This window comes from Buteo buteo, chromosome 2, assembly GCF_964188355.1.
Source record: "Buteo buteo chromosome 2, bButBut1.hap1.1, whole genome shotgun sequence".
Lineage (NCBI taxonomy): Eukaryota > Metazoa > Chordata > Aves > Accipitriformes > Accipitridae > Buteo > Buteo buteo.
The window spans coordinates 73,852,931-73,995,778 of record NC_134172.1 but is presented as its reverse complement, the minus strand read 5'-3'; the positions used below and the strand labels follow the sequence as shown (position 1 = coordinate 73,995,778).

At 46.4% G+C, this 142,848-nt stretch overlaps 1 protein-coding gene and 1 long non-coding RNA gene across 6 annotated transcripts; one reads left to right on the top strand and one right to left on the bottom strand.

Moving 5' to 3' along the window:
• Positions 1 to 75,631: 75,631 nt before the first annotated feature.
• On the bottom strand, positions 75,632 to 78,853 carry LOC142026711 (uncharacterized). The gene is made up of 4 exons (XR_012648892.1): positions 78,628 to 78,853; positions 78,174 to 78,369; positions 77,844 to 77,983; positions 75,632 to 76,177 (listed from the first exon to the last, which is right to left on the bottom strand). It is a non-coding gene; the product is annotated as an uncharacterized LOC142026711 (long non-coding RNA).
• A 536-nt stretch (positions 78,854 to 79,389) lies between these two features.
• PMEPA1 (prostate transmembrane protein, androgen induced 1) lies at positions 79,390 to 130,912 on the top strand. Of its 5 annotated transcripts, none has more exons than XM_075019952.1 (5): positions 79,390 to 80,014; positions 95,936 to 95,974; positions 118,315 to 118,469; positions 124,945 to 124,998; positions 125,128 to 130,912. In XM_075019952.1, the coding sequence occupies exons 1-5, from the start codon at positions 79,912 to 79,914 to the stop codon at positions 125,671 to 125,673; spliced, it is 897 nt and encodes a 298-aa protein (XP_074876053.1). In that variant the 5' UTR covers positions 79,390 to 79,911; the 3' UTR covers positions 125,674 to 130,912. The 5 variants fall into 5 exon arrangements, with proteins under 5 accessions (XP_074876053.1, XP_074876044.1, XP_074876068.1 ...); XM_075019943.1 differs by having other exon boundaries at positions 125,125 to 130,912; XM_075019967.1 differs by lacking the exon at positions 95,936 to 95,974.
• The last annotated feature ends 11,936 nt before the right edge of the window (positions 130,913 to 142,848 follow it).

The window sequence follows — 142,848 nt, the reverse complement described above, 5'->3', positions numbered from 1 at the left end:
ACATGTATGTAAATTCTGAGGGCAAAGCTACATTAGAAATTTAATAAGCCACTAAGTAAGAAAGAAAAAAAAAAAGAAAAAGGCAAGATTTTGTGGTTCTGCCTTTGTCTAAAGGTGCTGTTTGAGTCTTCATCCACATGTCCATGTCCTGCTTATGTCACCTTCCAGGAGAGGGTGACTCAGTGGCTTCTGGCTAGTCTAGGTAATCATTGCTGGGGAAGATGTGCTAAATCAGAAGCCACTACATCACCGTCTCTTTGAAACAGGGACTTCCTATTCTGGACCAACATTTTAAAAAGCTTTTCTTTTCCCTTTCCTTTTGAAAAACCTTTCTCTCTCTGCCACAGCTTGGAGGTCAAATCTATCCTTACTGTAACTCCACCAAGGCTAATTTGGCCCGTGTTTTTCCCTACCTCTCAGCCAAAGACCCAATTAAAAGAGATCCTGACAAACCACGGAGTAAAGGGAGTTATTTCCTCACTAAATGCTCTCCCCGGGCTAAATCCTTTATGTGAACTGCAGTCTTTTGCCAGCCCATGGGAAGCTGGTGGCAGACACATCTGATGTGTCTGCTCAGTCAGAAGGCCTTCTTATTTCAGCAGAAAATATCTGGATCTACTTCTCCTTACTACTGCTCCTAAATATCCCCTTGTGGGTATCTCAGCAGCCATTACATGGAGCCAGTCCTGAAAGCAGATGGTTTTTTCCTTTTTTATAATGGGAGAGTTCATTTATGCTGAGAATACACTTTTTGCCAGACTGCCTACAGGACAATACAATAAAAGATTTATCCTTAATATCATTTCACTGAAGTTTCACCACAGGACACAGGGGTTTTTGTTGTGCTCCCCCCCAGTTGCCATGAAAGTCTCTGCTCTTAGCTTTTTTTTTTACAGAACTTAATCCCTAGATGTCCTCTGCCACCTTCTCTCAACTGAATTTTCCTCTTTTCTTCGATCCTTTCTCATCTCTGACACACTTCTCTCCTTCTTGTTTTGCTTTTCTTCTCCTATTATACAGTCAAAGGAAATTAGAAAAGTAACTGATTATGAGCACGGTAACTCTGAAGTTGGACAAGCCATCTGTAGCAAAATTAGAATGAAATAGGAACTAGCCTTTGCTTACCTGCAACTTCATGTTTGCTTTTCTAACTGTTTGATAGTCTGCTGATTTACAAGCTGTGACTTATATCTCCATGACTGTTCTCCACTCTTCCTTTCAGGTAGTTGCTGAGCCAAAGTGCACACCCATCTTCCTGCCTTTTTGAAGGTCTCCCTGCTCCAGGATCTATCTCATCTTTTGTCCAGGTGAGGTGCAGACACTTAGCTGAACTTCCAGAGCTTGTCCCAGGAGAGACAGCACCCTGCAGAGGATAGATACACGCCTCTGAGTGCAATGGGATTCTCTTGCAAAGTGTCCATCTCTTCTCATTAAGCTTAGCAAGCTTATATGAGGCACTAAGTGCCAAGTGGCTAAATAAAAGAACACAATCTTTTATGAGTGATATCACTGACAAATCGCCTGAATAAGGATCTACTAGCAGACTCTAGTTCTGCGTAGTCCTTCCTGAGTCCTCTGGAGGTACAGTGATGTCTAGTGTGTGCCTACTGGGTTGGCTGGAGGGAGATTTGAGATAATATCCTATCTCACACCAGTCCTCCCTTGTCTGCCTCTTGTTTCTCTGCCACTAAATAAGCAGAATGGTACCTTCTTCCTAAATTGCTACAGAACTCAGGGTTGCAAAGAGCTGCTTGAGCAGCATGTCTCATAATTAATTGTTATCCTAAGCTTCCTCAGGTGCCCGACTGCTTGAATATCTAAGAATTTATGGGCATTTGATAACGTCTGAAAATGAAAAGAGTCTCTTTAATATGCTTATGATAAGTATTTGCACTATTTTAGAAAGCTATTTTCATTCCACTCAGACACTTGTTAAATAACTTTTTAGAACTTGAACATTTACTGCTCATTTTATATGTGAAATAAATCAATCAGATTTAACAAAGGAAAGAACCTGATTTGCCCACAGCCCTGTCTGAGCACAGAGGTGCCATTTTGCAATCTAATGAAGCTTTCAGTTAAAGAAATGAAAGGTGGGGGGGAGACTTTGATGCCTAATAAAAATGATTCAGCATCCTCATAACTTTGACAAGTAGTGTGACTTATAAACCTTCCAGTGGAGCAGTATAACAATAGAGTAAGAACTCAAAAGTCTAGACCACAGAAGATATCTACCAACAATGATGCATCCTCCCCAAATCCAAAAGAGCTTTGGGAAAGGAAAGGGCCCCAAGCAACATAATATAATGAATATAAACAGAATATAGTGCCATGAAGAAAACCCATGCCATGGGTTTGGACTCATGGCAAGAAAGGATATCTGTATGCACTCAGCTTTCAGTAATCATGCTTGTCCAAGTTATTAAGAAGATACTGAAATTGCAGACTTCTTAGGAAAGGGACTACCTTTCTGTGTTTGTATGTGCCTTGCACAAAAATGGGATACTACACCATGAAATGGGGATTCTTTGCTGTTAATAACACATTCTGTAACTAATAACACATTTTGAAAGTGATGCACTTGCTTCAGACTCCGCCTAGCTCAAGGGGCACGAGTGAATACAGTGCCGACGTCCTTTAGTGGCAAATGGAGCCCCAGTTGATTAACATATAGCAGCTCTTCAACTCCATAAAATCAAAGCGCAAGATCTGCATACGTGGACTTTACCACAGGAATACGATATCTAGACTTGCTAGTGTAGCCTGTCACTGCCTGTCTTGGCACTTGGGATGGCCGCTGCATTTAAATTCAAGAGAGTGACTGACAGTTAAGGTTAGTTACCATTTGGGGCCGCTATGCTTTGGGCTTACATATGCTTAATGAATAGCAGATCTTCAGGGCTACCCAGCACTATGTGTGGCTCTAATATGGCTACAATCTCTTCTTACACATCACTCAACTCTCTACTGTTTCTAAAACAATGCATTATTTTTCCTTTTATTTTCCTGATGCTTCATAGTTAATCAGTACAGAGTTTAAAGAGGGATTTTTATATATATATAAAAAGAAGAGGTCCTTAACACCTTTATAAATCATCCATACTTCACAGTCTGAGGTTATTACCAGATGGGTATCTGTCGAGGCCTGTCTGAAGAGACTATCTGTGACTTTGATGTATTTTTCCTATGCTGCTAACAAATGGGTCACAGCCCAGTTATGTGATTATACAACATGTTTACAACTTCTGCCATACTGAAGATGCACAGAATATTGCTTGGCAGGAGCCAAGACATGCATCTTGCATGATATAAGAAGTTCTGCCTCTCCCCCTTCCATCCCTCTACCTACACAAGGAATCTCACACAGACAAAACTTCCTTGCTGTCATATTTAAGAATGGTGAGGCTGAGTCTCACAGACAGAAAGTCTCTCAATCTTTAATATGCTTTCAAGCTCAGCAACAAAAAAGGATTAAAATTGTACTGAGTGAAGGCTTCTGTGTTATGAAGTATCATCATCCAAACACTTTAAGTAGTATTCTATAACATAGTCTACCATAAGTTCAATTTTTACTCAATCACTTGAAATGCACTTAGGAAAATTGCTCTTTTGCTGTTTTCACAACAGCTCTGGAAGTCAGCCTCTGGTTTAATGGTAACTGCTTTAATCACAGTTTGGCTTGTTTCATTTTGACAGCATTGATGTAACAAATTATTTATTTTCTGTATGTTAAATATACTGTCATTGCAGCTACCAGAATTTTGTTACTGGTGCACTAAATGCAAACGACAAGGTTTGCATCTCATTAAGGTAATTTGTGTGCGCCTAATTTTCAGTAAACACAGTGAATGAAATCACATATCTTCTCTACCAAAAGTGTCATCTGAAACTGTTTGTGCTCGTTTTAGTAACAGAAGTTATTTTTCAAGCCCCACTATATATAGCAAAACATGTGTTTTCTCAAACAGGAGAGCCAGACTGTAAAGCGAACACAGCATCCTCAAGCAGGAATTGCATTAAAAAATATTGTTACACCATTAGGCTGAACAACCCCCTTCTCATTTGCCATGAATCGCTGCATTCTGCTCCAGGTTCAGATTCTGCAGGGTATGCAAGGAGGAAAGGATGTTTGTTCCTACACCGTGAGCAAGGGGATGGGGGAATTCTGTCACTAATTTGTTCTGATCCTGCTGCCTCATTAGGGCAGTCTGTAAAAGATGGGAAATGTGTACTATGTCAGTGAATGTGAACTTTCTGCATGGAGCTGTTAACACAGTAAATAGCTCAGGAGGAGGGAGGGAGACAGCTGGAGTACATTGTGTTTCATAAAGACTATACTAGGGCCTTGAATCTTCATTTAACCCATCACTGAGGTGACAAATATCCACCGCTTTGCTGCTGTGTGATGCCGCTGCTGCTTGCCTGTTAATTTATCTGTTTTCAGGCTGTCTAGACATTGTTTGGGTCAAAAAGTGCTGTCTCTCCCCTGCCGTGGGATTTGCCTGCTCAGCTCTTGCTGCAGGCTTCTGTGCCAAACGGGCTTTACAGAAGAATGCTCCCTCTGTCTGGATGGCTTATTAAACAGGACTCCAAATATATGGAGAGGTTTTCAATCAGGCTAAGGCTTCCTACAGATAAAGTTTATTTTAACCTCTTCTCTCTAAAAATACACTGTCAGGGATAAATAATTCAAATACTTTGAGGTTTTTCCCCTTGTGATTAAAAATCTGCCTAAAAGTGTCCTTGAAATGTTCTTTCATGAGGTTCAAGCAAATTTTGGATGGTCCAACCCCAGACTAAACTGAATGCCAACCTGGGGCCCATGCTGTGCCTTCACTGGGGTGGTACTGTGCCCAGCGCAGTAGAGGTACTGGCACTTACCAGAACCCTTTGCTGTTGCTGCCAAATAAATGTTAGAAAATACTTTTAAAATGGTATTACAGGTTAAGCAAAGCTACTAATGAATACCTCGGCCATATATTTCTTGGGGACACTTGTGAAAATGTTGCCCTTTGGGGCACTCAACTGCAGGGACGTTTTTTATGTGAAAAAATAATCCAGCTACCTTACCCAAATTGTTGCCATGAGATTCTCAGTTTGATTCACTAGGCGATAACTAGAAGTGCCACAAAAGCAAACTTCCCATTCACTATAAAATAATGTTGTATTGCATTATACCTTCCATATCAGCATTGATTTCCTAATGAATCTGCTGTGATCGTAGACTGTAGGAATAATGTCCTATCTGGGACTTAATGAAAAATCTTTTTTTCTTTTTTTTGGACAGAAAAAATGGGTTTGGGATTAACTGAAATATTTTGCAAGGACTGCAAGGACTATGGAAAACATTGTTGATCTTTGAAGAAGTCTCCCAAACTGAGGCATGCTATATGCACTGCATGGTGGGAGCTCTATGTTTCATGTTCCCATTTCATTCTATCAATCAGCCTGAGTTTATCTTCCAAGATTTACAGCTTCCTCATACCGTATATAACTCACCACTTCTTATTGCTCCAATATAGGGCATAGGAAAGGTAGCCCAGGTAAGGTAGCTATAGTGAAAGATGGCATAGACATCCATATTGGGCTCACAGCATGATTCTTATGTGCACGTGTTGCTGCATGTTCAGCAGAAATACTTAGAATTTTTCTTTTTTGCCATAAATTTACATTTATGCATAAATAATTCTGATACATGAAAAAGCTGAGGAAAAGAAATCCACCCTCACTGGAAAAAAATCCTCCCAGCCCTCTCTCCTGGTTTACAAGTCAGCATGTGGGCTATGCCTGCTTTCCACAGTGGGCCTGGAGATCCCTTCTAAGCTGGCAAAATTCTGTCATAGGTCCCACAAAGGGAAAGGGATGTTGTTGCTGAAGATGAACCTCTCAGGATTTTCAGCTGATTTTTTTGGAGGACTTTTCTCACATCTGTTAACTATACCCAGTTATTTGCTGAATAGCACTGTGAGCAATTCTTTGTTGGCCGTTCTCTTACTGGAAAAGAGCTCATGTCCCTGAAATAGGCACCCAGACGAGGTGGAACTCGTACAGACTCAATTGACTTCAGCAAGGTTCTGCTTGAACTCTGGCTCTTGGCCACCTGGAGTGCACCCAAGAACCAGGCCCTCAGATGACCAGAGTTCAGGCAAGTGCGCCCAGACTACAGCAATTAACTCTTTGAACCCAGCTCTGAGAAATTTTTGCTCTAGGCTTTTGTGCTCTACTGGGTTGGCAGTGATTAGTGCCTTTTAAGCCATTCGCTAGCAAGGCTACTGAAGAGATCATGGAAGCAGCATATGTTCAGATGAACAGAAATTCCTGACAGTGTTCACCCAGGCTGGCTTTAAGTCAGTCTCACTGCAAGATTCTCAGGCTTCACATCTTTTCTCACAAAGCAAGGACTACAGAGAATCTTTGTTCAAAATTTTCTCTCCCCTCCCCATTGGAATTTACAACAAAATGTCATGGAAATATAAGTTTTGTTAAAGCTTGCTATTACAAAGCCTAAATTTTAGGCCAAGTTAGATCTGAAAGAGTTTCTTTATTATTTTTTTCCATCACTAATTCTATATTTTTTCATAGAATTTGCATAGGTTTTCTGAAATAGCTACAATCAATGTAATAATTTTACTGAGAGCACTTGCCAAAATACAAACTGATTTACTTGTAGATCTACAGCTACAAGATTTTTCCACTGTCCTTTTTATTCTGAATGAGTAGGTTCAAAAAAGAAAACTACCCATATCTTCAAGATGATAGTATAAGGCTATTATTCACAGGGCTTCAGAGATTCTCATGCAACTCCTGAGTTGTGGGCAGCAGCTGAGTGGTATCTTCCACTGAAGCAGGGAATGAAGTGAGCTCTAAGGAGAGGAAACTCTGGGGAATGGGAGGGATGCTCAGAAAAATTAAGGGTCCTAGTATATTTTCAACCCACCTAAACTGCTAACCTTCTGCTGTATCACTTACAAGTCTCCTGCTAGAGGCATATCCCAGAATCCTATTCCTAACTGTATTACAAATCTCATCCTTCTTTTCCCCTTCGCTATCCAGGCTGAAATGTGCCTCTGGCATTGTCTGAAACTGCAGAGGACTCCACAGCTTAGCATTAACATGGGAGCCACGTGGGTAGCCCACTGTTGGCTTACCTTCATGTCAGATATCTCTTGCTGTGCTCACTGCTGATCTACTGCAGTCATGATTTTAATGACCTTCCTCTCTCTAAATCAGATGCTGAGGGCAAAGGAGTATATTTCACTTCTCCAACTTGTAATTAGCAAATAGCAAACCTAAGTCAGGCAATGTTTTCCTGTTGCCTTGGCAGAGATTGGGAGGTTCAGCCCTGTTTACTTATAGGGGCACCTAGCTGAACGCTGGTGCCCTGAGCTCACCCCCAGTTCTGCCAGGGATCTGCAGGGTGGTTTTGGGACAGTCTCCCTCTGCACGAGGAAGCAGGCCAGAAGTCAGACAGCAGAGGAGGAGATGGAAGAAGTGGGTTCAGTTCCTTGTCCAGGGACTTCCCACATGACTCTCAGCCAGATACTTTATCCTCTCGTGTTTCAGTTCTCTTTCTCCAACCCAAGGCGAACAATGCTTTCATACTTCACTGTGGTGCCATGAAGGCACAATAGGAACTGTAACATCCCCTAAATTCCATGGGAGAGATGAATGAGTTGGTTTATACACAGACCTAACAGCTATAAGAGCAGATACACCTATTAGTGCATGCCTACACTGGAGATTTGAGATAGGCACCATGTTTGTAACAATAGTGGGCTCTAGAGACGGGATGTATTTGGAGCCTGTAGCCATTACTGGGTTACATGCAATGAAGCATAAGGTTGTACTTATAAAGCATGAGAGCAAGTGCCTCCCATTACTCTGCTGTGATGCCTTGGGCAATTCAGGAGCGTGGGCAGGCAACTTTCCCTAATTCAGTCAGCCCACAAGGTGCCTATCACTTGGATGCCAATGTCAAAATTGGACAAGATTAGATGTGGACTCATCACTCCTTGCTTTAGGTGCCTTTAAACATGTACAGGATATTTCCACTAGGTCTGTGGGGCAGTTTTCAGTTTGATAGCTACATTACATTGCTTTTTTTTAAAAAAAATATGTATTGATGGCACCCAAGAAGGTATTCTTCCCTTATCTCAACACTCAGAGGCAGTAGGTTTTAGAGCTGTAGGGACTGCTGATCCCAACTCAGCAGGTGATTTTGTTTGATCCATCTTGTGCTGTTTTGTCTGCTCAGGTTCCCCATAGCTTGCTGTCTAGCAAGGGCACATAGACAGCTTACTCACTGTATTTGGAGTAGGTGGACTTCATGCCAAAGAGCCGTCATGGACAAAGCATCTTTCATCTCTGTTGGGCTTATTTTGAATTGGTAACCCTCACGTGAAGAAAGCTGGCCTTCCAGCCCTCTTGTTTCTTGGCATCTGAAAACAGTAATAGTGCTGTGGTGGTCTTTACACCTGAGAGGACATAGTGAGTTAACAATTCTATCAGAACTTGGTGAAAGTTTGGGAAAACAGAAATACACAGTAAGAAATGTTTGATTCTGTATCCACCGTTTGAAGTTGGTAGAACAAAAAAAGCCTGTGCAGACACGCAAATATTTCAGGGCACTGATAAAAGCCTCACACCCATTCAAAGTTTGCCATATTCCCTTTTGGTATTCTACTGGTCTTTCACGGACTGCAGCACGCCTCTCTTTTGTAAGTTTTAGTTCCTTTTTCACTTCTGGAGATGAGGTTTCTTCATTATGCCCAGACACAAACTGAAATGAAATACAAATGCAAGTAGTTTTTACCATCAGGGTATTTTCCTAGATGTACTCTTATTGCAGTCCACGTCCTCAGTCCCATATAAACACTCGTTTGGCTTGTAACCCTGCGATGGCCAAACAGCAAACTGGACCTTAAAGTTGCTGTTGCTCTTCGCTGCTGATAATTTTGTTCCTTTGTTTATTCCATCTGAAATCGGTTTATAGTTCAGCCCACTTCTGTTCCTGTTGGAGTTTTTGCTCCATAAACTGTATGTCTCCCTGGCTGAAAGTCAACAGTTACTGCACTTTCATTTCCTCCTGTGAGGGTGAATCATAACCAAGCAAGGGCTGTAAGACCAAACAAGAGGAGAGAGAAGTAATGTGGTGGATCAGCTTCTCCAGGCTGTGTGAGCTCCGCAGGGTGCCCTTTACAAATGCAGTCCATGAACTGAACCTGAAATAGTTTCCTCCGCAATGGCTGAAGTAAACTGACCCTTGAAGGTTTGCTTGGTGATTCTAGTCAGACGAACTGGAGCTTTCTAAGGAGAAGAGCCTCACAGCACTGCCCTCCATGATTCTTGCATGTACCCTTTTGTACTCATCTACAGCAGCAGCAGATGGGCTTGATGACTTAGGAGACTCCAAGCCTACCTCCGTGTCCTCTGAACATTCAGAGAGATGTTCAAACATGCAGCAAAACATGAGCCCTAAGCTGGGACTGTGAACGCTTGTCTGCAGTGTGGGTTTTTTTGAATCTCTCCATTCTGAATCAGCTTCTACACTGAATGAATGTATAATGGCATTATTAGCAGCTTTCCTAAAAAGTTTCTTTGGAGGGCATAACTGCCAAAGCAGTGGGGTTTGTGTGACTTTATCATTTCCTTTTAACATAATTTGTAGCTATTTACTGCTTATTTTGATAAACTACTTCCCCATGCCAGCAGGGTAGGGCTGTTGCGGAATATCTTGCCAAGTTTGGCTTATAGAGAAGAGGGGAAGACAGAATACATGTTGAAATCGACAAATATATACCTGTGTGTGTGTGTTTAAAGACTAATATTTGACTGGAAAATATGAGTGTAAAAAAAAATTATTTCTATTTTCATTGACATTTTCTTGAGAAAAAGGAGTATTTTCTGATCAGCTTCAGACTGAGAAATAACCTGAAATTTATTTCACTGAGAAATTTGCTTTGCTTTCTTCTTCTCAGTGCAATTAAAAAAAAAAAAGAAAAGAAAAAAAAAATCCACGTTAGAGATCTGGCATGGTTTTCAAAACAAATGGGTGTTCATCTGGGACTATGACATCTCAAACAAAGGTAGCCCATGAAAGTACGAAAGCATCAAATTGCATAGTGGTGTGGGGGATTGCTCAGCTGGACACACTGATGAAAATGCCAAACAAAATGCTCCATTCAAGGGCAATAGGCATTGCTTGTGTGTTTTCACTTACTCCATTGCAAAAAGGAAGCAGTGTAACTGTACTGCAAGTCAGTCTGGGGTGAGTGTCAGTCCAGAAACAATTTATACTGAGGGACTTTAAGTCTCACATTTTGGACCTTCAGGAGATGCCACCTTCCTTGAAGTTTCTCTGAATTTCCTACTGTAAGTTAATCATAGCACACATACTCACTAAATGGTGGTATCAAAAATTTGGCAGATGTTTGGGAAAAGATGTTCTGCAGTTTGTTGAGTTTTGCTCATATTTGAACCCTTTTTTGTCCTCTGTGGCTTGGTCCAATGCCCATCAGTGTTCATGGAAAACTCCAGTTGAAGTGGATGAGTTTTGCAGATCCGGTTCTGTAATATGACAACTTTCTTCCATTCATGCTGGAAAGAGTGGAAAGTGCTAAACAAACTGCAGGAGGTGGGTGACCCTTGTCTGTGCCAGGTCCCCAGGTTCTGCCTTTGGATATTGAATGACAAGATAGAAGAGAAAAGCCAGTTTCCCTGCAACGGCTGAATTGTGACCTGAACCAGCTCTTAGGGCCATGTAGGCTTTTGAAAAACTGACATTTTACTCTATGAATCACACATGGAATTTGCATCTTATGTCACACACACACTGAATAGTGGAAAGAACATGACTCAGTTATAATCTTTTTATGAATTGAACTCTAAGACAAGATGGTTTGCATTGTTTTGTTGAGGACTCTCTGTTCTCCTCCCTTACATCTCCTCCAATGCCTACCCACTCAGAGGCACACACACTTACTACCCCTTACTGTACCACACATTCCCACCGCTCTTTTGCTTTGACTCTTCTACTGGAAGCTGTTTACTCTTACCTATTCCCTTCAGTGACAAGTCACTGCTGTTATTACTGTATAGTTATTATTATTTTTGTGCCAGCCACTCATCTGGACAGGAAAGCTTTAAGAACCTTAATTACTTTGTGGCCAGACATGGAGCTATATTTCTAAAAGTAGCTTTTCTTTTTTGGATCAAGTTCATTTCCTACAGTGTCTGGTTTTATGAGTTTGCTAAAAGCTTTCAGGTTCTCAGGAACCCCCGTACTTCCTTCTCAAACACACACAAATAAATATATATAAAGAGTTGAAAATCTGGAACAATTAAATTGTTTTCACCTCCTGTCAATCACCTACATGGTGTCATTTGCAATTTCACATACACACTCTGCTTTCACTTCTGGGCTAAATACCTCTCTAAAATGATCTTTGTGATTATTGTATGCTATAGTTCAGGACCCTTCTAGCTGAAATGTTCTATAGAAAATATCACTGTTATTCTTGAAATGTAATTTCTGGCACGCACCACCAACTATGTTAATTTTTGTATTTTTTAAGAGAAGTGCAGCAGAACTGGCAGAGAGATAGTGAGTAATTCCCTTGAAGCTATGTCCCCACTGATTTGATTTTTCCTTGACAGCTTATCCATCATGCTATATGCTTATTTAGACAAATAAATAAGAGGGCTGTTATCTGCCAGCCTGGCCTGAGGGCTTTTAGCAACACCAGAAAGTCTGCCGGCTTTCCTTTCAACATTCAACAAGATGATTAGGGAATCACATTATGGTAAACGTGGATACTACATGCTCAAGTGGGAAAAGAAGAGCTGGTCTGAAACTTGTGAATCCATGAAAGTCCAGTGTTAATTGCACAGTAATGTACCTCCAACCTGCAGCTAAAAGAAAGGCCCTCTGAGCAGGGATCAGTGACCCAGCTGAAAAAAACCTCAGCCCTAATTCTGTGTGGTGAACAGAACAGTTCTGGGATTTATTCTAGTACTGGGAGATATATTTTGATAAAACATCATGCTCTGAAGAAAACAGATTTGGGTCAACTGAAACATTTTGTGAATTCATGTTCAACTTAATGAGTTGTTTCATTCTTAAAATTTAAGCGAGTCAAAATGTTCCCTTTCAACATTTTTACATGAAACACTACACCTTTCAGAAATGTACCCAGTTTTATTTTTTAAATGCTTACAAGTGAAATGATACCTTTTACTTCAAACTAAGTGACATATTTTACTCATCCTAAATGATTCATTTCATTTGGTTAGAACAGGGCAAAAAAAAGCTATTTCCTTTTGAATCTACCCTAAAATGTTTTTTCCACTATTTTTCAATACAATTTTGCAAATAACTCCTTCCCCTTCGTGCCAAACCCTTTAGCGCATCCACAGAAACAGCCATTCCTCCACCTGGTCTCCACCTGCACTCCAAGGGAAATTTTCTTTCTCTCTTCCAGTGAGAATAAACCAGCTCTTCACCAGTCCTAGCTGCTGGTAACTTGAGGGCAGACTGAGGGCTGAAATGAACCTGCTCAGTCTTTATGCTGTTCAGTTAACTGACTTACTGTCTGAACACGGACAGGCTTGGAGCTTCTCACAGTCAGGTAAGCTAGGGGTGAAATTACAAGCAAAAATTTGCTCAGTCCTAAAGCTGTGGGCTGCATTTTCAGAAGTTAGGCAAATAAATTCATGCAGCACTGTATGTCTGTTTGCAAAGTAAAATTCCAGAGAAGTTGACATGAAATTATAATTAATAAGAAAGTCTCATAAATGTTTGAGTCTAGCTCTTTTGGTCCATATTGTATGCAAGCAACTCCCTTGCATGTGCAAAGAAGGCCCACATATACTGTTCTGATTTTCTGCAAAATCTAGATTTGACTGCACAATCTATCCTGGAGGTTTTCATAATGTGGGATAACGGGATAACTGTGAATTAGGCAGGAAATCAGCTCTGAGGCACAGCCCTAATACCTATGTGAAAATGTGCATCTTTACCCAGGCAATCATAAAAAATTCCAAGTTGAAATAAAGCATGGAGCTGTGTCTATATTTGTATGGGTGTCTGGAGAAGACCTGATCTCATCTGACCTGATGAAATGTTGTCACCAACTTCGTAAGGCTCTGATAAATAGTAACTTTCCAAGGATAACTTCATTTCTCTCTAAGCTTGGTTGGAAAGCTGGAAAAACCTGCCTTATAGAAGAGAATGGTCTCATCAAAATGAAGATCTCCCCAAGTTCAAAGACCTGAAGGAGTAACAAATTTTATCTTCCCTTAGCTTTCTAATAAATTCATTTCGTTAGGGAAAGTTTGAAGTGACAGCTTTTAAAAATCACTTTTCATTCTTTGCCTGTTCTCTTTTTCAACAACACAGTCACACCCCAATTAACTAACTGTACTGCTTACAATAAAGACTAATGATCCTCCACTGGCCCCCACCTCCATTAGCAGCTTCAGAATCCCACCAGAACCCCAATTAACACATTGATTTGCTTAAAAGAAAAATAGTGATCTTTGGCTGTCCATTCCACCAGCTGTGTGCTCCATCACCCAGTCTCCAGCAAGTCCATTGATTTCCTTAAAATAAAACCAGTAAATGTCCATTAATTGCCCTCCCCTAACTGCAGGGTCCCACTCTGATTCTTCTTTTTGCCAGAGTTCACTGGGACATTTTATCTAAGAAGCTTAAAGACTAATATGCTGTGTTTCTCTCCTGCTGACCCACTGGTTCATCAAACTGATTTCAATTGACTGCTAGTGTGGGACCGAAGGAAAATGCTCAGTGAGGATGTTAGCTGCATGCTGCCAGTTCCAACTTGGTGAAGCATCTAGATAAACCGGGTAAAGAAAAGGGTCATGAAAGCCTGTATGTTAAGGTTGTGTCCTTTACAATCACACTCTGATAATTAGACTTTGTAATGAGGGAGCCCTCATTATCGGAAGCTGTACAAGGAGTTTGCAAATGTTATTCTTGAGGCTGGCTGGAGGTCAGGAGGGAGCACATCCACAATGCTGACTTGCCCTGAGGCCCAGCAGAAGAGCGGCAGTTCTTGTGTGCCCAAAGGGACTCTGCTTAGGGATTCCTTGTGAGAGAAAACAGCAGAAGTTTGATGTCCAAGAAGTTTCCTGTTTGACAATACTCATCATGCTGTGCAATACACTGCAGATAGAGGTTATAAATAATTAGGAATGAGTGCTCAATCTGGATAATAGAACCAACTTGCCTGCAAGCTCTTTCAAGCACCTGCCTTCTGCCTGGGCTGCCCAGCGTTAGAAACTTCTTCAGGACATGCATGAAACAATAATGCAAATGGCTTTTGGAGTAAACGTCACCAGACATTTTTTGAGGTTTCATCACAATGTACAGACTTCACAGATGGAAAAGACCAACTTCCGCTGGCCACCTAAGTACCTGTTTTTCACAGGCAGGCTACAGTGACAGAAGCTTGCTCTCCAATTGCTAACGCCAATACCCGCAAGACTCCTGTAGTAAAAAGTGCAATAAAAACCACTGTGAAATAATAACCAAGTGATAAAATTACAAGTAGGAACACATAAAAAAAATCACATGCACTGCAGGAACAATGATAAAAGCCTGCCTCTCAACCTGTCTAATCTCACAAGCAAACCACACCCTTGGGTATTGCCAACCAGCTGAAAACAAGAGTAGGAGCAGAGTAAGTGAAACCACATGAATGTGTGATGTGTAGCAACCATTCTGAATCCATATTATAGCGTTTTTCTTTTACTGCTTATATGAGGTTTCTTGGGAAGGTTTCCTCCCTGGCTGGATTTGAGAACCAGAAGTCAAGGGGACATATACAGACATCTCAGGGTATTCCACAAAATAGGCTTGACATACTATAGAGTTACTACTGATAGCTGCATTGTGCCAGATTACTTGTGCAAGAGGCTGTGATACTTCTCTTAGGAAGGGTTAGGCTGTACTTTTTTGACATACGTTTCAGGAGACAGCTTCTGTGAAGAGGAGAGAACAGAAAGCATAGGAAGGGCCTACTTAACGGGTACAAGGAATAAATAAAATAGTGATGGACACAAAGTATGTCCTATGGATATTATTGTAAAATACTTTTTCCTCTTGCTTTTCTTGCTGACTGCCCAGTCAGAAATTAAGATCTGTGTTAATTTTCAATCAGAGTTGAGTCAGTCTTAGCATCTTGCTTTACATCTCCTGTGTCAGTAAAACAGGTTAAGGCACAAACCGTCCAGCAGTGATATCTTATTCTTAATGAAGTCAACAAAAAGTTTGCTAATGTGTTAGGCAAAGTCAAGATTTCACTAGCCTTATACTCCAGTCTTCCTGAATGCAAATTTCTTTCCCTACAAGGTGATTTGAATAATGTTCACCTTCAGTTTTTATGGAGAGAGCACACTGGAGCAGGCCAAATCATATGTGGTTATTGAATTCAAAACCAATGCTTGCATCAGTTTTATTTTGGTTTTATGGAGGGGGTTTTATACTTTCCTAGCATTTACTGGACTTCAAATGCAAACATAGAAAAAGTATATATAAAACCTGGCTGCATTCCTCTTTTCAATTAGAGAGATCATTCTACATACTGAATGAGATTAACATGCTGCAACTTGAAAATGTATGCAGCTTTTAGGTTCACTACTGGATGCCAGCATACTACTAGAGATTTACAGATAACGACAGGGCATTAGACAGTCTCTAAATCACAGCAATTATTTTCAATGAGAATAAAATGAAGATAAAGCTGAAAATAGCATTTCACTTTCAAAAGAGTGATTACAGGGCCTAAAACCTGGGCAGCAAGGTATATGTATTTTAGCACCATGCAAACTGAATGCTAAGCAAAGCCTTGCATTTGTCATCGTTGCAGCCAAGCCCAAAACCAAGCACCCATGGCATGCACATTTTGAAACTCACCATTTTAAGGGATTAGTGGGAGGGGTATGATCCCAACCACACCGAACCAAAGGCAGCATTTTCTTGCTTGGTGGATGAAAGTGCAGCTTCTGCTTGCTAAGTTCTTCTGTACACCCTCATCTAAAGCCTACTTACTCACCAAAGTGCCAACTCCAATTATGAAGGCCCAGCCTACCTCAGAGTTTGCCAGCATACCTGGATCTGCGTCTGTTTCCTTCTCACTCCTTTTCCCCCTCTTTAACACTAGAAAATTATTGCCAAGTGATTAGCATTTGCAGTTAGAAAATGGTTGGGTTAAACAATTGAAGTTTTAATTCTGTTCCAAAACATGTGATCATTTGCAGAGCTTAAAGAGAATTACAAACACTAATTGAGTCTGACAGTGCGCGTGTGATGGCAGATAAGGAATATTAAAGCCATTTCACTGATAGGTAAACAAAAGTAGGTAAAAGTAATATAATTTCCCTGAGCTCACACAGAAAATCTGTTATGAGGGTGAGATGAAAACTCAACATTTCTGATTGTCTACTATCATGTCCTTTGTAAAAGAAAAGCTCTCCATGAAATTGCAATCTCTAGTTATTAATTTCTGTACTGTGAGGACTTAGGATCTTGTTTTCAAAATAACATCTGCTAAAATACACAGGCTAATAGATACATCTGCATTCACAAGGAATAATGTAGCTCCACATTCGGATTTCCACATGCAAATCTTGAATTAGTCTTCTAACAAGTTCATTATGTGAACGATGTCTAATTTGCACATGCTGTTTTGGCAACTGTCTGTGCAATTTTCAACACGCAGAACTGCATGCCTGCCCTTTGGAAACAAGCTCTTTAGCAACCCTTCATGTAAAATTCCCTATTTTTCTTTCATTGAATTAAGCTGGTCTGAGAACTGTGAGCTTTTATTATTACTTAAAGGGAACCAATACAGAATATTACAAACAACATCCTTAAAAATGAGTTAAGAGTATGATTGACTTTGAAATCACTTTAGTCTTCTAGTTTTTAAAGAGGTTTATTCTGATTAACTGACCTGAATGTTAACAGAACTGAAATTTTAATTTGTATTCAGACTGTAAGAATATCATGCACTCAGATGAGACAGTGTTGTTTAATTAGGTCTAGTAGTTAACTCAGAAGAAAGTAAATGTACTGCTAGAGGTTTGGAAGACTGCTACAGGCTCCTGGGATTTGCAGGAGTTTGGAGAAGCTTAAAAATAAGAAGTCAGTAGTTTTAGGAATTGGAAATGAGTGCTTAGAAGGTATCGGAAAGGCTCTGCAAAGTCTGTAGTCAGCATCTTTTAACCTTGTGCTTCCCATTAGCATAGTGACCTTGGAAAGACTTAAAATTTTGCAGTCCAATAAATAAAGTAAATCATATATATGTAAGGTCCAATTTCTATGATTCCAAAGAAAGCCCTCAGATATTATGATAAATGTGGTATCTACACTATCTTCCCCAGGATTCTTTGTGTTTCATTTATGATGCGAATGAGCTGTGAAAATTAGAAGTAATGTATACACCACAGACAGCAGCCATTAATAGCAATAGAAGGATATTAACTTCACAATTATGGTTTGAATCTTTGCAGTTTTCTCTGTAGTTGATAAAATAAATTATATGTATTCTTTCAAATTACCATGCCCACATAGTTTAATACATTGTTGAGACTTTGCTTCTGGTTTTGCTGCTGCTGTTGTTGTTATTTTGGGGCATTTTGTTTTTAATTGAAAGAAACATTGCAAATTACAGACTGACATATTTTTGATGAAATGACAAGGCAAGCACAAAGCCATACAGAGTTGACAAAATGAGATAGAAAAAGGGAACTATTCTTTAAAGTTATAAATGTGAAAATTGATTCAAGAACACTAGCTGGTTTCAATTTTTTATTACGACATATTTTAAGGACACCCATGTTCTTACAAACTGGAGTTTATGTTCTGATATGAAAATATAATTAACACTTAAATTGACACTTTATGTCCTGTGGAGTGGAATTTTTCTGCTCTCAAATGCGAGCAATTTGTAAAGAAACATGGTGGCGGTATAACATCTAAACATCTTAAATTGGGGTGTCCCTACAGGAGCCACTGGCATGGGTGACTAATTTGATTAGCCTGAGTAGCTCACTTTGGGCCTGCCTGCACCTGGAGAAGCAGGAACAGTTTATCTGATGGGGCTGGCTGGGAGGCTGTATGCTTGGGCTCCAGGGGCTGCCACAGAAAGGGTTTGCGTGTCACCCTGCAGCAAGTCATCTGCAGATACTTTTCAAGCACCTACATAAGGTGCTTTAGGGACAAGGCTGGAGAGTGGCTGTGAGCAGGCTGACATTTTTGCATGGTTAGTTTGCGTGGCTTTCCAAATATGCTGTAGAAGGACAAGTACTTGGTAGTGAATTTTGAGTTGTCCGCTGGACTTCCCTGTCACATCAGAAGGGTATTTGGAAATAGTAATATTTTCAAATTCCCAATTCACTTTTCTTCCCTGTGTTCATGTATATTCCCTAGGGTTTGCTGGCTGGCTTATATGAAAACCTGTGCTGCAGAAGATACTTGCTAGACCAAAGGCTCTTTCTCAAACTGCCTGAAGTAAATGGAAAGACTCTCTGTAGCAAAGCAGCACAAAAACCCCCTCCAGACACAGCTGTCATTGTTATTACAGCAATGTTGGGAGGCTCGGCTAGCTGAAGTCACAAGTGAGATGCATTTCTATAAACCACACAGCAAACATCCCCACAGCCACACCTGAATTCTATATAGAATGTGTGCAGGGAGGGCAGGGGCTTAAGAACAGCATATTATTAGTTGAAACAGTAATTTTCCAAAGCCAACAGAAAATGTCTCTTTTAGAGCTAGAAAGGTCTGGAAGAGAAAAGGTATTCTTGCTGTTGCCTGGAAAGATAACTGTAGAATCACAGAATATGGATTTCATTGTCTTTACATTCTAACATCGCAAGCTTCATTGTCAAAATCAGTAAACACAGTGTTAAAACAAATCACACAGTGGGGCTTTTTAGATTCAGTCTTGTATGATTGCACAGTAGCTTCATCTTAATATCTCTGCTTAGGTAGTAGTGAAATGATGCACTCTTTCCATCAAGGTAGCAAACAAAACCTCATTTTGCTCAATAGAGCAAAGAAAATCAGAAGGCATTGTTCTCTGATGACAATAAATTTCTACCAACTCGATAGAGATGACAAACATAGGTTTCAACTGAGAAGGATAACCAAGATGACCAAGGACGGACTGTATCCCATGCACTCAGAATAATGAAATTAGCTGATAACCCTTCATACAACCACAGCATGCACTGCACTGGAATAGTGCTCAACTATGGTCTTCATTTCCCATATGTTTCAGTGGGTTGCTATTAAATCCCTCCCTTCTTTACCATGTAATGCCAATAATCTGATCAATATTTGAGAGTTATTCTGCCGTCACTCTACTGGAAAGTCAGTACAAATGAATAGGTAGCTGGTAGCACACAGGAAGCACAGCTAAGTGCTGAGCTTTGGAAACACGGGGCAAAGTTAACAAATATTTCCTTCAGGGTACACTGTGCATTGTAAGTCCTCTGGGAAGCTGAGGAGGTATAACGTGACTGTTTTTTCTTTGCATAAAGCATCTCCGATAGGACACTTGTTCAACAAAATGTCACAAAGCAGGACACCTACATGGATGTCATTCCCCTCCCTAGCTTTTATCAGCCCTTGTTCAGAGAAGAAGTCACTGTTCTCCTTTCCTGTGCTGATGAGCAGCATGAGAGGATGCAGCAATACATCGGTTGGGAGCACAACATGCTAGGTCCAGTTTCAGAAACTTTCAAAAAAATAGAGACAAAATCCCAGGGAAGGGACAACAGGAACTATCGGAAATTTAGATACTGTGAGTGAGAAGAAAAGATTGAAAGAACTGGATTGGTTTCGTCTGGGGAAAAAAAGATTAAGGAAGGGCATGATAATAGCCTAGTACTATGGAGAAGGTTGATTTAAAGAGGGTGATGGTTAGTTATTTCCCTTCTCCACTGGAGGTAGGACATCAACTTAAGAAGAAATCAGCTTAATTTGCAGCAAAAAAGATTGAGATTGGATATTAGGAAAAGCTTTCTGCTTGTTAGGAGAGTTAGGTAGTGGAACAGACTCTCTAGGTTAGCTTTAGGTCTCATTCTCTGAAACATTAAGACTGTTACATAGACAAAGACGACAGCAGTACACCAGGGATAATCCAGATGTAGAAGTAACTTAAGACTGTACAGCAGGAGAGGATGTGCAAAGTTTGCTTCAGATCTTTGTGCTCTCCTTATCAGAAGAAGCGGAGGTAGTTTAGCCTAGGGAAGGTGTGTATAGCTATTCAAACATGCCGCTAACCTGACCCAGTTTTATTGAAATTTTTATTTTATTTCACACAAAAATGGGAGGCGATAGGAAAAGTTCCATTTCTGGAATGAATTATTTCACTTTTAATTTTCTTTATAGTAACTTTTTAAAAGTCTGCATCAAAACATACATGTTGGGTTTTGAAATAAAATTAAAAGCCTGAGCAAAAATTATATTTACCCATAGTTTTCAGCGAATTTCAGGATTTTAGGTTCTTGTTCTTGTTTGGAAAAGAAGCAAACCTCAGAAGTGCTAAGCAGTTTGTATCTTGGAAAATCTCTACCCTCCACAGCACTTGTGTGATCTTTGGCCTCTGGGAACTGGCAGGGCTCCTCAGGATGCCCAGGGGAAGTACGGGAAACTGCACTGCTCAGAGCTTCCAGAGATTTGTGGGCTGGATTGGGCTTCCTGTGCTGCTGCCTTGACCTCAGCATCGCCAATGCCCGCATCTCCAGGGAACCTGTGGAAGTCAGCCTGTGAACATCTTCCGCAGTCCCTGTTTCCTCTTCCCTGGTTTGACAAAGGCTTTAATCATCCCTGTAGGTTTTGCGAGACTCTTTATTTCATTTGGGGGGGGGTGGTGTGAGAGAAAGACATGAGAATCTTAGAGGATTCTGTGACTGAATCAAGGCTAAAGTTCAAACAAACTACTTAGTGCACTGGAGTGGCCAGGCAGCTTCGGGGACTGCAGCTGCAGCTGCATTCCTGCAAGTCCTGCAGCGTGCGACCTTGGCGGGCAAAAGGCGACGTGCTCCTGAGCTGACTGACATTATGGTGGTTTATCCTCCAGAGCAAGCCCAGACTGGAGAGGTTCATTTAAGACATCATCAGCCATCTCCTCATGAAGTAATCAGCTAAAGAAATAAGACTGGGCAGATGAAAACCTGGGAAGGTAATAGAAGCTGGGGGAATGGAAGTTGGTGCCTGAAACAATTAAGAGTTCAGAGGTGAGTCAGAGAAAAAACAACCGCTTTTTATTAAAAAATCATTTCAATTTCATGGGCAGGCTGGAGAAGTAATTCCAGCACAGTCTGACTTCAGAGAAATGCCTCCCAGATAGCAGGATACAGAATAGCTAAACAGCACCAAGAAGACACAAGACAGAAGTATTATCATTAGAGCAAACTTCTACCAGCTAGACATGCCCTGGCTGAAGAACACTAGAAAATTGACGTAAAATGTCCTTGGTGCAGGGAAATTTACAGGCTCTTCTGCAAAAACTCCTCTCACCAAACTCCAAAATCATATCAAGTCTAATATCTCCGGAACCAATGATGCACCAGTTTGAAGCATTACATCACCGGCATCGGGCTTCATTGGCTGGTCCTACCCTGAGGACAAGACATTCCTTCTTGCACCTTTTCAAAGCTGCTGCTTCTCAGGAATTAACTCTTTGAAGGATGTCACCTAGGGACAAGTCTAAATTTTTGACTGATACAAATATACATGTATTTAATACGAGAGGTTTAGTTAGCCACAGCTTGAAACCCCAAAGGAACAGCCATGCCTCTTCAGTTCAGATTGTTTCTCAACCTTCACTGCAGAAAAATGAACTATATCTTTTCTGTCCTTCAGGAAAAAAAAATCAAGTTGTCAGTGATACTATAAAAAGCAGAATATGCTGAATCAAGAATACTATGCAATCTCAGTAAATAGGGAATTTCTAAGGGAAAGAGAAGGGCTGCTGCTGCTGCAGTGTAACAAAAAATTCCTCTAACTGGTTAATTAGATTAATCGGTGGCACTGCAAAAAAGATGCTGCAGATGCAGGTTAGCTCTGCCTTGCTTGAATTTGTATTGCTCTATTTCAGTTTGCATCCAAAAATAGCTGATAGATCTAGACAGTGTTGCAGGAAGACGAGTGGGGTACATCTGTGTGTGTATATATTTTGTGTGTGTGTGTGTGTTCTTTCCCTTTTCCAAATTTCCAGTTTGCCTAGTAAGTGTGAGAAATCAGTTTCATAAGATTACTGCCCAAAATCAGCTGATGAAACCCATTGCATTCTAAGTAATTTGGTTATATAACTTTTCAAAAAAAAAAAAAAACCCACAGGAAAAAAAAAAAAAGCCACACACAGAAAGATGCAAGGAAGTTTCTGGAAGATCATTTCTTGCCTAACTTTTCTTTTTTTTTTCCTTTCCTCTTTTTTTTTTTTTTTTCCCTGAAGAAATGTTGTTCCAGGGAGTGTCTGACTAGTTCTGCAGCTTGGCAAAAAAGCCAGACGTTACCTCATAGCTGCGGCCAGACAGCCCATTTCTATGCCAGGCAACCACTGCAGAAGCACACAGCACAGGGCCCTGCTTGATTAGCACTTCTGCTGTTTCAAGAGTCCTGGAGTGTTTTGTTCAAGGTGGGCTGCTGAGTGGGGACTCGGTGTGCTTTTGTGCAAATGAGCTTGCAGGCAGGGGGAGGCATGTGGGGTGCGGGGGAAATTGGGGGAAGGGGGAAGGGAGGCAAAGGGACACAATAGGGGAAGTCTGCATTAATATTCTGCATTCATGTTATCTTTGGGAAACAGGATCTGTTTGATCTGACCTGGTCAAAAAAAAAAAAATAATAAAACCAACCCACGAAGTACCACATCCTAAAGGTCAGAGTAAAAAAGAAAGAGATGGGGAAACAAAGAGCTGTAATGACAGAGCAGGTCAAACTGAATTAAATGTTTAATTGTCTCCCTTGTGCCTCATCAAATAGCTGTCTTTAAAGCAAAAGGGATCTTTTCTTCCAGCAAAAAAATTACCAATTCATCAGTGAGCTGGAAGGTGACGAGTGTTTGTAAACATTACAGTCAATATAATTTTCTCATCCTCTCCCTCATTGTTGATTTACCCTGTTTAACTGTGTCATTTACCGAGTAAAGCTGTGTCTATATGCTGTATACCATAAATGCTGGGGGCCCTGCACAAAATTAGAGCTGCCCAGCATTACTCTGGTGTGCTTTTTAGCAAACTGTACCATTTGCACAAGAGTTGGGCAAATAGGAGGGCACAGAGTGGGCAGAGATGCTCAGCCCTGCACTACCGCACCTCCTCCTGGCAGTGTCCTAGGGTGACTTCTTGCAGCAACTGAGATGTGGTTCAGCACTCTGCAATGGAGACAGTCTGTGCAATGAGCTGGGAAAGTAGGTGGTGTGTCCGCCTAATAGCCCAAGTTCACGTACTCATGTTGCACGTATCTGTGGGAGTGCTATAGGGCACTGCAGCTTCATCACCTGTCCTGATGTATTGCCTCTGTTCTTCTAAATGGTGGTAGAAATTTCTGTTTGGAAGAGAAAAACCACATTTTAATAATTTTATTTTATTGGGTGACAAGATAACTACTAATACACTCACCCCTCTATCTGAGAGTACTGCATGATTGTCAGCAAATTTGATATCAGAAAATGTAGGGGTTTGGATTATCTTTAGTAGCCAATTTTCCAGATGAGAAAAGTTATAGATAAAGAGGTAAAATTAATTGGGTTTGGTCATACATAAAATCAGTGGGCAACATCAAACCCTTAACAGCTCTTGACTCTGAGTCTTATATTTGACCCCTAATGCAAGATGTGCACCCAGTGGAGGCATGAATCAGTCCTTATTCAGGACAACTTCTGAAACTTCTTCCAAGCTTTTTTTTTTTTATTTTGGGGGGCTTACAAAGAAAAGCAGATCCCCGGATTTTTAGGAACATCAACTGCAAGTTGGAAGAGGAGTGAGAGGGACTAAAATGTTATGCTGAGGGATTTAGGGTAAAAGTGGGATCCATCTGACCCAGTTAAGACCAAGTCCAACTGCTGCATTATAAGGCCCAACAAAATACATCAACACCAGGGACAGGGAAACCTCAAGGGGAGATATTCCAAGATTTTTAAGAAGAGATGTGCCCTGGATCTTCCCAGCTTCACATAAGTGGGCTAAGGGGCTTGTAATTCCAGTCCTCTCTCCAGTTACAGCACTGGAGTACAGTTGCTCCAGCCAAGTCCTTCTGCTCAGGATGTCACAGAGATCTCCTGGAGGGCTGTGCTCTAGAGGTGTCACCTAGGTTGTGTGTTTGCTAGAAACATCACAAGCTCATTGGGGGCAGAAGAGAAGGAGATGAAGATTCCACCACTACCTGCAGTTCTATCATCACACAGCCAGATGCGCAGCTACTGGGCTTTGGGTCTGTGCTGCGGTCGTAGGCAGCCTGACAGGTTCAGGTGTGACCCAGTTTGCAAAACCAGCACCAATTATAGCTGGGAAACTGGAAGAGCCCATGAGACAGAGGGGAATGGTGGACACCCTCTGCATTTGGTCTTCTCAGGGATTTTCCAGAGCTGTATGTTACTGGCGCTCAGACCACAGCCTGGCTCAAAACCATTTGGCTGCTTGGCTGGATGTATGTAGCATGGTAGTGGTGTTTGTGGGTGTGAGTGTCTGTATCAGTAGTAACCGTAGTATTAACAGAGCTTTCCTATGGTGCAGAATCCAGCTGATTCCCTGGATTCCAGGGAGCCCCATGGGGCTATGTGGAGACTCCAGTCACAGGGCTGCAAAAGAGGAAAAGAAGGAAATTGCTTTTCTCTTCCTTTTTGGCAAATAAGAAGTTGGAGCAGTGAGCAGGGTGAATTGCTGGGTGCTGTGAACTGTGCTGGCTATATCCCTCTGCATCCCTCCCAAGCTCTTCTCCAGATCACTTACCCAAATACATTTAACTCCCATTTTACAGTCACCATAGGACCAAATAATTTTGGGGCCAAATTTCCTTTTTTGCATAGTTAAGTTTAGTGTAGAGTGACTTTCCTCAAACTTTGGCCTGGTGCTTAAAAACACACTAGTAACCCTTGGCACATGGGCGCAAATCCTAAGCTACTCCTAACTCCTCTGACTTTTTCCCCAATGTGAGGGGATTTGCTGTTTCTTACAGTTTCTCATATCGATGATGAGCAAAAGAACATGGGTGCCCCAGCTTCCAGGGATGTTCTTCTGAGCATCATTTGGGAAGCTCTGGACTTTGAGTTGTTCATGAACTCCTCATTTGGCTACTTCAGAAAATCTTGCTCAGGACAGCCTATGTGGAGCTCCTGGCAGGCTAAACACAGGAGAGCATTTCGCAGCTCACGCCAAGTCTGTGCTGCAGCATCCTTGCACAGATTTAGTATAGGAGATGAGGAGGCATTTGGTCACATCTCTCCATGGGGCACACGCCAGTGATCTGCGAGGTGGTTGGGGTATGGCAGGGGAGAGCCCACGGCTTTGCTCAGAGCTGTGTCAGCCCCCATAGGACTACAAGTACCTCAAACAGCTGCAGAGACCTGGCTGGGCAGAAGAACCTCATGAGCTACTAGTCACTCTCCCACTGCAGCAGAAACATGTGTTAAGAAAATGCATTTGGAGGAATTTAGGGCATTGGAGGTCAAGGTACACAGTGAAAACCTCAAGGACGGTCTCAGCCGCAAGCACAAGGTTCATCTTACCAGCCTACAGCACAACACAGATGGAAGGATGGTTCGCACAATGGGAGTGGGAAAAACTAGTTAAATATATTTATGGGATACAGTGGAAGAAGCGCATTAAAAAGTAGAAATCCTTGACTCTAACCAGATCCTCCCGTCCAGACAAATTGGAAGCAGTTGGTGAAATGGAGACATGCAGGGTGATGGACAGAAATAAGAACCAGCTCTGCTTACCCCGATCAGGAACGGCAAAGCCATGAATCCCAGATGTGGTCAGGAAGAGGTTATATTTGTACAGGGAACAGGAGGAGGAGGACGCTCATTGTTGTGTCTTGGTGTGGATGCTAGGAGTTTAGCTGTACGCGTAGGCATTGCCCATTGGGAAATAGGTATAGATGGAGCTGCAGTTTCCTTAGAAGATAACAGAGGTATTAACATTAAAGAGTAGAGATTGTTTAGATTGTTTGGGGAGGAGGAGAAGGGAATGAGAGAAGAGAGAGCTATTTGAGAAGGAGAAGGATTTATTAGCCTTTGAAAGTGGGGATCTGAGAGAGGCTGGAATGGGGCTGCTATGTCATTATGGGTTGCAGTTGGAGATGTTTCAGAGAGTAAACTAGTAATAGAAATATTTTATAGGCCACCTGACCAGAAAGAACAACTGGACTGTGAAATGACTGTGCAAATAAAACAGGCATGTAAAAAGGAGAGAGTGGTAGGAATTGAAGATTTTAACTACCCAGGCATAGACTGGAATACATTAAGGGAAGGGAAATAAGGCTGGAGGTATGTTTGCAGATCAGACGCAGGCCTGCTTTCTAATTCAGTCTGAGCATCAACTGCACAGCTTGGGTATTACAAAGGGACTGCATGAGGACATCACAATAGGGGAGAGCCCTAGGGAGGCAGCTTTGACAGGCTCTGGGGGAAAAAAGATTTTTAAAGATGGATTGTGAAGCAAAGGATAAAGAAACAAAACAAAACAAAACAAAACAAAGAAATAGTGGGTTTGGTCTGAGTGGCCTTAGAGCTTGAATTTCAAATATTTGGGTTTTATTGGGCTCACAGTTCCACAGAAGCAATCAGTGGTGTGTCTCCAAGTGTCAAATCACGACCCACTAATGAATTAAATCCTGCAATAACCCAGGTGAAGGTCTGTCTGCCATTAGTTAGGCCTGGGGAAATCGGGCCTATAATAAAATCCTGGCCCCACTGACACCAGTGGTAAAAGTCAGACTTGATTTAACGAGGCCAAGACTTCATACCTGATGCTCATAATCCCGTTGGGCAGGAGGATGATTAGGGGAAGTGGGAGTACAAAGCTGGTGTGAGGAGCCAGGGAGACTCCCCAGTGGGAAGAAGGTCTAGGGTTTCATCGCCTGCCATACACACCTCTTAAAGAGTCATCACGGAGTGAGAGACCCACCATTAAAGGTAATGATTTCAGACCACTAAGGGCAAAGCTTGAGACTGTTAGTGTCTGCATCTCTGAGAGCACAACCAAGAGGACTTGGCAAAGGTTCATTCACCAAAAATGGCTTGGGTGGCCCTGTTCCACATCCTCCATGCATTTCTGGAGATGTAGCCATCTCTGTGCAAAAATGAGCACTTGAGCCTGGAGTCAGCTGGTGCTTACAGACTGCGTTGGTGAAGGGTCTTGCTCCTTGCTAGGAAACTCTGAAGTAACTTTGTAGGGACAGGGATACCTCCAGAGCTTCAGTACTGCAGCCCATGTGACCTGCTTGTGTTTATAACTTAGAACTATTGAACCACCCTGAAAGCATTTGGGGTTTTTTCATAATTTTGTGGACTCCTGCCGTGCTAATTCTTTTTGCTGGCTGACTCAAAGGTAGTGTTACCAGCTACATAGGAACATAACTGATTTTTTAATTTATCTTTTTTTTAAATCAGGGAAAAATGGTTCTCTTCTAGGCAGGGTATTGTGTATGTACATGTATAAAATGGTCAAGGAATAGGTAATTTTTGAGCATTGTAGCTGTTGTGAATCATACGCTGTTTTCTTATAGCCCATATGCTTGACTTCACCTCGTATTTCCTATCTGATGAAAAAAATAAAGATAAATAGCATGGTAGGTAGATTTGAGAGGTTTTAGGAAGTTGCAGATGGGTCTGAAATAGCTGTAGGTATGACACATAGTAAGATATGAATTTTACTACAACTGTAGAGCTACTGCCAAAAAATAGCCTTCTCATTTTATTCCTTTGTATTTTTTTTTTAAGAAATAAATATATATATGTGTGTGTTTAGGGGAAGCAGAAGGAAGAGGTTCTAAAGAGAGAAAAGAAACCTCAAACTCTGGATACCAACAGGTGCCAATGAATCACAGATCTCTTAGTCACCATTACTGGCTGCATGAATCAATAGATGACTGACTATTAAATAAAGATTCAGTCTTTGTATAAAATATTAACTGATAACCAGTCTGTATTCAGTGAATACCTCATGAAAGACTCAGACTGAGACCTCCAAGGAGAGACAGCTCTGTGCACAATCATTTAGCAGAAGCATTTTAAGAGTCTTTATTAAAAAACAAAAACAAAAAAAACCCCCAAGCAACAAACCCAAAAAACAAAACAAAACAAAAACCAAACAAAAAGCCCCCTGCTATTATTACAGACATAATTTAAGTTTTTAATTGAATGAGAATGAACACTCCAGTAAAATTATTTGGAGCACAAAGGCTACCAGAGAGAAGAAAGGTAATTATATTTGTGTTGCAAATGTTTGCTTAGCAAGATGAAGCGTGCTGTGACAGGGGCCCAAACTTCCAGGGAAGCTGCGGGTCGTGAGTGACTCAGGTTGTAGCACAGAGGGTGGAAGCAGCCCCTGTGCTGTGTGCCGGGCAGCTGGGTGCAGGGGTGCAGCCAGACAACCCATCCTGTGCTGGCAGGCACTGCCCGAGCCCCCAGCCCTCAGTGCAGCTCTGAACAACAGCAACCATCAATCCAAAAGCAGCAATTTGCAAACTATGTGGGTTCATATTTGTGCCCAGCAATGGATGCTGTGAGTGTCCAGAGCCAAGGACACATCCATTGTGACTACTACTTGCAAAAATGTCGAATTGCATAGGAACACACCTTCCTTCCCTTCCTGTCTCTCCCAGACTTTTCAGTTTGGCAGACAAAGTCCCGTGTGTGTCCCCCAAATACCACTGCAAATAGTGACTATTCAAACAGATTTTCTTTCAGTTGGTAGTATTTTTTGGAGGTGAGGAGATGTGCATTTGTTCATTAAAACAGATTTTTTTCAAGAACAAACACGACCTGTGACAATTGCTCTGAGTTGCTAATCCATTTTTCTACCTCCCTCTCCTTTAACATTTAGTGGAGAGTTTTCATCCATTCTCAATAAAGACTACTCATTAAATGAATCTTCTAGCAGAACTAGCAGAGTGTAATAAAGAGATTTTTAATCCCTTTTTACTCCAAACAACATATGGGCAACAGATATTTTCAGTTTGATTCACCTGGAGTTGTTGGGGGGGGCTCTTAAGAATCTGGTTGCGTTTCTCAAACCTACTCGGAGGCTTTTAAGCAGCAGCCGATCTCCCAGTTCCTAAAATGTAATTTGTGACAATGCTTTTGAGATGCTTAAACTTCCTAAAAGGCTCCTGACTGCCAACTCGTAGTCAGAGAGAAAGGCAGCCCTTATCTGGCTGGCACGGAGGGACGGTGCCGTTGTGCGTGGCACGACGCAGGGGCAAGCGCTCTGCCGGCTGGTGCTCGCTGAGACCTAAATCCAATTTGGCCTCTGCTGTCTGCAAAGCTGCGCCTGCTCCTCCTGCAGCAGGAGCCGCTGGGATGCTGCAGTCTGTGAGAGGGCTGGGATTTGTTCTGCAGGAGCCAAGCATTGATCTGTACTGCTGATGCTTAGGATAATTAAACAATAGATGCAAAATGATTAATAAAGTTCTTTTCTAAGACGTGGAGAAGGCTGAAGGCCTGGAGTGGGGCCACTGAATTTGACTAAATAAACTTAGCAGAATAGGAAGATTTTCAGCAATTATTGGCTCATTTTTTCCTCGGGCTTTCTAACCCGTCGCTTTAACTTATTGGCTTAAGACACTCCTTACACCCACATCACATTTTGCCTTGGGCCATTTTGCTGCTTTTGACAGCTGTCTAGGGCAAAAGGAAATCACCCGACCACAAACGTTTGCTCATAACTTCATAACAAGGGGATCTGAAGAAGTCAAAACCTTGGAGGTTCAGACCCTGCTTTAAAAAGCAAGATAGCCTGAAAAGCAGGCATTGCCCTCTGCCACCCTGGCTATATATCCAGTTGGGCTGCTGTGTATGCAAATTAATAGCAATTAGCAGCAGTTTGAAAATGGTTACCTGAATTGCTGAAGTACTGGTGATCATTAGAAGCCAAATCATAGCCACTCGGTGCTGCTGTTTTGTACGTGGATGGCAATGCAGATCAATGGGGAAGCGCTGGGATGCGGCTGGCACGGCGGGACCTCTGCAGGGGCTGAGTCCCAGCTGGTGATGGATGGCAGTGTCTGGGGACAGGGCAAGAGTGGCAGGGCATGTGGGCAGAGCAGTTTGCCCTCTGGCAGTGCCAGGTGGGCAGGACAGTCTTGATAGGGTGATTAGCGATCAAGCTAAATCGTGTTCAGCACTGACCTGGCTGCTGACCATCCTGGCGTAGGGAAAAGAGAAAGATGCCTTTGAGCCCACCCAGCCCTTGTGAACTGGACCAGAAGATGCAGAGCCACGGCCACACACCTTCACCATGGAAGCAGGTCTTCCTTGTGTAGGCTGCTTGGTTGTCTTCATTGTGCACGTACATGGGCTGGCTTCATCGATGGCTGCGAATGTGCCTCCTGTGCCGTGCAGCGTGTTTGTGTTAGCCCTGCCCGCAGCACAGCTAGTCACACCGGTGGCAGCTACTCTCATGCCATATTTTTGATGCCTAGTGGAGATTTAAGTTGTTGAAGGTTTCAGTACAGTATCACCTCTGTACCGTAGATGTTTAATGTTTGCTGTGCTGTACATCCGAAACACGCTGAGTAGAGGGTGTCTGTGAGGGAGTGACATTAAAGGGACTGGGAACAAACACATGTCCTGACACTGTGCTTGTGGACATTACAGTTCAGTGATGTTCAACTTGTGCTCCGTTGTCTGCCGATGGTCCCTACAACAGGTGGATCAAGGAATGACTAGAGAATAATAAAAACCTGCTCTGTCTTCCCACACAGACAAGCTAGCAAACAAACTTCGGGAAAAGAAATGCAAATTAGTGAGCAGTCAGTGTTTAGGGTCTTTTGTTTTCTCTGCAGGTGGGTGCGAGGGAGTCTTGGGACTGCTTGGGGAAGGTCAGGGGTCCTTTAAATGTCAAAAGCTTGAGGGATCCAGCTGGATCTCACTCAGATGTCCCTGTCTGAAGACAAGGCAGACAATAAGCTGCCTTTTAATTTCTTCATGTGTTGTTTAGACCTCTGCTTCCTTTGAATCTGTTTAGAAAAATGTACACTCAGTCATTCTTCCACACCTCTCTCCCCTTCCGCAGAGAGGAGAAATGGGGCGGTTGTTGTGGTTTTACTGTGAGTGTGACTCTGCCTGTCTGAACTAGTAAGAGATTAAGCAGCTTGCCCAAGGTCACAAATAATTCACTGACTTTCCCTGATGATTTTCGATACAACATGTGCTCCAGCTCAAGTCCTCTTTGGAGAGTTTGTATTTCAGTTTTACTGTGGCTACCTGTATATGATGACTTTCCCTTTTTTGGACAATTACCAGTGCTCTGCCTGAAAGCCCAGTTTGAAGGAAAGTTGGTATATTGTTCTGGGAATAAATCTGTCTGCAAAGTTGATAATGGTTGAGCACCTGGGCCTTTCTGTCTTCACTTTTCTTTCTCCAAACTTGGGTTGGAAAATCTTGAAGGGATGTTCTTGGGGCTCTGGAATGTACTGCCCAGTTCTGATTTCAGTCTGCAACTATGACATGTGGCAGTAAGCTTAGCTGCACGCATCCTGACCCCCTTACTAGCTGTGTGGTCAAACTCTCAAATCTTGCTGGAAGAACTGTTGGAGGTTCATGGTGCCTCTCCATGGTGCATCCAACAGGGACAGAACAAAACTGCAAAGCAGTAGCTACTGGCTATTAAAAAGCATAATTAAAAATTTAATTACTTCTGAAAAGAGTAGTGTCACTGGCTAGACATGCAAATCCCACTGCAAGCCAAGTAAGAAATTCAGGTTTCCAGGAGGACCCTTGTTGGGTGCACTTAGGAGAGTGGAGTGAGAGGATGGGATCCTGGTAAGACGGGTATTGGGTGCCATACCTGTCCTGGTTAGATCACCTTCCCCAAACTGCCTTCCTTCCCTAGCAGTCTGTCTGTCCGTCTGTCTGCCTTCCATTGCTGTACTTATCTGATGGTCGAAGTCACTTACTCTTATTTACATTGCCCACAGGGCATGTTGGATTGGAGCACATTTCCTCTCTTGTTACAGTTGATGAATGCAGCCCTATTAAAATATCATCTCATCCTCACATTAGATTGCAGTCTAAGATAATATGTGTTTTTTCTATATCGTTTATACAAGAAAGATTATGTTAAATGCCAGACCCAGTAAATATTTCAAGATCCGCTGCATTGCTGAGAACAGTTTCTCCCCGGGCATATGTTTCAGAGCCAAAGAAAACACTTTAAAAATTTCCTTCCTGTTTAATTTTTTTTAAAGGGCATTTTCCCTATATCTCTTACTGAAATGACAAGTTGTCATGTTCCATGATCTTATTACAGTTGCAGATGTAGCTCAGCAGGGAATCTGCCCGAGTTTACATTTAAAATCATAAGACCCTGATTCTGATCTTTTTTTTTATTGGTTTAAATCTTTCTGTGGTGTAGGACTTCCAGCTTTACCTCATTGTAATCAAGATCAGAATTGCTCCTAATTATAACACTTAACTCCTGTGTAGTACTTTACACTTTCCAGGCTCTATATTCATCAATTAATTAATCCCCAAAGCAGTAATACATTCCCACTAGGAGAATGGGAAACCAAAGCATGTGGGTGAGAAGAACTTGCCAAAAGGCAGAGGGGACGGAGCTGGTGCTGACACCCTCAGCACAGTAGCCTGGGTCCTTCCCTGATTCTCCCCAGCTGCCCTCTCCTGACCGTGCCCCTCTCCTGTGCCCGCTCTGATCACACAAAACACCAGAGGGTCCTGGAAAGATCCCACAGTGGGATCTGGGTTCCTCTGGATTTGGGGGACTAGGTGATGGTTCAGAAAAACAAAAAAGCTTGGAAAATCACCTGTCTCTACAAGAGCTTGTAAGGTGTCTCGATGAGGCCTGCCAGTCCATGTGCATTGCTGAGCTTTTATCAGGAGGGGACCAGAGGGATGGCCAGGCACTAGAAATAAAACCTCAGACCACTGAAACCTTCCCTTAGAGAGAGAGATCTCTGGAAAAGCACATTTAGGAGTAGCCGTATGTCTGAAAAGCTTACAGATCTGTACACCTAATGCAAGCAAAGGTGATGGCCTTTAAACTCAGTGGAACCAGATTTGTCCTATGTTTCAAGCATTTGCTCCATGCTCCAAAGACCTCACTGTCCTGGGCTGATGTTGAGCAAGGTTAATGACAGTGATGAGCAAAACAGCTCAGGGAAGAAGAGAATGGCCCCAGTTCTAGTCCCAATATCTTTTTGCAGTTCATTCTCTTTTAAGTCCTTAGTGGACGGATAGTGCTTCCTAGTGTGCCTGGGCAGGGAAACTTGCTTGCATAGTTGTGTCACAGTAACTGCTCTCTGCAAGCTGCACCAGGATAAATCCCTGCATGGGTTCTGCAATAAAAGCCATGGCTGCACAGAGACGTGCTTCCAGAATAAGAGAAGTTTTATTCCAGAATAATATCCAGGCAGGATATTTTACTGGCCTATCTATAGGGATTAATTATTCTAGTACAGCTTTTCTGGGAAGGTATTTCCCTGTAGACAGGCCCATGGAGGGTGAAGGGGAAATGTGAGCTTGTTGAGGGATTAGGCAGAAGGGTGGGATGTTTAAAGGTTCAGCTAAGCTTCAAATAAATGAATTGAAACCTTTGGAGGTTTCCCCATTGCTTCTCATGGAGATCAGATCACTTTTATCAAAGAGAGAACAAAAAGGACTGAGATGCAAATTTTTTCTTACTAAGTTGGTTAGTTGGAGAGGGAAAAAGAGAGAAGTGACTTCAAGAGGAAAAGCAGGTTACATGGACTTTAGATTATGTGATTTTGGAAGGTGTGAGTCATTAGGAAAGAAGAGGGGGGAAAAAATCATTTTCTCTGGTCGCTATGCAGTAATGCAGAACAGTTGTTCCTGTGTTTATTTCTGTGTTTTCCAGCACGGAAATTGTTGGCATGCACCATTGTGAGATAGGGATAGTGCAAACTCAAATAGAAAAGCAAATATTCACCAATACAATAGCAGCTGATGCCAACTGTAACACCTGATGCAAATATGTTAAACAGAGAAGGGGGGATCATTAAATGAAACAAGTATTCTTTTAACTTTCATTTCCTGAAGAGTTTTTGATTTGTTTGGGGTTTTTAAGAATAACTGGAACAACTGGACTGGAAGTGCACACCAAGTAAGGGCAGAGAGAAGAAATCTTTGATTTCTCCTTTTGTATTACAGAGTCTGAAAACAGAGAGAAGTAGTTCATTAAAAATAGGTGCAGCAGGAAATTGAATGGTTTCTTCTTCTTACAGTGTATTAGTATTTTGAATCAATATTTCATTAATATAATTCACTCTTACACTCCTTTCTACTTTTTCTTAAGAAAAATTGAAAATCAAATACGAGCAAAACCAACTGTTGTGTTCCTCCTGAAGGTCCTCTCTCCTGTGGGTGTTTGTCCCTTTCCCCCATTTTATTTTCTTTTTAAACCCTGAGGTTGATGAAAGTCAGATTATTATCAAATTGTTTGTATTGCTGCCTACACTAAAACCAGCCCTTTTCAAGGAAATTAACTTAAAAGCAGCCAAGTCTGCTGACATGGTATCGTCTGTTGAAAATGCCTCTGGTCACGGCTGCTTTTCTCAGATTGGTTACAGGTACATGAATCATTACAGCATTTTTCTCTTGCTTTCTCTGACCTTGCTTTTTTGTTTGTTTGTTCGTCTTTTGGGTTTCTTGAGCAGATTCATAGAGCAGAGTCACACAGGAGATGTCACAGCATTAACCTGGGCTGCCAAGGCGCAATTCATTCCACACCTTGTACACAGAGCGTTCAGTGCCACGGCTGCTCCGGGCCCCGTTAAGAGTTCATATTCCTGTGATTGTTGTTAATGCTCGTAGAGCACCTCTGTGGCCTCTGGCCTGTGTGCCGTGTGAGGCTGCAAGCTCGCCGAAGCCGGAGCAACCTCAGCACCGGTCTCTGGTGTATGGTAGCCTGAGCATCCTGACTAACAGTGCCAGGGCAAATCCCTGCTCAGGTTATTGCGTCCTTGGTCTTTGTCTGTTTACTTCTGCGTATGAGGGCACTCTGTGCAAAGGCAATCCAAAGCTCACCAGACTGAGACATGGTTTGCTCAAGGACCTGAATGCAGCAGTTCTCCTCCCACCTGGTCCACCTCTCCCTCGTGGCTTGGCTCCCCATGGTTCCCTCCCTGGGGAAAGCAGCTGCTTTTGTGCAGACATGGGGCTTGTCCTGACCCTGGGTAAGGAGAGAGCCGAGAGCACAACTGAGAGCTCAGCTGAGAGCTCTCAAAGGCTTCTGGGTTCACCTGTGCAGGTACAAAGTACACAGCAGGAGAACATCTGCCTACAGGGAGTAGTGTGGAGGACTTGTAATGCTTGAATCATTTTTGTCTGCTCCTCTGGTGCAAAATGGACAGATGCCAACCCAGCACGTAGCAAAGTCAGATGCTGGATTCTCTTCTGGCTGGATACATTACCACTGACTACAGCTCCTTCTCATCCTGGAGGAATCCTTCGCTCTGCGGACGGTAGGGCAGCAGCACAGTGCCCAGGCAAACTGTGCTATGAAGGACCTCTGTGTGCAGTTGTGCGCCTTGGCAGTGCCCCACATTTGGAGGCTTCAGACCCAGTGTGTTTGTCTGTCCCTAGTCTTGTAAGAGGGACAGGAGCGGAGCTCGGATCCAAATATGGATGCTAGTCTCCTGTATAAAGAAAAAACTGGGATTTGGGGAAATTTCTCTTTTTGCATCTCTAGTCCCAGCCTTGAACTGTCCCTCCCCATCCCACAGAGTTACCATCTCCCCTAGCATGGATGTATTTGTTTTTCACTGGTCCTTCGATAATTGCATTTCTTCTCTCCCAAAGTTTAACTCTTCTACAACGGAGACTCAAACGTGTTTTCTCTATGTTCATGGCTAGCCTAGCAGAGCCATTCAGACAGGCTAAGAAAAGCCAGCCAAGCAGGTCAGAGAAAAGAAAGCCTTCATGTGCTTTGTGGATTCCTCTCATGGTTGGTGAAACTGGCAGGGCAGGAAAAAAAAATGTGTTTGTGTGTGTGTATGTGGAAATCTTTGTAGCTCCAGTCTAGACCTTCCCTGCTGTTCAGGGAATGAGGGAAACTGCAGCTGAAGCAGCAAGGCTGGGTGAAATCATAATAGTCCCATTGACATCAGCCTGCGCTCGGCAGACGTGCAGACCCAACACCCCGTCAGGGAAAATGTCCCACACTCGCACTGACACTGTTGTGACTGAGGGACGCTGGCTAGCACCAGTTGTGCTGCTTTCTCATGCGACAGCTGAAATACCAACCAGGACACTTCCTCTGAGCTTTAAGTAGATCCAGGAGAGCTGTCGATCAGATGTTGCGTAAGTAAACAGCACTTTAGCACCCCATTTATACAGGAACATGTATGAGGTATGATGAGAGTAGCTTTTCCTTCCGTAGTGCCATCAATGCTCTCCACTTCTGATGTGAGAAAATCACATACGCTACCCTGGAGACTGAAACACGTTGAGGTTGGCCAAAGACGGTGCGTTGAGCCATATGTTGACCCAAATCATCAGGAGATTCTGTGGGTTTCGTGTCCCAGCTTTGTTGCGTTCAGGCCCTCCCTTGTGTTTGTCAGGCTTCCAGGGACTGATGTCTGGCGTTCCCACCCTGTCTGCCACCCAGTCCCAGGGAGCTTTTTTTCTGGAGCAGGAGCCTTTGATTTTTCATTTTCAAATAACTTTGGGGGTTGAAATTTCTTTCCTGGGTGTTTTTTTAAGATTTCAGATGAAAAGAATAAAAAGGCTGTATCCAAAACAAAACCTTTTATGTTGGGGGCAAATGAAATGTTTCCCCTTTTTTCTCCCCCCGCCCCCCTTCCTTTTTCCTAATTTGATAATGGTTTAAAACACAAACTGGAGTCAACCAGAAATGACGTTACAGTACTATTATCCTCTTTTTCCTCCCTTTCCTTGGCACCGATGCATTGCACTGCCTGCATCCTGACTTCCCCAGAAGACACTTCCTGGGAGCCTCTTTTTCTTTAGAACTCCAGCTCCAGCTCCCCAGGTTGTTCCTGTATGTACCAGATTAATGACATCAGCTCCACCAGTCTGTATCTGCGGCTGCAAAAATAGCAAGGTGGTGACTCAAAATGAAAAGTGCTTTCCAAGTGGTTATGTTGTATTTAGTATATTAACCACCACCCCTCAGAGGAGGCGGATGAATGTGGAGGAGGAAGAGGTTGTTTTGGAGATTTTGTGTGAAACTTCTTTTGACTGACAGCATTCTGTGACAGTTCCCAAAAGCAGTGCTTTTTACTGGCTCCTGAATTCGCTTATCTTTTGGCAAATCTCCTCCCCAGCCTGCTGCCTCTCCTCCTTGGGATACTGAGACATTGTAAAGAAACAACAAAAGAAACACCTGGCATGCTACCCCCGTGGCACAGGGACACAGGACGAACGCAGCTCGAGTCAGTTCTCAGCAGATGGGCTTGTAGCGGAGCGACGGCTCCTGCAGCCTTGAGTGTCATTTTGGCCCTGGTGACCTGAATTTTGATCATGTGTCCCTGATTATTTTCTGAGCTGCTGCTGACTTTTAAGACCTACTGCATGGCTAACTGATGGAAAATAAAACCTTTATAAGCGCTACCGGCAGCAAGGGTGGGGGAGGATCTTATTATGAAAGCCATATATGGCACGCTGGCCTATGCTATAACTGTGTATTTCAATTGTGCTCTGCAAACTTTGCCCCTGCAGACTGATGGAAAATGGCTAGATGGAGCATGGATTCATTTTCTAAAGGAAATGAGGATATAAATTCATTTAAGAAATGACATGCCAATTTTTCTTGCTCTGTATTCCTCTCATAATAAACGGTACAGCTGCCAGGAATTTTTGTGAAAATAACACTTGCTTTCTTTTTCCCCCCCTTTTTTTTTTTTAAATCCTGCTCAAATGTTGTAAAAGACCCAGAGCCAGATATATCATATTCAAGATCTCAGCAGAGGTAAACCGCACTAAACAAATTAAGAACTGTCCCTGTCCCCATTGACTGCTGACAATGATAGCAACAGAGGCTGCAACATTATTTCCTCAAAACTTGGAGAAAATATATAACCCATTTACTTAATGGACTGAGCTATAATGTCATCAGTTAAGTGAATTCTGTGAATAAAGAACAAGATGAAGTAATTGCTTCCAAAACATTTCTGGAATGAAGTAAAGCTTCACAGTGACTGGTCTCCTGGGGTCCCATTGATAAACTCTTTTGAGCAAAGTTTGTTCTTCTGTGATGCAGAGATCCTTTTCCAGGTGTTGTTAAGGACTTAATTCACTAGCCAGTGTTAAAGGGGGCAGCTTGATCTAACCCCACTGCGCCTAGGTTTGTGGATTGCCATCTTAGTTTGGTTTGAAACATAGCAGCTGGAATAAGAGCCCCCTCTAACCACACTGATTAAAATTGTTACAGAGGCATAGTGCCAAGTGCTGTTAAGCTTGTAAGGGGGTATAATAAAGTCTTAATGCCTCTGAAATACACTGGTCTAATGATCTAAGCACAACTCCAGAAGTCAGGCCACTTGACCTGTGTCCCATGAGCACTATGCAGAGCTGGGAGGTCGTTACTGGTATGTGTAACCCGTGCTGGGTGGTGCAGGCGGAGATGCATGTACCCTCATGAGGTTGGTACTCGCGGCAGTGTAGATCGGCACTGGAAGAGTCAGGAACCACCACCACCATAGAAAAGTGGCTGTTGTGCCACTAGGATCCAAGCCCATGCCTCTTTGTGGACACAGGGGGCTGCTGGCTTCAGCCTGTAACCCAGAGCTGTGCTGTGCACTATGGCCGCGGCTTTGAACACCAGCCCCATGCCTCCTACTCTTCACTTTGCCTCCAGTTCCCCCTGTGGCCAAATTCTGGGGGAAGAAAACCTGAAGTGTGCAAACTGGCATGCATATGCTGTATTTCAGCTATATTTCTGGAGGTGCTGAACACCTGTAGGTTCTATGTACAGCAGTTATAAACACAGCCAAGAAATGACATGGAAAGCTGAGGTGTGTGTCCCAGCTGAGACAGTTTCAAAACAAATGAAGAAACTCTACTGGTCTAATGTTGCAATCATCACTCCTTGACTGCTGTGGGAGACCAGCAGAAGCAAGGTCTGCAGCATTTGCAACTTATCTTTCACTTGGCTTTGGCTTTTTTCTTAAGAGGCAAATAAAACGGGAGAGAAAAGGCTAGTATGCCATCCCACAGCAAAAGCAGAGAATGAAAGGCTTACCTTGCCAAGTAGCTTGGCGATCTGTCTGTAAAGACCCTTTCTTTGCTCCAGGATTTCAGGGGTGTTGAGCCTCTGAGATCTAGGTCTAGGGCTTTTTTTTGATAATGAAACAACTGTTGGAAATGCCATTTTTGTAGTCCACAGGATAGAAGACTTGTTTTCCTGAATCTTTGCAGCTTTTACTGGTAACCTGTGACAAAATCAGAAGACTAGGTTGGAAGGGACATCTGGGGGTGATCTAATCTGACTGTCTGCTCAGGGAAGGGCTATTTTCAAAATCAGATCAGGTCATATAAAATAATCAGTTTAGCCCTTCATTATAATTTTTAGAGATTTCTGCCTCTGTAGCCACACAAAGAGCTAATCTGGCATTTGGCACAATGGATTAGGCAGAAATTTCCAGCTCCAGAGCAAATGGAAGACAGAAGCAAGAAACTCTTGAGGTAGGTCAGCTGTGGGCAGGATAGCGCCATTCTTTGTCTGTGGCAGATCCATTTGGCAAGGTTCCCACTCCTGATTCCCATCTTCCCTCTTGTCCCCACTGCCTGGCTGACGAGGGTTGTGGGACCCTCATGGTTGTGCAGAGTGCGAAACGAAGTGTTTGTGTGGCTGTGCTGCCAGGGTCAAAAACCTTGGGGAGTGGGAGCAGGAATAGGAGTGATAATTGTTCACCAACTGTGCTTACAAAGCAAAATTAGCAGCCTTCCCTTGTTCCTAACTCTCCTTCCTTATCCTTTGCACAATGCGCCTATCTGCCCTTCTCATGTGATTTTTGTATTTCTCTCAGCAATATTATTTGCACAGTGGTTTTTTTCCCCACATGCTTATTTTTGTGGCTGCTTCACATTGGCTGAAATATTTAGTTCTTTCCATCTGACTTAGAGGTTTCTGATCTTACAATTACTCTGGAAAAATTTAAGTGCTTAATGAACATGCAGCTACTGGAAGGGAAGAGAAAAAGGAAATATACAATCACATTCTTTTTGTTTGACAGAGAGGAGAGCCCTGTGGTACAAAATGCGCAAAAACGGGTTTCATCAAGAGATCTGGATTCTCTTGCCATCCCACTGCCTTGTGTGATTTCCAGCCAGTGCCTGATGTCTCTAAGCCTCCTTACCTACCTCCTGCTATTGTGTCTTGCTTTTCTTTCCCATTCACTTATTTTCCTCTCTGTTGAGGTGGTGAGCAGCTTAGGGCAGGCACCATCCAACCTAAAAAGTACCTGTGTCAGCTAGCAAAGCACCTGCCCTGTGATCCCTTTGCACTCAGTGGGGAAGAGAGACACCTCAGAATGATTCAGATCTTGAGTGGGATAAATCACAGCTCTTAAAAAGCCTTTTTCACTCCATTAGCTGCAGTGGGAACCTAAAGCTACTGTGTTGCTAACCTGGACAAAGAACAGCTAGTGAGAACCTATGCAGGCTGGAGCATATGCAGTGTTTATCACAAGCAGCTCAGCTGAAAACTTTAACACCTAACTGTAACAAATTATAATGCTAGGAAAAGCTACTTTTCCTGGGTTTCTTTCACACAAAGAATCTCATTGCTGAATATGACTATCAAAGCAAGCAGAACAGAAACGACTTGAGCTCTTTTTTGTAATAGCAGTGAAGGACTGTAAGCAAAATCAAGCACTGTTCTTCTGGGAATAAATAAAAGAGCAGGGATCTGTGTTAGAGCAACCCTGATGGAAACTTAGAGGAAACATAAGGCCTGATACCATGTTTGCAAGGTGAAGAAGAATAATGAAGATGCAGTGATTGGAGGAGGGCGGGGGGGGGGGGGTGTTGACCTGACGGATCATTCTTTAGTGGACGCAAATATTCTGTGTAGCTCTGCATGATGAGCAGACTGCCTCATTATAGCCGACCTAGGTGGAAGAATTACTGTGAAGGGAAAGGGAACTGCATGGTGTTTAGCTACCTGGCTTCTAAACAAAAAAACTTGTGGGATTAAGATAGCGAAAAGTTGAATACCAACAAGGAAGTCTCACTTAAAAAAAAAAAAAAAAGAACACCTACCCCCAAACCTCTCAATAGGCCAAATGGCCTTTTGAAATGTGGTATTTTTTCTGAGAACTGCAATAGTAATGGAACGTTGAAGTCAGTAAGGGGTTTCTGAAGGCAGTTGCAACTGCTGGGTGTGAGGATGGAAGAACAGGTCTCTGTTAGCTCATCTGGTGGAGTCACCTCTCTTTGCCCACCCTCGTCATTTTCCATACACCCCTGCTGCCCTCTTCCCCCCTTATCTTTGCTTCTATTACATCTCCTTCCAGTTGGATTGGTTTTGATAGATACACTTGCTCCTCAAAAAAGCACATACTCATGAAGATAATCTGTCATTTGCCACTATGACTTTGTGTGGTTTGTTTCCTTCCTACTGTGTGTTGAGGTCATCTTTAGCTTTAGCTCTGGAATATGGCAGGTCTTTTTCTTTTCTTGCTACCCTGTGCTTGTGCAGTCCCTAGCACTACAGAGCTCTATTCTGCTGCCATAAACTCTACGATGAACCACTCCTGCATGTGCTGAGTTGGAGGACTCATCACCCAGCAAGTGGGTGACAGTCTCTACAGTAGCTAACAGAGCCAGTGGTTAGGTAAAATAGCAAAAAAATTCTAATAATTAATTTACTAAAGCCTCTTCTCATGGACAGATTTCCTGCTACAAAATTATGACTCAGGCACCACCATTTTCAGTGGTCCATTCTTCAAAGGATGAATGTTTTTCACGCCACAAGGTATTGAATCCATTCCCTAGGATGTATTAGGTATTTGTGCAAGCACCATGTCGAGGTGGTGTTGTTATGGTAACTCTTCTGTATTAGTCTTGATTCCGCATATAGTGCAATTATGAATGCTGTTGTTTTAAAATAATCCGAGCTGTCTCCAGTCCAGGGAGCCAGCATTGCTCAGTAAGACCTGCACATCCACACTGAGGCAGAGCTGCTTTACCATATGTTGTTAAAATAAAAAGTTGATGAGGGAAGATAACACATCAGAAATATTTCTGTGGAAAATCAATGGAGAAGTCCACATTTCCCGTGAACTTTTCTACACGGCTACAAGACAAACACCTACTTTTTTTTTTCCTTTTAAATTAATTCAGCCTTGGTTCTCAGGTAATCACATGAGTCCAAATAAGCAAGACTGCACTGTACTCATTGAAATGATTATATAAGGTGTGATACTTACACAGAGGTGCTTTAGAAAAGCCCACTTTCGCCCAAGTCTGTCAAGGTCCAGAAATTGTACACCCATGCCAGACCTTCCTCAGCATATCCCCCAAAAGCTAGAGGAGGGAGCTGGAAAGCGGAGGGGCATGTGCAAAGCGCTGGTGTCCCTGTGTGGTAACTTCCAGGGGTCTCAGGCGAGGAGGCAGGGCCAGTGGGAAGCCCAGGGCAGGGTAAAACCCGCTGACCCTCACCACTACACGGGGACGTGCTTCTTGCCTTCTCTAGCAATAACTGTCTGCCCTGAGGCACGCGATGAAGATCTCCGCAAGCTCACCTCAGGAATAGCTCCCTCAGACTTGGTCAGGAAACTGTTAACCTTTATCTCTGTGGTAGAGATGGTCCAAGCCAGCATCCTGACCTGCAGAGCCCAGCGTGCTCAAGCTGCAAGCAGTTTCTTCAGATCAAAGTCTAAATTTCACAGCTCCGAACTTCCTCCTAACTTACAGCCTCCAGCCCAAAGCCTCTTGGTCCTGGCCAGCGGCAACCTCTGCCACCTTGGCCATATACAGACCCCTCCTGCGAGGTTTGTGCCGATGTTGACGTAGTGGCCCATGGTGCAAGGACCTCCTCTTGCCCCCTCCCTTTCCAGGTTTAATCCACTTTTCACTTCTCTGGATGTGAAGTAGCTCAGATCTCAGTGCAATATTAAGGACACACAAAACCACTGAGGACTGTGGCTACAGCGTCCACAATTTGCCTCAAGGCTCCAAAACATTCCCTGGATGTTGCCCAGGGGACTATAAATCCACTTCTATCTCTCCAGACTTTGAAGGACAGACATTTTCTCTTAAATAGACCTCTGTTTTCATTCCCTTATTTATCTGGAGCTGACACTTTAACACAGTAGAAGCAGCCAGGCACTAAAAAACAAAGAGAAACTCAAGTCCTTGACTTCTTCTGAGACTTGCAGCCTGTGTTTAAGAAGAAAAAAAAATAATCTAGCAAACAGAGAAAGCGCTTTTACAGATTTGTTTCTTTGGCTTTTCTAAAACATCAAATAGGCAGAGCAAAGATTAGCAGTTTCTTCTACTTCATGAGATACTAAAAAAAAAAAAAAAAAGAAAATATTCACAGAATAAAAAAAAAGAAAGAAAAGATTCAGTACCCAAGGTGTTCCTTCGGTTTCTTGGGAAAATGTGTAGTGAGGCTCAAGATTGTTTGTCTGCATTGCAAACCTTCACACTGAGCTTTTGAAAAATGTTTCATTTAACTAGATACTTGACCATTTGTGTGGATAATATGTCTCCAAAATGAAGGGAGGAAAGGAGGAGGCAAGGAAGAAGAAAGGAACTGTCTTTGCTCCTATTATCTTCAAAGACTGCAATGTTTCTGCAGGGTTTCTAGATAAACTGTGAAGGAGAGCTCTCCCATCCTTTCCCCCTGCTCGGGGAGATGTTGTCCTCCACCCCGTCTGGTGGAGGGCTGATTTCACTTTCTAACCATTTGCTGCAGCATGTTTTACCAGGCCTCAGCTGCAAATAAACCAGATTACCCAGCGGGGCTGGCCTCAGCAGAGAGTATTACCACTTCCAAAGACTGAAATCAAGGCATTTCGCTTCACATTCAAGTACTGAATAAGGCAGAAACCAGTAATAGGGGAGAACGGTAAGATGGCCAGACATCCAAAAGCACTCCAAGCTGCATGGGATAAATGGTATCTCCGACTATGGCAAGTTCCTGTTCTTGTGCAACTTTGGGTGGAAGTGCCCTGTTCGCTTTTGCTGCTAACAACGCGATGACCGCTGTAGGTGTGAGCACTGTTAAGTCCTGAGAGGGTGCAGAGAGCAATTGCGCTGCTCTCAGGTTGGGCAGTCAGAAATGAGGAGAGCAGTGACCAGAGGGGAAGGCAGCTGCAAGGATGTAATTTGGCCCAAAAGCAGTTTGAAAAAGTCTGGAAAGCAGTTTGGGTGTTGGTTTGGCAAACAGTGCGCTAGTCATCCTAGCAGGCCTTGCCATTCCCTTCCTACATCAGTGAGGGCTTCACAGTCTCTGTAAAACCCACCCATTTATTGAATCACTCAGATAAGAACTTGGGGGAGTTTCAGGCAGGCAGGTTTGAAACTCTTGGCCCTGGCCTTGAAGAGGAAAATGAAGCTGGTCCTGAACACGGTGGTTCTCACGTGGGTTTTTCTGTCGCCACCATGTGAGGCTAGCGCGTGCATGCAACAGGCACGGAGCCACAGCCACCAAACACATCCAGACTGCCAGCTGGACTTCAACCAGACATGCAAAGGTGAAATCTTATCTCCATGCCTGAGAGAAAACAGGAGGAGATGCAGATGGTCCCAATAAACCATTGCAGGAAACAAAGTACACTTGATAAGGAGCAAGGGAAAAGGAGGACAAGAATTCCTAATGTCAGTGATTCTGTTAAAGACTTTGACCATGCCTTATGGGAAACTGCAAAGTTAAAATATAAATAAACTGACTTTAAAACCTCAATATTGCAACAGTAGCGGCTGAGTTGAATTTAAATTACCTTCTGTAATTCTTGGAATGTCTAATGCTCTAAGAAAGTGTGATGTTTTTCTTACCTCTTACGTAACTTTTTTTTTGGTCAAATTTCTGAAGCAGTGTATCAATTTTATTTTTTTAAGGCAGAGATTATCAAGCCTGTTATCAGCTGCTTACAAATAAGATGCAAGGGCTAGGCATAAGGAAGGGAACTAACAATTCAAAGAGTAGGGGATTCTTCTCAAAGTCTTGTCCAAGAATCCTAACTCTTTTCTCAAAAGTCCCTGAGTATCGAAGAAAGATAGGGATGGAAGCATCGTATTAGTGACTGTCATTTTATTTTATTTATCTGCTGAGTGCAGTGCAGAGAGGGAATCATTTCCCAGCTCTAAATTACTGTAGGTCTTGTCCACAAATAGGACCTAAGTGCTGCAGACTGCATTGTGCATTTGCTTTTTGCATTCTAAAAGGCCCGTTGGCTTGAGAAAAAGGCAGTTGTGTATCTGCTCATAAACAGTGAAAACCAGACAGCCGCACACATAAGATCTAATTTGACGGCTTAGTTTTGTCTTCACCATCTGAATAGGAATGAGTATTACATCAGCAAGAGCACAGTCTAGCCTCCTCAATAGCTCAGCATTTTGGGGTAAGTCTGTGCAGACCTGCAATATTTTGTCTTACTGATTAGAATTAATTTAATAATACTATTATGCCTCTACTGAACACAAAATGATTCTATAAACCCTGGTGGGGTTTTTTTCCCCCCTTCTAAAACAGTATATGAGAGAAGTAAATCTATGGGACACTCTTAGACTGACTGCTGATTCATTTCTGATTCATAAAAATAAACAGATAGCAAGACATATGTCTGAGCCAAACAGCATTTACTCTGTGGGAACATGTAAATGTAATAACACTCTTTAACAGGGTTAAACAATATTAGCCCTCTGATTTGTCATTATTAGTGTCACTAATTCTAGTTTCATGAACATCACTGAAAATATATGGCACGCAAAAAACAACTACCATAATGTGAGCACATCCATCTGTCTTTCCAGAAGAAAAACAGGCTTGGCAGGGACTGCAGTTCTGCAAGGATTTGAAACAACAACTTTTTATTCATTAAAATGTGGTTATGGTCTGAAAATGGACTTGGGGGAGAGGAGGAGGGAGGGGAAAAAATGATCTCTCATTACAGACAGCATTTAGCCCTTCCAGTTTGTCTTCCATTGGCAATCTGCACTGACAGATACAATGGCTTATTACTGCCCCCATCGAAGCCAACGGAAAAATTCCCTGTTGTATTCAGTGGGAGAAAGACCAGACCCCAAATCTGGACTGCTGTCAACAGTGGGGAGCCAATGTCAATCTAAACAGAGCAAATTTGGTTTCTTTTCTGCCCCATGTGTCTTCAGCAAATTGCCAGCTAAGTGTTGAATCCAGACTCTTTATAGCTCTTGAGGAGAGTGGCTGGTCAGGCTTTGCCAAGCTTGTGGAGTTTGAGGCTTTGTGAACCTCGTGAAATATTTACTAGCTTTGCAGAACGTGATTGACTTTTGCAAGCCAGTTCTCCTCTGACTTCAGGTCAGGGCTCACCTCTTTACTAGGACGCTACTGTTTTGTCTGGATGTCCATGTGCACGTGCACATGAAGGCAGTGGTCGAAATGTGGCACGCGCACAGGGGTGCGCTTTCCCGAAGCCACAGCCTTGACCAAGTCTCTTCTCCAGCGCGTCCGTGCCTCGCTCTCCCTCCCCTCCTCGCCTGCTGCGCAGATTGTTTGTGCTGTGCCCACGAGTCTCACTTTGCACAAAGCCTGACACAGTGGGGCTTCCCTTCGAGCTGCGAGGGGCTAATACCAATAAATAACAGTACCCCGAGCGGAAGAAACGCCTCCGCTGCAAATGAAGGGCCAAGCTGTGATGAAGCACTGAGCTGGAAAGATGGACTGAGCCATCTTCTGCCCCTGCACGTGCCAAATATGCCAGTGATAACTGCAGCCTGCGTGGGAGCTTGGGGGTACATGGGTACCTTCTGAGGCCAGAGTTACCTCCAAACGGTAACTGTACCCCAATGGTCAGTGTTTCCCAGCAGGGAGCTCCAGCTTTTTCCCTGACCCTACCAGCAAGAGGACAGGAGCTGCTCAGGGCGAGGGGGGGTGACGATGGACACACACACATGCTGGATGTCAGCAGCAGCGTCTGGCTGCAGGAGCTGAGCTCAAAGCAATAGGAGACAGGGCCAGAAGAGGGTTTCAGAAGTACGTGGCTTCTGCCTCATTAACCTGTTCTGAAAGCCACCAGTGCAGAGGAGGCACCAGAACTGCCTTAGGCAGTCTGGTCCAGGATTTCCCTACTCCTGTATGTAGTTAGAAGGATGTTTTCCTAATGCCTAACCTCAATTGTCTTTGCTGTAAATAAGGTGATTTCTAGGGAACAAGAAGAGCAGTTGATCATTGTCCTCTTTGTAACAAACTTCTGCATATTGGAAGACTTTTATCATATCTTTCCTCATTTTCTTTTCTAGACTAAACAAACCCAATTCCTACAACTTTTCCTTACAGGTCATGTTTTCCAAGTCTCTTATCATTCCTGCTTGCTATTCTCTGGCCTCTCGCCAATTGATCTATGCCTTTCTCAAATTGTGGTGCCCAAAGCTGGACATCCTGCTTGTATTTTGCTGCTTTGGATATAGGAGGACAGTGAGGCAAACAGAATTAGCAGGAGATGAGGAGCTGATTTTTAATCCCCTCCATTATCCCTGAGCTGGATAGCACTGCTGCAGGGTTTTAGGAGAAAAAAGAGCCAAAGTGGGAGCTCACTGAAGCACTGAACATCAAATCACATCAATTCCTAGTTATGACCAACTCTTAAATTATGCCAAGTCCTAATTAACCCTGAGGTTATTACTTTGCTCAGATAAATATTCACCTGTACGTTCACCTCTGATGGGGTTTGGGGGACAGCGTGAAAAGTTTGCCTCGCTTCAGCTCGCCTCTGGTCAGCGCCTCTGCCTCTCCGCTGCATTCCTGCAGTCCCATCGCTGAGTGGATCACGACAGATATTGCTGTGCCGACTGCGGGAACAGGGGGAGGACACTGTTGTCATGTCCATGTTCTATCTGTCATCTACTGGTAGCTATTTATACTGCGCTTATCGCTGTGGTGGGGATGAGCATGGGGTAATGGTAACGCATTAGAGAGCCTTTAAAGCAGAGAGCTGAAAAAAGAAAGATACTGTTGGGTTTTTAATGTGCTAGACTGAGCCTGGCAGGGAATAGCTACCTGTCACAGCACAGGGACTGCTCTGCAGGCACAGTGTCTCCGCAGACCCACGGCCTTCCAGTGGCGCACAGAGTCCCTGAAAAATCACAGTCTGCATCGGAAAAATGCAAATCCCTTCAGGACTGAGCTCCAGGGCTTTAATGGCAGCATGTTTTATTCAGCCTGTTTCTCCTGTGCTGTATGTTGTCCTTTATGTGTTTTCAATATTTAAAGCCTATTTCTCATGACAGTGTTTCTTCTGGCATTTCCACCCCAAATTTCTCTTTTTCTGTGCCTCTTCATTCCAGAAAAGGTGTGGTTTTGTGCAATGTCCTCCTACAGTTGTGAAATCTCTGGGTGTCTATTAAGATGAAAAGAGTGACAGAAAATTAAATTAGTTTTATTATCTATGGTAGCAGTGCTAGTGAAAAGGTGAGAGCCATATCTGTTTGGGCTGTGTAGCACAGGTAGAGCCAGAGAGCAGGACATGGCAGCACCTGGATTATTCATTTTGATTTTTTCTTAATTCTATTTTTCCCCTCAATTGATTTGTAAGGAACCATCATTGCCTTTTATTGTAATAAACTAAGCTGTGCAGGAGGTTTCAAATGAAACCATTTAATTTTTTAATCCTCCACTTCCTTCATGAAAAAAACATTCCCCAAACACTATGCATTTGGTGCCAGTAGTGATGGGAAATCAAGGACCATTTTTAAATAGATTCATTTCTCCAGACAGTCCTGCCATTGACAAATCCAGTTAATAATACTACACGATTTTAGAGAACACAGAGAAATGTTATATCTACTCATTCACCTGCAAAATAACTTAACACTGCATGTCAGCATTTAAAGTGGATTCTCTGTAATTAGGCTGCTATAAAACATAAGTATAGTGGTCACAGACAATAAAACCCAAGGAAGTATCTTTGCAGTACGTCTGAGCACAGGCAGTTGTACATGACCGTAACAGTTTTTCACGAGAGACTCATACAGAAAAAGAATAACATGTATGTCTCTATATAAATGTATATACACACAGGCATACACACACTACAGAGAGTAGGTCTGTCAGTCATGTTAGTTATGTATCAGCTCCAGGGAAAATGGAACTTGGGTTTGGGGAAATTTAAAGGAATTATTTGTAACTGAGGATGATTACATCTACGTCTGTGATCCTGCAAGACACAGGGGTGTCTCTGTCTTCCTCTGTGTTTTCCCTGGAGACTATGTAGGAAAATGAACAAAGCAGAAATGCAGAGATCTGTGGCTGCTCTGGAGACAGAGACAGCCTCTCGTACGGCACGGGAGAGGAGAGCCAACACTTCTTTCCATCAGGACTCCAAAGTTCCTTCATAAAGACAGATACGCTCTGCCAAAGCAGAGGACATCCTTTGAGGGCTCTGGAGGCTTTGGAGTCACTCTGGACACTGTTGCTGGCAGGTTGCAGCCCCAGAGAGTTGTTCTGCCACAAGGACAGGGCTGCTTATTCCCTCTGAAACAGAATATCAGGGGGTAGGGAGTCCCAAATGACCGGGGTGTCAGGACTCTTGGATTATATGGCCAACTGCACAGCCCCACCTGAGTGCTCCAGTTTCTTAGTCCTCTCCTTTGCCGCGCAGGGATGGTGACCGGGCACTCTGGGGACTACAGAAGCAAAGTGCCATATCGGTTGCTTTGGTATCGCTCGGTATCTCCCGGTGCAGAAAGGCTCACAGCCGTGCCCACTGGGGAAGTGTGCCCAAAGTGCTTAACCTTGCTTCAGACAAGTCTAGCTGCAGCTTATCTACAGCGCTCGCGTCTGTCAGCTGCGTGTTTAATCGCACTGCTCTCTGGAAAGATGAAATATATGGTTGGGCAATAAAAGAAAAGCTGGAAAGAAAGATTTATAATCTTCCCCTTAAGCCTGTCATTCATGTCATTAATATAGATGTGATTTAGGAGGGCAACAACTTTTTCTTCTTTTTTCTTCTTTCTTTTTTTGCTAAAAGCTTTGTGTATGTACCCACAGTCTGACAACCAAATGGGTCTGCCTTTCTTTTTTCCCCTCCAATATGTGGATTGCTTCTAATTCTGTCAGTCAAATGGAGCAGCAGTTTCAGGAGGGGAGTGATTAAGGCTCCCTCAGAATAAAGGACTGCATGCTGCGCCTCTGCTATTCATCAGAGCTGGAGATGGAAGAGCGGCTCCGGGCTCCTGAATAACAGGATTTTTTCAAACATACAAAACACACCTTAGAAATACTGTACAAACAAAGCTCAAAATCTCTAAGTGCCGTGCTTATTTTCTGTTTATTTCTTCATGCTTTATTTTCACTTTTCATCCTGTACTCCAGGACCCCACTCAGCCCAGGCGCTCGCTCGGTGCTTGACTGCAGACTCCCTCAGCAAAGCACTTGGCAGTTCCTTAAGTCTGTGCTTAACTCACTAAAATCAAACGGATTTAAGTTTGAGCTTAAAATAAAGCCTTTGTTAAAAGAAACTCTCCCGATTAGAACTGAATGCATGGTTTTGGTCATTTGCGGGGGGCAAAAAATGCAGAGTAGTTGATACTGCAGTGTTTTCCAAACCACTGTCAGGTTACCAAAATATTTGTGTAAGGAAAAAAAAAATATGAAAAAGGTGAAATGTTTTTGAAGTTGTTTCTAAGCAAAACATTGCCGTTTTTTGCAAACTGCCATTTTGCAATTTCTTCCAGCATTATTTAGAAATGTTTAAAAACCACTTATAATGTAAAAAAAAGCCTTTTTTTAATAGTCAAACAATATCTTTTATTTGACTTCAGATATTTTCTCTTTCCTTTTTGACTCCTCAAAGATTTTTGACAAACATTAATTTCAAGTTCCTCTGAAACAGAAACACCGAGTTGTTTTTAGACTAGTATTTATCAGCATTTTTTATTATTAATATTTATTCTTAACTACCAGAAAAGACTGTTTCTTTTGTTAAGCTATTCCCCTAAAAAACAGTATAAAAGCACTGGTGAACATCCTGAAGCAGGAACAGGATCTGTGCATCTTTCCCCCCCAGCCCCTCGGGGGTGGCCAGCCCAGGTGTGCTTCTTTCCAACTGCTGGCAACTGTCGGAGGAGCTGCAATATGAGCTCCTTGTGTGCGGCGTGTGAACCCAGGGCTGCATCTCTCCCCAAAGCCACGGAGATGTTTCGGTCTTCGTTTCAGGCTGGGTACCCTTCAGCTTCCCAGCTCCACCTCCAGCAAGCCTCCAACAGCGTTTTCCAAAGAAAAGGGAGAAGAGGGGAGCTAGTTCTGGAAGAAACAAAACCAAAGGAACAAAAAAATAGAGTTGTCTGTATACATTAGAATGAAAGTGGGAACATGGACTGATTTTTTTGGTTTCAATTCAGTTAAAAGATAAGCCCCATCTCCGTGTCATCAGATACGCTACTGTGATTCAGGGAAGCGAGGAGGTACCAGTCCTGGCAGCAGGGCTGGGAATGGGCTCAGGGCAGGGGAGCAGAGGCATTCGTGCCTTGTTCCGCAGATGGGAAGCCAAATGGCTGTGACTTATCAGGGGAGTCAGGGAGTCTATTGCAGGACTGGTAACTGATCCACAGTCCCCCAAATATCAATCCAGCACCACTGTCATAATACTATCTTCTCCATGCAGTTAGGATAAAAAATATACATGACTAGAAACTGTACTCCTACATACCAAGCGTATCAAATGGATGGTGGAGGTCCTCAGAGACCAAGCATTTGTTGAAACGCAAGATATTACTTCCTGATTCCCCACTATGTTTTATGGTGTGGCAAATTTATTATGGAGATAATATTCAATGCCCACACTTAACTGAATTTAAATCCAGGAGAATGTATCCAGGTCAGGTTTTTTTCTCATCACTTTTAATGGCTGCAAACATCCTGCACATGTGAGTGACTGTAACAGCATGTCCGCTGTGTTTGCTAAGGTACAATGGAGTGAACACTTCGGTACAACATGGTAAATGTTTCATGAAAAGAGTATCAAATGGACTGTCTAAAACCCTCAGAGACTGTCTGCTCTGCACTCAAACGCAGGACATTATTTCATGATTCCCTGTGATCCCTTTGGCATTGTAATTCTAAACTGTGCAAAGAGAAGTGGATGAAGGCGGATTACAAATTCTAGTCCATATAAAGAACCTGTAATTATTTGTTAAACTGTTGTGTTTAGTCTCCTGTTCTGCTCTCTCCAGACTGGGCTACGCAGTATTTTCCAGTTTAACTCCCTGACTGTATTACTAGTTTATAAGAACTATGTGTCCCTCCTCCTATTTTCTCACAGGCCCGCAGATAAGATTTCTCCTTCAGATCCCAGGCGATAGCCTGAGCGCGTCTGCAGGCGGAGGATAACTGCCTGTGGGATACAAGCTCCAGTCTCACGCTGTGCTGGTGGGACACTTTTTGACCTGACAGCAGACATTTTTGTGTGAGCATTTTACACGTCTCCAGACATCTTCTCGTACTTTTTTTCTTTTGCTCTTGTTTCCCCTTAGACATGATAGGATTTGTTTTGCTTCAAGATAGAATTTCCTCTAAATGCAAGAAAGTATCTTCTTCTCTGTCTGTCCTTCCTTTCTCCGAACAAGTGTCCCCTGCTTCATCTGGAGATGTGTGTGTGTCTGTCTATACCTATATATATGTATCTATCTATATGTCTATTCTTTCTTATCCTGTTCCACTGTGATTTAAAATAGCAACACTTTGCCAGTCTCTTCTCTCCCACCAGAGACAGGTAGGGTTATTTTGGAAGGTGCGAGGGTTGTTTGTTTTAATTTTTCTTTAAGTCACCAAAATGGTGTTAAATATAATTTTCATGAAATGCTCCAAACCCACTGCGTTTGCCTGGGTGTATTGTTTTTCAGGCTCTCTCCCACCTCTAATCAGCTATGATTCGGCACAGTTGGCAGTCTCTGCTCGGTAAGCAGACTGTCTGAATCACAACTCAGCCCTAGAAAGGATGGTCTTTCTAGGTCAGGGCTAAATATACTGACTATGGGGGTGAGGATGGAAAAGTTCCCATTCCAGCTGCTATCCTGCACTGAGTCTGCGGGGATAAAACTCCCCATCTTGCCGGCACATTGGGAAACTTCATTCACTGGGATCTGCAAGGGGAAGAGGGAAAGTCCTACAGTGTTCCTACCCTGGCAGCAGAGGGGTCCCCTGGGGACGTGGCATTCACAAGTGATTCAAAGCAGCCTCGCCGTGGCTCTGAGCTGGCCAGAGAAAAGGGGCATCAGAGTAGCCACTGGTCAGCTCAGCATGAACCAGGCTCATGTCTAAACATCGCTCTTCCCTAGGACTCCGAACTTTGGTAGTAGGATCAAGAGGTCTCACCTCCTCTCTGTGCCTAGCCAGGCAGGGTGCTCTCCAAATGCACTGGCCTGCAGGATGCTGCTTGTTCTCCAGTAGCTGCCCATCCTCAGGCAGTGAGGGATAGCTACCAGATCTTTTCCTGACCTTAGGGATACTTCCAGGATGGCTAGCTGGCAAGGACAGCAAGCTCAGGCAGCCTTGCTGAGATATGGCTGTGATGCGAAGGGCAGGGCACGGCTGACACTCAGCTATGTTTGGATGAGGATGCCCCAGCTAGTTCACGAAGCACCAAGGTTGGCAGCGTAGGGAGAGGCAAGTGCTTTCTTCAGGGCTGACGTTTGCGTGATGCCTTCAGAGGCACGTCAGCTATGGAAAGAGAGCACTCGCAGGATCTCCCTCCAGCATGGTCCAGCTATTCCTCCAGCCCATGGCTGAGACTTGGCAATCTGGCTGGAAAAATTAGAGCACAAATCCACGTGCTGTTTGAAGTCAGTAATGAAACAAACTCCCTTTTCCAGGAGTGGGACTACATTTCCATTGGCCCCTTCCTATTAATTCTGTAATACCATCTTTCATTTTTATATAACACACTAGCCTCCTGCAAGAGTTTTCTTTCCTTTTAGAGGATGAAGCTTCAAGATTGTTACAGTTGCTAGAGGCAACTATTCTGCAAAATCTTTTTATAAAATGTATTTATCTAATTAAAAATCTTTTAACAGCACTGTGCCTGTAGGATCAAATATCTCATTTATACCGTGCAAGGCTGGGGCAAGTATTTGCTGCTTCTGTAGAACCACAGCTAAACAGGGATTGGAGGGGCATAAAATGGCTGCTCCAACTCAGCTGATCCTAATGCACCTTTTCCAATAAAAAAGTGGGATCTGAGATCTCTCTGGTTTATTATTGGAAGAAAAGTAATGGGGAGGGGGGAGGAGTAAGCTTATAATGGAGTCAATTCAATGTAGTTGGCAACAAGAGTAGAACAGCCTTACATCAGTGACATTTTCCAGTGAAACAAACCTGTTGTACAGAGAACAATTTTTAATTAACTCTGTATCTCATGTGTTGAGGAACGTGAGCAAACTTCTTTATGACTTTACTTTTGGCTGCAAAGTATATCCCAGTTTTTATTCTCCAAAAATAGATTCATGAGGTGAGTGGCAGGGAAGAGAAGGTTTCTAAATATGCACGTGAAACTCGGTACAAAGCAACTTTGCAAGGCCTTTATTGATTTTTTTATCTGCTTCTTTTACATGATGTAAAGCACGGTGTATTAAACATTAAATGGTACTCAAAGAATCTTAAGAAGATGAGGCTTGGTTGAAGTTAGTATGCAGTTTGGAGAAATGAAATACTTGATGCTCAGCCTTGACGAGAAAGAGCCCGGGCTTCTCAAGATGGTGGCCAACATGGCCCCGTCAGCCCTGCCTTGGCATCTCTCGTGGCTCGAGGGAGCGGCCCAGGAGCTGCCGGTGGCCCAGGGCGGACATCCCTCTGCTCTGCTCTCCCGTCCCCACTGCCAGGGCAGGGCAGCAGGCAGCCTGCTGCACGGCCCGCTCCTAACTCCGACATAACAAAGGGTGAAAAGCGTTTTCTTTCTGGTGGCGTTAACCTGTCCGTGTGTTTGGCTCTTCTCCAATGGGGCAAGAATGCCACCTGGTAAAATGTGGGGGACAAAGCTCAGATGGGGTGCCACAGGAGGTGACTGTTTTCAGCTATTGGGTTGGCGTGAGCGACTTCTCGTGTTTGAAAATTCAGGGGAGAAATCAGGAAGAAACTCGAGTGTCTGTGCCATAGCAAGGTTTCTGCTGCAACGTAGGAGCCACACTGAAGGATCCTATATATATATATATGTATAGGATAATGTCTGGAGATGTTTCTCCAGGAACCGAAGCTACTGAATCACAAAATGAAACACTTTCTCTGTGTTTTTTTTTTAACCTATCCTAGCAAAATAACTTCTGCTTTTAATTAACTTACCCAATCAACACCAGAAAGCAATCATTGCTAGCTATTGGCATGTCTGGTTTGGCTGCGTTTCTCCATGTTGCTGAAGATGTGCACAGAGCTTTGCAAGCAAGAACAAGGCAGAAGCTTGCACTGGCTACAGTCTGAACTAGTGTGCAGACAAAAAAACAGAGAACGAGTTTAAAAAAGCACATGAGCATCTCTTTGGCTTTGCACATCTTTTGACATTCCAGGAACATTGTTCAAAATACAGATTGCACTTAGGGCCACAAAAGGAGGTTGATGATTTCCAGTCAAGCTGAAAAAATGAGTGTTTCATGGGGAGTTGAAAAGGAATTAAAAAGAACTATCTATAAACCAATTGGTTTCATGTCTGGTCCCGAGGCTCACCAGAGCTCAGGTATTTGTCTCAGTGGGGTTCCCTGCTTGGCCTGCACCCCCCCCACTGCTACTCCCACTAATGTGTATAGATTAGAGCTGCGTTGCAGACGTAGTAATGGCATGTTGAACAGCATAGATCATAGGGCAGCTGAATTTGTATGCTTTAGCACAAATTAGATTGCATTTCTAAAATCCTAATAAGCATAAAGATGGCTCCAGAGGGATTGTTACAAACCAAACCAGAATAATAAACTCATCCAGAATTTACCTAATGGACAAAAGGAGAGACGGTTCTCAAATAATGGGCACATCAAATGAACCAAAGAGCATCTCAGTAAGAAGAAATACGATCCTGTTCTGGGATGCTGGGGCCTGCAGTGGGACATGGAGGAACTGTGCAAATTGTAGCTGTGTTGGAGAGAGATGCCGATGAGTGGGTAGCAGACTCTCGCTCTTAAATACGAGAATCAAGGAAGTACTTTATGTATGGATGAATAATTGCTTTTATGAGGCCAAGTCCTTCATTGAAGCGAATGGAAAATTTGTCATTGACTTCAATGGGATCGGCACTAGACCCATAACAAGAAAATAATAATGGTCTTGTCTACAATATAAAGCCAAAAGACCCCCAATCCAACAACAAAAAAAGAGCCAGCGTTCACAGCAGCCAAGAGACTTCTGCATGGATCTAGGAACGCTGTACTTGGTGAATCATTTCGCTGTTAGATAGAGCATTTGTTCTGTTCCTGATTTATCTCCAAGCAAATTTAGACGACTCAAAATTGATTTGCTTGTTATAATTTTTCAATGCCTATGGGCAAACTCCTGGCTTCTGCTGTTTCCTATTGTTATTCCTGCTGAGCAATTGGTTGCCTGGCTCACATGGGTCTGCTCTTCCTCCCTGCCGGAGTGATGCAACGTTATAAATAGAGGGCTGGTAAAAATCACAGCTACCCATATTTCACAGAGGTGGGTTGGCATGGCTCAGAAGTGCTCCGTTACACTACCCGTTACATGGTTAGCCCCCAAATTCAGAGATTTTTAGAGTAATTTCAGAGCACCTGTTCTTTAAATGAACTGGGTGCACATGTTAACAGGCAATAAGGAAAAGCAAAGCACATAAGGCAGCAGCTAGGAAGACATTAAAAGGCTTTCCCTGGGAGAACCATTGAATCAGGAACCTGCAAATCTCCATTAATGAAAATTATTTTGCTGATACAGGTTTTTCACAAGAATTTGATTGGGTTGGATTGGTATTTAGGAGGGAGGGACCTAAAGAACATTACTGGAAGTGATCCTAGGGAGCCTGCTGAGTCTTAAGGCAATACCAGCCCAGTGTCAGCACATCTTATGGACACTGCTACAGCTCCTCTAGCTATTTTCTGGGTGGGATTCAAGCAGTAGCCTGGAGGGGATTTCACAGACCTCTGGCCTTTTCTGTCGAAGCTGCTACTTACCCAGGATCCTGTCCAAATTTTATTTAGATATTCCTCTTTGGCCTCCCTGTCTACAAATTTAATTACATTTGGCTACTCTGCGTCCCATCCAGTCCAGTTTTGTGCTTCACTGTGTGCTCTTCAACACTGAGAATTCATTACCTGCAGGGGTACTGAATGATCCTTTAGCCCTTATCACCTTCAGTTCCTCTGAAGTTCTGGGGGGTTACAGCCCTGCCTACCCCAGAAAACCTTACACAGGAGATGTCCCATTGCAGGAGCAGATCCCCTGTTATTAACCAGAGTAAGAAGCTCTGTTCAACTGCACGGCCTGCAAGAGTAGCCCAGGCTTAGCTTAGCTTTGTTACGTACAAGTAAGATGCCGTTTCTAACTCACACAAGTAACATACAGGTTTGTCTTACGTCAGACTAAGCAGCCCATCTGATGTTGGGGTTAGCAGTAAGCCATCGTGCCTTTATCGGGATCCTTTGTTCTTGCAGTACCTTATACCAAAGACATTTTTTGGAAATGCTAAGAATTTGCATGATATTAAAATGCATGTTCCGTTGGGCTTTCCAGTTAATTCTTTCTTGCCTTTTTTTTCTTTTTTTTAACAAATAGGGTTCAGTTTTACCATTGTTCAATTTTTTCTTTTATTTAAGCAAAATTTTCAGCCATTCAGTGCCTCTGTTGAGATTTTTTTCTTTCATTACTTTATGGCAGATGAAAGTTAAGAGGTCCAATTACTAACATTTTATGATAGCACAGAATATTATTAAAGCACTTAAGAGGTTATTAACACCTTTTATGTACCTCATTATTTAAAAGCCTGCCATATTTAATCATTTTAGCACCATTAAATTGGCATTAACAACAACCCTATGACTTACACTCAGAAATGTCACCATTTGACAACACTAATGCAATAAAACATCTCACAGAAACGTGGAGGCACCAGGTGAACTATAATGCTTCGCAAAAAATTGTTTTTTTTCGTGGCTTTCAACCACAGAGACCTGCAAGGAGTGCCACAGGGGTCCCCACCTCACCCTGCAGGCAGTGCCTGCTGCCGGAGAACCGGGAGGGAGCTGGTGCAATGCGTTTGGCAGGAAAGCTGGGTTTGGTATAGGACCATCTGCAGCGAGTGAGGAACAAGGCACTGACTGGGATTTCCATGTGCAGAGAAGCAGGAGCTAATCCTAATTCAGTACTCTGTGGTGTCCGAGCGCAGGCGAAGCTCACAGATCTTTCTGGTGCAGTTTGAGTCCTGGGAACCCTTTTGTCTCCCAGTGGGTGCCCTGATGATGGATGAGTAACTCTGATAGATAAGCAAGAGAACAGTAGAAAAGCCCTTCATTCCCTGTCCTGCTGGGTCCTCTTGTTTGTTGGAGCAGTTACACATGTACTACTCCCTCTTGTAAAGTTGTAGAATTATTTCTCCTGTGACTTTCCTCTTGGGCCCCTTCCCTTTCTTTTTTTTCCTCACTCCACTTTGCTGTGGAGGGCTGAGGCTGACATACAATCTGGTGGTTAGCAATTACACACTCAGTATCAGCCTCTACCCGTTGATTATCAAGGACAAAAAACAACAGCCGTGCAGTGGCTAAGTGGAACATCATGTTAATCAAGTCAGAAATATTATTTTTACAGCCTCCTGATTATTTCTAACAACCTGCTAAAAGCCAGTGGGACTGGGTGGGTCGGAAAAGCTCTGGCGACATTGGGAGCGTTCCAGCCCCTGCTTTTCAGCTCGCAAGCTGAAACTCCAGGAGCAAGATTCAATTCATATGGGACTTTTTCCCAGCAAAATATGGGATGAATTGTGTTTTCTCTTTAAGGCTTACAAACAAATCCCTTTCCCATAATCATTATTTTCCTAGATGAGCGTTACTAATACATTTTGGCATTTTAAAGCACATCCTTGAATTTACTCTGGCAACGGCTATACAACTGAACACAGAATCAGGCAAATCTATTCCATTACTTATCTGCCCAGACTTCAGTAGCATTCCCTTTCTTTGTGATTGTCTAACAGAAAAAAATTGAAAAGGTCCCAAAAGCCTCAAGTTTGGAGCCATAAAAGGCCTCCTGAGATGGTTTTCAGATACTGGCACTCAGACAAGTGACTGTGTCAAAAACCCCAACAGGTCTATGTACAAAACATATCAGTCCCATCTGCTGGAAGGATGCCACCACCACTATCAGTATATTAGTTCAGCCATTTGGGGAGAATAAATGTCAGTATTTGTAACTCAGAAGGGTCAGGGCATTCTACTGTTAATGAGGCTGCCTGTCCACAGCCAAATCCCCCCTGTGTACATGATCTGCGGGTGCTTCCCTATTTCCATTGTCCTTGGAGAGGTGGATTAATATTCCAGCCCAGCCATGCTTGGGTTTGTTTTACTGTTTATATTACATCTATATCTGCAGCAGTTAAATGCTGGTAGGTCTTCAGTCTGTTAAACAAATTATGGGAGCCTTTACACGTCACGTGCTGGGCTTTATCCCCCCCAGCCAGCACGCAGATCGCTCAGGTGCGAGCGGAGAGAAGTGAATAAGGCTTCTTGCCAATCCCCTTCCTCCAGCAGAGCCAACTCCCTTGTTATCTGGAAAGGCGGGGGGTTAATTAGCATGTATTACTGTAGGGTTTAACAGCAGTGCCCTGGCCCTGGGGATAGAGCCGTGTCTTGTTTTCTCCTCCAGGTCTAGTTCCTATTTCCCCAGGTGCCTCCAATCCCTCTGGAGTTCCTGGCCCCTCCTTCCTGCAGCTCTCCCACCTTTTTTAAGACTTTTTTTTTTTTTTTGGTTGTTGTAGCACCCTTCATTAGAAGACTCCTGCTAATAAATGGGCTGAAGCAAGAGAGGGGTGTAAGGTTGCTTTATTTTTCAAAACAGCTTAGAAGCGTGTGCAAATTTTACTGAGATTTGAGCTCTTAATTAATTTGGCTCTTTTGAGATATGTCCCTTTGCACAGCCAAGGGGTTTCTTGAGCCTCCCACCGTGCTGGGTTTGCCGTGAACTTCTCCCCCTCTGCCTGCTCTGCCGTGGTGTCGTGTCCTTGGGATCTGGGCCGTGCGGTGTGTACCTGCTGTGCTCGCTGCAGGACCCTGGGGAGAAGGAAAGCTGTGGCTGCCTGCGTGTCTGATGCCTCCCTGCCACGACTGCCCTCGCCGTGTGCTTGTGCCAGCCGAGGTGGATGGCGAGATGAATGTCTCTGCGGGGTCAGGAGCAGCTCTTGCTTGCCAGCTTGGGCAGCGTGTCTGTGATGCTTGTGCAATGGCTTTAGCGGCAAAGTGAGTGATCAAAGTGGGTGAGGACTGGGCACCAAGGGGAGGGAGACCAGAGGTGAAGAGCTGCTATATATTTATGCATATTATACTATATAATACTATTCTTGAAATGGCAAAGCCCAGATCCTGCCTACGTGAGCAAGTTTTATCTGTTATATCCATACAGTTGCAGCAACATGTAACGGTACTCTATTCAATGCTGTAGAATAGCTCCCGTGTGGACTTTCCTTACTAAGTCTTCATTGCCAGAAGAGGTGTGACTTTTATTTTTTTCTTTATGAGCAGATAGCTAATATATGCTAACTATTTTTCTGTAAAATCTAGTGGAGATGAGACTGAAGACCTAAATGCAGTGTTGCTAGGTAAGACTAGCCATGGGCCACTTAGTGTCGCGCAAGTGAAATGGTTCAGTCCCTGCGGTTATTTCAGACTTGCTATTGCTCTTTACCTGATGAGTTAACTTAAAGACCCGTCTCAGCACTTGTTCTGCTTGCGTAAATGAACTTCACTGGGACGTTCATCCCAGCCTGTGTAGCCAAGCCAGCAGAAGTTTCTAGTTTAGCCTGTCCTTCATCGGTTGAGGGGACCGTCTCCTCAGCAAGTGGAGCTAGGCAATTTGGCTGTGTTTTGCAGAGTATCAGCCCAGGCTGGTGCAAACCCAGGGTCATTTATCATCTTGGTGTATGATGGATGAGGTGATATGAATAGGTGGCTTTGGTCCATTACTGTTGGAACCAACTGATCTCCTTATTGGCAGCCTCAGCAGAAAGTCTGGGAAAGGCTCTTCGTGCCCTGTGGCACCTTCCCCTCCTTGGAGGAAGCCGCTGCCCTTCAGTGGGGACTGTAAGCAATCCGCACAGTGACCCTTGAGATTTTGCCGCCTCTACTTTCTGGAGCCCTTCCCTACTCTGCCAGGGCTCAGTGGATGCTCCCGATTGCCCGCTGCCAGGCCCAGAAGCCGGCTCCCCGGTGACTTCTTGCCCAGGGCCCCCGGGCAGGTGATGCAGATCCCACAGCTTCTTTCCAGTCGGAGATTTGCATGTCTGCTTAGTGGCTGGTTTGCAGCACTGAGGTATTTGCATTTGTGAGTGCGTCTTTTTTTCTGCCCCAGATCCCACAGCGAGCTCTGCTAAGAACGGCTTCGCCTCACACGCAGCACAGGCGAGGCTGGTTCGCTTGCGTAGCTCACCTGGTGCTCGCTGCAGATTCGGCATTTCAAGTTAAAGTTAGCCCTGGCTTTTAAGGTCTATTCCAATCCATTTAACTCCTGAGCTTTTTTGTGAAAAACAAGATGGGAAATATAAAAGCTTACATCAGCTCCTGTAACTCGCAAAGTAAATGGGAAAGCTACAATAAATTTACAGTCATAAAAAGAAGAGCTGTGCTTTATAAACTCTCACTTCGTTCAAAGATAGTTTATTATCAAAGGCTAATTTTAGGTGGCAGTTGTTGCTGGGTTTTTTTGTGCTGATTTTTTTAATTATTACTACTTTTTTGTTATACAGCATGATTCTTGAGCAGATACTCAAACAAGCAAGATTGGCTCATCATTCCTCTTTAATTCCACATCATGTCACTTTGGAAGGGAGATGGCTTGGTAAAAGCCAGAGAGTTCAGATATGATGCTGGCAGATCGTTATGAAATATTCACAAGACATTTAGTTTAACTTGGTGCTAATTGAACACTGACAGCACAAGTTACTCCTGCCTGCAGCAATAGTCTATCACGTTTAAGCAAGTGGCATTCCTTCCCCTTTGATGCTCTCCTAGATAGAAGGCTGCGAGGGAGCACAGTTAACAACCAGTAAACACTTGGGTGAGCAGCATTAGAGCAGCACTTGTGGTGCAGGGAGAATCCTCCAAAGCTGGTGAGAGTTTACTTGCACAGGGGCTGTGAGAAGACTTCAACTTACTCTATGAAAATGCTCAGTATTATGTGAGGGGTGAACTGAAATTGATACAGATTTTTTTTTTTTTTAATATCTTCCTCAGTGAAGACACTTGAAAACAAGACTATTTGCAGATTAGGTAATGTCACTTTTCTGAAGCTGTGGCCCAAAAGCCCTCCTTGCCCTGAGATGAGAGGGATTCCAGGTCAGTTATAGCTATACTGGTGTAATGGTGTATTTTCCTATGGAGAGATGGCCTTATTTACTTCTTTCATTTTTATTTCTATAGCTCAACATACTGTTTGCTGATATTTGTGAATTTGTTTCTTATTTGTCAGTTCAGCTTCCCCGTGGACATTTAATAACAGGAATTTTCCTACCATTTTAATTGTCTCTTATTCCAGAGCCAAGCAGAGTTTGAAACAGAGTATTAATGCCATCATTTTAGTCATCAGACGTGATGTGTGGTCTAAATAACTTGGATCAAAACTCAGTACCCAGCTTTGCCTGAAACCCTCTGCCCATCTGTGGTTTAGATGCAGTCATCTGCCTTGGGTGCCTCAGTTTCCCAGCTATGGAGAAAGGCCAAGTTGTTAATCAAGGACTTTTCTCATCTTCCCATTTAGAGGAGTTTGCTCCAGGCTTCTCCTGTGTGGTTAGCACAAGGGGGTGCGCAGTGGGAGTGTGCAGGAACGGCTGCCTCGGTGGGGACCTTGCTCCCCTCTTTGCACTGCAGTCCATGCCAGCCACATTTTGTCGCTCTCGGTATAGGTGAAGGACTAAGTGACTTCTACTTGTAGCAACATGTTAAAAAAGTGACACAGAATATTTTTAATCCACTGGGGGAAATGTCCCCATCTGACCAATTCACCTAGCCCGGGGAGTTAAACTGGAGATGGGAGTCACATACGAGAAGGCGTTAATGAAAGTAATCAAATATTGAGGTGACAGTGACTTAGATTACAGGAGTTCATCTAGCAAATGGTGTGGTGACTCCAAGCTCTGCCATGAGCACTTGCTGGATGTAGAAAAGCAGACAGTAGTGCAACCACCATGACTCATCAAAGTAGTAGTAGTACAACAAGTAGTAATCATCTAAAAGCTCCAGCAGCTCAAAGGAGTACAAAAGCAGGGAAAATGGGCATCACCTTCCCTGTAGTCCTGATGGGAACCTACAGATGGGTGTAAACAACCAAGGAAGATGAGTTAAAATGTGAGTAATATTGCACAGGCAGTAGTCACAGCACACACTGGTGCTGAGGGTTTGTTTTTCCCTTTTATATAGGAAACATTGGAAAAGGGGAGTGTTAAGAAAGGATTTAATGGAGCTAGCTGTAACTTCTTTGAAGCCTGGGGTAGGGTGAAGGACAGTTTCTGAGCTGGGCAGATTGGAAGCAGCAGCTGCTGACTTACCTTTGGGGTGATCCCCATTTCACTCGCCTCTAGCACCAGGACTGGCACTGGAGGCGAGTGAAATGGGGATCACCCCAAAGGTGCTTCTGTCTGAGGAGTGGGCACCCAGCTGGCATTGCAGAGATGGGTGACTAGGTAAACATAAGCAACCGAGAAAAAGATCTTTTCAGTAGCAGAAGATCTTTTCAGCACAAGCAGTATCTGGATATAAGGTCATAGCTGATCTGAAAGCTATAGAAACTGAGCTTTTCTGTCTTAGAGTTTTATGCGAGTTGGCTGATTGCTGTAGATAGCAATCTGCTGTAAAAACACACCTTGCTTTCAACAAAGACCTGTTCTTAAACATATTTTCAAAAGCCAAGGATGCAATACTGGACTAAGAGCTCCCAGACTTCCTTGCCATGAACACCCCACTCTTGGATTGCTGACTATCGCTCTGCCAGTAATACTGCCCTCGGGAGGGCTGAATAAACTTACAGTCCCCTGTGTCTGTATAAACCATCCTCACCAGAAGAAGCGGAGGGAGGGACATGAAATGTTCTATCCTCCACAGAGTTGTGCTCCAACTGGCTTCCATAAGCATTGCTCTTCAGGAGGGAAAATAAATGAGGCTTTCAGAATTGTTTTACTTGATTCATTTCATTCTGGGCTACAGCAAGACAAATAGACAGTGGGAGGACTTCACCGATAAAGTATTTTTTTTTCCAAAGCAGAGAATACCAGAAGATAACACAACAGCAAATTACTGCATATTTTAAACCCTTGTAGCTAAACATTCCCTTTTGGGGCTGCGCCAGGTATCTCGTGGTGCCAGTGAAAATGGAATACAGATGTTCACTTGTTTGGATGGAGACACTGCAATAATTCATGCCTGCTACAAATGATAGGATGCCTCATGCTCACAAAAGTATACCCTGATCTTTTTGTCAATAATAAGAAAATATATTCTCTGTACCTATATTAAGGAAAATAAGGCCTATAAAAACTGTGAAGTGTGTTTTTTCAGTTTCCAAAATGTAACTTCTGTTGTAGCGACACTGGTAAAAGTGCTACTGCCACGATACCAACCCAAGGGTGTCATCACTCAGAGGGGAGTGAATCTGTGCCTAGGACAAGTTTATGGAGTGTTAAATACCTGCTGCTAAATGTGTATGAACAGAGGACCTGAGCTCCCAGAACAGTGGAGGTTTAGGGTGTTGTGTCTGAGGCTTTTTTTTTTTTTTTCAACTTTAGCTTTGAATACTTGCTTTATTTTTGTAAGATGAATTTAGGTGTTTTTAAAATGTTACCTCTGAGTTTGAACTCATTTGTGGTGAAAATAGTCTCATTGAAGTCCATGGTAACAGTGTTTAGGAATATCATCTGTCCATTTTAATGAACATTATGGAAATGGGAGCTGTATACCTCCAAAATACATAGGGATGGGATAGGGAGAAAGAAGAGCTGAGCCCATCACGCTGCAACATAACAGCAGGGCTGACGCTCACCTTCTGCTTTTTCATGTGTAGCAGATAACTGCAAAACTGGCATCTGCCAAAAGAATTTGTTAGCATACCTGAATACTTGCACCGCTGGTTTCCCCCTGTTGTGCTCCTGTCAGGAGAGGTACAAACAGGTTCACACCTGCTGTATAGCTTCAGGTTGAAGGAATGCATGTGCAAATTTGGCAGGTAGAAATTGCACTCTTTAAATTAGACTCTACTTTTTGAAATCGGAGCTGCTTTCCCTGCCTGCTGTTCTATTTTTCACTTTCTTCTTGCAATGCCCATATTAAAATGAAGATTTTTTTTTTAATTTTTTTTTTTTTAATCTTCTTAGTTCATTTTCATGGTGGAGCTGTAACTGAATCCAAAATCACACTTCTGGGAATCCAGCACCAATGTTGTATGAAGGTTTTAAAGGTGTGCACAGTTTTTTCTCTTGCTCCCCCGAATTTTACTTTCTCAGTAATTTTTATGAAGTGGGTTTGGGCTTGACACAACTGGTACAGTTTGGGATGTAATGACTTATTCTTCTGGTTTATTTGGGAGGCGTTTAACCATTTGCTCACCTTTCTCAAGTTATGTGTTGACTTTTAACTGAAAAATCTCATTTTGAAACAAAAAATCCTGAAAATCTTTTGATTCAGTAGCACTTAAATGCCGTGCTTTATTTCCCTAATTTTTTTTTTTTTCAACTGTCTTTCTTGGCTTAAACCACTCACCAGATTTTTTTCCAATTTAATGAAAAGTTTTGGCATTCTGAGACGGCATCTTTTGCAGGACTAGCTGTTAACTGATTGTTTTTTCCCTGATACTGTTTACTACATTGCATTTTTCACAGCAGTGCAGACCATGGACAACCCCAGCTAACCCTATATATTAGGGCAGTGATTTTTCAGTCCTCATCAATATGCAAACCATTCAAAACTTTCCAGGGGTAATGTGGGTCCCTGGATAGCAAATTACAGGCTGCTAACAGCTGAATACCTTTTCTCATATCTCTGTGGACTCCTTGAACTCCCCAGGCGCCTTGAAGTTCATGGAGCACAGCTAAAAACTACTTCAGGTTCACTCCCATTTGCTCATACAATGTAGTAGTTTAGCAAATACACGCTGCCCCACTGGTATTTCTTCAGTGGAGCTAGTCTCAGCCAGAAATAAAGGCAGGGTCTATTTTTTTTCTTCTGTAAGTATGTTCAAAACATGAATTTCCATGAGTTTCCAACATAAGACCTATATCTGCATGGTAAGTAGAGTCACTTTCACTTGCAAATGAGGTTGGATCTGCTAAAAAATCTGCTAATTTGCAATAAAAATAGCATCCATCTTTGCTCTGCAAATATAGCCTCTTTGAAAACTGTCCCATTTTCAGAACTGTAGCAGCTTGTAGGAGGGGAGAAAGGGGAAGGAGGAAATACCTTGCATTTGAAGTCACTTCGTATTTCTCCAGGACTATTTCACACACCTTTAGTCATTATGTTGTGTTTTGTGTTGTCACATTAATTTTCACAGCAACAGACTGATATAAACAGTGTGACTGCACTGCAGAAGCAAGGGAAGCTGGATTGATTGGGAGGGAGAAGGATTTGTTCAGACATAAATATCTCCTGCCATATTGAGGGGAGTTTAAAAAAAAAAAAAAAATGGCCAGCCAAGAAATTGCTTTTTTGTAGGAACGTTCTGTTTCTCTCTTTTTCTTTTTTCTTTTTTTTTTTTTTTTTTCTTTTTAATGTGTGCTTCAGTGTGAAAGACCAAGAACCAGGGGGGAAACAAGTGGCTATTTAATGAGTCTGGGATGCTGAATGCAGCTGCTCTTTCAGGTGGGTGAAACTGCAAGGCACGGAAGACAAGGAAGGTGAACATGTATGCAGAAGATGGTATTAAATAAGGAGGCCTGGTCATGTAAGGTCTTGTTGGGGAAACCGCTGACTTTCTTGCAGGTTAAATGCTTGAAGGAATTGCAGAGTCAGGCTCTGAGAAAATGAGGGCATACACCAAAAAATCAGTACCTCAGCACACAAACAGGTGAAAATACCAGGTGCAGAGAGGAAAACCAGTGCAATGCCTTCTATCCCAATCTTCCTGCACCCAATGAAGGATGCAGAGATTGCATAGAGAAGAGCAGGTATTGTTGTACCTATAGAGCAATGCCTATCTGGCCATCACTTTTATCCCCTATGTATTGGGTTGCTATATGCATGTCTCTAGGGCTCCAGACTTTCAGAAACCTCCTATAAGGGCAGGATGCGGTGGATTTCTTGCTATGTAGTTTCCCATCTCACCTGTTGGTGATGTTTCCTATGAGGAACTTGGTGCTCTGGGGACTAGGAAATGTATGGCATCAGTCTAGGATTTCAGAGCAGTGTAGAAAGTGTCAGTAGCGTCTTCTAAGTTTACATTTGTAGGACTGAGACCTTCCCTGTTCTAGTACTCACATCTGCCTGGCTTGGCAACGCTGCTTTTGGCCTGCCGTGGCCAGTGTGATGACATTCAATGCAGGCTGGAAACGTTCCCTGTGCTCCCATGGCTTTTCTTTTAAGGGAGGAGCTGAGAGATGCCTCAGCTTTGGAGCTGATGATTTGAGTTCTCTGTTGGCACTCGTCACTCCTTGAGTATTTGGGGCTAGAGCTTGTGGACTCGTGTAAGAAAATAAATCCACCTGTAAGGAGGTATGAAAAATAGTCCCGGTATCTGATCAGACGTTTTGCTAATAAGGATGGGATGGGTTGCAGCTCTAGGAATGCCTTGTTCCTCACGCTTCTCCTGCGCTAAATCCAGCTGTGATGGGTCACACCGTGCTTTGCACAGCGTCTGAGCCTTGAACTGAGGTTTCCACTTGGTATGTCCAAGTTTCTGACACCAAAAGCCTTGGGTGGAAACTTGCTTATGTCTGGATGGTTTGCAGCAGGCAAAGCTCTTAAAAGAAGAACAGCTAATTGCATATTTGTAATGTAGTGGATCTGTAAATTCACCTCTGGCCATGCTCAGCAGCATCTATCCCCAGCCTCTGAAAAGCATGGATCAAGAGGAGCTTTTTGGCCCTTTTCCTCTGAGAAAGAACCACTAATTTCTTCAGTTTGAGCCCATTCTTATTATTTTAACAAAAGACCATGAACTGCTTTATACACCAGTTGGAAGCAATGTGATTTGTGTCATGAATACCAATACGCATTTGACAGTATCCTATAAATTCAACACGTTTTGAAGAGCATTAACAAGAGTTGTAGGAGCCATACTTAAATTTTTCCCCTACTTTTTTTCAATTAAAAGAAAAGGAAGCTAGCGCGAGTCTGTATTTGTATCCAAAACAAATATGGCTTGGGTCATGGCAAGACTGCTGCACGCCGTGCTAGACCTGGGTCTACAGCACATTCATTGATTTTTGTCTCCATGAATCACCCTAAAGCTATAGGCAACAAAAGCTGAAGCTATGTAGATGTGATTTCTAGTTCATTTGTTGTTCATTAGAAAGATTTTCTCTCTCTTATTTGCGGCACCCCTGCTGCTGCATGTTCATTAGGAGAATGGAATGTATTCCAAATATTTCTTAGCTCTGGCAGGGCAGATGGTGGAAAGTAATTTTCCAAACTCTTCTGGAAAAGGGGGGAAAAAACACACCCAAATAACCCCAAGTCACCCCCTGCACACCAGAATAATTCGGTATTTGAGTGCAGACGTGCCGTACACTTTCTGTCTCTCTGGTTGTACAGTGCTGTGTGTCAGAGTGGTGGGAAGTGTGTATGAATGGGAATGTATCACATTACATGTGGGATGTTAGCAAGGCTGGGATTTTTATTTTTTTTCACAGGAAACTGCATTTGCAAAGAGCACACAGCAACATGCAGTACCCTAAAAGATGTGTGTGAAGGAGGGAGCGAGATTCATTTCCCTAAATCTTCTGGGCAACCCAATGCCTAAGGGAATCCCAGGGAGGGAGGACAGAGCCTGGGCCACACTCCAGTTTCTCCATCCAGCCCTGCGCGGAGGCATGAGGCGAACTGGAAGCTCCTCAGACGCCCCGTCCCCATCCCCTGCCCTTCACCAGCACGGGCAGAAGGATGTCCAAGTGCTCAGACAATGGTGGAGGAAGCGGCTCTGGCTGCGTTTCCCTTCTGCTCCCCAGGGAGTCGGGGGAGCACACAAGCCAGGGCCAGATTTAGCTCTTGGATCCACATGAAACGTCTCTGCGCCGACTGCTCCCTTCCTTCGTGCTCAGCCTCTTGTCACGGGAGTGGAAGTCGCGCGCACACACACACGGGGAACAGAAAAGCCGAGTCAATATGCAGCAGGCAGAGCCGGGAACACAATGCGGGCAAAACAAAGAGCGGGGCTGTATGTGCTGCCTTCCCGGTGGCATTCACTTCTCGTGCTTGGAGCCGGTTTCCTCTTTTCATGAGCCTCTTGACCTGCAGATCCCTCTCCTCGGCAGACAGACCCCAAAGCCCCGCGGCTGGATCCTTATGCCTCTTCAGATCAAACCGGCGAAACACTTTGAACACAGAGCCTGAACTGTGTGTTTGCATCGAGGCTTTAAGCTCCTTGGCGCTGGCACCCGGGGTTCCTATTTGTTTTCCAACTCCTGAGGACAGCAATGGTGCTCTCTAAGTCAATACAAACAAACCAAGAGAGGCTCGAGGCAGCATGGCAGAGCTTACCCCAGCGCCGTCCCCAGGACTCTGGCACCGATTTGGGCTGTCAGCTCAGGCCAGCACCCCCAAAATCTCACACACAGAAATCTGGAAGAACAAGGAACTTCCTCAAAAGAAGGGCATCGGTTGCCCCGTCTGTGCCACCCAGACACCCAGCTTTGGAGGGAGGCACTGTGACAGCTGCTGTAAAACCCCATCAGATTTTCGAAGCCCGCTCTTAGTGATGGATTTTCAAGCCCCCTCTTTCTCCAGGCACTCTCAGGTTGCAGAGTACGTGGGTGCAGGTGGAGGTGTTGGGGCCTCTCCCTCAATTCATTTCCACAGCTGGGCCTTTTGGTGCCGATGTACGCACAAGCGGTCTGCAAGCAGACGTTTGAAAAGGCACTGAGAAAGGGTGGACCCGCCGGGCACAAGGCGGGAGACCCCTCTGAGCCTGCGTTCATCTTTCGGGCAACTCTATCCCCTGGCATCCGACCGTTCTGTAGGCTCAGTTAACCATTAGTACAGCAGGGCTGTGCACACTGTGCGACGGCTTTGCGGAAGCGGAGTTGTGAAACGGATGCCTTCTGTAGCCGCCGTGACCTTAAAACCCGCTGCTCAGTCACCCAGCAGAAAAAAATCGGGAGAATTCCTTCCGAAGAGCCGAGTGCCGGTGCCCTTTGGGAACTGGCTTTTCCTCTTTGGCTAGCCAGAGCTTCTGCCAGCCAGGACTGTCTCACTGCACTGTGTCAGCTGAGATTCAGGAATTTGTCTCAGCTATATCTGATACCTAAACCTGTATTTTTCACAGCCTGACAGAGTTTTAAACTCCTCTCCATTGGCTATGGGCAGTAGCTTTCAGAGAGGAGCAGTGGCTGTAAATGATTCATCAAGACTCCTGTTAATTTGTTTTTGCTCAATTGTTGCAATATATTTGATTCCCGATTATTATGCTCTGGAGTCAAGCTTCCTTTAGGTAATTTACAGTATAGCCTACATATGTGTAAAAAATACACCACCATCGTGTTTTTAATTAAAATGCATACGATAATACCAAAAGGAGAGAGGGGGAGGAAGGGAGGGAACCCAGATTAAGTTTTTAATTGTTTTAATAGTGAGATTTGTTTCAGTGAGAACAGGGCACACCGGTTTCCTTGGAAACATTGGCGATGTATTAGCTGTATAAAATCTAGCATAAAAGATTTGCGAAAGTGAAGCCTTTAGGTTTTAACTGATATTATAACTCTTTTCATTTGGAAAATCGGATTCACACGTGGCCCCTGGAGTCCCCAAAAGGTGTCTTTTTTGTGTTTTCTCTTAAGCCTTAGAATTAATAATTTCACAGATTATCAGAATCATTGGAAATCTAAAACTGCAATAACAACAACAACAACAAAAGCCCTTCAACAATTCAATATCCCTGATTCATATGATTTAATTGGATGTGCCTGTAAGTTCTCTTTGTGCCAAGCAGTGCCGGGCTCAGGCAAGACTCCACGTGATTGGAGAAAGAAGTGCAAAAATTTGGCTTTTAAACGTTCCAATAAAACTAGAGATTATTGGTAACGGAGCAGTAGGTGATGTTTTACATCCATCCCATGTTCAGTTATTTTATTGTACACAACAGCGATACCTGGATATATGATATACAACGCACTCTAGCCAGCTTCAAGTTCAGAGAATCGCTGTAGCTGCTGCTAACGATCTGGCCTCACACACAGGCTTCGATGCCTCTATTTTTCCTGGCGTATGTCTTAGGAAAGAGAGTAACCCCCAGAGAGCCTCATCCCCAGAGACAGCGTGTCGGGTTTGGGGCTACAACACCCCAAGGCACCACAGGAGGTCAAATGCGCATTTTAAAGTTGCTCTCATCTGAAGTTAAAACATTCTCTTTTCATGCTTTTTGAAAATCAGGCTCCCAAATTACCAATTTTCTCTCTTTCATGTTAGAAAATAAAGCCTTGTGAGGGAAGATTCAGCTCTCTGCAGCCAAGTGGGATTGAAACAACCAATTTTAATATCTGTGATTCACCTCTGAGCCCAAACTGTGATGATATAGTGCATCTGGGGATCAAATACTGCGGAAACTCTCTTAAACAAAAGGGGAGAAAAAAAAGACTGCAGATAAAGTACCAGATGTAGGATTTTGGACTATCAGAGAAGAGAATGGATGGCTTGGTTTTAGCACGTAAGACTAATCACTCAGTTGAAATCATTTCAGCAGCTGAGTAAATAGACTTACGGAAAAGGCATTTATGGGAGCATTTGTGTTCCAGGATCCTCCCTCTTTCCTAGTCCTCCTGTTTGTTTGTTTTTCTGTCTCTTTGGTGTCGAAGCTCCCCAGTTAACAGGTTTATTAGGTAGCGACGACGACGTCCAACGCGCGGCCCGGCGATCCCCGCGGCCCCTGGCCCGCGCCACGGCCGCGCGCAGGCCGAGCGAAGGGGAGCGCAAGTTCGACAGCCCGTCGGCGAACAATGGGCCCCTCTGCGGCGGCGGGGCCCTTCAGCTGCGCGCTTGGCTCGCCGCCACCCAGCGCCGCGACCGCTCGAGCACGCGCTCGGCCTGTACCGCACACGCGCACCCATCTCCTCCCGCTCCGCTGTGAGGCCCGTGGGCAGCCCACAGCTCCCTGCCCACGGGCTTTTCCCAGCAGGCGGCCTCGGGGCCCGTCCCAGGCGGTGTTTTCCAAGGTGTCACGGAGAGGCACTCCGAGGGTATGAAATAACTGAGGCCTGGAAGAAAAGCGAGTTCAAGGGCACCGTAGGGCCTCCGCCAGCCGGGTGCAGGCAGCGTCCCGGCCGTCTGCCCTTCCCACGGCTGGGCACGGCGGCTCTGCCCGGCCCACGGTCACCCCCTCGGGAGTTCCCCGAGAGACGCCGCTGTACGGTAGCGCCTAACTGTGTGCTGGGGACGCGTAACCCGGCTTCGCGAACCCGTGTGGGAAGCGCTGCAAGCGCCGGGGGTGCAGGGACGCGCACCCCACGCAGAACTCGCGCCCTTCTCCACAGCTCTGCAGCTCCTGGCTGTCCCGACGGCCCCCGTGTGGCCCGGACCCGGACCCGGACCCGAGCACCCCGGACCCGAGCACCCCGGCCGGGGCCCCGGGCTCGGGCCCGCCGCTCCCTCTGGGGGGGGGGGGGGTGCGGGCGCGCGCGCGCCGCCCCCGGCCCTGTCTCTTTAAGGCGGCGGCGCGGGAAGGCGCGAGCTGCGCCTTTGTCACGGCACCGGGTCACCGCGCGGTCACGGCCCCGCCCCACGTGGAGTTAGAGCCCGCATGGCCCGGCGAGCCCCGCCCTCCCTCCGCTGACTGGCTGCCTTGCGCCCCGGCGGCCGGGTCGCCCCGCTTGTGATTGGCTAAGCGCGCGCGTCATTTACATGCGGTGGGCGGGGGAACGCCTGCCCGTGACACCGGCCGCCGTCTGGGGGCCGCCCCCGCGGCGTCGCGGCGGGAGTTAAAGGGGCAGAGCCCCGCCGGGCCGGGCCGGTTCTTCGATGGGAGCGCCGAGGGGCCGTTACTGGGGAGAGCCCCTGCGCCCGGTCCCGGCCCGCGGGGGTTCGCTGTGCCCCGTGGGGGCCCCTGGCACCAGCCGTGCCCCGCCCCCCCCCCGTGGCGGGCCCGGCTGGGTGGCGTGAAGGCGTTGGGCTGGGCGTGAGGCTGGGGTATCGCAGCGGGGGGGGCTCAAACCGGCGCCCGTGCGATGAATCCCTCGTGGGCACCCCACGGCCCACCCGGGTGGAGCGGGGAGGAGGTGCGAGGGCTCGTCCTTAAGCTGGGCGCCGAATGGCGTTTCGGGCCAGGGGCGTCTTCGGAGCCTGCATCTCCAGGTGTCCCCCCTTCGTGTGGCTGCCACGCAGGGGCTCCGTGGGGTGATTCCCGATCGGGTCGGGGCGTCGGGCTGTGGTGGCTGCGGAGCGATCGCAGCGGTCGTGTCTGACGGGAGGCGAAGGGCATGGGCGGCAGAGCGGTACCGGAGCTCCGCGCCGCTTGTGTGCGCCGAGGCAGAAGAACGCGGGACAGGGCCTGGGCTTCTCTCTGATCAAGAACCGAAAGAAACTAAACGCAGAGCAATTGGGTTTTGGCAGATACGAGTACGTTCACATGTCCGTATGTATCTAACCACGTATGTGGGTGTGGATGGGCATCATATAAGGACAGTTCAATCCGCAAACGGTTTGCAGCTACTCCACTTCTAAACCACTCTACAGAAGGAGCCCAGCAGCAAAGCCGAGGCGAGTGGTTCAGAGCTGCCTTTCAGAACCACTCAAGTGCTTCCTCGGGTGAGCTAGAAGTCTGTACTTCGGTACGTCAGCTCTCAGCCAAGGAGTTCAGGGTCACCTTCGTTTGCTTTCCAAAGCACCGTCCCTCTTTCCAAAATGCCATCAAGAAAAGTCAGGGATTATTTTATGTTTATGAATTCAAAACTCTTTCCTTAGCGCTGTTTTATTTTACATATGCCATCCTGGTTTTCCTAGCACAAGAAAATGAAATGTTTTCAGCTGGGGAGCTGTGAATTCAGAGGGTGATTATTTTTTGTTAGTGAAGTGATATATTTCCTACCAGTGCCTCCAATAAAATGTAAAGGTAGGGTGGAGTCTTTCCAGTGACGTCAGCCAGAGTTATATCAGGCCCCAAATGAGACAGAATGAGTTGGAATAACATTCTGGTGGCTTCAGTAAAAATTTTCATTACCAACAAATACTCGTTGACTTTTCAGCCCTCCTGGTTGGGAACAAAACCTCCTAAATGGGACCCAACCTGGCACTGTGCAGAGATGGAAAAAAAAAAAAAAAAAAGCACTTGGGAGGCAGCCGTGAACTGCCTGGGTTGGTGACAGCAGCTCCTGCCCCGGGGTCCTCGATGCCTCCGTGGGAAGGAAGGAGGGTCCTGGCCTCACCTGCGGGGAAGGGAGGGAGCGGGTGGGCTGAGGAGGGGCTCCCAGTGCCAGGAAGCAAGGGTATTTCGGAGCCTTTTAGGTGGAATATTGTTTGAGTTAGGTTATTGACACTTTAGCAAATGGGATGAAGCCTTGGAAGGAAAATGCTCCTGCCGTTCCAAACAAGGATGAGGGCTTGTCTACCAAAGACTTAATTCACAGTATCTCCTACACTTTAAATCGTGCCCGAGATGTAGCTGTTCTGACTTTCAAAGGCAAACAAGCCCTCAGCTAAAACTGGCGAGCACCTGCGTCCTTGCCCGGCATTGTTCTCCTCTGTCGTGGCAACAACCTTGTTCTAATTGACAGGGAGAAAACTTGAGTTTCTGGTACCAAACAGTTAAAAAAAATAAACTTAAGAGGTTAGTCACCAGAAAGTGGAAACCATGTCTGGAATTGTTAGAAATAAGGCTTGCTTGAAAATAAATATAGAATTATTCACCATGGTAACTATTGCCCTATTGCGTTAGTGCATATCGATTTAACATTAATCCAAAGACTAATGCTGTGAAATATTTGGTCTCTTTAATGGACAACTGTTTAGTTAACAAAGCTTTGGGGAGTTCTGGAGATTTTTGTTTCGTTTTTTCCTTAGATAGCCTCAACCACTTTTGGAAGAAAATGATTTGACTCTTAGGGTTACTTACTTCTCACATGGATCTCTCTCTCCAACTACATTTTATGAATTTACGCTTAGTGCTGCACTGTAATCATTATGCGGCGTCGCTCAAATCTTTTAACTAATGCTCAAGTGTTGCAGTGAGGAATAAAAGGAAAGATTTAAATGTGACTGCACAGTCAAATGCCTGAGTTCTGGCCAGGCAATGAGTGAAATTACATTATAGTCCAAAACTAGCCAGAGCAGACCGATGCGTCTGCGTCGCTCAGTTTAACCAAGGACCTCAGGTGTTACTGGAGCTCCCGTGTGTCCCTTTCCGTGGCTGAAGAGCCTGAGGCCCAGCGAGCAGCCCCAGCTCACCCTGAAATTTTGTGGCAAAACCGGGAAGCGAAGAGAGGTCTCGCAGTGCCAGGCTCATCCCGGAGCAGTCAGAGGTGTCTCTAGGGAGAACATAAGAAACCCAAAAAAGCTGATCAGTGACAGAATACAGGAGCCAAAATCAACAAAAGCGTATCCCACCAGCCGAGCAGTACTCGCTGCTGGTACAGAAGAAACTCTGACAAATGGCAGTGGGCTGGAGGGTGGATAGCATTATTACAAAGAACAGGGTGAAGCATTTAAGTTAGCTGATGTACTTTTAATTTTTACAAGCCCATCTGGGATGACTTTAATTATTTGTTCTTAAATCATGGTGGAAAAATGCTGATTGTTCTTAAAGCCACATGAGTCGTTCAGATGAAATTGGGATGGTGGTAAACAGTGCATTTTTAAACCAGCATCGACTTGCAAACAGTTATTTTTCTTTTTTTCTTTTTTTTTTTTTTTAAAGAAGGTTAGGAAGATGTGCGAACTTGCAGCAGCCTGCATCTGAAACTGGAGCCTTTATCCACCAGAGCTTTGCAAACTTGTAAAAACTCCCCCTAGAACAAGCTGGCTGATTCACGGGGTGAGGGCGGACGCCTTTGCCCCCCACCAGAACCGGCTTTTCCACAGCTCAGTTGCAACCTGGGCACCGGGACCTCCCAGCCCGGGCTTGCTGAGCCATCAGAGCTGGTCAGGGTCCGTGAGATGCCCCCACCAAGGCTCCTTCTCCCACAGCGCCCATCCCCAGCACGTCCTGCCTGCGAAGAGGCCTCCAGCCGTGCCCTTCCACGTGCCGCCCCGTCCCCCGTTCCCTGCGCCCGTGGGTGACGCCGTGCCCGGTTGTGGAAGGCAAAAGCCGCGCTCGTTGCGGCAGAGAGAGCGGAGAAGGACTCTGTAACCCACCGCTCAACTAACTGACTTGCCACGGAAGAAGAATACATTACTTAGAGCTGCATTTACTTGCTTATGACCACTTAAGGATGTACCACGTCAGTGTCTTAAAATACAAGAATCCTGAATCAACGGGGAGCTACGGCTGCATCCGCACGGCCGGCGGACTCGGAGGGCTCGGCAGCGGCGGCAGGGCCGGTGCCGGCAGGCTGCTGCCGGCTGCTCTCTCACGCAACGCGAGGAAGCGTGTAGTGTTTGCCTTGACTTATTTATGGCGGTGCTAACGTATTTTAAGTGCAAAGGACTGTTAGTTGCAAGCTGGTGGGCTCAGCTTAGCTTACAGTCACCTTTTTCGGCCAGTCAAGCAAGGTCTGTTGGAAACGGGTTTCTAATATTCAGCTGCCAAGTGTTTTAAAAGAAAAAAAAAAGGTTATTTCCAGCGAAATAAAAGTGGGGTGACTGATAAAGCTATCTGACCTGGCATCTGTCTTCAGAGTTTTGACCGTGCGTGTGCCTTGCTTTAACTTTTGAGCTGGCCTTTCTGGGGCTCGTGGGCTCCCGCCTGCCCGAGGCCCGTGCCCCCGTCACGGGGGTAACGCTGCTTCACATTTTCACGAAGCATTTCTAGAAATTTGCTTGGCACAAAAGGAACTGAGACTCCAGGGCCAGCCTGAAGGAAGCGGCCAAAAGGCAGGCGAGCACTGCCCCTTCTTCCTGCGTTACTGATGCAGAAACCGAGGCTGGGAACAAAATGTAAAAACAGGATTGGAGATGCTCTATTTCCAGTTCCAGCGTAGATTTTTTTTTCAGGTAACTGTCCCTCCTCTCCCAGGCCTGCACACTAACCCCTACCTCTGGCACCGCGGCGCTCGGACCGTAATTCACGTCTGCGCCGCGCTGGGAAGCACAAACTTCTCAAAGCTCGTTTCTATCCGAGCTGCAAGATCCTCTTCCGTGTTTCCTTTGGATTAGTAATTGTTGGGGGTTACCATCTGTCAAGCGGCAAAGAGTAAAAGATTAAACAACCTGGCAATTCCTTGTTCCTTCTCTTCAGGCATTTTCTCAGGACTGGATGGGGCCACAGGAGTAAAGCGCAGGAGCGTATTTAACGTTAGTTTTTAAGTAGTCATGTAGAAATAAATTCCTTTTTTTGGGGGGGGGGGGATGAAGTTTAAACCTTACCAGCGAGTGCCACCGTGCCCGACCCGACTCCTGACACCATCCATCTTGTCTGATTTCTCCAGCTTTGTAGGAAAGCTTTTTGCAGATTCGGGCCGGTAGCCTGTCTGCTTCTCGGTGTGATCTTCCTGGCAGCATCTCTCGGGAGCGCAGGCCCCAGCTGGGGACTCTTCAGAGACTCCCAAATCCTAAATCAGAGCTATCAAGAATTATGGGAAAATATGCTTTCTTAGAAGATAACACTGAAGCTGTCTTTATCTCCCAGTAACAGGATTCACCAAGTATGATTGCAGCTACTTCGCACCACTACAGTTAAGCTTGTTTCAGCATTTTCATTATAAACCTCTGTTTTCACAGGTTTATTTCCCAGGAAAAAGGAAAATAATTTAATCCCCGTCTTGACTACAACTTGGCACGCTAAGCGCTCAGGGAAGAGACGACGGTTTTTTCCTTTTACCTGTCTAAAAAGTGAAGGGGGTCACTCCATTTTAAAGCGGTCGGTTCGAAATCGGGAATTTCTCCGTCCAAAACAGTTTCTGACCTTAGCAGAAGAAAGCAGCGCTGTTGGCATTAACGCTGGAGCCGAGGGCAGAATTCGCACCCAGGTCAGCCGTGGCCCAATCGTCGCTTACAGGGTTTCCCCCCCTCACGTTTCTTTTCCAATCTTTCCCTTTTTTTTTTTTTGCTTTTAAATGCTGCATTTGGGAACTGCCAGTGCAAAAGCTCTGTGGCTCTGGTACCCGGGGGCCGTGCCGTGGGGGGGGGGGGGGGGGGGTGGGGTCTGCCCAGTGACTCGGGTGGGCGTTGTGGGCCCGAGCCTGGCTCGCACGTGGTTCTCCCGCAGGGACTCCCAAATCCAGACGCTTTGGGGGCCGATTTGCCCTAAATCGCCGCTAGGTCCCAACCCCCGAGAAATAAAAAAAAAATAAAAATAAAAATTAAATGCGAGGGCGATTGGGGTGGGCGAGACCCTCACACTCCTCCCGGGATAAGCTGCCGCCCTCCCCCCGCGCGCGGGGGGGGGGGGGGGGGCAACCCGGCGTGCGCGAGCCGGCGCGGGGCAGCCCGGGGCGCGCGCGCCCGCCTCCCCCCCCCCCTTCCCTTCCCTTCCCCTCCCGCCCGGCGGCGGCGGCGGCGGCGGCGCGGGGGAAAGGGCAGTCCCCGTCTGGCGCTGACGTCACGGGGCCCGCCCGCGGCTGGCGGCGGCGGCGGCGGCGGGCGGGCGCGCGGCCGCGTCCCCGTGGCCGTGAATGAGCGCGGGGGGCGGGAGCGGAGAGCGGGGAGCGGGCGGGCCGCGCTCCCACCGCGCTCCCGCCGCGCCGCGTCCGCGCAGCGCCGCGCCGCTCCGCTCCGCCGCGCCCCACAAAAGTGCGGGGGTTCAGTCGCGGCCGGGCCGCAGCCCAGCCGCTTACCCGGGCCGGAGGGGGCGCGGAGCAGCCGCCTGCGCCGCGTCGAGCTGAGCTAAGCCGAGCCGAGCGGAGCCGTGCCGTACCGAGCCGTACCGAGCCGTGCCGCGCCGCTGCGGGGGGCGCTGCGCCGCGCCGGGCTGGTTTTTTTTTTTTTTTTTTTTTATTTCCAATTTTTGATCGCAGCTGCATTTCCCTCCCCCCGCCCCTCCGCGCCGAGGAGGAGCCCCGGCTTTATGTGGTGCTGCCCGGAGAGCGCTCGGCGGCCGTGAAGTTCTTTGTGTTGCCGTCGCCTTCTTTTTTTTTTTTTTTTTCCTTTTTTTTTTTTTTTTTAAATGTATAACTTAATGGGTCTGAACAGCACGGCCGTAGCTATTCAGCCCAATGTGTCCTGCACATGCAACTGCAAAAGGTCTTTGTTCCAGAGCATGGAGATCAGTAAGTACTCGTCCTGCTGCTGCCGCGGGGCCGGCCCCGACTTCCCCGGGTGTGAACGCGAGTGGGTGCGAGGGTGCGGGTGGGCACGGCGGCTCCGGAGCTCGGCGGCGCCCCGCGCCCCCGCCGCGGGCAGGGAAGTTTCCACGGGGGGTTCCCGGCAGCGCCGGGACCCTTCGCTGCGATGCGCTTTCTGGGAGTCCTGATTATTTTTTATCCCCCCCCCCCCGCCTTCTCCGTGCGAGCTCCGGTCTCTCATCTGTTGCCGTTGGGGTGTCTGGTGCGGGTGTGACACGGCGCGAGTGGGTGCGGGACACGGCGGGACGGGCTGGCGGAGCGGCCCCGGGGCACAGCCTTCCCCCCCCCGGGGCTGCCTGCGGAGCTCGGCCGCTCCTCTCCCCCCCCCCCCTCGCCCTCCCCGGCATCGGTGTGTGGAATCCCAGCTCTCCCCCCATCTCGCCTCCATCACCACCCGCATCTCGCCCCTTCCCCCGCGGCTTCAGCCCCCGCTGCCCCGCGTGTCTGTCCCTCCTGCGAGGGGGGGAACCCTGGCCCCCGAGCCTCCCCCGGGGGTCTTCATTAGTCCCGGTGTAAATCACCTTCCTCTCGTTACTGGGGGTGGGGGGGGAGCGCTGCGGTCCGGACACCCGAGTAAGGCTTATATTTGGAACCTGTTCCCCCCCCACGCCTCCAGCCCCTGGGGGCTTTTTGCTATGAGGGGCTATTTGCCTTTTTTTTAGTAGTATTTTTCAATCCTCGCAGAGTAGCAGCGAGTACGGTGCCTGACCTAAATATCCACTACTTTTCTGTTTGCTCTTTCCCTCTTGGAAATGAGGCGCGTGGAGGTGAGAGAGGAAAAAATATTGCTGAGGAAAAGAGAAATGGGTTGGTTTCTCTGGCAATTTAAAGCGAATGGTATTTTCTGTATAAAGGGAAGGTTTTCAAGGCTTCCCGGCCTGGGTTGGGTTGTTAAGCGGGGTACAATCCTGACACCTTGTTCTGTGCCTTGGAATCTAAACACTGCACAGACTAATGCAAAATGGCCCAAAAGGAAAACTTGGGAAAGAGTCTCGATTTTGCATATATTCCTGGCACTGCGATGGAGCGGGCTCGCGCTCTGTGCGTGGAGGGGAAAGTCAGCTGAGCTGTGCCTGTTCTGCTAGCGCAGGATTTGCCCCGTTACCTCCAGCGGGGTTGCAGAGCAGTATTTTAGAGCCGGCATCTGTCCCTTGGTATTTTGGATGGCTTTTGTCCAGTGTCATCTGCCTTCGCTTTCTCCAGTTTCATCGTTGTTTAATTCAGGTGTCTGAGTCCTGGAGAAGGTCTGTAGGCATTTGTATACCGGGTACTAAAATACGTTCATTCTGAATTTTAGCATAAACCATACCCTTTGTACTGTATGCACATTTAATCTTGATTTAATCTCATTCGTGTTCAGACAAAACTAAGCTGGATTTGCCTGATTTTATTAACACTACCGGTACTGAACAGACCATTATTCTTTCCTGACTTTAACAGGCCGGGCTAGATGTGCATACCAATAGCAGCGTATAAATAATGAAGATACAGTTCTTTTTTGTGTCAGCCGGTTGGTGAACATAAACCGTGTCCCACAGAATTGCAAGGATGAGAGACTTTACTTTGTGTCTGATCAAGGCTTATGGTTATGATAAAAGTTGTGAATTAAAATGTGTAATGCCTTTTGAAGAAAAAGCTTCTCTTCCAGTCTAACTCTTGGTGTGAGGTCTTGCTGGAGCAACTCAGACTTTTAATTTCGTTCTCTGACTTTTTAGAAATAATGTATTTTATAATTTTTCCCCCTGTTTTTTCAGCGTGTGAAAGGCTTGGTAGTAGGCAGGTGCCAGTTACGGATGGGGCGGGTGTGAGAGGCTGTGAGTGAAGTACGGCGGAGGACACCTTGCTTGAATTCGGACGGGTGTCGCGGGAGCCTCGTCCCTGATGCCATCCGGCTCCCGAGCTCCTTCCCCAGCTCGTCCCCTGCCAGCGCTGTGCCCGTCCCCCTGCGTCAGCCGCGCAGCTCTGGGGTCCTGACGCTCGGGCGCCCAGTTCCCCTTAGCTCCCGGGAGCCTTGGGTCGAGCTCCCTTAATGCTGCTCTTCCTTATTTCGTTTTCAGCTAGGTTTCTTTATCGCCAACGCCGTTTATTTATTTCCTGCCGATGGCGGGCAGCGTTAGCTCACCTCGGTGCTGCAGGAGGGCTTTGGTTGCACTGCAGGGGCTGTTACCTGATCGCTTCCTCCACCTGGGTTCGGTGGAAAGGATAGAGTCGAGCCTCCCCGAGATGAATTCATTATACAGCTTTTTCCCCTCTCCAATTGCTTGGTTTTATTTGTCTTTCTAATACGACTTTGAGGGAACCTCGGGGCAGCTACCACCAGATGCTGTTTAATTTTCTAGCCAAAAGTTGCCACGCAGGAATGCTTCGGGAAAGTGGCATAACTGTAAACTCTTGTAATTTAACCCTCTAATTAAGTTAACTGCACGACTGATCCCCAAAAATATTTCTTTGCAGGCTTTATTCCGTACGGCAGGCTGCGGCGCTGCGGTGGAGGAAGCAGCTGGTTTCTGTGCGTGGCGCTCCCAGATTAGGATTAGAAAAGGGCTTTTTGGGGGCGGGGGCGCGGAGTCTCGCCCGCCGCCGCCGCCTGGGCTGTAGTGCCAATATGCCGGGCGGCGTTAAGCAGCCAGACGTCTGCGGCAGTGGTCTCTAATCGCTTCGGCTGGGTGAAAGAGGTCAGGGGTGATTGTCGTGGCGGAAGAGTCTGCAAATAACTAATTATTTGGCGCGGGGAGCGGAGCGAGGCGGCCTGCCTGCCTCCCCGACGGCTTCCCCGCTCCCTCGCCCCGGGTGGCTGGGGTCCTGCCGCCGGCCGGGTCGGTGGGAACCGACCCACGGGGGGGACCTCCCGCCTGTGCCGGGGCTGCTTCGCACCCCGCGGGGACATCTTTCGGAGGGTTACGGGTGCCAAGGCTGGGGGTCCTGCCTCCGCGGGCCCCCGAGCATCCCCGCGAGAGGACGGCTTCAGGTCCCTCTCGGGGCTGGGTGGCCCTCGGCGGGGGCTTTGCTCGTGCAGTCACGGTAGCCGAGGTGTTGGGGAGTTTTAAGAGGTGTCCTCGCTTCTCCCCGAGGAGAGGAGGCCGTTCCCTCGGCCGGTGGAGGGCTGGGGCGAGCGAACCGTGAGAGCGGGTTTCCGTCCAAGCGAGGACTTCTAGGTTTTCACATTCTTTGGTTTAATAACAAACCGAACGCAGATGGCTCAACCAGGGATCACGTCTCCTTTCCACTTCAGACTGCTTTTTTGGCAGATACGTTTCTTTCCTGACGCCGTGTCAACGGCAGTTATGGCTTCTTCCAGGGTAGAGTGGATAATAACCATGTACTTCTTTATTTCCCCCCCCTCCCAAGTTTTCCTCCAGGAGGTAGGGACATGGAAGGAAGCCAGAGCTGCTGCCAGCGTTTCAGCGAGCTGGAGAGTGTTTGCACAGAGTGTGTTCGGTTTGTGGCATCTCAGTTTGACTTCAGCTAAACCGAGGAGTTCCCCGTGTCTGGCTCTGGCCATGCGTTCGTGAGAAGCGCTGCTTTCCGCCGAGATCAGCGTCCCGAGGTGCGACCCGAGCGGAGCACGGATGGTTTTTGCTTATGGCGACCTGAGAACCATCTGTGTGTGCCCTCGGCTGTCCCGGGGGACCCCGGCGGTCTGCGGTCCCAGCTCCGCGGGTCCCACCTCTCGTGCCCGGGGCAGCAGGGAAAGTCCTGGTTCCCTGAGCCCGGAGAGCACAGGGGTCTTAAAATTATGGTTTTATTTTGTGCCCTCAGGCGGTGATTTTAATCTCAGTGTTTTATAATCAGTGTTGAACGGCAGAATGAAAAGACACAGAGGAGGAAATGGAGGGAAAATAGTCAAACTTTGGTTTTCTCCTCTGGGTGAACACCTGGGTTGTGTTGTGTTGCATGGCAGGACGGGCACACACGGCACCAGAGGTGATCCTATGGAACTGGAGGTGATCATATATAATGCAAAGTGACATGGCTAATTCTTCCTTTTCCATCAGTATCAGGGTATATTCAGAGGAGGATGTTCGACACAGTATGTCCTGTTACCCTCTGCCATGAAGGCGTCCTCTACCCCCTGAATAAGCCTTTGGCTTGCCTTCATTTTATTTAGTAGTATGTTTTCAGATCCTGGTTGTGAGAGGACTGGCACCAAAGGGTGTGTGGGAAACAGCAACCATATTGCTTTCCTTAAAGCCAGGAATTCCCAAGGTAGGGTCTGGGATCACATCTGAATTTTCAGGATATTGAATTAGCTGAGCTACCGCTGCTTCCTTTGCAGGTGGAGAGAAGAGTACCTACAAATGTATTTTCTTACTTATTTTTATTTGCTGTTGCTCACCAAATATACTAATATTTTTAGATTTCCCCAGCTGAGAGTTGGTGGCTAGATAAATCCAGTTTTAGAATGAGTTTGTAAACCTAAATTATAAATGGATAGACGTGAGAAGACCTTTCCAAGGGAAGTACCAAAATACATGGTGTCACTAATAGACAGTAATTACAATCCAGCTTCTTTCCTGAGTAACTCATTGTACAGTCATGTCTGTTGGTCTTGTTTCAGGTAATAGCAACTCTCAGAATTTGGTAACCCTAATTAGCTAAAAAAGGTCATTTATTTGCAATGGTGTTTCATGAAAAAACTGACTACCAGTTTGCTTCCTGGAAGGAGATCCCGTGCGTGGTGTGCGGTTTGTCTTATCAGATCCCTCAAGTTCTCTGATACGCAGTGCATCTGTTGTTGGCGTGTTTCATCAAAGTAATAAAGCCTGGCTGGAAAGCTCGCGAGGAGGGAGGCACAAGGGCCACTTTGCTGCAATTAAGTGGAAACTTGGTTCACACCATGAGCACGCTCCCAGACGTCCATAAAGCAAAGGGATCATTAATGTCGACGGGGATGTTTTATGCAGTGTCTGTGTAGCTAAACTGCCGGGTGATTATTTTATAATTATTTCGGGTAGCAGAAGGTAGGTCACTTGGGCAGATCCCAGGTGAGAAAACACATCAAAGACTTGTTCTGGCTGCGCGCAGCGTGGCCGGAGGAGGATTTCGGCGCAAGGCTCTCCTCCATGAGAGCAGGATCTGACCCATCATCTCCGGTTGTGTGGGCTGCTGCATTGCTGCTTCCTTGCTGCACTAAACGTAATAGCGGTCTTGGAGGTCCTGCAGGAGCGGTGCGTGAGCGCAGGGTGTAGTGGAGCGGTGTAACAGCAATACCGGCGTTCAGCACGGTGCTGCGGTGGCAGGAACAGCTACCTGAGCTGTTAGCACTTCTGTGCTTGCAGGGTGAGACCGTATATGTATACACCTCTGAGAGCTGACAAGTTTTCTACCGTCTGTGTGTGTGCAGGCATAAACACATTTGTGAAAGTTAATTGATTTAGTAATACAAGAAAGTAGTTCAAAATGAACCGGTTAGTGAAGTAGTGGGTAACCAGAGAAAGGAGTAGTGGGGTTTGGGCTTTTTGTTTGGTTGTGTTTTTTTTTTAAAGCAGATAAATTTCAGCTGTAGGAGTTTATCATCCAAATCAGAGGATTTGGGGAGCTATTGAGAGTAAAGAGAGCTTTGATGATTTGGCAAGGAATACAGCTTCTAAGGCAGCACTTTGATCTGCATTTTAAATGCTTCTTTGTAATGACAGTTTCACAATTTCTTTTCTCATTTTAAGTCAGTTTTGCAGAGGTATGTTTTGAGAGAAAATAGTAACAGCACACATTATTCTTATTGGCTTCCGAGCCAGCTAGAACTTGTAGTTCATCCCAGATCTTTTGGCTACTATGGTAAATTTATGATTACACCAAAAAGGAAATTAGTAGAGATGTTAAATATCAAAGCTTTGCAAATCTTTTGAAATATCTGCAGTGTGAAACCTAAACTTGCATTAGCATTTTTGCTGCGGTATGTTGTACGGTGTTTATCTAAGCATCCACCTAATATTGGAGGTCCCTGATTTAGCTTTTTTTTCCTTCTAAAGGACACACTACTGTTTAGCACATGCATCCTTTTAGTCTTGGCTTGCACCTGAAGGCCTTGATTCTGGTGACTCCAGCTTTCTAAAGACAAGCTGGTGCTGCTGTAGCGGTGCTATTGGGAACCTTTTTCTTCCCCTTCTATCTACAGCACATCCTCAGATAAACTCTCGTTGGAGGGAGAAGGTTGTTGTCGCCTACGTATTCTTATACAAGAGAGCTTGTTGCATTAATTTATGTAGTATGGCTAGAGTAGGAGAGAGGGTAGGAATTGGGAATGTTTATTAAGGTTTTCGTTTAAATCTTGCATAGCATCTTTCCTTCTTGTAGCCAGTTTAGGGTAGGGTTTATACCTCTCTTGGGAAATCAGCAGCCTTAAGAGTGAGGACAAATAAGCAAGTTTTCCCAAACTGATTTAGAGCTGTGTGGTAGCTCTTCTGGTGCTGTTTTTGGCCTCTCCTGAGCTGTGACTAAGCCGTACCAGGCTGGCAGCTCTCTGCTTGTGGACCAAGTTCAGCTGGTGTGTAGAAGAGGGCACACGTTTCATTTGCAAGCTAAATTAGCCATGAAGTTGGGTCTTCAGTTACATGTAAAGGGTAGCATCACTGTAAGGCCTTAGACAAATAGCATCACATATATGTTTAACTTTAATCCTTTTCCTAACTGTCAGTGATTTTGTTCAGTTGGACATTATCCTTGTTATTCTGCATATCTCTCTGGTACAGGATGCTGATTTGGAGCATGTGAGGCTGTGTGGCCCTGAGACTTGTAAATTTAGCCGTCACGCTTAGAGATGCTACAGCCAGTGCGCTGGTTCATATTGCAGGCCCAGGTTGGCACCAAGTCCACCGTCACCTTTACATTTTTTTAATTTAATGCTACTTTTTCACTGCATACAGCAAGATAGCATTGCTAAGGTCGTAATCGATGCAGTATCCCCTTTTTTCTCCAAGTAGTCAGACTTCCAATTTCTCATTGATACAAGACTAGGCTTATGCTCCGTCTAGAAGAGGGTGTGTTTTTCTCTGTGTGGTGTAAGGTAGTGTTGTCACAGGCTGTGGCGTTACATGAAGATACCTTGCACATATTTTGAAACTTGCCTCACAAGTTGTCAGTGTTGGTGGATGTCCACAGTACTTTCAAATGGTTCACACATTTCTGTTCAGTGTATTCAGTCTCGACATATCTTTAATAAAATGCCTCGGACTGGCTAATTTTTCACTTGCAGTATACATTCAAAAATGTGCATTTAGAAAGGCAAGTGCTTTTGCACATGGCAGTTCTCTGATCCGTTCATGAGACCCTGCTCGTGCCCGCAGTGCTGAGGAATTATACCTGTGATGGTTTGCTGGCGTGAAGTTTGTGCACTTCAGCAGGTGCAACAGGATTTCCCACATTTGCAAACTTGGCCCAAGCAACCCAGCAAAGCAGAATTTAGCCTTGGAGAATGAAAGCTGATTAACCCCCAGGCTTGGAGCATACCAAGAGTGAAAAGACGTACTTGCACAAAAATCAATACTACTTTTCAAGAATATATGCAGGACGTGGTTTGGGGATTTTTTTCCATCTCTTCATTCTGTCCAATACGTTAAGTAGCTGGTTTGTTACTCTAACCCCCTACAAATGATTGTCAGTAATAATTCTGTAAAACTATGAATCAACTCTGCATGACTTTGTGCAAATAGACTGAGTAATTTCTTTGTTCTTTTCTTCTTACTTTGTAATTGGAGTCTGTAAAAGCCCAAAGGTTTGGTCTTGTGGAAAGCATGATTCATTTATTGGTGTCTGTGCCGACTAGTTATCTTTCAGTAATTCCAGAGTGCTGCTACAAGCCAAGAGTGATTCATACATGGCTAAGTGCACAAACAAATGGGGTCATGGCCATCTGCAGAAACTTTTCTAATCTATTTATGGTATCGGAGAAAGAAGTGGGTGTATTAAGGATGATGGAATAGGTGTCAATTACATTAGTGAATATAACCGGTTAAGTAACACTAACCATTACTCAAAACCACATCTGCTCATTGCTAAAGATCACGACAGTAGGTCCTATTTAAATGTTAACATAGGTCTGATAGGAGAGTTGGGTTGAGTGTCTAGCTTGCCTCCTGAGGAGCTCACCATCATAACTGCGACGGTGGTTTCTTCTACCTTCCTTGAGATTGAGACGTTAACTTGCACTATGAGTATTTGTAGTAGCAAAGTCTGGCTGTTGCAGACCTCAGTCATTATATGCTTTACATGCAGAATTTGGCCTAGTGCTTAATTAACTTGCTGTTGATGATCAGTGGTAGGGTTTTTCATTTGCACGCCAGGCAGAATGGCTGTGCAACTTCTTAGTAGAGTCAGCGGTGGTCAGGCGAGTCGGTTTTCAATCCAAATGCATCTTTGGTGCTTTAAAATCTCAGAGGGAAGACAACCTGCATCTTACAAGGTAGCTTTCCTCTACTTCTGTCCCATTTCACTCATTGTGAGAATTATTAATTTTCCCGTTCTTAACTCTGATAACAAAACAGCCCCGTCGGAATTGCTCTGTTCGGATTTTAGTCTTTTACTTTGGGGGAGGCAGTTTGCTCCTGCCTTGCTTGTGAGTGGAGGAGCTGGGCCCCAGGGCTGACGCTTGGGTGCCTGAGTTGATCCTGAGAAGGAGTTTGAGCCTCCTTCAGAAAACAGCAGGGGCAAGAAGCGTTCCTGAGGCGTGTGGATGAGGGCAGCTGGCGGGCTCGCTCCGGACCGCGTACTGCCAGTGCCTGCTTACTGTCAGCCTTGCACGCCACAGCCGGTTTTGCACCTGAGATACGTGTACCCAACAAGATCTTGCCCTTGCGGAGCACGCGGTGGTCTCCCAGTGCTTTAGAAACATCCCACGTCCGCAGGATGGATGAGCGTTACTCCGGAGGCACAGGTGGACCAGCGCCGTGAGGTTTGGACGCGGCTGCAGCCCTGTCTGCCCAAGCCCTGGGAGACTCGTGCGGTCACTGCTGGCTTGTCTTTGATTTCAAAGGACTTGACTGGAGCAGAGAGCTCACGGACTCAAATTTCTGTAAATTGAATTTAAAGCGTCGGCGCTGGCCAAAAAACATGGAGGAATTTGGCAACGTGTCGCTGTTGCCCTCCTGCTGACGTTGTGAGCGCTGCGACCGTTTCTGCTGCACCCTCGCTGGACGTGGTCTCACGGAGGGAGACGGGGCCCTGGCCGACGCACCGAGCATGCTGCGCAGGGGGAAGTGACCCAGACTTTTGCCCAAAGGACTGATGAGCCTCTCCTGATGTCTGAACAGCTTTCTTCTTCTGCCCTTGCTTTATTTAAGTCAACAGATTGTGTAAGCCACATGCTAGATTTACCTGCAGGGCAAGTGGGAAGGAAGCAGTGCCATTTGGACGAATTCCCAAAAGACGTCTAACTGCTGAGCGTTAAGACTAACATTTCCAAGCCTGAGTCCCTACAACCGTCCTCCTGAATCTGCTCACCGCCTCCTCCGTCCGTGTGCGACGCACCCGTGGCTTCAGCTGCCGAGGACGAGTCCCGGGGGAGCTGCGGCCGCTGCTGGCGGGTCTGCTGCAGGTTGGGCTCTGGGCTGAGCGAGCTTGGACGTTCTCCCCCTTAGTGGTTTCTGTTTAATGTTATGATTAATATTGTTATTTCTTACAAAAACAAAAAATCCCTCCCCAAAGCGAAGCCGAGCCTCCTGCACCCTCCCGTGCTGCGTTTCCCACGGTGCTGAGGGTACTGGCTGGCTGTTAGAGCCGCGGGGCTGAAACCCACGGCTCAGCACCTTAAAGGACCCAGGGTTGGGCTTGTTCTTGGTGCACGCTCCAGACTGGAAACCGGGCTGGATTTCCTTGTGCTCTTTGCACAAGTATCAGTGCAATGAGACTCGGTTCCTCGAGAGCCGGAGAGCGTCGGTGTCCCTTGGGCTGCAAGGGCTCGCCTTCGCTGAAGACGGAGGTCTCGGCTGCGTTCCTGGAGGAGCAGGTCCTGCTCTTTCTGTGGTTTTTTTTTTTCATTCTTTCCACCTTTATTCCACCTTACCAAGGGTGGTCTCTTGGCTTCAATAACGTAGCATATACAGATTAGGCTCTTTAGCACTGAGCTCTGAAAAGTAGCTTGGCCTGCTAGGTGCTGCCCTTAGGAGAGTTAAGGAACAGCATGAGTTATGGACGCTTGTTTCACGCAATTTGGAGTAAAATTATCTTAAATTGCAATAATTTCCCATATAATAAACAGAGATCTCACTTTTATTGTTACACTCACATTACTGTAATGGGACTTTGCTTGAATTGGAAGATGCGTTTTCGAGTTCAGTGTCTCCCTCTCCAGCGTGCTCAGACACACACGAGGTGCGTAACACTTAATGATACTGATCACTGGTGTGTAATGCAATGAATGTTTTATATTTCTCTAGTGTGACTTATTCATAGCAGTATATACAAATTCCACCTTTTTCAGCTTTTGCTGTGAATGCAGGTGAAGGCTGTCCTGTTGACTGATGTGCCAGAGATCGGCTCAAGAATAAGGAGAGGGGGCAGAGGTCTTTGATGGGGGTCCTGCATGCTCCCAGTGAGGCACAGAGCAAACTATGGGGCTACAAATGTATTCTGTCTTGCTGATAGCTTTTAATCCTCATCATTCTCATGGGTTTTCTTGATAAATACTTTTCAACATCTACTGACTTGCCATCCAGGCCTGAATTGTAAGGAACAATAAACTTAATGGACAGCCTCAATTTAATAGATTCACTGTGAGCTTTTTATTAGTGCAGCTTTTTTAAAAAAAAAAAAAAAAAAAGAAGAAAGATGACTGCATTTATTTAATTTAGGTTTAGAAAGTAGCTCTTTCAAATCTGAGGGAAGCATGCCTGAGTGGGCTCAGCTCAGCTAATTTGGTTGTGCAGCGAGGGAAGGATCTGTCCTGCTGTGCAGCCTGCAGAGCGCTGGCTGGCCTTGAGTGGGTTAACAGCCGCGTGCCGATGTTCAGGAATTTCTGTTTTGACTTGACCATGGGGTTTTGCTGCTCTTCAGACCACAAGTGCACTCCAGTCGCAGCAGGTTCATGGGTTTTGGAGATGCTTTTCATCCTCTCCTGTTCCTTCTGTTCGCTCGGGAAGGGATCACGCTGTATCTTGCAGCCATGTGTCTTCTTGGTTACGCTTCTAGAGATTTGCAGACCCACATTAAGCATCTATTAAATTAAGCAAAATGGCCTTTATAAAGCTACATTTCAAGTGGAAGAAATGCTTTATGTAACGTAGGGGTATGTGAGGGGACCTAAATACAAGCTTAAATTGGCTGTTGCAAAAATAGGTATAATTGGTTTTTTGCACAGTGATTTTACAGCTTCTGAGCTTTAACGTCCTGATGAAATCCTGCAATCCAGTCCACACACAGCCAAGGAGATGGGAGTTGAGGACCCCGAGTAATGGGACTTGTTCTAGGAACAGCCTTGGCCTCGTTCGCAAATTCGGACATACCTGTCATTTGCTGAGGCTCTGCTTTGTCTGAAAGGTGTCTGGAGCAGTGGGTTCTTCTCACCTGTGTTTGCCCTTCAGCCATCCAGTGTCAGGACTGGGCAGGGGAAGGGGCTTCTGCTGCTATCCTTGTAACGACTTGCAGGTGAAAAATGCAGAACTCATGCAGCTGTACCCTCCGAACTGTGCACATGCCAAGAGCTGCAGCTTTGTTTTCCAGGCTGATCAATGTGGATAATTTAAGTTGTTGGGTAATTTAGTCGCTGGAGGCACTTCTGGGGGCTTGGTGTGAGAGCGACTGCTTTGCTTTTCCCCTTGGAGAAGGCTGGGGATGGTTTCCCTCTGAACTGAGGCTTCCCCGGTAGTGGCCAGGGCCAGGCGATGCTGTGGGGCTGTCACCCAGCCGTTCTGGGATGGGGAGCCTGAGGAAGTGGAGGATATCGCCTTTTGACCTTGCATCCTCATATTAATCCAGATAGTCTTTCCTGTTTCTATATTTAAAGCCTTTCCGTTCTTCTGTCTGGAGAGACAGAGTGTCGGCTCTCTTGGATAAAGACTGACCCATCCTCTTTTGGAAAGCTGGTCCCCAAGTAGCTTTTCTCCATAGAAAACAAGGCTTCTCTGAATCTTGTTGGCAGGAATTGGGAGAGTAATTTTTTTATTTGGTGTATCTTCAACTAGTTAGGACGTAGAGCTGGTTTTCTTTCTAGCTTACTAAAGGTCTTACAAGGATGAAAAAACTCTATTGCTTTCCTAAGAGTGTCTTAGGCAACACATGGGAGGAAAGCCTGGCGCTGTGAGACAGGGCGGAAAAAGCTGAAATAGGATTTGCTGCTGCTTTGAAACTATCCCTTTTTAATTGTCCAAACAGCGTTTCAAAGAAAATCTCTGCTCTTCTCTATCTTCTTCCAGCATTATAATTCTATATAATCAGTTTTCTTTCTCAAAAAGAATAGGGTGTGATTTTTTTTTTTATTTATTTTTTTTTCTTCCAGAAGGAGGACGGGATAAATTCCAGATGTTGCTGGGATACACTTTCTGCCTCTGTTTAATGTTTAGTGGCTTTCAGTAAATAGGCTGCAAGAGGTGGGGCTGATGTTTTTATTCCAGGACGAATCATCTACAATAAATCCCATCTGCCGACGGGGGAGCATCTCTCGGGTGTGACTTGGTGCAGTTAGGAGCTGAGCCTGGCTTTCCTGCCTTGCAGAATGGCAGCAAAGGCTGAGGCCGGCCCGAGTGCTCCTTTGGGATCTTTGCCCTTGGTCCTTTGGGGTATTTGCTCTCCTCTTCCCACCTCGCTCCTGAGCTCCAGCTCCATGAGTGAGAAAGGCCGTGCGAGGGTCCGGTCCCCTGCCCGTGCAGAGCCTGGCGTGGGAATGGGCAATTCTGCTCTAGACTGACTCGCTGCTTTTTTGGGAGCAGCTCCAATCTGCAGGCAGCCCTGGGTGGTCCTGTGTGCCGTCCCACGCGGGATGCCCGGTTTAGCAGGACTCTTCTGGCTGTGCTACCAGCAAGCCAGGCTTTTTTGGTGCTGGTGTTGCAGCCCAGCAAAGAGCATTTGTGTGCCCTGCACCACAGTGCGAAGCCAGGTCCAGGAGCTGGGCTTTGGGAATAGGCAGTCCTCTTCCCTCCTCCCACAGCAAAGACTTGTCTTTTCAGTGCACGCAGTGCTTTTACCTGCTTTTGGAGCCTTCTTGCAGACTAAACCAAAAATCATTTCCCGGCATGTGTTGCACACAGGCGTCATGGGACAAACGCGGCAGCTCCATTCCCTGTTTCATGTTTTCACCTGTTTAGACTAAGTACATCTTTGTTTTGTTGGCAGCCTATTTGGTTGCACAAACAGTGTAAGACAAAACCACTAGCAGGTGTTGGTCCAGCCAGTATAATTACTGGTTCCTTGCTGCTGCTGCTGGTAGGCAGACAGCGTGAGCCACCCTTCACATGGAGTCGTCTGGCAGGACTGTGGCTGCCGAAGGGCTCCGGGCACCGATCCACAGGGAATATGCGCCGACTGCTCAGCCACTCCTCCATCTCTTTCCCTGCTGCCGACTGCATGAAAAAAAATAGTTGTGCACATATGGAGGAAGGGAGGGGAGCCGAGGGTGGCTCTGGTCAAGTTTAAAGCACCGACTTTAAGTGCAAATCCTCATTTGCGTTGAAAAAGTTGGCAAAATGGGTGGCTAAACCAAAAGGCCAAACGTGAGCGTGTTGAGAGCGGGGGGAGCTCAGAGGGAGGCGAGGAGCAGCGTCCTAAAATCCCGCTACGCTTGGGGAAATTTAACTGGAGAACAACTGATCCTGACCTGGCCAGCCGCAGGCATGGAGGCTCTGCTTCCCAACCTCTAACTTTCCTTTGGACTCCTGCACCTTTCGGGCCTCCTGAGCCCTTTTGGCCTCTGCTTTGTTTCAGCCTCTGCTTTTCTATCGGCCTCCCACCCGTTTTCGATCTCCGCTTTTTCTCTCAGCCTCTGCTTTTCCTTCAGTTTCCCACCTCTTCTCAGCCTCCCACCACTTTTGGGCCTCACACCCATTAGGGCCTTCACTTTTTCACAGCCTCTACTTTTCTCTTTTGGGCCTCCCACCCATTCTCAGCCTCTACTTTTCCTTCAGCCTCCCACCCCTTTTTTGTTTCCCACCACTTTTGTGCCTCCCACGCATTTTCAGTCTCAGCTTATTCTCAGGCTCAACTTTTTCCTTTGGCCTCCCACCTCTACTTGGCCTCCACTTTTTCTCAGCCTCTACTTTTCTCTCACCCTCCTGCCCCTTTTTTTTCTCAACCTCCACTCTTCTTTTGGCTCTTCACTCCTTTTCAGCCTTCGACCCCTTTTTTGGGCTCTGTGCATCGAGCTGGCTGCAGAGGAGGAGGAGGAGGAAGAGGTCACAGCTTGTTGCCACCGTTGGCGTTCGGCTCAGCAGAATTAATTCCTTTCTTTTCTTTCCCATCGCGATCAACGTCGGTGCCACTTCCAGCAGGATGGTGGCGGTGCCGGCGGAGGCTGCAGATGCCGCCGCACGTTTGCACGGTCGCTTTTGAATGCCTCCTGCGCGCGAAGCATTGATTTGCCGTACGCCTGAACTCGTTCCTCTAAATCAGCCTGACTTAAAATCAGTGAGCTGACCCCGAGCCTGTGGATCCCAAGTTATTCAGCTGCTGCAGTAATTTACAGCGATGCTCTGACCCTTCGTCTTTTCCTGGGGTGAAGAAGCTGCTTTATCTCTGTCCTCTCAGGTGCACGGAAAATAACTTTTTAAAGCTTCGTTTGGGAGGAATGATGGGTTAATATAACCTCTCGAACCTCCCAGCCCGCTCTCCTGCGCTCGTACCTGCAGCTGCAGCAGCGTGGGAGCACCCGAGGTGCAGCAGCCTCCGCGTGGTGGGTCCGGCGGCTGGGAGCCCCCCTGCTCTGGGGTTAAAGGCTACTTTTATATGCCAGTAGGACTCCTTTGCATCAGACTGTGGCAGGTACTAATTAGTACTAATGAAGCATTATCGGTGACGCAGTCCTTACGGGCTTCATGAAGAAGTCCCGCACGCAGTTTTTCTCTGGTGAAATCCCAGCCTGCGGTGGCTCGCAGCTCCTCAGGCGTTGAGGTTGTGCTGGTGGGGTTGGGGGGGGGATCTGTGTCCCGTCACCCCATCGGTTTTGTGGATGGTAATGCACTGCTGACTGACGGGCGAGAGAGAAGTCATGAGTTGTCTTTTACTCCAGACTTTTTGCTGCTTGGCTCCTCACTTGAGAATATATCTGCTGGGCATTGCATCTGGGGTTTCGTGTAAGGTTTTGCTGTGGGTCTGCAGCACCTCACAGCCTCTGCCCCCTCACTGGGGACGGGGTGTCAGGAAACCCTGAGCTTTCACCAAGGCTCAGCAGCGCCTGGGGCTCAGCTACGTGTGTTTGCAGAGAAGACAGCAACACGACAAAGAGCCCACCGGCACCTTGAAGCGCAAAGTGCTGCCCGGGGCCACGGACAGGCAGCCTGACACTGTTGGATGGGGGAGGGAAGGTCTCTGGGGTGGGCTGAGTGATCCCAAAAACTTAGCAAACCTTCGTAAGGCTTCGGCACGTCATCGGGCAGGTTGGCCACGAGTGCTGGAGGAGAGCGGTCCTGGGGAAGCCGGTGCAGTGGCATGGCTGGAGAGGAACGGGACCTCGTGCTGCGACTCCTGGTGTGGGAAAAGCATGTGGGGTTGTTACCGGGAGTGATGAGACCCGGCTTGTAGTGCTTTTGGACCTCCTGGCTACTGGGGAGGTGGTAGGCTTGGGTGTGGATGTCAACCGTGGTTGGCTAGGGGGGAGCTCTTGAAGAGCGAGTCCCCAAGAGGGGACCTGGGGTGTGTGTTGTAGCTGGTCGGAGGTGGCTCCCATCACTGACGGATGCTTTCTGTTTTTCTTTCAAATGTCTCCAGGCACTGAATGTTTAGGTCGCACCTTTCCAGGTAAACTGGGTAAGTGAAGTATTTCAAGAGTTGCCAAGATCTAATTATGAAGGCTGATTGCATGATTGCAGCTGCTGTACTATAAACACCCTGGTTACTCGCTTGACGGAACGGGTGGTACGTTGCCTTGCCCTGAGAGCAGCAGGTACCTGCTGTTCGGGGTGCAGAGGGGGATCAGCGATGTCTTCAGAGGCTGATTGATAAATATTATCCTGAAGCTATTGATAAATAGCTGGCTGCGCTTTGGTAATCCTGGATGGGATTTTTTCTTCTGCTGTTCAACGTAGAAACACCTCCAAAGGCTGAACGTCTCTTTAAGCGCGAGTACTCTTCCATTTGCCATTATTCTGGCAAACTAATGAGCAGCGTTACATCGAGGAAGAAAACTTTCACTGTATTTTGTGAAAGTAGTTTGACAACCTGAATCCTTTTAAGTCACGGCATGTCGGATTTCTGTGGAGCGTGGCAGGAGCTGCCCAAGTTCAGGACAGGCAAAACCAGGCGTCGGGAGCCCTGTTGAACCAGGCGGCTGGATTTGAGCTGAACCTGTTTGCAGAAGAGCCTTTGCTGGTTTAAAAAGACATTGTTGTAACATTTATGGGTCTCTCTCTCTCAGTTTAGAATTGAGTTTATGAGAGTACCTCAAAATTAAGGCATCTTTGCTCAAATGTGGTCTTCCAAGCCTGCTGGGGAAGAACCGACTAAATAAAGTGTTAACAAGTGGTGAGTAAATGATTTTAATAAATGGCTAATCAATTGTTATAGAGCCTGGGAAGTCAATAGAGCTTATGACCTTGGCTTATAACCACGCTCAGACTTTTAACGTGCTTACAATGCCTACAAGTCATTCATTAGGCTTTTATCAAGCACCTATTGGTAAAAGTCATAATCTAAAATAAGACAAAAAAAGCATTATTTCAGTTGGTTTGTTTCGAGCCTGATGGCACAATTCGGTTGCACAGCAAAATAGTCCTTGCTTATGTAAAAAAGCTGTAAGACACCACTGGTCCCAGCAGCAGCATTATCGTGCTGCAGACATCAGGCAGGGGAACAGCAGGAGCCCGAGGCTGGGAGCAGCCGGTGCATGCAGGGCAGGCGCAGCCCCGGTGCTGGGACACTCATGCCAGTCCGCAGGGAAACTCTCCTGCAGCAGTCAATAATTGATTTATATTTACTTTCTATTAATGCCTTAAAAGACAGGTTTCAGCAGATAAGCTGGGCAGCCGGAGGGAGCCTGTGTCACTGCTCTGAGCAGTGTAGCTCCGGGCGTTTTCACTCTAGCAAAAGGTGTTTGCTGTTGCTCGACTGTTGTAAAACTTGCACGTGTTTTCTTGTCCTGTGATTTAGGAAAGTGTGTGAGCAGGGATGTATTCTAGCTGTGCTGCTCTTCCTGCTTTCCTTGGTCTTCCCTGTCCCATTTTGTGTGTATGTTTGTGCCTCAGGGAGGCAGGCAAAGATGCAAGTGAAAACATGCGGTTTTCTTAGAATATAAATAACAGAAAATTAAATATAATTTTTTGTTGTTGTTGTAGAGTTGTTCCCTGCAGTCTACAGTTGCTTGCTCCTTTACCACGCTCTTGTACTCTTTGAGGGTTTCTACTCTTACTAGATGGATACTACTTGGAGTACGGTGTAGGACACTTCAGCTATCTTGCTGCTAGCTTAATTGTGCGCCCAGCGAGGAGCTGTGTTTGCAGACATGGGTGCATGCCCAGAAAGTCTCCCTGGGCTTCTGAAAGCCGCAGTCTGCCAGCCACAGCTGTCTCTATCGGATGGCTTTTTGCCTTGCCTTTGTTGTCTGGGTCCTTGCCTGCAGCTACGGCCTGGGCCAGTATTGCCAGACATCGCCACCTCCACCACCCGCGTCCTCCCGGAGCACCCTGGAGCTGCCGGCGGAGCCGGGACCCTGGGGGAGAGATGCCCGTGCCCATCCCCATGTCACCTGGGCTAAAGCCCTGCACGTGGTGGGTCAAAACTCAAACCCTGGGCAGGGAGCACCACCCAAGACCGGCTCAAGGGAGGTTTAGCTTTCATTGTTTTTTTGTTTTTGGTTTGTTTTTTTTTTTTTTCTTGGGGTTTTAAACTGTTCTACCATCTTTCTGGTAACTCCTGGATGTCTTTGGTGCAGATGCCAGACTCTTGAATTTCTGTAAATGACTTGTGGCTCGCCTCTGCCCAGAGCTGTGCATCAGGGCACGGTCAGGCGCTGCCATGCTCCCCGCAGGGAGCAAAAAGGGGTGCTGCAATTTCTGCTGGGTTTTGTGTTGGCTCTCCTGCTTCTCACAGAGGGTGGCTGGGAAACGGGTACGGAGGGTGAAGAAGAGATGCCCTCAGCAAGAAGCCCCCCATCTGATTTAGGAGGACGTGCAGACCGTGGACTCTTTAAAATCAAAGGGTGGGGTAGAGGGTTTGTGCAAAACAAAATTCACATGGCAAAATATGTAACTGGGTGAAAATGCATGGTCTACTGATTTCTTGGAGGTTTGAGTGGATTCTGTCCGAGTGGAAACATAGACCACCCCTGTTTCCCAGAAGCTGGGTCACACTCTGTATTCCCTGCAACACTCCCTTGTGAAAATGCCCATATGCATCGTTCTTTATTTTATCGTCGTGGGTTTGGGCATTTTGTTATATTAGTCTAAATGGGTTTGTTTCCATAGCTGCGTACTGCTGATAAAATCCCAGTGTAGGATCTCTTAGTCTCCCTGTGCATGTGTACCAAAAATAAATCACGCACAGTTGTCAGAAGATGAGCTGCTGGTGCCGAGCTGCGAAGAAGTTTGGGCTGGACCTTGCTGAGATTGCAGGTGCGTGGCATCTCGCCCTGGTGCCACCACGCAGAGTCCTGCTGCAGCTCCCAGCTCTGCAGGCTGCGTTGGTGCCTGGGTGGCCCCGGAGCACCTGGGGAAGGAGTTTCTGCAGGAGGGATGATGTTTTGGAAATGGGGTAGGAAGCGGTGGGGGCAGGGGAAGGAGAAACTCCCTGTCCCTCACCTTTCTTCGGGTAGAAAGGTGTGGATGTGGGTAGGGTGTGCTGGTGAAGAATTGGCATCAGGTGGCCACTAGGATCACAAAAATCTGCTCTTGCTCTGAATTCAGTGTATTCACCGTCAGCTGTTAGTATTTCACCTCTCATCAGAAGGGGGGTGGGGGTGGGCTTTTAATGGCTATATAAACTCTCTCAGCTGCTGGGGCTGCTTTTGCTTGGCTTCACACTGTAACTCCAAAGGTCCAGCCTGGGGGGGGTGGCAGGAGGATGGGTGGTCCCCCGGAGGTGGCTGCTGGTTGTTCGCAGGGTTGCAGGTCCCATGCAGAGCGGTGCCCCTGGGTCAGTGGGTGATGCCCAGGGTGGTGCCGCACCAGTGCCGCCGCTTCTGCGCACGTGAGTCCCTCTGGTTTCGCCATCTGTACAGCTGGGTTGGAGCCCGTCTTCTGGCAGAAAACCCCATTTCTAGGAGGTAGTTATCTTTCCTTTGGGAAGAGCGAAACATTTTTTGTTTTGTTTTGCCAAAAGTTCTGATCTGCAGGTCGGCACTTTCTGGTGCAGGACCAGCCCCGCTGTCTGCCTGCAGCAGCACGGTCAGGGCATGGCCAAGGGCATGGATGGGGTGTGGGACACCCCCCCCCGGGAAAAATCCTCATCCTGAGGGTGCATGGGGGGTGGCTGGCCTGGAGTGCTTCCCCTCGCTGCCCTGCCAGGGGTGTCCCTAAACCCCCGGCTGCTCTCTCTCCTTTAATGCATCTTTTTAAGTACTGGGTAATAGTGTTTTCTTTCTGGCAGAGATGAAGGAGGGCTTTTAATAGGTCTTTTGTTTTCTCTTCGTGCAGTTCCCTGGCAGTAACCTGCCATTAGCTCTAGCATTTATTTAGGGTATTTGTATTTTTATAAGTGGGGACCTACAACGCTGAGAAGCCAAGGGGCTTGTCCAGGGTCACGTGAGAAATATGTGGTAGAGCTGGGTCTCAACTTCAGGTTTTTTGAATGTTGAGCTGACCTTTTTCTAGGCTTAGTGGAGAGGGAACACCTTGGTTTGTCTCCTTTTGACTGAGACAGGCAGGGAAAGCAGAAAATAAAGGCTTTGTGGAAGGAAGCGTATTTTTTTTGCTCTCTCCTGTTGGCGATCTGCACGGGTACGGTTGCATTGGGGAGAGTGAGGATGATATGCTTGAAACACACGGAGGCAAAGGGAAACCCAGGGCTGATCAGGCTGGAAATCCGATGAGCTCCTTTATCTCCACGGGGCCCAGCTGTGCTGGGAACCGGGACCTGCCCCGAAAGCTGCTGCTAAAACCCTGTGCCGGCGAGGAAGGGTGGGCTGTGCGTGGCCTCTCTCCCTCGATAACCTGGTGCGTTTCGGGGGCGATGCCCGTCAGCGGCCGCAGCTGGGGTTTGCATCGCTGCTCCCGTCCCGCAGCGCTGTGTGCCTGCCTTGTCTGCGGCAGCCCCTGCGTGCCGGCAGCACAATGCTCGCCTTCACTCGCCGTCAGACTGGAGGTCTAGACGCTCTCCCTGCCTTTTGTTATCAGGGTCACAGGTTAGGGAGCGTTCCCAGCTCCTTTTCCCTCCACTGGTCAGGAATCCTTCCCAGAATCGGGCACTCCGCTTAGGACTGCAGCCGGGACCCCTCCGGAGGGAGTCACCCCGCTGCCCAAACACGCTTGGATTTAAAATTATTGTGGCAGCTCCCAAAAAGAAATGTGCTTTTGAAATGCAGTTGGGATCACCCCCACTCCAGTTCTTGCAGGCACAGATGCTCAGCTGACACCAGCTAAATAGAAGCCTTTTAGCCCTTGCCAGTAAGTCTAGAGCGAACTGCCAAAAAGCATCGAGGACCAAGATACAAAACGAAGTCAGGCCTGAGCAAAGTACTTACAAATGAAGGATGGAACTGATGTGCTCTGTCTCTTGATTTTTAGCCCATGAGATGCTTCAGTCCTGGGTTTTTGTTGAAATACAAGGGTGGAATTTTAAAGATTTTCAGCAGATACAAAGCAAGTCCCCTAGCAACAAAGGAAAGGTTTTTTTCTCTTAACGTAGACTTTTTTGACATGAAGCATTTGTGCCCCCCCCCCCCCCCCCTTTAAATCAAAGATAAGTTTTGCTGAAAGAGATATTTTTAGCGGCTTTTAGACATATTCAGAGATGGGATTTGAACCCTTGATGTGCATCTGCTTGTTCCCCCAGCCCACCCTGGCTGGGGGAGTGCTCCGGCAGCTTCAGCCTTCACCTGGCCCGGAGGGTGCCTTTGTGCGGCTGCTCAGGACAGCAGCCCCTTGCCTGGGAGGGTGGGAGGTAGCAGGGATGGAACAGTTGGATAAATAAGTTGGTAGCAAGTTTCTTGCATGGTTTCTTCTTTTTTTGTGTGTTTTTGTTTTTGGTTGTTTTTTGTTTTTTTCTTCCTGGCAAGAAGATGTAACAAAAAATTGGCAGGTTCATACTTTTTATTATTGAATTAAAATCTATTAAATAATAACAGTGAGCCAAAACTTGAAATCGCTATTAGGCAGTGCTCTCGGTGAAGTGAAATGCTTCTGGATCTGGCTCACTTCTGCATTTTGTGTGTATGTGCATGTGTATTATGTGTGAAGAATGAGTGTATGAAGCTCAAATAGAGGTTTTAAATAGAAATAACACTGGCAGCTCTTTCTCCGTGAATCCAAGGCTATTATGTGTCTGGCTCTCGCCAACACGAATTGCAGAGGAAGTTCATGTAAACTCCATGGCTGATTTGACAGCTGCACAACCGTGGCTGGTTCGAAGCGCGGACGCTGTTGAGCAGAAGCGATGGCGTTTTTCCATGTCTGGTGATTTACCTCTTTGCAGAGGGCGAGGTGGGACCAAGGGAGCCTGTTTCCCACCCCAGTCCTGGCACCTTACAGCAAAACCCACAAGTTACGGTCAGGTCAAGGTTTGAACTCCTTCCCTAAAGCTTTATCTGTGGTCTCGGGTGAATGTCACTGACTTGGCTCTGCCTGAGGACCACGGCGGGGGACACGAGCCGTCCCGCTGGCAGTGGTGAAGATGCATCAGCTGGGCAAGGAGTTGGCTGCCCGCTCCTCTCCCGGGACAACTCTGCTCCGTGCATCCGTGGAGGGGCCGAGCTGCAGAGCCGGGTGGTGTCGGGCCCCTCCAGCACCACTTCTGCAACCCACGGAGGCAAACCTGCGCTTTTAGCCCCTGTGGAAATCCTGGTGTGGCGCAGGGAGCAAAGTGCACCTGTACGCACCGTGGCAGCGGGAACGATTTGGGGTTAATTTCTCTGCGAACCCACGGTGCACCGAATGATGCTGCTTGTATGGGGGTGAGGGGAAATAATGTTAAATTAAACTCTCCGTAAGGGAAGAAAAGCATCCAGCCCCATTCTTTACTGCTCATTTTAGTAGTTTCTTCCAGATAACCTACACATCTGTGTCAGTGCAATTAAAGCAGAAATTCTGTCTAATGAACAGTTGTAGCCCTTGGGCTATTGCGGAATGAACAGTGAAGTTGGAAACAGTCTTATTAAAATAATAATTAAGAAACAACGGTGGGGAGACGGAGGTGCCAATGAGGTGGTGGTGGGATGCTATAGGGTGAGGAGCAGAGACTGCGGTCAACCCAGTTTTGAACTTTCAGGGGTGACTCCCCACTGTGACACCCCCCCCCCCCCCCCCCCCCATAGAAGCAACCGTATGGTGTGGTTGGACCCGGGGCTGGGCACAGCCCAGCCCTGCTCCCTCGTCAGGGGCATCTTGGTCATGCCATGTCACAACAAAACAGTCTTTAAATCCAGTCTTGCACTCTGTTAAAAGCGGCTGCCTGTAGGGTAGCTGTAGGTCTGCGGGATGCTCGCTCCATCATGGGCAGTGTTAGCTGTCCTCTTAAGCCAGATCAGCTGTTTTGCCTATATATTTTTTGGAGATTTTGGTTGTCCAACAGCTGATAAAGCTCAAGAAGGGAGGAGAATGTTTCTTGTGTTAGACAGGATTATATCTGGTTTTGCTTTTTCCAGAAAACTGTCCTTTCTCAGTAAAAAACCATGCTGTGCACACCCACATAGTTTGCTTTAACTTTTCTTTCTGTTGCTCTCCTGAGGGCAGTGACTGTCCAGGCTGAACTGCATCAGTGATGGAGACTGGCCAGTTTATCTCATGTGAGATAGTTTATTCTTTTTCTTTTAAGTAAATAAATAAATAAAAAAATTCCTTTTTGGTGTCAACCCTTGGAGTTATAATAGTGTCTCTGTGCAAGCCATCTTTTTATATCATTTGAAACAATTAATACTTGGAGCTGGCTTTTTCAGACTTAATATGCTCCTCTTTAGAAATGCATGTGCTGCAGAAAGCTAGTGACATCTCAGATTAACAAAATAAAAAAAAAAAGCAAATGCCATAAGAAAAAAAAAAAGGCCAAACAAATCCCACTGGAATGATACATTGGAATGATTTTAGTGGGATTTATATCTATGAGCTGTGGGGTTTTTGTGGTTTTTTTTCTTTTGAAATGGTTGTGAACCAGAGTGATTACTTATCATTTTCATTTTAACTCCATCTGACAAATCGTTTTAGATGGAGAAAGCAATACTGCATCTTTAAATGGCTACTCTGTCAGCGCATCTTGCAGGGCTTTAAATGCCCTTTGTTATCGCAGTCTAGACAGGACGCAGGCGGAATATTTGATATGTTATAAGGCAAAGATTTGACAAGGTTGAATTAATTTACTGGCTTATTTAAAACTGAATTTGAAAACATTTTTCCTTACGAACTTGTCTTTCTCTCCATCCTATTTTTTTTTTTTTCCGAAGTTAGTACAGTATGTTTCAACCATTTAGACTGGGAGAGGAGACATTAGCTTACTGCAGCCTGCAGTACTTTAATTGCCCTTTTTATGACTGTCTAGACATCATGCAGATGCATGTTTGTGGTGAGAAGACATTTCTCCCTCTGGTTATACCATAGTCTGAAACCTTTACATTGCCTATCTCCTTACCCCCTCTGTCTTGGAATGCGCTTTACTCCCTCCATCTCCCAAAATCACTTTTTCCCCGTTTTATCTTTTTCTGAAGGACACTTCAGTCCCCGTTTTTCTGTTCTTTCCGCGTGCTTATTTGCAAGTGGTAATGCTTTCTGGGGGAATAAAGGTATGTGGAGCAAATGGCTCTTGGAGCCTCACCGGCAGGTCACGGCGCAGAAGGCACGGCCGAGGGGTGGCTTCGTGCCGGGTTTGTTTCTGTGCGACGTCCTGTGGGTACCTGCGTCTCTCTGCGAGTATAGCGATACGTATGTGCGGCTGTGTTTGTTTGGGTTCCCCTCGCCATAAGAGCACAGCCTTGCGGGCCAGGTTTAAGAATGAAAATATCAGCCAGGTTTGAATGGGTTCGGTTATAGTTATGCAAATGGGATGCATTAATTAACCCCGTTGCTATAGCTACTGCTTTATTGTTAAATGCAGTGAAAAGGGGACAGGCTGTGTCCATGGATAATCCTCTCCTCTCTGCTCTTCCCCCCTTCCCCGTCCTCCCGAAGTCGCCCACCGCCCCGGTGCGAGGGCAGCTGCCGCTCTCCTCCGGGGGGCCGGGGTGCCCACCCGCCGCCCACCATCCCGTCCTCGTCCCCCCTCGGGCAGGTGGCCCGAAAAGCTGGGCTAGAAATCACGTCCGTGCCTCTTCCCTCCAACCGCCCCCGAAACCCCATTGTCGGGGCTGACCTCGAGGGTCGGCTCTCCACCGCTGCCCCGTGTCATCAATCTGGGGACGGGACGGGGGTGCTGGGGACCATGGGGCGGGCGGGAGGGACGCAGATGTGCCGGGGATGGGGACTGGGGTGGGGAGGCTCCGCTCATCCCGCCGCGGCCGGGCGAGGGGAGGGCATGGGAGCTCAGCCCCGTTCTCGACTCTGAAAACTCTCCCTGCCGAGCAAACGCTGCCGGGTTTTACAGGGGAGGACAGCTTCTCTTTTTGCGCGTGCTTAAAAACTCGCGAATGCGAAACGCTGCAACAAAACTCAGACTTCCCAGCATATCTGCTGTAGGAGTTAAAACCTTTCTTGGGCTGTTGCTACAGCTGAGGTGGAAGTAAATTTATTACCTTTAATTTTGTCAGATTTGGGGCGTTCTTACTCACCTCCCCCATTTGCTCTGGGGGGTGTGTGTGTATAAATATACTTTTTTTTTTTTTTTTTCACATCTCTGTGTGAGAGTATGCACATGCATTCGCTCCCATCTGGTGCTGTTCAGACCAGTTCAAGAACTGAACTTGAATATTGCAGTGACCAAACGCAATGTGCGTGTCTGGGCATTTGCATGCGTTTTGCATTATTTTTTTTTTCTGCAACGCATAATTATGTCTGTAACTTAAGATTGTCCTCCTTCCATGGGAGTAACTCACCTTGCGAAGGGTCGCTCCTTTCGTAAGCAAAAGCTGCAAAACGATACAGATGATAACGGCGCTTAAAGCAGAGGCAGGGAAGGGAGAGGTGTCCTGCTGATCGGCCCTGGACAGGGCTGAGGAAATCCGGTTGCAGTCACAGCCCTGCCGTGACCTGTGTGGCTTTGGCCAACTTGCTCAACCCGTGTTTCGACACCCGTCTGCGAGCCGGGGCAGCCCCTGCGGCACTGCTGCCTGAGGGCGCGTGTCCCGGTGGCCTCGGGACGGGGGGCACGGCGGGGCGGGGGTCCCCAGCACCCATCCCAAATCCCGATGGGCTCCTTGAGGCTGCGCCGGGGTCGATAAGCGAGATGGCGCAGGGGGAGCCGTGCTGATTCACGCAGGAAAAAATGCCGGAGGAGAAATTCCCCGGCTACAGCTTGTGGTGTTCGGTGGCTTCTCTGTGCCTGGGCTGCATCCGTGAGCCGGGCGCTGGGTGTGAGCCGACGGGTGTTGTGCTTGTCCCCGTGTCCCTCTCGGGGTGCCCCAGCTCGAGCACTGGTCCCACAGGACTTGCTGGGCATCGTGCCGGGGCTTGGGTGCTGGCGCTGGGGCACCTGAGCCGCAGCTGGGCTCTGGCGGGGCCACGGGCGAGCGTGTTGGGAATCGGCCGACAAATGGTTTTTTCCCAGGAATAAGTGGAAATAGAAACTTTCTAGAGGGAGGACATGGGGGAGGGAGGCCCGGTAAAACCCGGTGTATACAGTATTCAGCCCGGAGAGGCTGTGGTCCCTGCCGACGACAGCCACAAACCTCCACCTCCGCACCCGCGTGCCGTCACAGCTGGCTGTTTTTCGGCGGGGTGCCCCAGGGGTGCCATCCCACCGCTCCGCAGGCGAGGAGGACGCTTTGCTGCCGCCTTCCTTTCTGCGCGCACGACAAGCGCAGCGTACTGGGTCCTCGTGACCTGCAGAATTAAAGCTGCTTTGTTCCGAGGGGCCTGGTGACTAATGAAACGCGGTATTCCTTCGCGTCTCCGCAGCAGCGGGAGGAGGGGAGCAGGCTTCGGCACTGCCGGCAGCGGTTGCCGGTGTGCGCCGGCCGACTGTGAAGCTGCAGGTGCCCCCGTCGGTGCGAGGCGGCTCCGTTGCAGCAGGAGACGGGGCTCAAATGAAGTTGGAATTGGAAACCCAATCCCTGTAATTGCTGTTAGCTTTCTGGAAAGGTGGCGAAGCCCTCCCTGGATGGAGCACTTGCTCTCCTTGGAGCGTCCGCGACTGGCAATTTGTCTGTCGAAACAGATGTGGGCAGCGAAAAACATCTATTTCTATAACTAGAAACAAATTTGGTAATTGCCTCTTTCAACAGGACTTGCTCAAGCAGGAAATGAAATTCCTAAATGGCAGTTAGCAAAAGTATTTATAGCTAAGTTCATAAATGAGATGTGCTTCCCTTTGTCATGAGTTTCTGCTGGGTGGGAGGAAAAAAAAAAAAAACCTCTATGGTAGCAAGCCACATATTGATCAGGAGTGTTTCCAGGGTATACAAAAATACTTATTTATTAATGTGTTTATTTTTACTAGCTGTAGAAATACCCCTGACAAACAAAACCCCTTTGGTCTTTCAGGGTCAGCTGGCAGGGTTTGATCCGGATATTGCGTACTGTTTTTTTCACTCATTTTTTTGCTAGATTTTTTTTTTCTGCTTCATGCTATTTATGATTGCGAACCGTAAACTCTTTGTTCCTGTGTCCCTCTCTGGATGCTCCTGCTCAAGGGGGTGGGTGACGCTGCCCTCACCCCTGCCCTGGGCATTGTCCAAGCCCGATGCCATCGTGCCGCCTCTCGGGGAGCAGGAGATGCTGTGGGTGTTCTCAGCTTGGTGGGGGCCGTGAACCTGGCTCAACACTTTCTAGTGAGCAAGCAAATTTACCTATCTTTTAAGTGCAAAACCAGAATTTATGCTTTTAATCCAGTTTAGCTGTCCTTACCCTTGGGAGTAACTTCAAAAGCAATGTACTCCTTCCAGTCGTCTCAGTAGGCTGGGATCAGGCTTACTGTGCATAAAATATTTTCTCAAAATCCTAGAAAAGGAGAGGGTGAGAGAAATAGGCACAAAAAGGGAGAGAAGGGGTTGGCGTATGCAAGATTTGAGAGAGCCTGAGTGTCCCAGAGAACCTCGTTAGTTCTCATTGCTCTGAGGGAGCTGGTTAACGTCTTTAGTAGTTTCTCTAAACGAGTCTCCAGTTGACAGGTCTCTGCTTGGAGCCAGGAGGTGTCCCAGCTGAAAGAGCTGCTGACCCCAGCTCTCACGTTTGCAATTTCCATGTAAAAGCTGAGTGCTGCCTTGCTGATCCTGCCTTTCTGGTCTGTGAACGCAGGTCCTGCTCCCCACAGCTGCCGCTGTGGCCCTGCTAGCTCAGGAGGGACACCTTTGGAGAACAGGCACAGTGGTGTGATTGGGACGGTTACTGCGTTTTAAGGACTAAAAAATTCTCTTAGGCCCAACCAGTCTGATGCTTCCGTGGCTATAAGTATGAAATGGGGCCATTTCCTTTAAAACAAACAAAAAAACGGGGTGGGGGTGCAGGATGAGGCCATCATTCGCCAGTGACTCAGAGGATGTGATGCTTGATTACCCGGGGTGACGAATGAAGAAAACAAACTATATTAAACACAGTTATGGCCCAAGGATTGACACTACGAACTTGACTTCTTGGGGCCCCATCACCCATTTTCCAGCAATGTTTTGTTTTTCTCAAACTGGCTCCTTTTCCAAGTCCCACTTGCTCTCTGCCCTCCTGCCCTGTTCTCAGTCTGCCATCACTAACTCGCACGGCATTATTTCTGCTTGCTGCATCAGAACCGGCCATGTTGAATCTGGAAATGCAATTTAGCTGTTATAACTGTACTGATGATGCATGAAGCAGGACCAAATCCAACAGTCTCTCCCCAGCTGTCCTGCCTGTTGTCACGGGCCTGATCCTGCTCTCTTTGATGACTTGGTGTTGCTGCTGCAGCTCCAGCTTCACGATGCTGCTGCTGAGCGCCAGCAGTGGCAATATCAAGATCATATTCTGTATCTATCTGCAGTACTTCCCGTGCTGCCTTGTAAACAAATGCAGCTGTTGACAGTCTGATGGGCCCTTCATATGTGGTTTTATGGTGGTATTATTCAGAAGATAAATGTAGCTGAGGCTAATACACGAATATTGCAGTAATGACTTCACCTGGTCTGATGGCTTCTAAAATGACCTAACAGACGAGTAGTGGAGGGTGAGTAATGTGCCGTCTGAAGTTCTTTGTTCTTTCATCTCTTCTTCCCTGTCCACGGTCTCCGAGAGAGAGAACATTCGTGTCTTTAAGGAGTGGAGCTCAGCATCTGGTGGATGAAATGGCCTCTCTAAACCAGGAGCAGTGTTTGGTGCACCCTCTCTGGCAGCCTTTGGATTCCAGCTGTTGCCTGGAGCTGTTTTGGTTCTTGCTTAAATTAGAGCAGTTCAAATATAATGTTTAGCATAATGGGCATGTGCCTTTTCCAAGCAGGGCTGGGAAGGATATGCCAGGGCAGAGCTGCTTGCACCGGGCTGCGTTGCTGCTGTGCCAGGGTATTTTCCTCCGCGCCGTATGTATGAAGAGGAGAGGGCAAGGGGCCGGGGTCCCAGCACTGACCCTGCTGCCTCTCCTGTGGGATGCTCCAGCGTCTGAGCCCCTGCAGCTGCTCCCTGAGAAGTTGTGAGTTTATTCCCTACCAAAATCATAGCTCGGAAGGGTGACCAGATTCACATGGCTCTTTTCAAATTCACATTCTTTAGCCTTGAGTAGGAAAAAAATGAGGTCCGCTCTTTGGCTACATTGCTTAACCCACATCCTTTTACAGAGGCTTTGATGAGCATCTGGCATAACGACCACACTTTGGCTGGACTCAATTCTGCTGAGTTTAACCCTCGGGTCCTTCCAGGGAGCCACATGCAGCTCCAAAGGGTGCCCAAATTTTGCTGTAACATCTATCCCCTGCTCTCCGAAAGTATGCTCGCAGCCAGCAGGCACGAATGCAAGCTCTTGGGGCAGGCAGGGCTCTGAACTGAGCATGAGGACCGGGCAGAACTCGGGCCAGCTCTGTGGACCCTGCTTTGGTCCAGGCCTGCTGTAGGACCAGTTCAGTAATGTCAACTCTGGCCTTTCTGGTTCTCTGCTTGCAAAAGACGGCGTGTCGGTATGCGTAAGGCAAGGCGGTACAGGGTGTTCTCAGCTTTCATTTTCCAAAAGTGATTAGGACTTGTTTTGTGCCCTAATTATTGGGGCATGCAAGGTAGCGGTAGGCTCTCAGCTGTTCGTGGCAAGGACTGTCCTTGTGTGTCTCCTTGCTCTCGATGGTGCCTCTGGGCACTGCTGAAGCTGTGGTGCTCTGAAATGTCAGCGAAGACTGGGGAGAGGAGCAGGTTGGGCTGTCAAGTAGCTGACAGAATGGATAAGGGTGTCTCTCCTCCTCCTCCTCCTCCTCTGCAGCCTGCTGGTGCCCAAGCCCCTGCCCTTGCTGCTGCCTTCAGCCGGAGATGTGGGTGCTGAGAACGGCTGAAAGTCAGACCCATCACTTCTGGTTTAGGGCAGCGTCTCTGCCTGCCCATTGGCAATAAGTTTCGTGCGAAGACGACAGCCCAGGTCTGTTGGAGAAAATGCTGGGTCATATCCTTCTTCTGCCTGTCAAAGCGCCTGGGTGGGTAGGGGAGCAGGCAGGGACCTCTGGACCGGCGGCTGAAAAGGATGCTTGCTGTAGGATGCTAAGGAAGCAGCCCAGGTTTTGGGTGCTGACAGACACTTACTGATGCTGGAAGAGGGGGACCTCGGTCCGCCCCTATTCCAAGACTTGTTTTGCATTTGCTCTTTGAGGAACTGCACAAGCCTGTTGAGAAGCCTTTAAGGTTACTGGCCTGAAACCGTTCTTGGCTGAAATCCTTGAGCACCCCTGCTTGGCATCCCACAAAGCTTGTAAGTGCAGTATTTGGGGAATCACGGACAGGGAGAAAGGATGCGTGGATACTCTTCAGCTCCAAGCTTCAAATTATTGCCAGTACCGGTCTGATTTGGACTTCCGTTTCTCCCCACCACCTTCCTGCACATGCTCAGTCGAAAAGTAGCTGTACCCTTATTTAAGTCTTTTGCATGCTTTTTTTTATGTAACTAGAGTGCTGCCATCAAGGGCTACAAGGAACCTGTTCAAACAGAAGATACCCAAGGGTGGGGGTGGATGAAAAGATGAGAAAATTGGGAGGAGAGGGAACAGCAGTCAGGGCTGTGCACATCTCTGCTGTGTCTTGCTCTGAGTCATGCAGCAAGGGCAGCTCTGTGGGTATCAGAGGTGTTAATGGAAAATCAGGGATGAAAGTGCTCACTGCAGATTTGTGAACGCTTTTCATTAATTCATCTGGTTAATTTTGCCGTGTCTGGAAAGACTCCGTGTGTGTGTGTGTGTAGAGACCTTCCTCTCTGGGGTGTGAAGCGGGGGTGCGTGGAGGACAGAGTGTTGCAGTCAGTTGAACTTATCCTAAATCCCCAAGGATTACGGAAGAAGCCGGGACATGTGGTGTGACATTACAGTGCCACCATATTTAGCTGATGGTAGGCAGCAATTCATTTATGGATTTCATAAGCTTCGGGACCGGGGGCTGTGCTGGAGGCCGGTACCGCTGCTGCGGGATGGTCCCCACCGAGGTGCCCCACTCCCCGTATTTGCAGGCTTTCGGTCGGAATCTGTTGAATCACGGTGCCGAGTCACCCGCGTGAACCAGGCTCCGTAAATAACCACGGGCGCTCCGCAAAGCGGCCGTGCGCGGCGAGGAGTGGAAAGCGCCGCTTCATAGTTGGAGCGAGGGCTCTGGGGGCAGAGAGCAAGGTGCTTTTCTCAGCTCTGCCTTCTCTAAGCATCACCTAGCGCTTTGCACGCTGTCAGCAGGTATCCTGCTGCCACCCCACGGGAGGCACGCGTTCGCTGCAGGGACAGGATGGGGCCAGGGAGCTCAAGCTGCCTGCCGTTAGAAGTTATCCTTAGCCGGTGTCTTCTGGAGGCTAGAGATGCTGCCCAGGTTTGTACAAGACCTGATCACGTCTCTTTGTACTTCAGCAGGAAAGTTGAAGAATCTCAGTCTGTTTCTGCCCGTTTTATCGAGGCTTGTTAGGCAGCGGGAGGAATCTCTGTACGAAACCACTCCATTCAGTCTTGGTGTAAATGTTGTTGTGTGTCAGAGAAAGTGAAGACCAGAGGTGAAGGCACAGTACATGGCAAGGCTCCTTGGCTTTTGCATTAGGCACTTACAGGATGTTTCTCTGGGAACATAAATGACATTTAGTTAAAAATAGTCCCTATGTACGGTGAAAAATGACCAGTCTGGAAATTTTCATGCAGCTGGGTTGCAGAGGAACATCCCAGCATAGAAAAGGACTCTGTTATCTCGGATTGCAGGTGTTAGTGGAGGGTCTTCAGCAAGATGGTCCTTGCGCTGTGATGGGCTAAAATGCGAGGCTGGGTGAAAGACCCCTCGTGCGCAGCAAGGAGCCTGGCTGCTGGGAGCGAGTACCCATGTGGGCAGTGATGGCACAGCGGTGATTCAGGGGGAAACACTATTTCCACAGTTCTCTAAAACTTCTGAAATAGCAAAATCTGCATTGTTCTCGGCCCCTTTTTAGTCTCCCTGACTCTTACTCACTTCCTTTTGGATTTTTCTACTACTCAAATTCACATCAGTTTCTAGATGAGGGGAAACCACTGGAGTTAAGCTTTCGTGTTAAACCCACTTTTTTGCCTTTTCTGTGACTTGTGCTGTTGGAGATGTTGGGGCAATGTTGGAAGTTTCCCCATGGCGGTGGGGCTGTGCCCAACACCCCAAAGCCTGATGAAGGCTTTGCCTGCCTGTTACCAGCTCTCCTATCTCAGGCACATGGAGCAACTTCAAAACACAATTTTAAATGTATTTTTCCCAAAGAACGGTAATAAAACGAGTGATAATGGGGCTCTGATGCTGAGGGACCATCACGGGAGCATCCAGAAGCTGAGGTACATATCTCATCTGTCCTGGGTAAAAATTAACTAATGGCTCATTAACTTTGAACAGCGAGGCTTGCTTGGGAGGTATCTCATCCTGTCTGGCGTGAAGCAGGGCGTTAGATTGCCTCGCACCAGGCTGATGTCCATCAGAAGATGAAATTAGCAGCAGGAGTTTTTTCTCCACAGCCTTAAGAACTTACTTTTGATAGTTTGTGTGAGCTTGTGATTGGACTCATTGTGCTTGAACTGTCCCAGCAATCTGTTTCAAGTCAGAACTAAGGGGTTTTCAGTGATAAAAATACCGAAAGGAAGTGAAAGTGAACATCGGAGAAGCAAAGTATTCTGCAGGGGATTCTCTGCTTGCTTTAATTTTGTCTCAGCAAAACCGACTTGGGTTTTAGCACAGTGCACCACAGCATTTATGATGACTGGCATATTTATGTTTTTTTTAAAACTTTTTTCTTAGGAATCGTGGCTAGTGCAGCTACATTTGTTCAGCTTAGCCATTATCTCCTGAGTAATTTCACTTCTCTTTCTCATCACTTCTGACACGATATGCAATTCCAGTATACATAGAAATTGTAATTGAAGCTTACAGATAATTGTTTTGACCTGCAGATGTGTATTATACCCAGCTGAAAGCAAAGGTCATCTTGACTGAGACCCTGTCTGAAAGCTGTTCTGTCCACGTGTAAATGATAGCTGGAGTACCCATAATTATTGCAGCAAAATGCAGGTGTATTTGGTTTTTTTTTCTCCTCTTTATACTTGCCAGTGCTTTGGAGCATTGGTCTTCAGCAGTGATACTCTGTGTGGAAGGAAAAGCTTTAATAAAGTTTATAGTAAGCATTTTATGAACTGTAGTATAGCTGTAAAAAGTAAGGAAATAATGCATTTAAAGTATATCATAGCCTCACCTCCCCTGCAGCCATTGCGAACTGCGTGTGTGTGCTCCCAGTGTCACCGCTGACTCAAAAAGCTCTCCCTCCTTGCAAAAACATTAATGAATTTTAAACCTGTGGGTGCCAAGTATTTTGTTCGTAGGCACTCGAGGAAGCTCCGAGATGCACCTTTCTGCAGCTGCTTCTGTCGAGCCCTCAGCGTGGTCTGCCTCCACGTCGGCACCAGCTGCCAGCCAGCTGCCATTTTCATAAATTTCAGACGCTTTAGAGCCTCATCGTCTTGGTGCCCAGGCAGCAGCCTGGTGTGGGCAGCAAGGGCACGTGCTGCCTTCCTCCAAAAAGCTCTCTGAGCAGGAGAGCGGCCACAGCCTACGCGTTGCGGGGTCTGCAGGCTTTGGGAAGCAGCGGAGTCTCCCATCGTTCGTTAATGTAAGGCTATAATCGACTGTGAAACCCTTATTCAAGGCCGCATGTGGCTTAAAGTGGCAAGCGAGTAACGAACTTGAAGCATGGGATGTGACAAGTTATTTTACTTGATCACGAATATCCAGTTTCAGGATTGTGAGAATCTGGGGGAAAAATGCTTAGTTGCAAAACAGTTGCACGCGTGCTGACCGACTCCCAAAGCTGCAGCGTCTAGACAGAAAATACAGAAAAGCAGGTTGTGTCACTTAAATGTGATGTCTGAACCTGTTAGTTTGAAATGTATTCTGGAATAAAAATTATGCAAAATTAAATTAGTGTGACCTTACTTTGCATTTGGAGGCTGAATATGCCCATCTTGTAAAGCCTAGTGCATTTATAACACTTCCCTTGGGGAAAATTACAGAGAGAAATGGAATGAGGTCTCTTCTAATTGAAAAGTGACAATGATTAGGAAGCCAAATACAAAATGTGTTGAGTATTTTTTTTCTTGTTTTGTTGTGTGTGTGTTTTTAAGAATACCAGTAGAATTATGTGCTTTGCAGTTTGGCTTGTTTTTCGTTCCCCAAAGGCTTTTTATTAGCATAGCAGCTGAATTGCACTTGTATAATAACTTATTAACTCAAAGTTTGGGTTTTTAATGATCTTTCTTCATTAGTTTGACTGAGCTACTTGGATAAAATCTTACTGAGTATATCCAGCTTTCCAGCATGTTGTTTTTTTTCCCCTTTCTGCAAATGAAGCCCATGAAGACAAGTTAAAACAGAGGAAGAGTTGGCAGAAACTTTGGCGCCTCGAGTGGGTATGAGTCTCTTGAAACTTGAAAAGCACAAATTGAGTGTGTGGGACTTTTTTTTGGTTTGGTTTGATTTTTATTTTATTTTTTCCAAAGGCCAGATTGGGCAACATGAACGTTCTTGGGATTAAAGCTCATTTCGACGTACCCGATGCGTTTGCTCCTAGGTGCTGCGAGGCTGCGCTGCTCCTTACAGGCTGGGCTTGCGGTAGAGCAAAACTCAGGGCACTGTGTGCCCTCTGCTCTTCCCTGAGCTGCTGCTGGTGCAGAGAGCTGAGGTTCCAGTGGGTTGGGCTGCCTCATGTATACATACAATATTGGGAAGAAATTTTAATTCCAGCAGCACCACCAGAGACGGCAGGTACATTTCTCGCATACGATACTTAAAAGTTCGAGCCGTTGTCTGTGTTGCAGGACAAGGGTAGATGTGCTCCGCTGCAGTGATTGAGCTGCTGCCTTCCCTGTGCTAACAAAGGAGGTTGGAGAAGAGCAAGGCCATTGGCATGAAAAGGCCAAAGTCCGAATGGGGGGGGGGGCTGATCAGGTTTTATCGTTCAGACACATTTCACCAAACCTGTTTACAGACTGTTAATTTGCATCTTAATTTTCTCCCTCCTCCCACATCACTTTTGTTGATAATGCTAGCGTGATTGCCATAACGTTAAGCTAGATTCCACATCGAAATAACCCAGTTTAGAGTTTGAAGAGCAAGGCATGATGCATGGCCAAACACTGCCTGTGTCTCCTATGGTCCCTGGGGGGGGTCCTGCCTGTCCAGATGACCAGCTCCAAGAGAACATGGGAGGGAGAGATGGCGCAGGAGGAGCATCCCTGATGGAAAGCAGTGTCCCCTTCGTTCTGGTAATCATACTGTGCCTTACTATTGCACCTCTTGGCAACTGTTTTGTAATACCCCAATTAGAGGAGTCCCACAGCCAGAATAAGCAACATTCAGGCTGGATGGGGATGGATGAGATACTGGTAAGTTGTCCCAGACCCTGATGGAATTCCCACCCTTTCTTCTGCTTCAGGCTCTGCTTGTTATATATCTGTACATGTGTGCAGGAAGCTTAGCTTAGGTAATTTGTAAATGACACATGTCTCGTGTGTGTTCCTTCCTAGGAAGGAGTTAGGGCAGCGCTTCTCGATGGCCAAAACTTCACTTGTGTCACCAAAGTTCCATGACCAATTTAGCAAGGTTTGGTTCATTTAAGGGATCTCTCGTCCTAGGAAAGGAACTTTCCTTTACAACTACCTTGGTCTTGTTTTTCTTCAGAAATATAACCTCTTTTAACCCAAAAGGAAGTTTTCCATCACTGGCCTCACTTGTATTTTTTTCTTGCGTTTTCTTACTGTGGCCAAAGCACATGCTGCACTTTGAGGCTAAATTGACTCATCTTCCTAAAAACCTTGGTTGCTTTTTGTTTTGGTTGTGTTTTTTTTTTCTTTTCTGTAATGAGTTCTGCAAAAAGCAGGCTCTGCACCCAAGCTGGGTGGCTGCTCTCCAGCCTGTGGGCTCTGCTGCCCACATCTAGGGGAGGCAGAGGGGCCCTGGGTCAGTGCCCCCCCTGGGGTCTGGCTCTTTGTGGGTGACCTGGAGAGCACCCAGGGGGGCTGTGGGGCATCCTGTGCCTGGCTGGGGTGCTGGGGCTTCACCTCGCCGGTCGGGTGCTGGAGGTCAGCAGGGATGCTCTGGGTGCAGCTGGCACTAGGACATGCCTTTGGGCTATGTAGGGACACTCTCCTACATAGGGGGGGTGACATAGGAAGAGGGTTGTGCTTTTTTTTAAAGGTTTTGCATCATCCTCTTTTCCCAGCCCTTTAAGTTTTGGGGTGTTTGCTCCTCTGGTTAATCTGATTTGTGTTTAGAAGAAATGAGCTCCCGTTTCAGCCCGTTCCTGCAGCACAGGGCACCCGTGGCAGCTCTCGGGTCGGGTCACCCGTCATTCCCACGGGCGAGCTGTGCTGCTGCTTTGGGGCTGGATCTTAAATCGTTGGAACATGGTTTTTTCCAGGCTCTTCCCTTCACAGTGGCATTTGGGCACCTTGCTGGGGTTGCTGTGAAAGACGCAGAGCTCCTCTTTCGAGAAGATGCCTTTAGCTAAAAGGCATTTTTAAGGCAAAACTCCTTTGCAATGTTTAGCTTTTAATCCCTCTCTTCCCACGCCATGTGCAATCTTCCGGTGTAGAGGCAGCTGCGTTTTAGGGGTGCTGGAAGTATATGGGCTCCAAGTCACTCGTACATCTAGCTTTAAGTGACAGATAAGGCTTCTGCTTTTAAGGCATAATTCTGCTTTTTGAAGGTGGTGGGTAGAGCTGGTTAAGCATTTTGGGCAATGGCAGAAATAGCTGCTGTTTAGCAGAATGAGCTCCAAGGTAACTGGCAGCACTCACCACCTGGACTGTTTTCTTGACATTTATTTGCTTTTACTGGCACTTAAATGCCACCTGCCAGGAGAAAACTTTCCATTAAAAAAAAAGAAAATTGAATTTGCCTGACTCAGCAGAAGCCACCCCAGCTGGTAGGAGCAGCGTGATGCTGCCCTTCGAGGTGTGATGGGTCTTCCCGTGTATCTACAGATATATGTGTGTATGTGTGTCTGTATAGATAAAATACAGATAGCAGCATCCACGATAGCTTAGGGCACAGCTTTCCAAAACTGGATGTTATAGCTGTCCCTGCTGAGAAGCAAACAAAGTTTAAATCCCCAGAACTATTGAATTCTGCTGGTCTGGCCCCTCCTTTACGATGAGCACTGGAGTTGCTGCTGCCTGGTCCTGGCCACGGCGAGCTCTGGGTTCTGCTGGCACGAGGGGGCTTGGGGGGAGCGACCGAGCGGTTCAGGGATGGTGTCCGCTCCCTGGGTGCCAAATGCATGGAAATAATGACCCCAGCGCTACGTTTGCCTCCAGTACTCAATTTTCCTTAGCCTCAGAGAGGTGTGAGGAATTATTTCCTTAGGAAATTTTAGGAGCTGCTTCTCGCCGCCTCCTGCCAAGTGTCTCCGGAGTTAACCGGATGGTCTGTTGTTTGCTTGTTCTTGTTTGTTTGGAGGCTTTTTTGGCAGTTTTCCTTTATGCCAGTTCAAGCCACTCAAGCTGCCACTGTCAGCTGGCTAAGCCCTGAGCTGAGGGATGTCTGGAGCTCCAGGATGTGGCCCCCACGGGCAGCCGCATCGCGCCCGTCTGGCATCTCTCTGAAAAGCAGGAGGTCTCCCCGCCTGTGCCCCGTGGCGGATGGACCGGCGTCGGGGAGAGGGGTCCTGCAAGCCGTGGGCTCCCCGTGCCACTGTCCGACCCCACTGTGACAGAGGGGACGCGTACCTGGTGTGAGGGTGTGCTGAGGAAGACTTCGGTCTGGTCCCCCCCGGAGGAAGGAGTGGTGGTGATGGGAGGAGAATTGCAGAAATTTAGCTCGCATTTAGGTAAATTGTTTCGTTAAGATGAATTACGCTGGTTTGTGGCTCTGTGGCCCTGAGCAAGGCACACTCAGCACTGAGATGCTGCTGGTTTTGTACGTGGCGGTGGGGACATCCAGCACACTGCAGCTGGGAGGACTCTGGGAAGTCCTGTCCCCACTGTGGCTTGGAAACACTCTGCTTTGTAGATCGTCTTTAAAGATCCCTCCTAGAGTCTTCTGTGGCACTGAAAAAGTGAATTAATGAGGTTTTTATTAAGTAAGTAGCTGGGCTCAAAGCATGCAGAGCCCACATAGGCATGTGAGAGCTTTACGGGGGGAGGATGCGGCCGTGTCATTGGTGTCTCAGCCCCATTAGTTCTTCTTGTGCTCAATTACATGTTGGTTTTTTTCTGTTGGCTGAAAGTCTGTCTGTCTCTCTTGCAGCGGAGTTGGAGTTTGTACAGATAATCATAATCGTGGTGGTGATGATGGTGATGGTGGTGGTGATCACGTGTCTGCTGAACCACTACAAACTCTCTGCGCGATCCTTCATCAGCCGGCACAGCCAGGGGCGGCGGAGAGACGAGAACCTCTCATCAGTAAGTCGCACCCTGCTCTTCCACCCCACCTCGTCCTGCGCCGTTTGCCAAATGATGTGACGCTGGGGAAACGTTAGGGCCGTTCGTCTGGGGCGTGTGTGCCCATGTGCCGCTTGGCACTGCGTGAAGAGACACCCTCCACGCTGGGTCTTGGCATCATCCTCTGTCTCCGTTATGGGGGGTGGGTGTCCCCTTTTAGGGGTGTCTCTGGCTCTTTAGGGTGCTGTATGTTGTAACATATAGACAGCCATAGCCTCTGCCTTTGCCCTGAGCTTTGCAGTTCAGGCTTTACATCAGTAAAGTAACTGCAGGAGGCTGTTCGTGGCGTGTCCTCTTCCTGAAACCACCACGCACCCTCAGCTGGTTGGGGTGCATATGCCTTGCCTTTAACAGCCCCAAACCATCAAGTCCTCTGGCGGCTCCAGTTGGAGAGTCTCAAATGACTATATGAAAACTTAATGCCTGCCTTCAAGAGAATAGGAAATCCTGGAATACTTTCTCTGGTTTTCACCGGTGGTGCTGCCATTGCTGTGGTGGAGGGGTCAGAAAACACTTGTCAGCCAGACAAGCAGAAATCTCTCCAAGAGGGTGCTCGAGAGGTTCCCTGTGTAACCCAGGCTCCCTGCTTCGTAAAAGCCTGAGGAGAAACGTGTTAATTGTACCTCTGACGGGGACTCGAGGCTGAGCCTCTCCAGCCTCGAGGCAGATGTTAGTTTATGCAGTTTCCTCAAATGCAGTAGCTCAGAGAGACTTAGAAGAACCTATAGAGGAAAGACATCACATTTTTTTGGAGGGTGAGCATGTTCTATTCACTGCTGCCTACATGGCTCTGTCTTCAGTGCAGGGGTATCTTCTACCGATTTTTTTTGTTTTGTTTTAGCATTCACCCTGAAGGATCTTAAAGCTCTTTAAACGATAGGGCTTCCTCAAGGTCACTGCTTCGTGCCCTCTCCTCTGCAGGCTTCCAGGGCAGGCTAAGCACATCGGTGCTGCCATGCGGTGGTTTGTGTGGGGCCATGCTCCCTTGTATCACATCCATGCTTGCTGCGGGAAAAAGATCAAATACTGGGATTGCTTGCTTTTTTTCTTTTTTCTTTGAGAGAGATATCTAACATCTTTTATTAACTAAGTCTTCAGTACAGCGCTGTCGAAAGCTGTCCAGCCAGCAGATGCCCAAGGTGCAGGCTGTCCCTCAGCTCCAGAGCTGCAATTTTTGTCACACATCGCACACAGCAGACGGAGGTCCCTTATATCGGACGCTCTGTGCCAAAGTGAGAAAGACACCCGTTGGGAAGGAGAGCTGCGCAAACCCCAAGCTCGATTAAAGCACCCTTCGTTTTGTGGGCTGCGGAGCGCGTCTCTGGAGGGTACGGCGGTGAGCTCAGCTTGGGGTCATTTATCGATGCTGTGCAACCAGATCAAAGTGCCGGGAGTGCGTGATCCCCTTTAAACCAGCTGGTGCAAGGGTGGCGATCGCTGGAGCACCTGCCTGCTTTGGGGATCAGAGCTAAACTCCTTGCACGTATCCCAGCTCCTCCTGGATTTACAGAAATCTTATGTCTCTTCTTACCATCCTGTGCACCCGCTTCCAACAGTAGCAGAATGTGGGCATCCAAGCACGTGAATTATTAAAAATAGCAGAAAGATTGTTTTCCCACTTTCAGATTTTTTGCTGTTTTATCACATCCAGAATGATATACTTGAACAATACCAAAATATTTCATTTTACATTTTCAAAGCAAATATCAGATCAAGCCTTTTTTATTTTAATATACTAATTTCTGTTTTCTTAAGTGGCCTGTCTTTTGTTTTCTTTAAAAAGAGGAAAGAAGGCTAACATGGAAAGAGAAGAGAAAATCACATGGAGATTGAACAAAAACTTCAGGTTGAATCAAAAATTGTTGACTGTTTAAAAAATAATGTCTTTTTCCCCCCTTTTTTTTTATTTTTTTTTTTTTTTAAATTTCACCTGATCAAAATTTCCAGCCATTTTTTGGCCCAGTCCCCAGACCAAAACAGCTCTGTTATTTATTCAGCCTTCAGACACATCAGTGATTAAATGGCTTTTCAGCCAAGGTTTACCTCCATGCCTCTGCTAGACCTCAGTGAGGGTGCAGAATCTTCAAAACCTTTCTTGGAGCTAAGGAGAGAAATGTTGGTTTTTGCTCCCCCCCCCCACTATAATTCTTTCCCTTCTCCCTGCCCCTGTCTGTGCTGCGAGGGCAGTGTTGGTGGAGTGGCAGCCAAGGTTCCCTGTGGTCCGAGCGCTCTCCTGATGGGACAGAGAAGCCCCTCGTGCGCTAAGCGGGAAGCTCGTTACAGTGGGATCAATCATAATAAAGATCTTAAAGGTAGCTCCTTTCAGATTCAGCCCAGCATGTCTTTTTGTAGAAAACAGCTCCAGTCTAAACGAGTGCTGGAGGCTGGCAGGGCAGAGGCTATGCTGAACTGGATACCGGTTTACGTAATCCATTAAACTTGTGCTGAACTGGTGTTGGGCTTTTTAAATCCCAAACTTCACTTTGCTGTCGTGACCGCAGATGGGCACTGGAGCTGCATACATGCTTTTCATCTTTTGAAATATTGAAATAGTTCATCCCATGGTCAGGATGCTGCTAGGTCTGCCTGAGTTGTTCTTTTTTGTTGTTGTAGCTCAAAAATTACAACTGAAGGAGAAATTAATTTCCCTAAAGGTTTTTTTTAATGTGGTTCTCGCTAGCAGGGAATTCTTGTATTACATCATGTGTTTCTCCATCACTGTTCTCACTGTACTTAAGTTCTGTCTCCTTATAACAAGTACCTTTATTTTTCCAGAATTAAGAATACTTAAGAAATGCTACTAAAAACTTTTTTGCAATAAGAATGGCACTGTCCCTCCACCTTGGGAACAGTGATGTCCCACTCCCCCCAAAAAAGTGCTTTAAATGCAATTTCCAAGCGTACCTTTGTCCCCCAAAATGGAAAATGTAAGTTCTCCTGAAGGGTCGGAGACTTAATCTGCACCACGCAGCTTTACAGAGAAAATTCTCTGACACTGCTAAGACAAGCGTTTCTATTAAAGTCAAAGATTGATCTCTAAAAAGAAATTAAAAAGTAATTTTACATTCTGCAGTGAGTCCTGGAATACTTGCGGAGGCTTTTACAGCTGTATTGCTCATCAGACAGCAGAATCTCAGCTTTCATTTCAGAAAACCATAGCTTTCTAGACTCAGCCATTGTCGAGATGAATTCAAGTCCTTAATATTCCAAAAATCAGAGGCGAGCGAAGAGAGCCCTGAGGACAAGGATTTACAGCGGTGATGCTCCGTCACGGGGCAGCGCGATTTTGCTTGGCTCAGTGGGGCTGTGCAGCCATCGCATGGCCAAAGCGTGAAGGCTAAAAGTATGTTTTCTGTCTCTGAGGCTTTGCCTTCCTCTGACTGCTGATTTCCAGCAATTTTAATCCCGCTATCGAGTTCTTAGGAGTTACCCAGGTGGGGTTCACAGTAGTGTGTGAGGCAGAGGGTCGGTGTTGGTGAGCGCGCTTGTGGTCGGTCAGCCGAGGGCACCTAAGCGTGTCCAGGTCAAGCCCTGGAGTCCTGGGAGAAATGGTTAACAACAGCTGCCAAGATCCAGCTCCTACAGAAAATGGGTCTCCTGTCTGCCCCTGATCTCTGCAGATCCCGTTTTAATGTTGTTTCTGCTGGTTTGCTACTCTTGCATCCCTGCGTTGCCTGGAGCATCGTTCCTTGACCTCACCTGCACAAACAGATGAGTTGAGGTGTGAGCCAGAGCTTTTCTTCTAAACGCCCGAGTGGGATATCGGGTGCAGGCTTTGGGTGAGCGGGCACTCAGGGGTAGGGAACGTTTTTGGTGGAGCGGCTCACGTAAGGGCGTATACGTGCCGTCCCCATCGCCTGCCGCAGTGGGAAGCCCCAGCCGAGCGCGGTGATGCTCCGCGCGCCGGGAAGCGCCGGGGCTGCGGCCGCCCTCGCGGGAGCCGGCTGACATCACTCCCGGGAAAAGGGGGAAGCAGATGGGATATTGCCATGGCACTGCCCACTGCCAAGTTAAATATAAAACATCTAGCAGAAGGCAGCGGGGTACTCGCTGCTCAGGAAGTCTGCCACGGGGGCATGGCAAAGTAAACAAATTTTTCGGAGTGCTTCCCGCTCCTGCCCACTGCTTCGGCATCCTTCGCGATGAGGTGAAGGGCTGGCAGCGTGTGTGGCAGCGCTGGAAACCCTCCCCGTGCCCTTTGGTGCCAGCGCCGTGGCTTAGCAGGGGGTTAGAGGCGAGGATTTGAGCTGTGGCAGATGCAGTTCCTCTTGGGTCTTTTGGCTGCTGGGGGAGTTTGACTGTAGACTATCCCTGCAGGCAAAAAAATACATGTAAAATGGACCAGACTAAACAGTTGATGCCTGTGTAAACAGTTGCATATTGAAGTCTAAAGGTCTGTATAAAACACGGCGTTGCATTGCTCGGGAAGGGCTATGCGGCGCGCAGCTCAACCAGCGCATTCATTAGCTGTAGCTGGGGAGGGTGCCGGTACTGCAGCACTTAACCTCTGCTCCGAGGAGATGCTCCCTAAAAAACACTGAGAAGTGGGAAGAATCTGGGCTGTCTCATTTCCATATAAATCACTGTTTTCCTTGCACTGGCAACAGGACCGCCTTGAGGTTTATGTGCAGAGCTGAGCTTCAAAAACAGGAACCTGATGGGATTCTCTCCAATCTGATACCATGTGCGATGTCACAAGAGAAAATATATTTGAAAGTTGGAGAAAATAAAGAAGAAAAAGGGGCGGGGGAGGGAAGGAGGAGGGGGGGATATAATGGGTGGCTGCTTTGGAGATTTTAACGTGGTGCTGGTGCTGCATTTCGGGCAGCTGGATGCGTGTTGCGGGATGCCTGGGTGCTGAGGCTTCTGCCGCAGGGTTTGGGGCTGGCTCTGCCCAGGGGGGGCACCCCCGGTCTGGTCCGCTCTCGGAAGCGCTTCTGGGGGGAGCGGAGCTGCCGTTCAGCCCCTCACGGGGATAGCTGCAAAGGTATGCAGCAACGTTCTCCCTTGCGTGCCGCAGCCTGGTACGAGGCCAGATGTGCTTCACAGCTGGGCAAGGTCCAGGGAGCATCAGACGGGCAAAATCTCTCCTGACTTTATCAGTGAAGGTCTCTGGGGTGCCGCGGTACTGTTGCAGCTTTTTACAAGCTTTCACCGGGCTGCCTGGACCGCCACCGCTCTTATCACAGAAACAGGTATTTCGTAGTAGGAAAGTTTGTGGTTTGCACATCTGGAGAGCCCTGCTGCGAAGGCTGGGCCTGAGAATGGCCTTTGGATGGGACACCTTAAAGGGAAGGAGGGGAAAAAGAAACACCCTTGGCATTTTTTTTCTGCTGGTGGTAAATACCTCTGCCTGTACCTGACTTGCTGGTGCTAGAACTGGAGATTCACCTGCAAGAAACTGAGAAGTGCCAGCTATTCCAGGTTATAATTATGAGCCTTCTGGCTTGTTTTCCTCCAGCCTGCCTGCCGGAGGGATGTTGCTATATGTGAATATTAGCAATATTTAAATATTTTAGTTCTTAAGGCAAAAGTGTCTAGGGTGAACTGTGTACGCTCAGAGTATCACCAGCAAATGGGAAGAACCTTTGTTTGTTTGTTTTGATCATGATTTGTAAACTAATCTCATGGTTTGGGGGAAATTGGCTTGTGGCTTTATCGTGCCTGGGGTTGTTGGCGCCTGGGTTTGGATTGCAGGATCAGGGTGATGCAGTGTAAGGAAGTCTCTAGACAACAGTTCCTCAGTCTGTTTAAACCGAGGACCACTTATCCTTTTGGAGAAAAAAATACTCTAGAACCATCCTGTTGCTGCAGCTTTCTATTTTTTTTAGCCAAATAAAATTAGGCTTAACATTTGGTTATTCACTTATCTTTATTTTCCCATGATTTCCTTGATTGTGTGCATCAGAATGTGGGTGTGAGGTTTTTCTTTTTTTTTTTTTTTTTTTTAATCTTGTCATTATTTCATGGAGCATTTTCTGATGTCTTGTGAATCACCCACGGCTCACAAATTGAAAAATACTCCTCTGGCATGTTTGAACCAGGGAGAGAAACATGCTGGGTGGGTGTGGGTGGGAAGGGGGGGAAGTCTGCAAATGGGAGGGCGTTGTTTGCCGGTGTCGTTCTCATCATTCATTCTGCAAGTCATCTATTAAATGTAAATGGAGGTGAAAATGGAGGGAAAATTTTAATCAGAAGTGTTGTTTTCAGTGGTAATATGCTAATACCCTTAGCATATACCCGTACGATACCCAGCATAATAGCCGATAGCCCTACTAGAGAATAAACTTGGTTGTCTGCTTAGAAGCAGCTGTGTGCAGGAGCGCGTTAACCTGGGCTCTGGTGCAGGATGAGACCCGGCGCGAGCCGTTGGCAGCAGGAGCTGAACCGGTGCTGGCAGTCGGACTCACTCTGCGCTCTCTTCTTTCCAATGCAGGAGGGAAGCCTGTGGCCTTCGGAAAGCACCGTGTCGGGGAATGGAATAACGGAGGTGAGGGTGATGTGGGTGCGGGTGCCGCTGCCTTTCCCGCTGTCCCGTGCCGCAGTATCTCACGCTTCTCGCCCTCTTTCTCTCTCCAATTTTTTTTTTTTTATTTATTTTTTTCCCCCCTTTCAGCAGCAAATCTACACCCCGAGACCCAGCGACCGCCTAGCAGTGCCATCCTTTCTGCAGAGGGACCGCTTTAACAGATTCCAGCCCACCTACCCCTACATGCAGCACGAGATCGACCTGCCCCCCACCATCTCGCTGTCGGACGGCGAGGAGCCCCCCCCGTACCAGGGACCCTGCACGCTGCAGCTGCGAGACCCCGAGCAGCAAATGGAGCTCAACAGAGAGTCGGTCCGGGCACCCCCCAACAGAACCATCTTTGACAGTGACTTGATAGATAACTCCGTCTACGGGGGGCCGTGCCCCCCCAGCAGTAACTCTGGCATCAGCGCGACCTGCTACGGGAGCAATGGCAGGATGGAGGGACCGCCGCCGACGTACAGCGAGGTGATAGGGCACTACCCCGGGTCGACGTTTTACCAGCACCAGCAGAACAACAACGGGATGCCTTCCATCTTGGAGGGCAGCAGACTCCATCATTCACAAATCAATGGCCTTGAGAGCACAACCGCGTGGAACAAAGAGAAAGAGAAACAAAAAGGGCACCCCTTTTAAAAAAAAAAAAAAAAAGAGAGAAAAAAAAAGCAAGAAAGTAAATGAAACACTCTGCACTTCTCGTTAAAAAGGAGAGAGAGAGAGAGAGAGTTGAGGAAGATGAGCAAAGAAAAAAAAAAAAAAAGCCCTTCCCCATCTCTCCATGTATAAATATTTACTTGTTATGTCTGGTCTGAATGCACAAGCCTACCAAGCTTGCAAAAACATTTCTTTATTGAGCTGTGTCTAGACGTTTAAAAAGGAAAAAAAAATCAACTGTAGTCCTTTTTTTTTTTTTTGTTTTGTTTTGTTTCTAGTTGAGCTGTGTGTGAATGCTTTTTTTTGTTTGATTATTTCACTTATCTTTAAAGACAAAATATTTGCACAAAAAACATTTTGTTTAAAGATCTGCAATATAAATATATAAATATATATTAAAAATAAGAGAAAGTGTATGTGTAAGGAGCAGGAGTATTTTTGTATTAGAAGAGGCCTATTCAAAAAAAAAAGTTGTTTTCTGAACTAGAAGAAAAATGGCAATTTTTTGAGTGCCAACTCAAAAAGTGTGTATTACATTGTAAAAAAACAAAAAACAAAAAAAAAATCAAAAGCAGGGGTTTAGAGTTATTTATATAAATGTTGAAATTTTGCACTATTTTTTAATATAAATATGTCAGTGCTTGTGTTGGTCAAAGCCTCTATCATGTCTACCATGAACCTATTAAGGGATATATGTCGAAGTGAAGAACAAAGTAGCTGGAAGGGGGTGGAAAAACGCTGAAGTGGAGATGCCAGCCCTGGGAGGAGTGGTGAGCGAGACTGCATCTTATGCAAATCCTTAATTTCCAGAGTCCCTGCGCGTGGCCGCCAACAGTCACGGCTTTATACATTCCCTACAAAGCAAGAGGAGTTGGTGTGTGTCTGTATGTCATCTGGTAGGATTATTGGAGTAAAAAGGTGAAATAAAAAGTCCCTGCTTCTGAGAGTCAGGAATGACTGAAGCAGACAAAAATTACTTGATTTTTTTTTTTTTTTTTTTTTGGACAACCTCTAACTTTTTGGAGGGGGGTGGTGGGGATGAGAATAAACTTCTGTGTCTGAAGGAACAAAGTGTTTTTTGGTTTATTTCTTTCAATGTTCAACTGAGGGGCCCTATTTGGAGTTAAAGCAGCGATAATCGAAGTTAATGTGAGTAGATGGTAACATACCCACCGGCTGCCTTTCAGCTGGGCTTTAAATATCTCACTGAAAGTACGAGCTGAAAAGCGTGGTGGTAGCGAAAGTCGTTTTCATTTTGTATTAACCTCCCAAACCTCCATTTGGGATGAACAGGTGCAGCCGTGGCTCGCAGCTCCGTCATCCCCCGGGCTGCCTCTGGTCATCGCTATTTTTTTACTTTATTTTCCTAGCTAAAGAGGCATCAGATACAGTAGATGGAAATGAGTCTGCTCCTGTGATGTATTAATTAAAGGCTAAAGAAATACGCTTAATGCTTTAGAAGCAAATCCCCTTTACCTCTTGTGAAGATGTCCTCATCCACAGCAGCATGGTCCCACCTGCCCTCCTACCCACCGGGTGTTGTGCGTCTGTAATTTATCTTGGTTTTGGAAGCATTTTGTCTTACTATGCTATTGTTTACATTTTTATATCGCGTAGGTGTCTGGTAGGTGTTTTACCCTCACGGTGAATTTGTACGTGACAGAGTAAGCGAGTGAGAAACCTGAGAGCGCGCGCGCGAGAAAGCAAAAGGGAAAAACCTGTTCTCGGTGCCGTCTCCCCGGCCGGGAGAGCATCTCTCCGAGCGCGAGGGAGGGTGGGTAGGGGAAGCACAGAGAGCGAAGATTTTACAAGGGGGTGTGATTTCATTTTCTGCAGGATGCTATCTAGTAGAGTGACATAAATGAAAGATATAAAGGCAATAACTATTGTTTTTAAGCAACTTTTCTATTACTTGAAAAAAAAAAACCATGAGAACAGTTTTGAAGTTCTGACCATTTGAACAATATTTATATATATTTTAAAGAAGATGATGAATAGCTGAACTTGAAGTTTGATCATTATTTTTTGCTTTTTTTATTTTTGCCTAGAAATAGTCCTGTACCTTCTCAATATTTCAAACTGCTTTTCCACAGCTCTTGAAATCTTCATAGCTTTACACTCATGTAACCTAAATTTTGATGACCTAAAAAAAAAAAAAAAAAGCCACAAAAAAAAAAAAAGGTCATGCAAAGGAATAAATCTAGTTTGTCACGAAAGGTACAAACCTGATGAATTTATACGAGTTTTTAAAATGTATCTTTCCTTTATGTAACATATCTATTTAGTGCCTTATTAAAGAAACAGTAACCCTCCCTTTTTAGAGAGGGGAAGACAAAATCATCGTTAGCATCACAAGTAACCAGCGTCTGGTCTCTTGCTCCTTTGGACCTTGCATTCAATTTTCCAGTCCCTTCTTGCCCGGCAGCTCCGTGTGCCTGGCCACGCCGGCTGCTGCCGCTGCTCTTCTCCGGCTGTTTGTAAGGGAACTTGAACACGTTTATGCACATTATTCTACCCGGGGAGGTAGGAAACTGTGGTGGATATTGTAAATGAGATACCAACCAAAAGAGAAACCGAAATATAATATCTACTGCCCTCTTGAGCCAAAATGTGTGAATAGTGGTGTTGGGGTTGGGGTGGGGGGTGGCGGGGGGGTTGTTGTTCTGTGATCTGAACTAGTTTGTTTGCTACAAAAAAAAAAAAACTGGTTACCTCAGCAGGTTTTGGGTGGAATATGCATCACACATTTAAAACCGAGCAGCGAATAAGGAGGTGTGGTGGGGACTGGAGGTTGTTAAGTATCGGGGTTGTCCAAACCCCGAAGAGAGGTCAGGGAGGGGGTATGGTCTGGAAAGGCACGGAGGGGTAGCGGGAGGGGGGCTAAAAACGCAGTGCAGTTAAACCCAGCTCTCCTGCTTTGAAGTCCTCAAAATTTCAACCGATTCTCTGGGTTTTTTCCCTGTTTTTTTTCTCTCTCCCCAATCCACTCCCCGGTCTGAGCTTTTATTTCTCGAGCATCACCCCAAGCGTCTGCAGTTGAGCGATCAGTTTGTTGAGTTCCTGAGCCCGGTTTCATTTACCTCTTTCTCTGGTTTGGGGAATTTAATGAGCGTGAACCAGCGTGGCTCGCCAACGCTAAATTTCTATCGCAAACGATGCCTTTCAGTCCATGCCGTGCACAAACCAAAACGAAGCTGCCACCTTTCCCACTGCTGGTGCAGGTGCCGGGCAGCGGGTGCCACTCGAGTCCACCTCGACAGAGCCAAGTTGTCACCTTTTGTCTTTCTTCTGTCCATCCCTCTGCTTTGCAGTCCCGAGAAGTGCGCGTTTCAAGTGCAGATACCAGATCTGGGGCCCAGATCAACTCCAAGTTCTGAATGGGTGTTTAGAAATAACAGTCTGTTCTTTTTTATTATTGTTGTTGTTGTTGTTGTTATTGTTATTATTATTATTACTATTTAATGTTACTTTTTTTTGCCTCGGGGTCCATTTCTTCCCAATTCCTGTGTCCCGTATTGCCACCAAGGCAGAGAATTTGCTTTGCACGCCCTTGCTGATGTCTCTACTCGTTTCCTTCTGGCCTTCATGCAGCTCAGGAGAGATCTGTGTTAGAAGCTGGGCCGCGGTCCTGCTCCGTAGGAGTCTCTAGCGTCTTGCAGCTGCTAGCAGAGAGATTCAGGCCCCTTAAGAATGATTTATTTTTTAACAAATACAGAAGAAACAAGGCATTGCTAATGCTTAGCAACCTCTTGTCCTAGCCTGCCTTTTTGCTCGAAGTTTTAAGAGTCACGTTAGCTTTAAAAGGGGTTGTTAATCTTGCAGTTTCTTAGCTTGCAGTATGGCAAAGAGCATCCTTCAAGTGCCCCCAAATCTTAATGGCCTGGATTGGGAACGTGGCTTTGTCAATCAGGATGGTGAGGAAGGATGGGTTTCGTTTGGGGCTGACATTGGTAAAACTTGTGTTCCCTTCACAACCCTCAATTGCACCGGTTCGAAGATTCAGTTTTACTAATCTAGTGCGTTGTATCCGTAAGTGTTACGAAATTCATTCTATCTGAAGTGGGGCTATAAGGAAATCCAATTGCTTTCTGGAGAATCACCCTTTTGTATGTGTATTGAACTATAAAATTGCACTAACTGCTATATTAAAAAATAAAGACATAAAAGCCCAACATTTTTACTAAGGATCAGGAAAAGACTGAAACCAGATGTGTAGCATTAACAGTGCTAGGCGAGAACAGAATGAATTTTTAATCTCTTCTGTCTCTGTATTGCTCAGAGATTTTCTATGTACAACATAAAGCTACAAAAAACAAAAACGTTTTCCAGAAACCGTGCTTCAAATTTCTGCTGTACTATAGAAGCTCATGAAGGACAGCATTAATGTCCTAATTTGCCTGCCTTATAGACACATTTCATTGTATTAATATTTTCTTAAACTTCCAGTTGCATTGCTTTGGCTTTGGAGTTTGTTATAGGCAGTCCTGTATCCTGAGTTCTGTTCAAGTTTAAACTTATGTAAACTATTGACAGCACATGCAATGCAGTACTTATCTATATTTTGCTGTTTTAGTATGAATATGTACTCTGATGCCAATTTACAAAAATCTGTTGTAAATGCTTATTGTGTAACAGTAACCGATAGTGGCAATTATATGTCATTCTAAAAGCTGCAATACTTATACAATAAATTTTACAATACTTTGGAAAATTTGCCTTCACCTTTTGCTTTGTTACCCAAAAATCAGAGTTTGCCAACACAATGTAATTTCAAAAGCTCTTCCTATTTTCGAATATTGGAAAACTAATATTCTCGGGTTTGGACATTTGTGTGGTTTTCCCCCTTCCTTGTTAAGTAGCCTTCTGAATAACAGGCCAACCTCTGTATTGCCACGACGTGTTTTTTCCCATGAAGCTGTAGCTGTTTCCCGGTGTATTTGCATGCTCGGTCCGTGTGTGCGTGTACAATTCTGTTTTCTTTTGAGTAGATCAGGTGTTGCGGCTTTAATCCCAGAAGAAGCATTCCTGGTTTGCACCAGTATGTCCAACACTTGCGATCCTGCCTTTCAGCCAAGAACATCACTGATGGTCAGAAGGTCTTAACTTGAATAACCGTCAATCAACAAGAACTGTGTAGATTGACTCAAATCCTAAGCACAGCTAATTTGTGTGACTTTTTCCTTTCTGAGACTGTGGTCAAATTGCAGTGATCACATTAAAATGATTGAAAACTTAAACATTTGCAGGGGGTTTTCTTTTTGTGTTTTGGAAGGATGTCCTGTAGATTCACCCAGACCTTGGGTTCCTTCTTGGCACTAAGGAGCGTGTAGTAATTAATCCCTGGGCTTCGCCTGAAGGCTGTCAGCTCTGCCTAAGCCCTTCTCTCTGGCTGATGGCAAACCTCTGTTTAAGGCGGCAGCATTTTTGAAAGTGGTCCCTGGCTTTTACAAGCGGCCCCTCCAGGTGATTTGGATGGGCAAGTGGTGGAAACTTGGCTTTAATTTGGGGGAGCCGTGGGCACGAGGAGCTCCTGTGGACTTCAGCGGGACGCCTTGGATGCTCTGCACGGCCGGTTACTTGCAACACAGCCCCGAGCTGATGGCCAGTTGGGAAAATATCACTGGTAATGACTGAAAGCAGCTTAATTGCAGCCCAGGAGGGAGAACCCCAAACCCAGCCCTCCAGCTCTGACCCTGGAACTGTGCCACTCGCCTCCCAGTCGCGGTTTATTTTGTGGGATTCCCGGTGTCCTCTGAGCATTGCTGCTGGAAAGACAACCCGGGGCAATACAGTACTGGAAAGCAGCTGCTCTGGGTTGGAACGCTTCAATTTTTTCCCATGGTAAGCAATCGGCTGCTTTTAACGCCGTGCCCTTGCCTGGCTGGTCGGCGGGGCTCTCCTGGCTTCAGGGAACGCTCGCCAGTAGCTGACCACGGGCTCTGATGGGCCAAATACCCGACCGAGTCCAGTTTGGAGCCCTTCTACCTTTAGACCCAAATTACTCAGCATACCCCGGTGTCAGCAGCTGTAACACGGCTGGGGGCATGTTTGGCAGGGGCCTGTCCCCGCCTGCTCTCCAAGCCCCGGCGAGCGATGGGGATTCAAGCCCGGTGCCATCCCCATGCCCCGAGGGAGCCAGGGGGTCCCCAAGAGCTGGGGCACCGCTTGGAGGAAGAGCGTGTTGTCGTGCAGGCGAGGTTCATGAGCACCACCGGGGGTTAAATGGCTTTCATTGCCATTTTAGACAGTAGGATGCTGGCCCCAGCAGTCTGGGCTCCGGGATGAATCGGTGAGTGATGATTTGGGGGTGTAAGTGGGCTTCTGGAGGCATCACGGACCACTTGAGGTGGTGTATCGGAGGTACCAGCGAGTGTGCTGGATGCAGTACTGCTCTGTGCTGCCAGCGTTCAGTGCCTTCCAGTCCATTTACAACCCACCACCTAGCCAGGAAGCCTTTTTTCCTCTAAATCATGTTTTAAAGGAGCAGAACCCTGCTCACTCCGTTTTAGCGACTGACCAATTTTCGCACGAGTGTTTGGAGCTAAAATTTTTAACCCATTTGCACTCAAGAGTGATGCTTTGTCCTGAAGCCAGGCTCTCCAGGGCTGGATTTCTTTTTTCCTTTTGGGATGGTACCTTAGCAGCTCAAGCAGGCTTGCAAGGAGGCTGGTGGCAGCTCCCGGCGGGGCTGTGCTACGGGATAGCTTTTAGGAAGCAGCATCTGCATTTCAACCTGAGAGCACGGACCAAAATAAGCAACTCCCCCATTGCGGGCGTTCGAGCAGGTAATGAAGACGTGAGTTTTGTCTCTGTTGCAATCTTCATTAGCCCTGCTCCTGCCTCAGCTGCCACGCACGTGTGAGCACGGCTGGGATTAGCCCTCGATACGGTGGGAGCTCCGCAGGAGCTGACACGGCTCGCGGAAACCCCCGTCCTGCAAGGACACAGATGTCTCATTTGATGCACCGTGAATAACACAGATAAAAATTCAAATGGCTTACTCGGTGTATAACACCGCGCACGGGAGTCTTGTGGGATCAGGGCCGGCAGGAAGAAAGGTGAAAACCCACGGCAGGGATGAGTTGATTTTCTTTACCAACACAGCGATTTGATTGATGGACATGATGCTGCGGGCTGCGAGGGGTAGCATGGCCCCAGCGGGATGAGGAGCTCGGTGCTTTCCCATCCCAGGTGCAAAGAAACACCAAAACGCTACATTTCTGAGAGAGGGATGATGCCCCTGCCCCGACCTCGGGATCACAAGTATCCAAGTGGGGAACATCCACCTTGATCCAGGCGCGGCGAGGTGGAGGAAAGGGCAGAGTTTTGTTTGAATCACTGTTTTGAAATGACATTTTTCATTTTTGGATTCATGGCTGAAACCAACATCTTCCCACAGAAAATGGGAACTCAGCTGAAACCACATTTTCCAAAGGGGATTTTTTTTAAATGAAAAAAAAAAAAAGCCAAGTTCAACCAGTGCAGTGCGTGGGAATGGGCAGAGAAATATTGTTACTAAGCTACCTTTCCACGGCTAATGAGGTGATCTGGGGACACTGCAGCACAGCTGATTGGCAAAAGATTATTTTTAACCCTTTTTCTTTTTTTTCTTTCTTTTTTTTTTTTGCAACTCAGCAGAAGAAACAATTTTGTGACTTTTGGAAACCACAAGTGGCAAAGCCTTTGATTTTAAACAGATTTCTGTGCTGCAAATTGAATAGGACTTAAGAAATCAGATTCAGCTTTCCCCTGTGCTTCCAGCATTAAAACCCTTTTTGCAGCGCTTCTGGCCCTCCCTGGCTGCACTCGCTGGAAGGTGTAAATTCCAACTTCAAAGTATCTGAACTTCACAGCAGCTTTTTTTTTTTTTTTTTTCTCCTTCGCTTTTTGTCTCCATATTTTAGCTGCTTGTCCTAGCCCAAACTCTTCCCCTCTCTCTGCCATCGCCCTCCTCGGGAGCCGTGTTAACCCCCGCTCCTGCTCTCCCTGGCAGATCATTAAATTCTCGTGTGGGCTCGGCAGCAGCTCATGCCAAGTTGCTGCCTGCGCCTGCGTTTAATCTGGTTTGTGCTTGGAGGGTACAAAGCAAAACCACCACCCCCCGGGCTTGTTCAGCTCCAGTCCGGGTCCTCGGGGATGGTCCCCACCAGTGATTCCCTCCCAGTAAAGATGGAGGAGATGGCTTCGGGTGCTTTGAGGTGGGGAAGCTGTGAAACCTGGAGTCAGCCTCTTGCTTTTTAATCTGCTCAGGCTGCTTTTCCCTTGGGTTGATTTATTGGAGGGGTTTTTTTCTCCAGGGCCCCGGTGCAGGCTGAGACATGCCTCACCGTCGAGGGAGGGGAAGCCTTGACCAGGGACAGAAAACCCCAAGGAAGGTGGCTGGAGGCACAAATTCTCCCTCCTGGCGAGTGTAGCAGTGGTGGGTTACACTGAGATTTATTAAGAAAGCAACGTGCTCTCACAGGAATCCTTGCTGTTGACTATCCTGACTGTAATGGGAATTTACTCCAAACACTTGCTGCTATCCTTTTTTTTTTTTTTTCTTAAAAAAAAAGAGTCTAGAAATTCCCACTGCTTTGACATAAAACAGGACTGTGTAACAGTGTTAGTAGCAAAAGGGAAAGACTGGACAGGAAAAAAGGGGAAATAATTCCTGCTTTGTGCTCCTAGACATGATCAGGCTGGAAAATCACTGCTCAAGATTCACTTCATTTAAGGTCTGATGGGGTCAAAACTGCTTCCCTCTCCCTCTTTCCCCTTCCCAGGAGCCCTGCAGAGAGCTCACCCCTCTCCTTTGAGCCCAGTGCTTGAAGTCTCATGGGTTTTGCTGGGTGAGCGGGCAGGCAGGGCCAAGCTGGTGGCTTTGACCCAGGTGGGCACAATCCTGCCATGGCAGGAGGCAAATTCAAGCAGCTCCAGGGAGGGAGGTGGCTGCCTGTGGGTTTTTTTCTGCTCTTCTGCTGTGTAGGAGCTGAAGGAGGTTTTGAAGAGGGGGTTTCCTGACCACCCTTTGCAACTGCATGAGGTGGGACTGGGTTTTGGTTCAGGGATACCCCAGCTTTCTGAAGCTGCCTGAGTGATGCAAAGGAAAGACAAATCCTCTGAAACAGCAGCTACTTCAGTGCTTACTCTTCTTGAGGTGAGATTGAGATTTATGGCATTTTTTGAGGGTACCCAAAACTGGGCTTCAGGGTGTCCTGGAGCCACACGCTGCAGGAGCTGTAGGTGTGCTTTTTCTTCCTCTGTGGCTGAAAATGCATCGATCACCGCAGCTCTGGGGTCCCCTCCCTGGCTGCCTTCCCCCCTGGGGGGACGTGACCCGCTGTTCCCCACGTGAGCTGGGCTTGCTGCCCGCTGGAGAGCATCCCTCCGTGTTGCCCAGCAGGTCTGGTCGGTGGCTGTGCCGCTCCCCAGCTTCCTCCCTGGCTCTGCATATGGAGAGCCTGTTGTCAGGTAAGATTAAAAGGTGCATAAATGAAATTTAGAGCTCTGGCCGACCAGACTGATGGCTCTGGACTAGGCAGAGGAGACGTGACACGAAGCATTCTACGCGGTGTACTTGGAGTGGGTTTTGCAATGCAGAAATGTGGGAGAGCGTTGACTGCTGGTCAGGATTCATTAGCTGTCAGCTCTCGGTGGGTGTTCGTTCCCCCCGCCTCACGCAGTCCTGACTCGCAGTTCAAACGCACACAGTTGCTTTGAGATTGATTGTTAGCAGCAGCAATAAATCACAATCGCAGCGACCAGTGGTGAGTTTTGGATGCCAGTCAAAATGCAGCTCCTCGGAGTATTTATCTCTTGCAGAGTCAGGGAACCTGGACATTGAACAATTAGATCAGCGTGGCTCTGTGAAGTTGCATTTGATTAACAGAGTAACTCTGAAGTACAAAGCTATTGCTTTGGTGTTGATGTGCGTCGCTAATAAGCAGCCTGGGTTTGAAAAAAGAGATCGGAGACTTAAATATAAAGCACCTCTGCCGCATTGCTCACCAAGCAGCGTGCTGCACCAAGGCAGGCGGCTTTGCACCAGGCTCCCACCTTCTTTTTGCTGCGGCCTCACTATTGCCAAGGCATAAATGGAGAGAAAAAGGTGGGGTTTGCTGCATTGGAAGCTTGGCACGGATGTCCTACCTCGTCTCCCAATACCGCAGAAGCTACTGGGCTACTTCAAAAGACCTTTAAGATGGATATACCTGACCCAGGGAGGGGTAATGTAATGTCACGGGTGGGTATTCGCAGTTTGCCACGCTGTGTCCCCTTTGTGTTACCAACAGAGGACGGGGCTTGGCCACAGCTCCCGCTCTGATATTGTAGCGTTGAGTTAGTATCTTCAGCACCCAGTGCAGTCAGCTACCTTTCTGCAAGAGGTGTTTACAGTGGTTTAGTACTTGGACCCGTTAAGATGGGTAAGAATTAGGCATCCAAACCGCTTTAGGAGCTCTAAAATAGTCATGCAAGACTAAGCCCTTCAGGGTGGTTCGTGGTGTTTTGAGGAGAGGCTGTGCAGGTCGGGGCAGTCAGCAGAGCTGGTGGGAGTGCCAGGAGGGAGCTGGGTTGGGTTTTAACTCCGGGGAGCGCACACCGATGGCCTTCTCGGGGAAGGTGAGCTGTAAGCACGTGTTCACTCCAGACAACTTATTAATGTACTTGTCCATCACAGTGCACACAGACAGATTTATTTTTTCCTTGAATCTCAAACCAAGGCCCTGCAAGGTTCAAGTGAGCAAAATCAGATTAAAAACAAAACAACGCACAACCCTGATGGGCCCAACAGCTTTCTTTTCTCATCTCTATTTTTCTCTTGTGAGAGCTGCTGTTTCCTCTGCTCTTCTGAGCAGGTCTGTTGATTTTCTGTTCCGAGGAGGAAAGCTTGAGGTTCCCCAAGAGCCTGGCCCTGGTGCCGTGCCTCCCCGCTCCCGGGGCAGTCCTCCCAGGGGCATGGAGGAGCCAGAGCTAAATATAAGCTGGGGAGAAAAAAAAAAGGGGAGTGAGGGAGGGTGAGCGAGAGGATCTGTTTATTTTCCCTCTGATCTCTGAGCCCTGTTATGTTTTATTGCTTTGCAAACAGGAGGTCTGGAAAGCTTCCTTTCCTCCTGTGCCAGTGCAAGGTCAGCTGGGTACATAATTCCTGCACTTGAAGGGGAAAATACTAAATATGACTAGATTTACAGTAACGTTGTAAGAGTGGCATGAAACTGGAACTGTATTTACACTCTCTAGGCCAGATTTTACTGTAAATGCCCAAATAAACTATTTATATAAACAGTTTCTGCAAATTTGCACAGTGCCTGGATGCGCTTGCATCCTTCTGCTGAGAATTTAGATCCGATGAGCAACCTGTGGCAGAAGAGCAACTTTTATTGCCGAAAAGCCCTACAGAAGGCGATGCAGGCAGGTGCTTTACGTGCAGCAGATCTCGAGGAAGGCGAGGCCCCTTCAGCACGCTTGCTCTTTCTGTACGCATGAGGATGTGGTCACCATCGCCGATAGCCTGGCGATGCTTCAAAGGAGACTCTTCCGTTGCGGGGCGCGTGGTGTTTGAGAAGCTGTGTCGGGGAACAAAGCGACAGTATCAAGGAATATGACTGAGACTCCCCGCGGTGTAGAAAAGCACGGTATGAAGCAAAGATTTAAGGAAGTAGACTAACTTTAAAAAATTTGTTCAAGTTGACTCAGCTCTTCCGATTCGTCAGAAGATACCCGACTCCTCGGTGAAGTTTCTGCCCTAAATCAAGGTCTTCTCATACTGAGTCACGACAAATGTAACTAGTTGTGAGTAATCGCCGGAACCAAACGTGAGTCCGGAAAATTGGCTTTGTCTTTTCTCTTAAAGTTTTGGTTTATGGGAAAAAGCATTGGTTTTGCTTTCCTGCTCTGGCTTTCAGTGCCTTGCGTGGGTAAAAGCGCAGCCACAAGTCACTGCTTCTGTGTGTGCTGCCCGTGGGTGGGGGTTTTGGGCACCCCCAGGAGACTGTGCCCATCACTCACTTTCTGTCTTGATCTTCAGCTTCTGGACTGACTTTAGGACTTGGGCAAACAGCACGAATGTCATCCAGCACAGGTACGTGTTGCTTTTAAAGAAATTCTGCCTTATCAGTCCTATGCAGAAAAAAAACCAAACCCACAGGGACTGCATCATGTTGTCCTCCATCCCCATGTGCTATCTGTGTGCTGTCCTCCTCTCTGCTTCTGGGTTCCCATTAACCCAGGACTTGCTCATGGCTTGAGGAACAAGGTTCAGCTGCAGAAACAGCCCAGTCCCCCAGCCCTGTCCTTCGATGCATCTCAACGTCCTCATGGCAAACGGAGGGGTGGCACTGCCCACCGCTGCGACCCCTGATCTGCCTTTCCTAGAGACTCTTGTTTCTTCTCCAGGACTGGCAGAGATACAGGGTGGGAGTATAGGACTTGAGTGGAACCAAAATTGCATTTTAATTGTAAACATTTGTCCAGAAATTAATGTTTCTGAACTAATGTTTCTCTCCAACCAATGCATTCAGAAACAAATGACTCTTGCTAATTGATTTTCCCCGAATAACGGGAGATGTACATCTAGAAAATCAGCCACGCATAATTGAAAATCCCCCTCTTTCAGCAGGTATCCGCATAATCACTCAAGTGATGTGTTTGCTCGTCCGCTGGCAGTTATCACCTAGGAGTCGCGCGGCTGTCTGGAGGGGGTTAATTTTTCTAATTTTTGTTTCTTGAGCTGAATTAAGCATTGAAAATTACTATAAAGAGACTTCCATGTCTAATAAGTTTGCTTATAGTCCGAAATAAGTGTACCCATAGAGGGAATGTTATTGATGGCTTCCTCCCTTGGTTGGAAGGGTATATTTGATGTCTTTGCACCTCTGAGATTGGTAATTCCACCATTTGTCCCAATATGTAAAACAGTTTTGAGCAACATCCAAGGGCCGTTTAGCAGCTGATCGATGGCTCCTCCGCAGTGAAGGTACTCTGCTCCAAAGCCCCTGTCTCTGCCGTGCCAAACCAACTGCCTCAAAACCCCAGAAACCTAACATAGAGAACTGACAGTCTGAGTGAGTGGGAGCAGAGTATAAAAATAAGTGTAAAATAAGTTGTAAAACTGAAAAGCTGTGATTCATTGCCTCTCATTTAAGGCAGGTGCTGCAAAGCAGGTCTTGAAGGTGACAACAGATTTCAGTTGCTTTAGGAGGGTAAAAGCAAGTCCTGCACATAGCTGGTGCATAAATCAGTGTGTTAAAGGAGAGCTGCAGGGTCAGCGTCCAGCTCAGGAGCATCCCTTGCCTCCCTTGGCTGTTTTGAGTGCCTTAGCCCAACGGTGCATGAAGCTCTCCTGCCAGCGGAGAGAAGTTTCCCCTAGGAAGGGTAGGAAATGGTCAAAATGCAACAGCTATGCTTCATTTTGCAGTCTGGAGATGCCAAGGGGAAAGCAGGAAAGCCTGACTGGGGAGGGAGCAGAGTCAAAAGGAGCAAATTGGCTTTGACATGTCCCTGCAGGAGGGGGAGCAGCAGCTCCCGGGGAGCCGAGCGGATGGCTTGGCCCTTCCAAAGGGGCTTGTGGCAAAAAAGACCCCACAAGAATGGCAGCTGGCCAGTGCAATTCGGAAAGTGAACTTTGCACGTGAGGAAGTCAGCTGTTTGCATGAGCTGGGTTTAACTTCTCATGTGATGGAAAAGCTTACAAGATGTTTGGGGCTCTTTGCGAAAGGTGCTGTGAAATCCAGGAATTAAGAGGTTGCTGAAAGCATACTTGGATGGAGTGGAGCATTGGATGACATGGTTATATTTAGTGGCTGCTTGAGGGCCAAATTCTACCCATATGAGATTTGTTAGTGGCCATGAGATTACAGGACTTGGCTTGTACCAGGAGTGACTACACAAACGCAGTTTTTGGCCCCTTTTAAAGCTGGGGATTACATGGAGCAACTTCCCAGTCATCGATTGATCGCTGAGGTGTGAGCCCTGGAAATGCTGAAATCCAGGAGCGTGGAGGAAAGCGAGCCCACAGCCTGGGGCAGCTCAGGGCGAGCGTCCCAGCTCTCTGGTGGCCACAGGCAGGGAGGGCTTGCAAACTGGGCTGCACATTGTGCTGACGGCTGTCTGGTATCCTGGGCTATACGGAGGATGGAGATACCTCTCACAAGTGTATGGCAACAGCTCACCACGTCCTCGATGGTACTAGTCAACTTCGTGTTATACAACTTTCTCACTGCACGCCTCCAGTAACAGCCCATGATGGGTCCTAGCAGTTGTTTAGTATTTTACAGCAGTTTCCCTGTGTTGCTTTGACCTCTCTTACTATCAGCCTGAACAGACAAAAGTAATCAAGGTTTGTTCAAAAGTAATTTTGCATTAGAGCTTCTCTTGAGGAGCAGATAATCTGTGGTTTGTTTGGTTTGGTTTTTTTTGTTAATAAAGCTGCATAACAAAGGATTTCATCATTCTGGCAATACTGAATGTAATGTGCTGGCAATAATGAATGCCACTACTAATGGTGGATTAGAATTTTGCCTTAATTATATCATTAAGATACATTTCATGCATTTAATTGTTTTTGTAAAATGACAGCTAAGCTCTCCTGCCTTGCATTTCCCATTTCCTGATTCAATTACTTCATGTGCAAGGGCAACCTGCTAGTAATGGCCTTTCACAGCTTTTGCTTTCCAGGGGAAATCAAGTGGGTTTTGGTTAGATATGCCAATACATTTCAGGTTAGCAAAGCTTTTCTGTGCTGTTTGTCAATGTTAGTGGTGAACAGATGCACTGAACTCTCTCCTCCTCCTTGCTGGCCTGGATTTCATGAAAAATAAGAGGGGAAAAAAAAGTGTCAAGACAGGCCTGGGAAGAACAAGAGGGTTAAAAATCAATCTGCTGGCCTTATTGCATGCCCTGTTGCACCAGTGGGAGGTTAAGTTTGGGTAAAATACACCATGTCTGGCTCAAAGCCAGGAGTCTCGGGATCAGGGACTCCAGCCTCGGGGTGACATGTTGATCCAGGGATTCTCTAGCAAAAGTTGCCGGGTGTTGATCATGTGAAATCCAGCTGCTGGAGAAGAGCTGGCAGGTCCATCCCCTGCTACAGGGAATAGACAGAGCTCAGCTATGAGAAACAGGATAGGATCTTCTTCTGTGTATCCCCAGCTTCAAAGCTGATATAGCTTGCACAAGATAACATGACTACACAGGATATGTTCTGGAAGAGATGTTTTTGCAGGAAGACCTGGGAGAACTGCTCTTTTCCCGGTTTGTTTTTGCATGGTAGTGCCAACTCGTTAGCCGTGATGGTGCTGACCTGTGGGAGCAGGTCGCTGATGGGAGATGGAGCTGCAACTTTGGGCTTTCTCATGGGACAGCACCAGCCAGGAGGCTCAGGGCTTCCCTCCTGGACACAAGCAAAGCTTCTTGCTTGCTCTTTGAAATTAAGTCAGCTTGTGTCTTTGCAAGGCCAGAGCCAGTCACCCACTGCAATCCCAGCCTTCCGGCAAGGCACCTAGGAGGCATATGAATCAGTGGGGTCCACTGTGGTCCAAAATAGGATCTAGAGCCCTTGGCAATGGTGACATACGTGGATTTGTTTTGGATGAGTAAATACAGTTTTCACTGGACAGGAATTTGTAGCTATGTTTGCAATTCCCAGCTGCTCAGAGGGATGGGAGTGGTGTGTACTCTCTACTTTGTGCCTTTTCTGATTGCAGCTCCCTTCCAAATCTGTGATCATTGTTATATGACTGCACAAAGGCAAAATTCAGGATGAGGGTGGTTAGGAAACGGGGTAATCTCTGGCTGCAATAATCACTACAGATAATGTTGTTAAGTTGCCTTGAGGGGTAGATAGATTTTTGCTTGTCTTTAGCATCACCACTGGATTTTGGGCCATCTGAGAATAGTCAAAACTGCCCCAAAGGCCATCCAGATGCTACTGCTGTTTGCATTGCAAAGCCAGAAGCCCACAGTGTTATACATGCTCTGTAATGAAAAGCAGGTAGAGCAAGTGGAGAAATGCAAGATTTGTGCAGATGACAGAGTGGGAACTTCCATGCCAGACGACAGACACAGCAATTGGTAAATACTTTGAAAACCTTTCCAAGTTGTTACTGCAACATTGACCGTGGGAAGCATTTGGGAGCAGGCTTTTGTTCTCAAGACTATAACCATGCTGCTGACTCGACGAGTCCTTGACCTCAATTAGTTGCATTCGTTATTTGGAGTCCGGTGGGGATGAAGTCAATTTCTTTCTCTTCTTTCTTCCCATCCTTTCTTGCTTGGTATATGACAAAGCTGCAACTTGGCTAAGGCACAAGCCCCGTGCAGCACTTGCCCTAACAGTGTCCTGGGGGATCTGCAGAAGAGGCAGAGGAACCCTTTGGGCTCTGTAGAGCCACAGTCAGCAGAGGGGAGCCCTGTATTAGAAATGTCCTGCTGGATAGGCTGCACATCTCCTTTGCTACTGGCCTGCTAGAAGCCTTGAGCAAGAAGCTTCCCGGGTGTCTTTCTCATATATATGGAAAGCGATGGGAGACATTCACGCACTACATCCTAGTCACATGAAGATCATTAGGGATAAGAGCTTAGTTACCATCTTCATAAAGTCTTGTCACCCCTGAATGGTATCAAGCCACTAGAACGCTAGTACACCATGACTTGTATCTGCTGGAACAGGGTCTATGCTGTATTGTCAGGTTCTGAAAGTCAATAACCTTCATGTTGTTTCTCAGGTAAAATAATTGCCTGTGTTTCTACATCAAAACAGACTTCAGAGGGCTTTAGGGGCTGCTTGTTGGAAAGAGAATGCAGAAGAATGTCAATCCTTGTTATACAAACTGCAGAGAAAGACTCTTGAATTCTGATCAGTTGGTTAATGACCATGCAGCAGGTATTGTTCTGAGATTTATTTTTTTGTCACATCAGGTATTGGGTAACACTTAAAGGAACTTTGTCTTTTTGATTATTGATACTTTCAATTAGTCAACAAAAAGTTCCCTCCCAGTTCTCGTTGGGTTAGAGACCACTGAATGCTCTTCAATTTTCTGATGCTTTTCTTGAGTTACTGATGCTAATGGTTATTGCTGGATTTATCTTTAATCTTTATGGTCAGGAGTGGGGAGGCTGGGTCTGAGCTGCCTGTGCTGTGACAGGGAAGAGGGCAGTGGGTGAAAGGAGATGGAGAAA

Coding starts and splice junctions, on each gene's coding strand:
- PMEPA1 (XM_075019943.1), top strand. CDS start 79,912: ATGTATAACTTAATGGGTCTGAACAGCACGGCCGTAGCTATTCAGCCC. Junction 80,015..95,935: donor GTTCCAGAGCATGGAGATCA/GTAAGTACTCGT, acceptor AAATGTCTCCAG/GCACTGAATGTTTAGGTCGC. Junction 124,999..125,124: donor CGGGGAATGGAATAACGGAG/GTGAGGGTGATG, acceptor CCCCCCTTTCAG/CAGCAAATCTACACCCCGAG.